General features: G+C 48.6%; 1 protein-coding gene and 1 pseudogene across 1 annotated transcript; one reads left to right on the forward strand and one right to left on the reverse strand.

Annotated features, from left to right (window-relative positions):
* Positions 1-8,331: 8,331 nt before the first annotated feature.
* Positions 8,332-25,583, reverse strand: LOC142802833 (uncharacterized). Its single transcript, XM_075887886.1, has 3 exons — positions 25,395-25,583; positions 19,817-20,234; positions 8,332-8,708 (listed from the first exon to the last, which is right to left on the reverse strand). The coding sequence occupies exons 1-3, from the start codon at positions 25,581-25,583 to the stop codon at positions 8,362-8,364; spliced, it is 954 nt and encodes a 317-aa protein (XP_075744001.1). The 3' UTR covers positions 8,332-8,361.
* A 1,753-nt stretch (positions 25,584-27,336) lies between these two features.
* On the forward strand, positions 27,337-89,044 carry LOC119185525 (alkaline phosphatase, tissue-nonspecific isozyme-like; annotated as a pseudogene).
* The last annotated feature ends 33,111 nt before the right edge of the window (positions 89,045-122,155 follow it).

Consider the following 122,155-nt stretch of genomic DNA (forward strand, 5'->3'; position numbering starts at 1 on the left):
AACAAACCAATACAAAATGTCAATTTACAATATCAACATTTATTGCAGAAGTCAGTGTGAAGAATTTATTTACATTTTTCACTTTGGCAGCTCCGAACTCCTAACAGGTTCACAATGCCGGATTTCTTAATTACAAAAGCCACTGTACCAGGAACTTATTTACATTTTTTACATGAACAGCACTTCATGAACAGCATGAACAGCATTACATGAACAGCACTTCCTCGCCAGCGGCAGCATCGTCACAGGCCTGGGAAGTCGTGGGTTCATTCGGCGCTTTACGCTTAGCAGGTGGAGCTCTGCAGTCAGCAATATTCCTCTCTTTTCTTTTTCGAGGCACTGGTTTAGTCAGGTAAGCGGGGCCATCCGGGAAAATGGTAGGAACGGCGTCCGGCGTTAGCGATGGTCGTTCACGGTAGAATTCGACGTCCTCGCCGTTGATGACATGCTTGAAAGTTCTTTGGATGTAGCGATCATCAAAATGACGAGAACACACTACACAAGTTTCGTCTAGAACTTTGTCACCTCTTTTGATGTTTCGCGCCTATTCTTGAAGACGAACAGGGTCTGCCGGAGCCCTGAACAGAGACACCTTCTTCTTGAAAGACTTGTACCCGCCTTTGCACAAAGGCACAAAGCACGTTGTTCCTTTTTTTTCAGGCATAGTCACACACAATTGCTGCACGAGAATTCACGGCACATATTCGAAACGTACCGAGAACACGCTTCACCACAGAAACAAGTCGCCAACCGACACAACGTTGCAGGCCCGGCCGGCACGCAAACTGACGCGCCAGTTGCAAGTAGCGCCCTCTAACGCTGAATCCAAATCAATTTCCCAGTCGCCGATGGGGAAGGCGCCTGTTCATGACACTAGGAGAATATTCTAGGCACTCTAGAAGGTCGGTGCGATGCGACAGGCGCCATTTTCTATTTACGCTGTGGATCTGACTAGTGTTGGCTTAGGTTGCTACGGTCGGCTGCAACGTTGTAAAACAAAGCAAGAAACTAAAACTTAGGACAGCGTAATACGCTTATTTCTACATTTGATGATTATCTGATGTGTATGAAGCTTGTAAATGCTTCTTAATTTTTTTATTGCTATTTACTCAATGCTCACTTGGAAGGTGCTGTGATCGACATCATCAAGTCAAATGTCGTTCACTTTGGACGTGTAGGAGCGCCGGCGAAACAAATGTCATTCGGGAACTGAATGCCTTCGCCACCAAATGTCATTTTCTATGCCCGTGTGGCACGGGTATGACTTGTTCATTAAAATTCTGACTGACATAAGCACATATACAAACAAGTTGCACCGACACCATACTTACAGAGGCCAAGAGTAAGATTAGCATGACGGGGACATTGTACACCATCCAATACATGAATGAGGGTTCCATGGCTGCCGGAAAGCGACTGTGACGAAAGTAATAAGGGAAGCGTCTAGTTTTAGTGCAATTCACATTCCTTCATCTAAAACTTAAAATAAGAGCAAAACTGTAACGGTGATGCATTCATAAACCAAATAACTGTTCCGGTGCGCACAAGTTCATGATGCTCATGATTCATGATGCTCATAATGAAGTTCATGATGCGCTCGCGGCTGTTTCGCTAGCTTCACATCTAGCAAACGCGGTATTACGCGGCGCGAATGGACGACATAGGTAAATGAACTCATACAAACTTGACAATCACGACATGTGTGTCATGTAACAACAAGACTACATGCCGCACTAACGATGCACTAGCGGCCGTTCTGCTAGCTTCACACATGCCAAATTTGGTATTACATGACATTAATGGAGGACGAAGGTATGTGACGGGTGGAAACATGATAATTATGAGATGTGTGGGATGTGAGAACATGACTACGTGTCACAGTCAAGGCGCCAATACGTTTCGATGTTATGCGGTGCGTTTGCTCACCGGCATTCATTTCGACGCCTCACGCTGGTGTTGCAACGCCAGGCACCGGACCTGCCATATACTTGCAGGCGCGCGCCGCGCTGCGTTGCTTTGACTCATGCGCGTTTCAGCGAGTCCGGTGTCCCTCCGTCACGAAAAGAGGGAGACGCAGTGTTGTCGGGGTAATGCATTGGCGCAAAATGCAGCATGTCGCATTTTGCACCGGTTGCCATCGGGCTGCGCCAACGGACGCTGGTCGCGCCTAGCGTCAGACTATAGAGTGCTCGTGTTTTGCTAAAGTAGCGTCGCTGTGCCCAGCGAGCGCGCGCGTCAACGCTACATGGAAGTATACGAGGCCCTTCATGATGCGCTCGTGGTCGTTTTGCTAGCTTCACGTATACCAAATTTGGTGCTAAGTATCGTCAATGGATGACGAAAATATATAACCGGTGCAAACATGATAATCCTGACACGAGTGTCATGTAAGAACATGACAACATACCACGCTCATAGCATGCTCGTGGCCGTTTCGCTTGCTGCACATATACTAAATTTGATAACGCGTGACCTGAATAGATGACGAAGGTAAACGACACATCTAAACATGATAATCATGACACGGAAGTCGTGTACGGCATCATTTACCTCCACGTCGTACCATTGTGCTGATTTTAAAATGTCATCTCAAACTTTCTCATTCGTGCTTCGCATATCACCAACTACCACTGTATGTGGGATCTGCTATTTTTTTTAGTTGCAACCCGTCTTATAGCACTGTGTCCTGCGAATGACCTCGAACTAGTACGCCCAAATGCGTATCTTTGTGCTGCATTACAGTATTAGTACTATGCAACTCAATCGGTATAGTCAATATTATAAGGCGCTTTTCGGCCGCGTTCACGTGCACTGAGCATTCCAGCCGTCGAAAATGCGCCGAATCCGATTCGGCGGCGGCCACATCCACTGAAAGGGCCCACTCCACGCCGATCGCTCTCGCAACGATGTTTGCGGTGTCTGCCGCCAAATCGATCTCCTCGGACCAATGGGAGCGCCAGTCAGGGAATTTCGAAAAGTGGCGGCCAAGCCCACTCTCTTGTCATGTCACAGTACTAATTGAGTGTTGTAACCAACGGGAGTTTGACCCACTTTTTGCCTACTTCACGTCCCTAATTCATGGAAGAGGTGACCGAGCATGTCGTTGGCGTGATAGAGCTTGTCGTGGTCTTGCAAAGCAAGACGAACCCACCAATAGCGCTGGCGTCGGCAGTTTTTTTGCTCTTCATGCATTACAAGACAGCGACTTGCCAGCAAAGTAAGCAGTACTGCTTGTTCTTGCTTCCTGCGTACTAGAATCATCAAAGACTACACCACCGGATAGCGTAGCGGCGTTTGCGAGCCGCGACAACAACCGGGTGACAGCGCATTCATCCCGCGTTCGCCCCGTGGTAGATGGCGTATTCGGAGGCGCGGGGCGCGTCCAGTGCGAACGACGCTGCGTTTCGGCGGCAGGAAAATTTCGGTCACTGTAGAAAGAGGATGTTTCAGTGTGAACTAGGGGTTAGTCTACTTTCTTGATATTTGTTTTGTCTCCGTTTCTCGGCTGTGCTCTGCTCGCGAGGGCACTCCACGTTCACAACCTACCATCCTCGTTCTCTCTGGCAGTTACGCACACCGGGACAGCTCAGGGCAAGAACTGAAGCCTAAAAGAAAATGTTTAGAGGTGATCCTTATAATTGAGTTAGGTGAGTGGCATCGGCACTCGCACCTCTTCTGACGAGCTAGGCTTTAGAGGCTACGGAGTCGGCAAGCATGCACATGTTTACCAACTGTGCCATTCTTGAGTAGAGAAAATCGTTGGCTTGTCGGCAGTAATCGAAAAACACAGCCGTAACCTGAAATCAAAATGTTCCAGTCGTCTAATGGCAGCTGACGAGTAGGCACTGGACACAATGAGCATTATGATGAAGCCTCAAACGTGTTCGTATCCACTTAGGGGAAGTTGGAAAATAATTGGTTATAAGAATTTTTAGGCCTTCCAGCACTTATTATTCTCGAAGAAAAAAAAGAACGCTACTCATGTATACGAGCCAAGTGGTTCTTCGACTTTCTAGATAAGCCAGTATATAGTTATTTTTTACTAATATTCGTTTCTTTCAGATTTGGAAATAATTGATTGTTTGAAATAACTTATATAATGTCTTGCTAGACGCACCCTTGCACGCAATCATGATCGGTAGAAACTGCCATGATATTTGTGTTAGAGAACGAGAATATGGGTCAACAGAGTCCTTATCAATTTGCCATCACTTCTTGTCAATGCATCGGACGTGAATAATTGTGCCCCACTTAGCCCAATGTTCAATCAATTTGCTCTTGCATGGGGTGATCTACCCCTTCTATACTAACCTAATCAGGCCACTTAGACTGCCCTCCCATCTATTTAAAACAGCGGCCGAGAGAAGTTTCTGTCAACTCAGTAAAGTTGTCATTCATTCATTCATTCATTCATTCATTCATTCATTCATTCATTCATTCATTCATTCATTCGTACAGGTGGACAATTAAACAGAATTTGTGTAACGAATGTGTCGTATGTTCATTTGTTGGTCTGGTTGGAACAATTTCCCGAGCCGTAAGTTCGCACGTTGGCCCGGTTTGCCATCATGCAAGTAGTAATGAACGTCGATTTGTTACCGAATAACTCTGATTGGTGCCGTTGCTTACATCAAAATCATTCAGCTTAATTGTGTGCTTTGATACTTTATCTTTCGCTAAAAATACGTCAGTTGAGTTTGAGTTGTTCTTGGCGTGCATTTATTAACGAGGAACCGCTACTAGGTATCTCGTATATCATCCATTTGTTCGGTTAGGATCGGTCATGCTAGGTGCACTATGTGAACAGGGACGTGAAGGTAACGTTTCTTTTACTTTTATTACCACTATTCCTGACGGTATGAAGGAAAGCCATTCACTTCTGTTCGTTATAAATAGAATATTCAAATGAGATATGCTAACTAAACTAGCAAACCTGTACAAGTAATGATGCTGCATTAAAGATTCTGTATACGCATGGTGCCTTCTCTCGTTGAACATACCGGCATCTACAATGGCGGTCACCCACTGATGGAAATATACGAGGAAAGAGAATGTGAACGAAGAAACAAACTGTGGTATATAAGAGACAAATTCTGCAAACGACATGCACTGTTCCGTACACTGTGCTTCTCAGACACTTTTCTTGCCTACATGAAGCTGATGCGAAAGCCTAGATTGCTTTAGTTAACCGTCAGTCGGGTTGCTGTCCGGCTATGTTAGCATAAAATAATAGCATGCTTTTCCACTGGCCCGCTTCTTTAACACTATGTGCATCACTCATTTTTCAAAAACTGAACGTGCGAGTGTTGACCAACGAAGCGAAAGTGCTGTTTCCTGGCTTCCCAGTTTGCGGTTCCCCAAAACCACGTAGATAGAAGACAGCTGTACAGCACCAGTCATTGCGCGAATGCACATATTCTCGTTTGTTTCGCGGTCATGTTCTTTTATACGGCGCTACACTGCTGGGTGGTCGACGCTCGCGGGTTCAGATGAAAAAAAATATGGGTGGCTCAACATAACAATAGTAATATGTTGAGGGTTGCAAAAAAAAAACAAAACATGATTCCTCCACATTGCATTGAGACCGTAGTAATGAAATAGTCCTCCGTTCAAGAAAAGTTCTTTTTATACCTACAGACTACCTCAAGTATAGTACACATTGCGAATTAAGTAACTTATACTGACAAAATAATGGAAATATTGAAGTCGTAATACAATATTGTTTGGCACTAAAAATTAAGGTGTATGTCCACTATGGCGACTCAGGTGGCCAAGTCGCTACATAGAGAATCACACGTGGTACACAGCGACCAAGCCGGAGTGCATGTCACTCGGATCGCAGCCTGCCGCTGACCACGTGGAGCACTCGCGACGCGTCAGCATTCGATTGGTTTGGGCATGGGGCAGTCAAATGTCTCGGCGTAGTTTTGTGACGTCATTACGGCGTAACGCAGCGCCAGAAGCTGCGTCTTGTCCCGTTCGCCGCAGAAAGTGTGAGCGAAGCGCAGGTAGAAGAGCTGCGTGAGCCTTTTCGAAGCCGTCAGGTCGAGGTCCCTGCCATCCCTGGAGCTCCCCTTCTGTGAGGCTATCATGGCCCACCTGGTGCGCCACACGCGGTCAACGTCGGGAAGCGGCAACGTGAGCCCAAGATTTGCCTGCGCATGCCGAAAGCAAGGGGGATGGTTTTGTTTTGTCCCAAGCTTACGTACTGTTATAATGCTATCATGTTATCAGGCATGGGGGTGCTCAGAAAGACACCCCCCCCCCCTTCACTTTCTAAATTTATCCCGTATGTCGTATTACGGGGCAACAACTTTTTTCCCTTTAGGCATGGGTGATGAAATGTCTGTCTAACAAATTAGTCTTAAGCTCCAAGCCCCCCTCCCTCCCCCCTTTCCCCGAAAAATTCTGGCTACACACTCCATTCTTATGTTTGCAACTAGTCCATCTTTCTGCTGCTTTGTTGTGCAGGGTCAGTCTCCAGTAGCAGTCAACCCGCTCAAACGAAAGTTTATTGTGTTTCAGGAAAAAAATGTCCGTTATATGGTGACTATAATCATGGTGTCGATATGCCCGATAAAAATTTTACAAGTAATGTATGATATATCAGCTTATGTGATGTTCACCTTCGATGCGAACGACCGTGTGCATGAGAGATGGCACATGATTGTGTGGAACCCACTTCTCGCCGTGCCATATTGGACACCTTCTGTTTAACGTCCACAGCGGCAGTGCGGGTGCAGGCTACCATTGTGAGTGTCTGACAGACTGCATCCACCGAGCTGCAGCAGACGCTAAAATTATCAACCGCCTGGTGGATCAGTGCATAGAGTGTCTCAAAATGAAGTAGAGGGCACTCTGGTGCTGCTATTGTTCAGCGACCATGGGAATGATGGGTAGTACACACATTTGCCGAGTCTTCGTACTTGCTCGTGGCGAATCGTACTTGCGGCTTCGTTTAATGCTGGTTACGGTTTTGTTTTGAAAGAAAGATTCAACCCTTTAGAACTGCGTGACCCAATTTGGAAAGGTAATTCGAAAAAATAGGGACGTGAAGCGCAATCGCTAAACATTTGCTGATTTTTGTTTCGTGAGAAAACAGCTTTAAGTCACACAAACACACATGGAGCCAAAAGTAGGTCAGAAGTATGAAGTTTAGACAAATGTGTGTACTACCCATCATTATCATGCTCCGTGAAGCGCCGGGTGTTGCAACTCCCATAGACACTAGCACCAGAGTTCCCTCTAGTAAGTATTGGGAAACTCTATGGCTCAGTGGGCCTGGGGACCCATCAAAGGAGCAGAGAGTGCAGCTGAGCGCAAGAAAGAGAAAGAAATAGCTGAGCGATGCCCCGCCTGCTTTAGCAGACTTGTGCCCCTTGGAAAGAAGCGCATTGCTGGGCATCCTGTTGAAAAAAAGTTGAACTTGCTGTCAATTGAACAGAGCCTTTGCCTGCAGAACGCTCGCCCCCTTGTCCGCTGCGCGTGCCTCACCATGGAGGCGAAATGAGAAAGCACGCGTGAATCACTCCGTAAAAAAAGTTTGTGTCAGAGTGTAGTGCATGCGCAGTTGGCGGCTCCGCTCGTTTACTGGGCCAGCTATGACTATCTATTGCTGTGAGTCTCTATTGCCAATTATGAAAACACTGAGGAAATAGTGGATCACCACCTCACCATATCTCGTGACAGTTCTTGCTGTTTAGGCCAATTGTCACCTTTTCTCACCTGACTATAGATGCACTCACCGTGCCGCAAGCAGCTACTCGAGGAACCAGTTCTCTAAATGGCAGTCACAATAGAGAGTAATAGCTGAGCAGTTGAATGAGCGGGGATGCCAACTGCGCCAGCCAGCGATTCTACTGAACGTGCCGCTTTACCGGTCATTTCGTCCCCTCAGCGCAGCGTACAGCGAGCGAGCGTTCTGCAGGCAAAGCCTGAGCTCGATGGACAGTATTTTCAACCTTGTTCAACAGGTGGCGCAGCGATGCGCTTACTCCTAGAAGTACCGCATATGCTACCTTTAGGTAGCATATGCCGGGAGCATATGCAGTAACTCTACTGACTCCTAGACTAATTGTATACGCTATACCTGCTCACGCAGGGAGCATGCACAGTTACTCTGCTTGCTCTCCTTGCTCCGCTGTACTCCTCTGTTTCCGCTAAAGCAAGCGCAGCATAAGCTCGGATATTATTCTTCCTTTTGTCTTGCACTCTGCAAGCTCCTCTGCTTCTCCACCAGGCCCCCTCAGCCGCCCAGCAGTTACTCTCGAACGGTTTCCATGCAAACCTTATCGTTTAGCATCGCAATCAGTGTGCTTTATACGGCCCACATCGGCGGTTTTTCCCCTTTAATATCTTGAACTAGAAACGCACCTTTGCGTACGAGGCGAAGCATTCCTTGTAGAACGTAGGACGCGGCACCGGCATGGCGTGTTCCGCGACCGTCTCGGCGAGCAACACACCCAGCGTGGCGTAATTGATGCTCGGTTCGGTGGCGTGTGAGTAGTAGAAGTCGGGAAGCATGAAGACCAGAGACACGAACCGCCGGTGACGAAAGTTCTCGACGAGCATTTCGCCCACGTTCACGGCCCGGCCCGTGGCTCCAGTGTACAGCACCAGGTTAACGGCGAAGTCGTCGCCGTGCCAAACTTTTGTAGTCTTCAGCACAGCCTCGTTGCTACCCACTGCCGGCTCGGCGTTGCGTGCCCCTGCGGAGTAGAAGGTCCGTCGATGGGGGACGGCATTCTGAGACAGTCGGGCACATGGTATCTCATTAAAAAAAAGAAGGGGAGGGAGCAAACATTTGCTTCACACCCATCGGATCAGTCAGTCACAAGATCAATACACGTAACGGTGTGTAAAAAAAACAAGCAATGGCGTCGTGTTCACAATGGTTAGTCTTTGCTCCCTGTTTTTCCGAAGATAAAAGTAAGAAGCAAGCCGTTTTTAGAATATACCACTGGAGGTGCTCGGCAACCATAATCATAAAAAAGCGACATTATTTCGGGAATTTTATGATTTACTAAACGGTACTCCTAAATGAATTTAGGGGGCCCCCTACACTCCCAACACCTGTACTTGTGCGCGCGCCTATGCTGTGAGGCCTGGGATTTGAAGTCCATAAAACGAAAGAGACACGTAGTTACTATAGTATATGAAAGGGAACGTTGGTCTGGCCCTCAGGAAGCGTATTTACGCTTTCTAATGCTTACTGTCAAGTAATGCTTACTGTCAAGGATCGATCGCCTCAAATAACCACCATTCTCGCCTCAGGATCATCAGGGATTTCTTTCACGAACTGTTGAAACATAAAAGGCGCTTGTGAATCCAAGTTCAGGACACGTACACAGGAAGCGTTTTTACGTGAAAATAGCTCTTAAAAGATTGTGAAATGCGTATTGAAGAAATGTGAAGTAGTTGAGGACGTCACAATATATATATACATTTAATACCTCCAGTAAGATGTCACGAATACTGACTAAAAGCACCGGCAAATTCACTGCTTACAATAATTATGGACAAAGCAGCATTTTCTACAGCAGCGCAGCTGAACTAGGTAGTACTGAATACATGTATAACATTTTGTCTATGCATGCGTGCTCACTATGAGTCCATAATTATTGACTCCAACAAAGAAATGCCACGCTGAACTGCTACGTGTATTATTGTTGACAAATGAGCGTGAGGAAAATGACACTCTTCTAGATCTCAAGATCGGCAGCATTTATTTACATCCCTTCCTTCTTTTTCTATGTCATGTTTTACGTTACCACATACTACAGGTAAAGACGCAATGTTCGGTATTTTAACAAGTTTACGAGTCAATGGATTCATTCCTGATCTGGATCAATGTATGCAAGCAAAAGTAGACGAGAAAAATGCGTGGGAGACGCGTTTTCTGAGAGATTAGGATCGTCAGGAACGAAAACATTTTCTATCGGAGGCTCCAGCAGCGATACAACATGCAAGCGCTGCATGGTAAAAGAAACAACAAAGATAGCAGTAGTCGTGGAGCAGCAAGTGACATTTGTTCTAAATTAAAGAAACATTATTTTTTACCTTGAGCGCAAGCTTCTTTGACAAGCGTCGCGTTCAGCTTCACGCCCTTGGCGATGGTCAAGTGATGTTGAGTGACCGTCAGAAGGCGCTTGCACATGAGAAATAAGTCAACCATGGTTACTCTCACGTCGACGATTTTGCGCAGCGTGTGTTGAAAGGTTTTCGGTAGGAGAAGCTCCATGCTTCCCAGGCAGATCTTCCTCTTCGTAGCGGAGTCATTGTCACCTCGGTGTTCCGCTGCTCGAACGTCTAAGCCCACCAGGGCCGAGAAGGGCACCAGCAACGCGTAGAGAGCCGCCACTCGTAGCTGCGTGGAAGCGAGGGCGCCCATGATGCTTCTGATGCCACTGACATTGTTGCACATGAAGGTCGTCACAAAGCCAGTACGGTTCAGAAGGGGCGCCCAAGTGACGTGCAAATCCGGCATGTCCAGCGCTGTCGCGGCCACGGGAAGCGCAGGCTCGTAGCCTGTCGACGCCTCTGTGAGGTTGCTGATCGCGTCTTCTAACCGCAGGAACTCTGCCGATATTTCCGCCTTGGTCGCCTTCGCCAACAGAGCATTTGGAACTTTGTCAAGAACTTCCTTAACTATATCTGAAATCGGGGCATCGGTCTTTAAGGAACGGCCCGTCCGCACGATCACATCTTCATTGTCACCTCGATCACTCCATTGTATGTGCACCACCGAAGGCATCTTGTTCCGGTATGTGGAGTTGACAATTAAACTGACGAGCCCCACAAAATTGGTCATATTGAGCCACTGTGCCACATCCACGCCAGCCGCCTTCCACAGCTCCTGTAAATTCGATGATCTGTTGCTGAAAAAGGCGAGGCAGGACCTATAAAGCGTGACGAGCTGGTGCACTTCCGGCCTAATACTGTAGCTGTGGTGAGACCTCTCGGTTGTCAGCGTGTTATGTGCCAGGGGAACGTATTGGTCGTGAAGACTTTCGTAGTATGACCGGGACGAGCCGTTGGAACCCGTGCTGTTCCAGCGGCCACAGACGAAGTCATAGACGTTGTGGCAAGCGCTGGCGCCACTGTTCAAAGAGAAATCCAGGAGCCTGACGGCGGTACTGCAATCCTTGGAATCGCAGACGCCCTGTATTTGCTGTGTGAGCAGATGGTGTATTGAACCGCCAGAAGGAAGCAGCCAGGTCATGATCGACGAAGTGAGAGCGGATACAAGGACCGTTGCCAAGGCAACCACTATTGAGATGATGAGTCTAGAAGACGGTGAGGGCGTGTTTTGCTCTCCTTTTGTCTTGAAGGCTGACGAAATGGGATGGCGAAAGTATGCTGCACGCAGGAGGCGACAAATACGGACATCATTAAAACAGACAAGAAAATTTCTTCTAGCTAACATTTAAATACTAGATTGAAAACGCATTACATCACGGAGAAGATGCACACAAAAAAGGCTTTATTTTCGGGCTATAATGCTTACATCTCAGAGAGCCCTGAAAAAGCTGTTGATTATTTTTCACGTTCTGGGCTGGGACAAGGAAACGAAGAAGAAGAAGAGAGCGAGCGAGGGACGCAGGGACGCTCAAGTGACAGCAGAGCGCTTCCGAACGCAGTTAAATAAACAAGTATTTTTCGCCTTATACCTTAAAGACGGAGTTGAGTCTGATCGCAGTGTCTGGAACGCCATCGTCTAAGCATTGGTGCCGAAGAACCGGGATTGAAAACCAGGACCCTACGGACGGCTACCAGTCAACTGCAACGGAATGGAGCGACTTAAGTCGAAGCGGACGTCGCGGCGAGCACAGAACACGAGGATTATAAACGAGGCAAGTGAGCTCCTCGCTAACGATTCTGCCTCCTATGACCAGCTCTACTCCATATATGAGAGGCTGAAGGCTAATAACGAAGAGCTTAAAAACCTGAACAACAAGATTGAGCCGCATATACCTGACGAGGAGTTCGAGGTCGAGTATAACGCTGTCTTACTACAATACGAGGACGTTGCTACGCGCATTCTCGCTGAGATTCTGAGCAAGAAATATCGCATGCTAAGGACATCGACCGGAACTCAAGAAACAGTTGCCCAGACAGTCGTAGCACCATCAGACGGAACTGGAGTCAAATTGCCTAAACTGACAATAGCTCCTTTTTTTGGAGATACATGCAAGTGGACCGAATTTCGGGAACAATTTTACCAAATTGTTCATAGTAACAATCGCATCACTGCCACAGAGAAGTTCTATTACCTGCGACTGTATCTTAAAAGAGACGCTGCATCAGTAATTGCGGGCCTTCCGACGACAGAAAGTTGCTGCAGTGACGCCATCAAAATGCTACAGAAGCGATTTGGGGACAAGACGCGCCTGGAGCAAGAATATTTTGCCAAGCTACGGATGTTAAGCCCTGTCCGTTCATCGACTGACACCAAAGCGCTACGCAGCTTGTACGACCAAGTTCTCGTGAATATCCGAGGCTTAGAGACTTTGGGTGTGCTCAAGTCGTCATTCTCGTCAATGCTCTGCGACATCCTACTGCGTGCTCTTCCACGGGATATAGTCGTGCAGTATCATCGATCATGTGCCGTCCAGCTGGCATATGACTCGAGAGCTGAAGCTACACCCGTGGGACTGGACCACGGGTGTAGAAAAATAAGTCAACCATGGCTCAACTTCCTGTGTATCGAGTTGAAAGCCTGGAGAAGAGTGATTTTAAGGATGCCAAAGGACGAAAACATGGAACACTCCCCGTGGCCAGTCAGTCGACGTACCCTCGGCGTGGAAAACCGACGTCATCTGTGCTTCACAGCAACTCGGTACGAGAAAAAAAGAACAACTGCGTATTCTGCTCGTCCAGCCATCACGGATCGGAAGCCTGCACAGCTGACTTGTCGCTGACGCAGAAGAAGGAACTCCTTTCCAAAGACAAAAGGTGTTTCCTCTGCACCACCAAAGGACATCGGGCACGGGACTGCAAAAAAAGGATTTCCTGCTCCAAATGCCAAGCTCGACACGCTACAAGCATCTGCGATCCCGATAGGTGTTCGCGAAAGTCGGACTATGCTAACAAGAACTACGAAAAAACTACGACAGTTTGTGCATCTTAGAAGAAGACCCATCAAGGAAGACTCCACCACTTCCGTTTTTCTTCAGACCTTCAGAGCATGGGCCGTGAATGATGACACCTGCCGCTACATACGAGGCGTTTTCGATGGTGGCAGTCAGAGGACTTTCGTAACTGAAGATCTGTCCAAGCACCTCAAGCTGAAAAGCGTGGGAGCAACTCGAATAGCCTTCAATACTTTCGCAAATACATAGGACCAAGAGGCTAAGAGGCGTCGCATAGTAGAACTATGACTGCGAAGCCAGCTTTCCGACGCGGAAATAGTCTTAACTGCAATAGAGATCCCAAGCATCTGCCAAGACATCGCAGAGACTGCAATGGACGTAGCCTTCGTTGCGTCTTTCAAGAAGCTGGGAAACGTTGTTGCCGATGAGCTCCAACATTCATCTATCATAACTAAGAGTGGCATCAGCGTACTTATTGGGTCCGATCAGATGTGGAAAGTGTTGACCGGCGAAGTTTCACGGTGCGAAGGCAACGAATCATTGATCGCACTGAACTCCAAGCTTGGATGGACTTTCCAGGGAAGCACATCGCACTTGGTGTCCCACCCAACTACTTCACAAATGATGGTGTGCGTGCTAAAAGCCCAAGCTACCGATTCCGACGAGATATTGCGCTCCTTTTGGGAACTTGAAAATATAGGAATTACGGACGCGATAAACAAGCCACCTGAATTGAGCGACACCATGAGGCATTTTGAGCAAACGATTAGCTTCAAAAACGGAAGATATGAAGTGACTCTCCCTTGGAAGGATAATTTCGAGCTTGCAAGCAACAGGCAAGTAGCCGTTACTCGACTGGACAAGCTTGTCAACTCTCTCAACTCCAGAAAAGGACTGCTCGAAACGTATGACCGTACCATAAGGGAGTACTTGAGGGCAGGACACGCCGAAGTAGTCAGTGACGTACCTGCAGAGGTGACGAAATTATATTACATGCCGCACAAGAAAGTCATGCGTGAACAAGCACTGACGACGAAAATGAGAGTGGTGTTTGGCGCTTCGTCACATGCCAAAGGATGCAAGTCCCTTAATGACTTCCTTCAAAAGAAAGACAACTTATACCAAGACCTCGTGCAAATTCTGCTACGCTTCAGAACGCACCCGGTGGCAGTTATCGCGGACATAGAAAAGGCATTCTTTCAAATTGCGAATCGGGAGGACGACAGAGACGCTTTCCGCTTTCTCTGGTTTGCAGAAGAAGATTTATCCAAGGGCAAGCTGCAAGAGTGGAGGATGACACGAGTGCCTTTTGGAGCTACATGTAGCCCATTTTTTCTCAGAGCTACTATTCTCTACCACGTGAAAAGAGCACCGGCTGTTATGGCACAAACAGCGCAAACTCTTGCCGAGTCGTTTTACGTGGATGACTTAGTCACTGGTGCCGACACAGAAGAGGAAGCCGCTAAACTATGCCGAGAAGCGCGCACAATAATGAAATCGGCTGGCATGACATTGCGAAAATGGACAACAAATTCAGCAAATTTGATGCTCACGCTTGAAAATCAAGTGGAATCTACTAGTAATGAGTTGGTCGTTCTTCACGAAACGTCGGTCAAGGTCCTGGGTTTGGTTTGGAATCCTGCAAAGGATGAATTCAACTTTTCGGTTGAAAATCTACTCCGGTTTTTGACAGCACACACGGGTACAAAACGATTTGTCTTGCAGTCAGCATCAAGAATATTTGACCCGTTGGGATTTGTAGGACCATATACTATTGCTATACGAATATTGTTTCAGAGACTGTGCATACGAGGAATTGGTTGGGATGAAGTACTACCCAATAACCTGCAAAAAGAATGGAATGATTGGGTCATCCAGCTGCCGCAACTGCAAGACGTCGTCGTTCCTCGCTATCTGGGCGGCGGAGCAAGGAAGACCAATGTGCTTCAAGTACATGTTTTCTGCGATGCCACTCCAGCGGCATACGGAACAGCGATATACGTCGTATCAAGTCCTGGGGAGCAGATACTGTTGATTGCGAAGTCCCGTGTAGCACCCATTAAGGAGACAACGCTGCCGCGATTAGACCTGGTGGCTGCCTTAATCGGCTCAAGAATGTTGGCATACGGGAAAAGGGCTTTGAGGAATGTTCAAGTTGACTACACGATGTGGACAGATTCCGCCATTGTGTTGTCATGAATACAAGGTGACGTCAAAAAGTGGAAACAGTTCATAGCTAACAGAGTCAATGAAATTAGGTGCACTACAGATCCATCAAAGTGGAGATACTGTCCTGGAACGGACAACCCGGCTGACCTACTCACACGTGGCACAACGCTTGAAAGACTACTGTGCAGCTCAAAATGGTGGCATGGTTCAAGTGGCTAACTAAACCGATGTCTGAATGGCCTCTACAGTTCAGCTAACTAGACATAGTGGAAGCTACCCAAGGTGAAGTTACAACAGTCCACGTCGCACTAATGACACGCATCTCAGTTCCGATAATTGATATTCAACGGTACAGCAGGCTTCGACAGCTACTCAGAGTCACTGCGTGGATTTTCAGATTTACTGACCGATGCAGAAAAAGAAGTAATCATACAGGACATCTCATGGCAACAGAAATCCTGAACGCTGAACAGTATTGGATAAGATGTACACAAGAGCAAGGCTTTCTTGAAGAACTCACCACTTTGAACAACGGCCAACCAGTCGAGTCTACATCTCGAATCGCTGAACTACGCCCTTACATAGACAAAGACGGAATTCTTCGGGTTGGAGGCCGTTTATCCCTCAAGCATTCCACACAAGATGTCAAGCACCCAATCATAATGCCGGCAAGCCACCACTTTTCGACACTTTTGACAAACAGAGCCCATCTTCAAGTCTTACATGGAGGAGTTAGAGATACACTTACGCAGCTTCGGGAACGCTACTGGATTTGTCGAGCTCGCTCTTTGGTAAAAAGAGTGCTGCATGGCTGCAATATATGCAAGCGTTTCAGTGCGGGCCCAGGAACTGCTGAGACTGCTCCGTTAACCAGTCATCGAGTGACACCAACGAACCCGTTCGAAGTTGTAGAGTCGACTTCGCGGGCCCTCTGTATGCACGCACGGAGAAAGGGGACACGAAGTGCTACGTTGCACTTTTTACGTGCGCCGTATCTAGAGCCGTGCATCTCGAGCTTGTCTCGGAAATGACATCCGAGGCTTTCCTGCTGTGCCTACGACGATTTGCAGCTCGGAGAGGATTACCTAGGGTGATCTATTTTGACAACGCACGAAGCTTTCACAAGACATCGGCAGACATAAAGCGGCTAAACCGAATGTTCTCTGAAGAGGACGTCGCTGGTCACCTCAGCACCAACGGCATTTCGTGGAAGTTTATAGCACCAAATGCTCCTTGGTGGGGTGGATGGTGGGAGCGCCTTGTACGATCAGTGAAGCTTCCGCTGCGAAAAATTATCGGCAAAGCTCGTCTGAACTACGAAGAAATATCGACAGTGCTGGCGGAGGTAGAAGCAGTCGTAAACTCTAGGCCTCTGACTTTCATCGAGACAGATGCAGGAGAACCTTGCACTTTGACGCCAGCCGAACTTCTCCTTGGACGAAGATTGACTTCCATACCGTATGCGACCGCTGACGAAGTCAACAGTAATTCCAAATGATCAGACGCCATACGCAGACACAACTACAGGAAGCTGCTGGTTGAAAGTTTTTGGAAGCGTTGGCAAAAAGAATACCTGTTGCAATTACGATCTGCACACTTTGACGACACGAAATCAAATACAGCATTGAAGCAAGGGGACATCGTTCTCTTGCATGCGGACAACACTCCATGCCAGCTATGGAAGGTTGCAAGGGTCACGGAAGTGTACCGCAGTGCAGACGGTGTCATTCGTTCTTGCAAGATCAAGTTGCAAGGCGGTAACCTTGCGATCAGGCCGATACAAAGACTGTACCCAATTGAACTATGTGTTTCACTTTGCGCGGCCGGGAATGTTGATTATTTTTCACGTTCTGGACTGGGACAAGGAAACGAAGAAGAAGAAGAGCGCGGAATTACGTGTCAACTATTATGTACATACGAGCGAATGCATCTTTATAAGGACCAGACGTGTGCTTCATTGTTTTGTTGTTGTGGTTTGTGTTTGTTGTTTGAGTTTTGCTGTTTCCAGAGACTTCTTACAATGACTTTCAAACATTTACTTACCATTGTGATATGTACGTATAAGTGTGTCTTTGCATATCTGTGCCTGAGATTTCTATTTTCCATGCACTGCTTTGTATGTTTTGCTTCAAGATACGTGTTCAAGTTTCAATTAACGGCTAAGGAGTAGCCGGTGCCATAATGGTGCGCCAACATCTCCTTATATATCATATCAATAAAAAAAAAGAAAAGCGCGAGCGAGGGACGCGGGGACGCTCAAGTGACAGCAGAGCGCTTCCGAACGCAGTTAAATAAACAAGTATTTTTTGCCTTATACCTTAAAGACGGAGTTGAGTCTGATCGCAGTGTCTGGAACGCCATCGTCTAAACAAAGCATTTAATGTTTCGAAGCCTATAAGCTTGTCATTCGAGCAAAAAGATAACTGCGTACCAGTGTTGCTGTTAGATGATGCTTCTGATGCCTTAGCCTTACGTTTAAAAGTGCGAAAGCTGGTTCTACAGGCTTACAAAACCTGAACTCGAACCATCATTTTAGAACGACCATCAGTGATCACTGACTATCGTTACAACTTTCCAAAGATAATTTATTTATAGCATTTTAACACAAAAATGTTTTATGCCGGAGTCTACCAAGATTTTAGTGATGTACTTCCATCACGGTAATGACGTCTAAAAATAACTTCGGAAGATCACTCTTTCGCCAACAGTAGTCGACCCACGACCTTTCAATTGGCGAAAACAGCTTCCGGGTGCGATACCCGCTGCGCAACGGTCACATACTTTATGGGCTTTAAGAATATGCTTTTAATATCTACCAATGCCCGCTCACAGTTCTCTTGGTAAAGTATAACAACAATACATCATGACTGTGTTATCCACGATCAGTTTTTTCAACGCACCGTTTCTACGCGTCTGGCATATATGCGGTGCGTTTCCAATAGAAGTGTGATTTCGTCAACGCCTTAACACAGGGCCGGATGGCGACCTTAGCCAAAGCGTTGGCGTGACTGATAGCGTCCACCCATATCAAAAATAGTTCTGCAACGCATAAGTGCCTGCTCGCCTAGATGTAACTCCGCGTTCCCCTAGGCGAAAGAGCATGGCCGGCAGACAGAGAAAACCCAATGCGCGTTGCATTCACCTCTAATAGGGCAGTGGCGTTCAATAACATACCACGGGGGTAGGCAACCTTAGCCCAGGTTTGGCGTACGAGCAGTCCTGCTCTTCTGGCTGTTACACAACGCTTTTACCGCTAACTGATACAGCTACAACAGGCAACCATGACTTCAGTGGTGCGTTTAATTAATAATCAATCAATGATTACAGACGTTAGTCATCAGGATGGAGATGTATCGCTAAGCGTCAACGTTGATGAATTCACGAAAATTGTTGCTTTCGCTGTCGGACACAAACAGGCATTCCATAAACTATCGTACATTAATGTACAGTAAGCAATGAACTACTTTTGTAAGGAGACGTTTCACTTTAGTGTTATGCAGTTTCTTACGAGAAAAGAATTAGCCTTCTTTTTTTGATGATACAGCTGCTCCTTTCAGTGTATAAGACAAACAAGTTCACCGAAAATAACGGCGTGCTTTGCACGTCACTTGACGGCAAGTCAAGTGTGTTCTGCAGGTTGGCCATGAACCTTTTTTATTACATTTACAAGTGGACCCAGTCGAAGTTACAGTTCCAGGAAATGAAGTGTAAAGACGCGCACCTTTCCACAATGCAATGTATAGTCTGAAGAATGCGTGCCCAGCGTAATTAATACTTTCGCAGAACGAGAGGTCGGTATGCGATTCAGGAAGCATACAGGAAACATTTTAGAAGGGGACTTTGGTACATTACATGCATGCGTGTAATTGTAGCCTAATTTCAGAGCTTTATAATGCTTTGTTGCAGGACAGAGCTTCCAACTATAGTGTTCAGTATTTTTTATAGCCTTATGCGTGAACTTCACCCACATTTCAGGTATCTAACAAAACACCAGAAGTGTGTGGAAGCGTTGGAGACAATATACCATTCTAAAAGAAATCTCTCGTTTGTAGACGATGAGAATTTACGAAGGTTATGAGTGACGGCCCTTTCGCTAAGAACGGCTTGATCGTACACGTTCATTCATATTTACTGTATCTCAAATGTACTGAACTTCAATTCAAAGCTACTCAATACACCCAGCATGCTTTCCTTAGCTTCGCTACTATTTGGCTTCGCACTAATGTGTCTAGTAAAAACTGGTCCCTCGACCTTTGTACACCTGTTACGATATACAGAATGTCCCTTCACAGACAATAAACTGGTGCTTTTAATGTGGGTTTAGTCATCTTGTAAAACTGTTGCCTGTTATAAAAGGTTCATGACTGTCTTGACAACTTAAAAAACCTTGCTCAAGATACGTGAAATAACGCCCCGCTAATTCTGTGAAACGTTTGTAAAAGGATGCATGTAGCGTAAGTTGGAGACGCCACTGTTAGCCTATATTGAGACTTAGAGACGTTAAGCGTTTTATTTTCTAAGGACCACTGATTGTCCCAAAGACTAAAATAACTCACCTGGTACAAGTAAATACAGCCTCTTGCGCCGTGTGATATGCTTTCCTTGCTTAGGCAGTTCTGGATCCTCTACTGCGACAACGTTCGGTGGAAGATTCTCGGCACCTTGTTGATCAAGGCAAGCTTCTGCGACAACGTTCGGTGGAAGGTTCCCGGCGCCTTGTCGAACATCCGTAGCTTCAGCGGCAGCATTCAATGGAAGATTCTTGGCGCCTTGTGGATCAAACGAAGCTGCGGCATTCGGTGGTTTCGAAGAATCGTGCGCATTCTTTAACTTCGAGGCTTTCGATTTGTCCGCATCGGCAACCTTCGAATGCTTGACTTTTGTATCAGCGGCTGTGACGAGGCTCTTCTTTCGCTTGTCCTTTGCATGCCGGTTGCTTTCTCGCTGCAGGTTGTCAACAGGCTTTGATTTTCCCTACATGGATCATAATTTTTCGTTACCTATGAACAGGTCAGATGAAGAGAAGATCGTAAAAATGGCAAAAGGTTGAAACAGCGAATCGCTTTTATGTGCGCTTAACAAACAAGAACATACCGCATGTAAAAATTTGCTCAAGCCCACATGTGCCTAACAGTGAAGAATAATGGTTATCATTACTAATGCTTAGCACTTATTATCGCATTTTGACATGAAAGTGCTTTAGGCCGGGGTTCACCAAGACTTCAGTGATGTAGTTCCGGCACGGAAATGACCTCAAAAATAGGCACGATAAGATGGCAACAAAAACTTTCTTCAACCGGAGTTAAAATCACGATCTGTCGGTCAGCGGCAACAGATGATCGGTGCACAAGCCTCTATGATACGGTCACAAACGCTGGATGATTTACAAACGCGCTTTTCAAATCTCTCACATTTTCACACAAACGCATTTTCATACCTCACACACGCCATGCATTAATTAGCATGGCCTCCACAATTAGCTCTTGCAACACGTCATAGCAACGCGTTCATTCCTTTCGTAGCGTTTCGAACAAGATAAGTGCAATCACGGCCGGGCTAGAGGCTTTGGGTGACCTTCGCCCAAGCTCTTCGTCCAATCAACGACACTCTGCTATGGCTGCGACAGCACTTTCTCTGATTATTCGCACACCGCGAACTACTACGGCTGCCACAAACGTTTGTTTAATCATTGATCATTGACGTTATTCAAGGAGATAGAGACGTACCACTAAGAGTGAATGCAGGTGAAACACCAGCGGAATGCCAGTGTTTTGTTTACGTTTTAGGAGAACCAACGCTCCCGCTCTCACAGCTGCTGCGGCTAGATTGGGCCGAATAACAGATGTGGCGAAAAAGAATTACATGCTCAGTAACATAACTGGGCCCCCACCCTCTGACGTCACTGCGGCAGCCCTTCGGCCTTGAAATTTTGTCGGTGTTGATCCGAGACACACGTCACCTGTGCAACGGGAGAGATCAACGAAATTACGCTTGACTGTAAAAACGTTTACATCAACCTGACCAGCCATTGCCTAAACGATCATGTAAGAGAGCAAGATCGTTCGATCAAAATATTTTTCATTACATTTGCCTGTGCACTGCAGCACGTGCAGATATGAGGCAAGATTTGTTAACATCACCGTTTTGGGTAGAAGCAAGGAGGTGATTGAGGAAAAGATGCTAGAAGCATATCTCAAAGAAAAAGATAATTGCATGAGCGATACGTCAATAGTTACACGTTATACTGAAGTTTATTTTTTTTTTGAAGGTGTATGAGCCGGCACGTGCTTCAAGTGTCAGAATGTGCGATGTGACGTGTGGTGTGTTATTGCACATGTGTGCCACGGTCGATATATTGTGGTTGTTTCGCAAAACTAATGTTGCTTGCAAACTGGCGCTATTTCGTTTTGCCTATTCTTCTACGGTGGTTTGCGCTGTCTATATCTCTTGTGGCTATGCTTACTGTTGTTCAGCACGGCTAATTGTTTGCTCTTTCGCTAAACATTCGTAAGTTTTGCTATGTTTTTCTCGCTTATTCTGAGTTTCTCGAAGTTGATGGGCAGTTGGCGGTTTTCGCTAAGTCTTCCCAAGTGTTGAAAAGCGACGCACAGACTTACCGAGTCTCACGTTCTACCACTCTAAACCGGCTTTCAGTCTCGGGAGATGCCCTAGCATTAGAGCGGAAAGCAGTGTTTCTGAGTGGTAGCCAGTAATGCTCAGCTGCGGGCCAGGACCAGCTAGGTGCCGATCAGCAACACCGGGTCTCTGGCCTGGCGCCACCAGTGCAAGGTATGCCCAGCAAGTTTAAACCAAGCAGCCAGCCTTGCCGCGTAAGATCGAGATAGTGAGAGAGCGAGACGGTGAAGCGAACGCTAATCTATGCACAGATGCGCCAGCAGTCGCTAGCTAAAACGATGTGAGGTCATCGCTCCACAAGGTTTTTTTGTCCGTAATGGATGGACTAGCGCGAGGCCCCTACAGCTCTGCTGTTAAGGTGGATCCACACGAGGGGACGGCGGCATTTTCGCAGTGGACGGCGCATCACGTGACGCGTGCGCCATGGGAACTTGCTGTCTTCGTTTCACTCACTCTCCTCCGCTCACTGCACAGATAGCAATGCTACTAGTACAGTCTAGTATTGTATCGGTCCTATTTCGCGCCATCCATTTGACCATTGTCTGTCCTTGATAGAGAGCATTCAGCGTCAAATCAGTCAATATTGATTGGATTGACCAGGCTAGAATGCAGGCAGCCAGCTTAAAAGCCACGTGTTTTAGTTTTGCGGCAACATCTGAATGTGTTTCGTGTGACAGTGAAAGAGAAGAGTGATTTTTTTGGTCGCATTGCCCCGCCGCGGTGGTCTATTGGCTAAGGTACTCGGCTGCTGACCCGCAGGTCGTGGGATCAAATCCCGGCTGCGGCGGCTGCATTTCCGATGGAGGCGGAAATGTTGTAGGCCCGTGTGCTCAGATTTGGGCGTACGTTAAAGAACCCCAGGTGGTCAAACTTTCCAGAGCCCTCTACTACGGCGTCTCTCATAATCATATGTGGTTTTGGGACGTTAAACCCCCCATCATCATCATCATCAGCCTGACTACGTCCACTGCAGGACAAAGGCCTCTCCCATGTTTCGCCAGTTAACCTGGTCCTGTGCTTGCTGCTGCCAATTTATACCCGCAAACTTCTTAATCTCATCTGCCCACCTAACCTTCTGTCTCCCCCTAACCCGCTTCCCTTCTCTGGGAATCCAGCTAGTTACCCTTAATGACCAGCGGTTATCCTGTCTACGCGCTACATGCCCGGCCCACGTCCATTTCCTCTTCTTTATTTCAACTATGATATCCTTAACCCCCGTTTGCCCCATAATCCACTCTGCTCTCTTCTTGTCTCTTAAGGTTACACCTACCATTTTTCTTTCCATTGCTCGCTGTGTCGTCCTCAATTTAAGCTGAACCCTCTTTGTAAGTCTCCAAGGTTCTGCTCCGTAGCTAAGTACCGGCAAGATACAGCTGTTATATACCTTCCTCTTGAGGGATAGTGGCAATCTACCTGTCAAAATTTGAGAGTGCTTGCCGAATGGGTTCCACCCCATTCTTATTCTTCTAGTTACTTCAATCTCGTGGTTAGGCTCTGCGGTTATTACTTGCCCTAAGTAGACATAGTCTTTTACAACTTGAAGTGCACTATTACCTATCTCGAAGCGCTGCTCCTTTCCGAGGTTGTTGTATATTACTTTCGTTTTCTGCACTTGCCCTAAGTAGACATAGTCTTTTACAACTTGAAGTGCACTATTACCTATCTCGAAGTGCTGCTCCTTTCCGAGGTTGTTGTATATTACTTTCGTTTTCTGCAGATTAATTTTAAGACCCACCTTTCTGCTCTCTTTGTCTAACTCCGTAATCATGAGTTGCAATTCGTCCCCTGAGTTACTCAGCAATGCAATGTCATCTGCGAAGCGCAAGTTACTAAGGTATTCTCCATTAACTCTTATCCCATACTGTTTCCATTCTAGGCTTCTGAAAACATCCTGTAAGCACGCGGTAAATAGCATTGGGTAGATTGTGTCCCCCTGCCTTACACCCTTCTTGATTGGTATTCTGTTGCTTTCTTTATGAAGCATTATGGAAGCAGTTGATCCCCTGTAGATTTATTCCAGAATGTTTATATATACTTCATCTACGCCCTGATTCCGCAGTGTCTGCATGACGAGTGATATTTCTACTTAATCAAACGCCTTCTCGTAATCTATGAAGGCTATATATAGTGGTTGGTTATACTCTGAGCAATTCTCTATTACCTGATTGATAGTATGAATGTGGTCAATTGTTGAGTAGCCTGTTTTAAATCCTGCTTGTTCCTTTGATTGATTGAATTCTAATGTTTTCTTCACTCTGTTAGCAATTACCTTTGTAAATAGCTTGTATACTACAGAGAGCAAGCTGATCGGCCTGTAATTCTTCAAGTCCTTGTCATCTCCTTTCTTATGTACTAAGGTGATGTTAGCGTTCTTCCAAGACTCTGGTACCCTTCCCGTCAGGAGACACCTCGTAAACAGGGTGGCTAGTTTTTCTAACACAATCTGTCCTCCATCTTTCAGCAGGTCTGATGTTACCTGATCCTCACCAGCAGCTTTGCCTCTTTGCATGCTCTCCAAAGCTTTTCTGACTTCTTGTATCATTATTGGTGGGGTGTCATCTGGGTTACTGCTAGTTCTTATAGTATTAAGGTCGTTGTTGTCTCGGCTACTGTACAGATCTCTGTAAAACTCCTCCGCTATTTTAACTATCCTATCCATATTGGTAGTTATTTTGCCTTCTTTGTCCCTTAGTGCATACATCCGACTTTTGCCTATCCCAAGTGTCCTCTTCACTGCTTTAACGCTTCCTCCATTTTTCAGAGCGTGTTCAATTCTCTCCATGTTATACCTTCTTACATCGCATACCTTACGCCTATTAATCAACTTCGAAAGCTCTGCCAGTTCTATTTTGCCTGTTGTACTTGAGACTGTCATCATTTGACGCTTCTTAATTAGGTTCTTCGTTTCCTGGGAAAGCTTGCCAGTGTCCTGTCTAACTACCCTGCCTCCAACTTCCACTGCACACTCCGTAATGATACTCGTCAGATTATCATTCATTGTATCTACGCTAGGGTTGGTTTCCTCACTAAGAGCCGAGTACCTGTTCTGCAGTGACACTCTGAATTCCTGTACTTTCTCTCTCAGAGTGTCGCTGCAGAAAAGGTACTCGGCTCTTAGTGACCCCCATATCAATCCCAATTACCCCCATATCAATCCCCCCATATCAATCGCCAATTAGGATTCCGCGAGCGTAGCTCCAGCTGTGTGCACGCGAAGTCTCCGCTGCTGCGCTGGATTAAACTAATCACGTGACTATTCGGTCCATGGAGCAGCGGTATTTTGTTCTGGCGTGGAAATCTAGTTTTAGAAACCCCGGAGCCTCCCCTGTGAACAAAATGCTTTGGAAGCGTAGAAACAAACTAGCCCAGGTATAACTTACCAAAAAAGAGCACGCTGTCAATAATACTAGTCTGGAAATGCGCCCGCTGTTTAACGTAGGTTATCTGGAAGCAGAGCATGCGTACCAGCGACTACAAGTGTTCAATGCATGCAGTCACCTTGTGGTGGGCCCGTTCAGAAGCACTTTTCCCCGAGGCCCATCTTTTGCCGCCATGACCCTCGTGGTGATGGTCCTCGCCATGGCTGCTCGTCTTGTGCCCCGAAGTTCGAGGTGACTTGTGGACTTGGGCGACGTGGCCTCTTGGTGTAGACGCCGAAGTCGATGCAGGCGACTGCACTTGGTCCATTCTTCTTCTTCCTCTTCTTCATCTCCAGTCAATTTCGATTAGTTGGAAGTTTGAGGTAAGTTGATTGTAATTTAAACCTCGTTTGTGGTCGTTGGAGGGAAAAAATAGGCGCTGTGATTTTTCTTCCGCCGCGTAATAAAAGCTTGGACGAAATAAATAGAAAGAAAAAATTTTTTTCACTAACTTCGTCGGTAGAAATTCATCGGTTGATAAAGAGAAATAACAGCATTACGGCTCACCTGGCACATTAGGTTATTGATACAGACATTCCTGTGCATTTGACATTTTGTTCGAGAAAGGTCTTCCGATCTCTTATTACTAAGAGAACTGATTATGGCCTATATGCATGGCTCACACAAAAGCCACGTTCTTTTTACCTCTCCGTCGATGGTACTGGTATTGTTCGAAAGCTGTCCGCGCCCAAAGGGATGTTGCTTTGCCTCCGGTATCGGAACCAGTGGAAGCTTTGTAGCCCTTATGTATTACTGCAGTGCCTTCGTGATCAGAATATCTTTGAATTCACGACAGCGTCCTCTAATGGCGCAAAATTCTGTGGCGTCATAGTGACGTTACGATGGCAATACATTACAGCGAAAGCTGTTATGGGATCCCAACTCGGGTCTCGCGCAGTGCCACTTAGTTGTCCGCCGCCGCCACCGGTGTCCGTAAATACATCGTGCGAAATTAGAAAAAAAAAACTGCTACCGATGACACAGTGGGGGCTCGAACCCAAATCCACTGGGTTCGAGCCACGCCAGTGCTTGGGACTTGTTGGCAAACTTGCTTTAGGCAGGCTTAATGTCGGGAAAGCTATCGCGTTATCATGACTCTTAAAGCATTTTAAAACAGCGAAAGAACAGGCAGTCGTCGCACAATGCGAATGGCGTAACGAGTCGGTAGCCCAATAATCCAACACTTTACAAAGGCTTGTTCTTGTTCTGCTATTAACTATAGCGCATACCCACTTCAGGCAAAATTCCTCATCATCGTCAACCACTGCATGGACAATTGGCCCAGAATTCCTCGCAATAGTTCTGCAGATACCACACTCCTCAAACGAATGACGAAAAATAGCTTAGCGACCGCCGGCCTACTACGCCAGAATTTTTTCATTAATGCCGTAGTGGGCATCAAACAAGTGTGCTTCCAGCAGTTACCCAATCACTGTTTAGAAAAGGCTCTGAAAGGCCGCTCTTCTAGCTGTTGCTGTAACTGCGCTGCACCTTCCGCGCCAGCCTGGCATTTTTTGGTGACCTCTTACATCACGATGCTGTTATTTTGGGAATATATATTTCGTGCCTCACACTGACAAGTTTCGAAAAAGACACGAGCAGAACATGGTGATTTAAACACTGTCAAAATTCTCACTGTAAAACGAATACATTAAACACACAGACTCTCGGACATACACACAATTGCGCACATATGCCAAACAGCAAGCCCAGAGTAACATAACGTATATGATGCGTCGCATGTACAATAGAAAACTTCAGTAACGACATGACAATGTGAAACACTATGCCTGGAATGCTAATACCAATGTAACTAATAATGTCTCTAGTCATCATGAAGACAAATTTTCACACCCGGGCAACATCTAAGTGAGCACATCATGATAGCTAGTACACATGACAAATACGGATCATCCTCGAGCTTTTCTTTGAGCAGCTTTAGGACGACCGTGGCCAGAGTCATCTGACACACACACACATTGCAACCAAATTATCGACGTTGGATCCATTTGAACAATGTCACTGCTCCTTTCCACCTCAATGCAGGCATGTCGACGGGTCTTGTGACAACCACGCGGGTGACACACGCAACGCCTGCTTCCCTGTATGCCCACTCGGCGCATCGTGACTGGGAGATGGACACCAAAATGCCCAAGCGCACTCGCTGCAAGGACATCGCCCGGCAGCTCGTAGAGGAGGAACCTGGGAAGAACATGAACGTGAGGATTTGACGTGGCGAAATGCCGTTGATTGGTTCATTTTTTATTTCTACTTTTCTAACATTTTTTTGCTACGGTTACGGAATACCTATGTTTTCTGCCTCTTTCTTTTCCCTTTCATACCTTTTTTTCTTTCCCCAAACCCATACCGGTCATTTGGGGTGTCTTCGTAAAAGAATGGCGATTTGGGCTAGTTGGTTTGAATTCATGATAATAAGGGTTGCAGCGCGTCTTCGTAAGGAGAAACAGTTACAAATCGGCCCTTTTCTTAACACCTTTTCTTCACATAAATACATAGAGAGTGCGATACGATGTCAGTGATGCAGGTGCGGTTGAGTGAAATGTGACGTTGCTGTTTTCACTCGTCGTCACGGGAATGCTAAACCGTGCACATTGAACGGCCCAACTTGGAATCTCGCAGAAACGCAGTGACCACGGTGTTTTCTTGCTACGCCGTCTGAATTTGTGTCACAGAAGTGACGTGCTTCTGTGTTCTCATATACTTCAAGCTACACCCTTGGCAGATCACAGGAGCCTTTCTAGGCAGCACCTAGGTGGCCGCCACCAATGACCTCTTATCTGTGCTGTGTTAAGGCAGTGTTCTGTACGAAAATGAAATGGTGATGCTTCATATTTTCTCGGAAATATACGTTTTAGTTCACTGGCAGAGTATTATGCTATCTTCCCTTTGGAGTGTCATTGTTGTATTTACTGAAAGATATCCTGGCGGAACAGGCTCGTAATATAAGCGAGATTCGCCTAATGTTTGAGGCTTGGTACATATGTTTCTTTTTATGCAGTCATTTTCGATCGCGCATTAACACATCCTTGTAAGAAAGCGCGCTTTTCGCACATTTGTTCAAATAAAGTCTGGTGCATGGAGTTTCCATATTCGACAGTAAATTAGGATATTGCTCAAGTTAATACCAATAAACCATTCGCAGAGAATGTGTTGACGTGCTTTCGGCGCAGGTTATCCTGGGCGGGGGTCTAGCGTACTTCAAAGACAAGCAGCGAGGCGGAGGCAAGCGCAGCGATGGCTTTGACCTGGTTGACCTCTGGAAAAAAGGACAAGAAGAACTGGAAGTTCGTTGGATCCCGCGTAGAGCTGCTGGCCATCGACACCAACAAAACTGATTACCTACTCGGTGAGTTCTCCCTCGATGAGGCCTTGACGGGGACTAGCAAATGCTGCATCGTTCTTTTGCTGCAATGTACTGTTACACCTAGATAGAATGAAAATGTGTGTCTAGTCCATAAATCTGCGAAAAATCGGGCACTCATGAAATACATGCTGTGCTTACTTGGACTAAGACTGACCGACATGCTCATGAGCACTTTGTTGGGATCAGACTCACCAACATTTTCTGCAACCGGACTCGTTAGAGCGCCTACACAAGGCTAAATATATCTGCATAAGTATGAGTGAGTCGACCAGTCAGTCTTCCGGCGTATAATTAGCTATTTCGACCATATATAGCAAATGCTCGTAAATGCCTCACATATTTAGTGTTCAGCGGAGGCACCTTTTTTTGTCGTATCTTCGAATACAAGTTATCAGTGGTTGAAATCTTGTAAGCACATTTTTATTGAGAGAGACTACTCACAGGAGGCATGTTTATAAATAATTTTCAGTGAAAGGGTTAGCTCGTGGGAGAAGTCGGGACAACCGCCCTCTCCCCCCGCTCCTTTGACCAATGTATATTGAGCTGGCGTAGGGACGCTAGTGCGTTGAAGTATATGTGTGCGTAGACGTGAGTACAAACGTTAGCTGATATAGGCTCACAGTGAAGCTGAAATTCGGTAGATGGAACGATAGGTCAGTGAAAAGGGTGGCGCTCACTCAAACTCACTCAAGGCACATATCTAGCGCTCAGGGCTTACTTTGGCTAAGACAATTCAGTTTTTCTCAGTCGGCCTCACTTGGACTTGCACTCACAAACATATTACCCATCTGTATTCACTAAAATTCACTATCGTGGCTCAATCTGAGTCTTTGTAAGTCGATTCACGAGTAGGTTTTCCGACCTACGGTCTATGGTTTTTCTGTTTTTTTTTTCTGTGGATGAACAGCACAGCGCAGCAAAAGAACGAGTTCTATTTGCGCGACTGTCTACTTTTAACGTAATGTTTCAAGACGGCTCTACTAATTCTTAAAAATTGTTAATATGTGGTCCCTTGAAGTTTAGCGGGAAATCATTAGCTGTAAGCACTTTTATTCGGTTCTGTCAACGAATGCTTCGTACGTAACGCAAAATATATTCCCGAGATGCACGTATATGTGGGTTCAGACTTCACGGAGTTCTAATTCTACAGGGTGCACTGAAATTACCGAGCATGAATAATGTGGAATGTACACAGGTTAAAGCTACACGAATGTTAACTTCAGATTATGCCATTACATGCAGCCGATTGTTCCCTGCGAATTACAGGTGGCATCACAATCAAGGAGGTAGCTAATAATTTGTTCAGGTGGGAGAGCCTAATCTTCCTTCATGTACGTTCGTCCATGTTATTTTATGTGCACCGGTGTGAGTGCACATACAAATGAAAAAGAAAACGTGGAAGGCGGTGTTTTTTGCAGTGATTCACCTCTCATGCTCTGGCTATGCCAATGATTGCAGCACACTGCACCATAATGAAGCGTGTTGCAGTACAGCATGAAATGACCCTGCAGATTGTAGGGCGCCTTACGGGTCGAAGCTGTCTACCTGAACATGCGGATGATGTCGCATACTTCAGGTCCGCTAATTTTTGCACGTGATGTAAGTAGAAAACGGTCTGTTACCGATTTCTTGATTGAAACACGTGTTCAAAAGCTTTCAAATTTTTTTTTATGGCGAAAGCGAGGAATTATTCCCGACCTAAAAGTAGCCCTTTTCTTTCCTACCGTAACCGGAAAACAGCATATAATGATTATCTGGCAGTCATAAATTGACATTCGTTATTACGTTCTGTCCAGAGTAACGTGCTGGTACTTTCTCGACGGATTTATCGTGGATGTCACTGCTCTCTCGCGCAGGTCTTTTTTCGGGCGACCACATGTCGTACGAATTTTACCGCCAGGACAAGCAGCCGTCTCTGCTCAACATGGTGGTCACGGCCATTGAAATACTGCAAAAGCGGGGAAACGGTTTCACGCTCATGGTTGAAGGTAAGCAATGTTGTTTTCATCGACACGTTTTCGTCACTGAGTGAAAAAATCACCAGCAGTTTTCATTATTTTTTCGTACTGGTTTCCTTGTTAACGTTCCCATTTGGTGCGAAATATGTCTCATTTGAAAATTACTTGTTATATAAGGATGAATACCGAAGCCACTGGTTGATCCACAATTTTGCACGGAGATTGTATCCAATTCTCACAGATGGTATGTATTCAAAATTTTAAGGCATTAGGGAGAAGCGGAGGCTCATTGTTTATTTATTAGGTTCGCCCATGGTAAAATATACGTAGGTCGCGTAACGTCATTGTGCCAAAAGTAATGTATGGCGGGGTTCGTTTGTTGTCAATATAATTTGAATCATTCAAGGATATCTGAAATCAAGATGGTAGCAGATGGATGGACACACAATGTAGGATAAGCATAACGAACAGAGGAACTTCATTTCTTCTTTTCGCCCCTTGTCTATCTTCCTTACAGCTCCTTTTACCTCCGGGATGACAATCCTGGGCGTCGTCGCAACCTTGCTTTAAATAGGGCAAGGGCGACGCTCTTCTGCTTCACAGATATTTTTCTTTGCAGACTGTGATTACGAACAGCGACACGGGCGCCACCACTGGAGATGACCTCAATACCAACCCTGTTGAACTAACACGACAAGGATGCTAAAACGACTTTGACAAAGATAGGTCCTCCCACAAAAACGTCGGCCGACCTGTTGAAGGCACTTTTGTACTGCTTATTTATGTTGAATCAGGAGTTTTATGGGCGGAAACGCTGACCTAATGATGAGGAACAGCGCAGTGGGGAGACTGGGGAGTAATTTAACCACATGTGGCTCTTTAATGCGCTTATGTTAAGGTATGCGATTGTGTAATTTAACACTCTTCTTTTTCATCGACTACGAACCCACGGAGAAAGTGCCAGAAAGTTGATATGCAGTACCTCCCATTTTTTATTCTATAGTGCGCAGATCTGGAGCAGATTCCCTCGTCGTGGCTTCGAGGCAATCAATTCGATGGGCACTCTTTTTCCTCATCCATAGTACATGTGGCACAGCTAAAATGGTGCCGTCATAAACTGATTGAGCGTACCATTCTTAAATCCGTCGTGTCTCACTTGAGATTGCACTGGGCTCAAGTTATGCTGGCGTATATATATAGCACTCGCGCTCTGTTAACAGCATTTCCATCCTGGTGTAATAAAATACGGCGTGAACGATTGAGACTTTTAGAAGGAACTGGTTATACTATACACTGGTCGTTAAATTGCCGGAAGTGACGCTAGTCTGTGCGTAAGCCTACTTCGCCTTTCGATCATCTCATGCGGGGAGAATTTCAGTTGAATATAGACGAATCACATTTCTTCGTTCATTTTTCTGTCGAGCGTTTCCACGTGTACGATGCTAGCAAACGCTTACGAAACCCGTACAGCGAATGGGACAGTCATTCATTTGGCGTTGACGTCTGGCGTTCGGCTATAGTTCACGTGGATGGACAAACGGGTCATCCTTTCACATACCACGCAGCTTTTGGTGGTCGGCAGCCGCCTTTTGTTTGCGGTGCAGCGCAGCACGGTTGCTCATCATAACACAGCGATAGCAGATACTCTTGCGGAAGCAGCTTCCTTGCCCGCTGGCAAGGCATATGCATTCTCAGCGAATGTGCTGCCGACTAATACCTGCCTGGTTGAAACGGAAACCAAAGCCGTGTTCTCCCAAACGCTGCTGACGCTCTCGAAGTACGTATGATAGCTGCGGGTTACATCTGTGTCTGCGGATGTTTCACTTTATTGAGGTATACTTGACGAATACATTACGACAGTGGCCGCTGTATGTGTTGGCGTCTTCTGACAGCGCCCCCGTCTCCATTATGTAAAGGCTCATCACTTAGTAGAAGCTGGTAAGATAGAAAAAAAAGTGAATAGTTATGATTATTATGTTTGGATGTGTCGTTTACCTTCGCCATCTATCACGTCACGTGATACCAAATTTAGTATATGTGGAGCTAGCGAAACAGCTGCGAGCAGGCTATGAGCATGGTATGTTGTCATGTTCTTACATGACAAGCGTGTCAGGATTATCAGGTCTGCACCAGTCATATATTTCGTCATCCATTGACGTCACGTAACATCGAATAGGTGACCGGTAAAATAGGCAATCGCAGGAAACTGTGGGATACGACTGCTTCCGGTTTGACGCACCACACGGGTCAGCCACGGCACGCTTGCATTTTCGTACTGCTCCGTTGAAAGAAGCACCTCGTCGTGATATGACAGTGCTTTAGAAGTATTTTTTTCTTTTTTTGCCATCCGTTACTGTGATGATTACAAGCTACGAAAGCCATGAACGATCAGGAAACATTTTTGTCGCACTAATATGATGTACAATGCTTTTATGCATCTTGGGGGTTGTGTCAGTTTGGCTAGCAGATCAGTCGACAAGCAAAACAGTTTTCCTTTGTATAATATGGTACTGCAGATAAAAAGTCACAATTTTAAAGATCTCAGGGGATAAGGAGGACAGTAGCAGTGTGCTAAGAGTTCATTTCGGTATCGCTGTTATGGCCGAGCTCGTCAGTCGATCGACATGAAGCGCAACACTTACTAAGTGCGTTGAGATTTTTTTTTCTAGCCTTCAGCGTGCTTTAAGATGCATTTCTTAGTCGAAGCCAAATGCTTATTTGAACGCTGATCTTGGTCAAGCTGCACGGCACGGCGGCACATAAACAATACAGTCAGACATAGACGGTGCCGAATAATCAAAACCTTGCGCTTGTTTAACGCACGTCTTCCTTTGGCTGCCGTCCTGGCGCACAGTTTGACCAAGATAAACGCAAATGGACTCGTCCAGCGCTTCGTGTAAACTTACTCTTGAGTGAAGCTTTCACGTTTTTTAGATGCGGAAGCATCTTATACTCGCGCCTTGTAGTGCGCCGTCCGCGCCGTCCGCGCCGTCCGCACCGCTTCTCGAACATTCGACAGCTGACGCGCGCGCATGCGCCGTCGCGCCGTCGCCCACTCTTCCACCATCTGTGCATCCCTTCCTCCTCTACACACCGCGCGCGCTTCACTCCTCCACCATCTGTGCACCCTTCCTCCTCTACACACCGCGTTCGACATCTACAATTCTCCTGATTCTCCAGTGGACGCGCATGTGGCGTCGTGCTTCGAGAACATTCAACAGCTGACAGTGCATGCGCCGTCGTGCTGTATATATACTCAAGGTCAGCGCTCGCTCGCTCAGTTGCCGCTCGTCGGTTGGTTTGTACGGCGCGTCGATGTCCAAGGTCGCGGTGAAATGAATTCCAACGAATCCACAAACACAATGATCGACGTCCCTTCGACCAGCGCCGCCCTTTCGCATACGTGTGTACGTGTTCACTCATTTAACACCCCCTCCTACAACCACGTTAACCAATGTAGCCATCGACCCAAGTAAGTCGCAATTTAACACCCCATTTCACAACCACGTTAACCAATTTAGCCATCGACCCAAGTAAGTCGCACTTTAACACCCCGTTAACCAATTATATGGTCCGCATCCTCCTCAGTGTTCCCCTGAGGGAAGCTGCGGGCAATTTTTTTTTTGTCATGTATATGGGTGCAATAGCCGGCGCTCATTTCGTAGAGGGGGGCGCTGCGAGCGCTCGATGGTGACGGACGCACTCCACATCACCTGCGTAGATTTTCTGCTATTTCTGCGGACATCCACCCTGGTACCCCTGAAACTTCGGTTTATTGTCACCGCCAAGTTCTCCGCTTCGCCTAGACAACACCTTCGTCCAGGTGGGTCCAGTTTTGACAACTTCAGGGACATCCTTCACTCCCGGCTACAACGCCGCCTCGATAAGGGCTCTCAGCCCGGCGATGGCGGCCGCCAACGTGGTTACGGGCTATGATCCTACCTCAAGCCAAGTACTGTCCATGGAGATTTCATCCTGCGTAAACACTATGCCATCAGAAGACGAATACCTCGACGACATGGTGAGACTGTGGCAACGCAAGCAAGCCAAATTGAAGTCTGCGTCTCAACAACAACGAGACGCCACAGCTGGCTGCCATTCCCCAGCCTTGCAAGTAACGCCGGCGCGCCATCCCTCCGGTGGTGTGCCTACCTCTGCTCCGTCCTCGCAGCCAGCGAAGCAACGCAAGTGGCGTCCGCGTCAGACTCCTCGCCTCTCTCGCGACGACTACATCGTAGTAGTGAAACCTCGCGTTCCCTGCGAGCTTCGCACATTTGTCCCGGCCAATCGCGCGGGTGACGCCATCCGCAGCTACCTCGGCGACCGGACTACCACGCAAATTCAAGTGTGGCCGATCTGGGAACAAAACATCTTGGTCTGTAGCACCACCATTTTGCCTATGGCACAGCGACTCTTCGGGGACTTTTAGCTGCAAGTGGGGGATCAGCAGCTGCCCGTTCGAGGCCACGCCAAGGCACCAGGGGTTACATTCAAGGGCGTCATCAACGTAAACCCTGCTGAAAGCCCGGAGAAGATAAAGTCTGAACTGTATTGGCCTCGAGGTACTATCCTTGCGGTCCGCGAACTCGGAGATTCCGCGGCGGCGGTGGTGACTTTCGAGAGCACGAAGTTACCCCGCTTCCTCTTATACCACTGCGTGGCGACGTATATCCGTGCCTACAAGAAAACGGTTCCTGTTTGCACCAAGTGCGGTACCATCGGCCATCGACCACCTCAGTGTCCTCCCCCCGCTCCAACGCAGTGTGCCAAATGTGGAACCCCCGCACCTGCAAGTATCAATACCCATGACTGCCACCCCAAGTGCCTCCTCTGCCACGGCGCCCATGAGACTGGGACCAGTGGCTGCACGGCAAAATATCGGAAACGCAAGCAGCCCTCAACATCTCCTCGAGGAACCACCTCATATTCGTCACAGCCAGACAGCGGCACCAACCTGTATCAGTCGGCTCCACCACTTCACGCCGACACTCGGGCATTCCCACCGCTCGAAGCACCAGCGGCGGTACCTCAGGTGAGCAGTTGGGCAGGGAATGCTGCTTCTAAGCCTCTCTCACCCCCTTCTGTCGATCCTCCTTCTCCCGAACTTGCGGCCCTTCGCCAGCAAGTTGCGGCACTTCAAAAGCAAAACTCTCAACTAAACAACTCGAACTCTTAAATAAGCGACTTCAACCCCAACAACAGTGTACTGCAAGGCCATCCGGTATTGCCTCCGCTGTCCAGGCGGCTACGCCACCTACGTCCAAGCTTAGTCCTTGCGCTAAGTCCACTTCCATTAAACCGCCAGTTCGAGCAGCCATGTGTACTGCAGCACTCGGAACCGGTGCCGCATCTACTCCAGAAGCTCTTGAGGCTCCTGGGGCACCTCAGGTTCTCTTGCCCGCTAACCGAACTCTCCCTAGCGAGGAGCGCGCCCCGCGCATAGAGGAACGCCTTACGCGCGTCGAAGCTTTGATTAATCACATCCTCACCAGCTTCTCGGTTCAACGCATAGTAGTAGAGGTTACCCAGGCTATTCAAGCCTGGGCAATCACCCAGTTTCAACCCAAGGCATCGCGTTCCCGCTCCTGCTCGGTGAGCAGTGAGGGTACAGCTCCACGGCATCGTCGTAAGGTGGCTACCACCACCCCGCCGTCGGACAATCCGGCCTCTGTGCCCCTCCCTGCCTCTGAGGATTCCGAGCAGGACATGGAGGGCCAAATATAAAACCTAAGACAGTCACTATGGCTACCAATCGTACGTCCCGTTCAAACATTGCGTCTAAATTCGAGATCATACAGTGGAACCCTGGAGGCTTCGGGAACAGGTGAAAGCGTTCACATCTTTCCCTTTTTCTTGGCTCAATTGGCTCTCAGCCGGCCGTCTTGGCGCTCCAAGAATCTGGCCCTGCTCCATCCCTCTCTGGATACTGCTCCTATGTAGGCGGCACCACCACATGCCTCCTCGTGCATAAAGCTTACACGGCGATACAGATTGACCTCGATCTAGATCTTCCTTACGACTACTGCATGATATCAGTACTGTCTCAGCGGAGGGGCCAACCATCAATACATATGTTAAACGTGTACTGTCCCCCTCGCCTTGCAAGGGCTTCGTTTGCGCATCTCTTCCATCGGGCGCTGCGTATAGCGGCCCGACAACCACTGGTGATTGTCGGGGACTTTAATGCCCCCGGCCCTCACTGGGGTTACCACTACGAGAAGGCCCGGGGCAGAGAGCTCATTTCCTCGCTGAGCCTCACGCTTCTTACTGATCCCGCACACCCCACACGTTTCGGCAACTCGGTCACGCGAGACACATGCCCCGACCTCTCCCTCACCCTTCACATCCGCGATCCTACATGGAAAAATTTAGGCAAAACCCTAGGCAGCGATCACTGTTTACTCCGCATTTCGTTCACACCGCGGCAGAAAATGCGCCAACACTGGGGCCAAGCGCGTCTCACCGATTGGACTCAGTTCAGAATGCAACCATTTCCCGCCGTCCTCTCCTCGACCGAATATGCAGCGTGGGCATCATACGCCCTCCATTTGAAACAAGCGAACACTCGCACCCTTGCAACCTATAATTTGACTCCTGCCATCGATCCACACCTCCTACATCTTTGGCATGCTCGCCGCGGGCTCGTAAGGCGCTGGAAACGCAACAAACTTAATCGAAAATTTCGCGCTCGCATTGAGGCGCTCACTGCAGAGGCGGCCGCATACTCTGAACAACTTTCCGATGCTAACTGGGCAGACACCTTTTCGAAGGCTGCAAACCAGATGAGCTCTAAGAGTGCGTGGCGACTCTTTAGAAGCCTTCTCGATCCCTCCACCACCAGGGGAGAAACGCAACGCCAGCTCCACCATGCTCTGCATGCCTTTCAGGGCACTACGGATCAACTCGCGCGAGAACTTTCTGACCGCTACATCTGCCGCACAATTGATTCCGTGGGCTCAGCATATGTACGTCTTCCGGCGCCCCTAACAACGACCTCGACGCCCCATACACGCTTTCCGAATTACGATTTGCACTCACGAAAATGCGACGGGGCACGGCCCCTGGACGCGACGGAATCACAGTATCGCTCCTGGCAAATCTTCCCGACCAAGCACACCTCTCGCTACTCCACCTTATAAATTCGATATGGCACAGCTCTTCGCTGCCAACGGAATGGACCACATCGGTCGTGACATTCATACCCAAATCGGCAAAGTCCGTTAGTATCGAGGCACTGAGACCCATCTCACTTACGTCCTGCGCAGGCAAACTCATGAAAACCATGGTTCGCGAACGCCTTTCCGCCTACTTGGAGGCCAGGAGGACCTTTGCCGACACGATGTTTGGCTTTCGCCCGCATCTGTCGGCGCAGGACGTCCTGCTCCAGCTTCAACACGATATCATAGAGCCGACTACTATGTGCCATAACGATAAAGCCATGCTCGCTCTCGATCTCCGCGGGGCGTTCGACAACGTCAAATACAGCACTATACTCACTAACCTGTCTACCACAAACTGCGGGCAGAAGACTTTCAACTACATTCGCGCCTTTCTCTCAGATCGCACCGCCTTCATTCGCCTTAATTCTACCGAACACGGCCCGTACTTATTAGGCGCGCGGGGTACACCTCAAGGGGCAGTCCTGTCTCCTCTGCTTTTTACCCTGGCGAAGATGAACCTCCCCTCTCTTCTAAGCGAGGTCGAGGGAATACAACACGCACTATATGCGGACGATATCACAATGTGGACCAACGCCGGCTCCTTAGCGCAAATCGAAGAACGCCTGCAAAAGGCTGCCCTTCTGGTGGACACCTACGCTGGTTCATGCGGCCTGGAGTGCTCTCCAGCTAAATCAGCTCTTCTTTCAGTCTCTCCGCTACCACCGCCTAAAATTTTTCTTCCGTCCGGGCCCGTCCCGTCAGTGCAAAATATTCGGGTTCTTGGCCTTCACCTCACATCGTCCTTGGATCCAAAGGGCACAATAGCAGGCCTCAGACGCACCAGCCAGCAGGTAAGCCGCATGATACGGCGAGTGTCTAAAAGCGCGGCGGCCTCCGCGGGTCTCAGTCCCTCCGATTGGCCCACGCGTTTGTGATCAGTCGCGTCCTCTACGCCTTGTCTTACCTTCGCCTGTGTCGTCGACACGAGCACCAGCTGGACGTCCTTCTTCGTTCAGTATACAAACGCGCTCTGGACCTACCTATTGCAACTTCCAACAGCCGATTCGCGGCTCTGGGGGTACACAACACCTTTGCAGAGGTGCGCGAAGCTCATCACGTTAACCAAATCAATCGACTGTCGCAGACGCCTTCAGGGCGCCATCTTCTACACAGACTTGGCCTTAGCCCGATATCTGACCAAGACCCTCTGCAGTCGGTACCAGAGCTCTGGCGTCAAAAGCTATGGGTGAAACCTCTACCCCGTAATATGAACCCTGACCTCCATCCTGGCCATAGACTAACACGCGCCGCGGCCCTTCATACGCGACACTCCGATCGTCCTGGTGTTTTCTAAGTGGACGTCTCGGGTCCCTCCCCCTCGGGTCACTTCACGGCTGCCGTGATTACAGAGGGCAAACACGTCGATGGCCTCTTCTTTCGAGCAGACACAGTAACACATGCTGAAGAGGTTGCCATAGCTTTGGCCGCCTCTCACCCTGCCTCACGCACCATCCTGACGGACTCGCGCTCAGCCTGTTCTCAGTACCTTCAGGGTTCCATTGCCCTGCTGGCAGCTAGCCTACTACAGGCAGACTCTTGGCGCTTTAACCCTCATCCCATTCGTATAGTCTGGACCCCAGGCCACTCGGGCCTGCCCGGCAACGAGGTGGCAAATGCCGCTGCCAGCGCTTCTACTGTCCGGGCCGTTGCCCCTCCATGTCTCGAGACGGAATCTGGCAATACCAACCTGACACGCTTTCGCGAAATTTTGGCTTATTACCGGGCGTCGCGCCGCCTCTACCCGGACCCCGCACGCGGTTTGAAGAAAGCGGACGAACGACTGCTACGCCGCCTGCAGACTAACACCTTTATCAGTCCGGCGGTCGCCGGGCACTTTTTGCCAGAAATCAATGGCACCTGCTCGACCTGTCATGTCCTCGCCGACACATATCACGTCGTAGCATCGTGCCCAGTTAATCCCGTCACTTTCTCATCCCTTTTTCCTATCCCAACTAGAGAGGCTTGGGAGGAGCACCTGCTCGGCTGCTCTACCTTGGCTGCGCAACGCTCCTTGGTGGAGCGCGCACGGGCAGCTTCCAGCTCCACTGGCGTCCCGGAATAGGGTCTGGCCACTCTAGCATGCCGATGGGCCACGTCGGCACTCTCTAGTACACTTTTTCTGAAATAAATGTTTTTTACCACCACCACCTCGGGGAAATGATAGGGAGTTTTTCGTCACGGAAGGCTGCCGGACGCGCTGAAACACGCATGCGTCAAAGCAACGCAGCGCGGCACGCTGCTGCGAGTATATGGCAGAACCGGCGCCTGGCGTAGCAACGCCGGCATGATGCGACGAAATGAACGCCGGCGAGCATGCACACCGCGTCACGTCGAAATGTATCTGTGCCTTCACTGTGGCATGTAGTCATGTTCTCACATCACACGCATGTCATGATTATCATGTTTGTACCAGTCACATACCTTCGTCATCCACTGGCGTCACGTATTAACAAATTTGGAATACGTGAAGCTAGCGAAACGGCCGTGAGCGAATCATAAGTGTGGCATGTAGTCATGTTGTTACATTATACGCATGTCGTGATTATCATGTTTGGATGTGTGATTTACCTAAGTCATCCGTTCACGTCACGTAATACCTAGTTTGATACATGTTGTTATGCCTGCGAGTCCACATTAAACGTCCATGCCTCTGAAAAAGGCAATCTGTGTCAAGGCCGGCCCGCAAGCCCTCCTGACGCGGACAACTCAACGGCGTCATCACGCGGCGGTGCCTTTCTGCCGCGCATGCACAGTGAGTCACCTCAGCCAGCGAGCCCGTCGAAGCAATCGGCGACTCCCTGTCTGGCGAGTCTGACGCAATGCGTGGCGACGTCACTCGTCCTCGGGCACAGCCAAGTGCAGCGGCTCCGTATTTGATGAGAACGACGCGGCTCAGCGTCGACCCCATTAGAGGATTCTGACCTCACGACCAGTGGCGCTTCTGGTTGGACATTCGGTTACTCAAAGAATCCACCCGGTGCATATAAAATAAGCCCTGCAGCGCGGCGCGAGTAGTAGACCTATGTGTCAGAGAAGGGAGCTCGGCTCTTCCTGTCGCTAAACTGTCGGCACCAGTGCCGAATTTGTAATGCCTCTGTATATATGCTGTACATAAACCTTGCTTAACTGACCGTCGTCTCGTCCGCTCGTCTATCAGCTCTGCGCAGAAGCAGTCGCGAGCTGAGAAACCTACGCTACCAAACGGCGTGTGACCTTCCTGGCGGAGTTTGAAGCAGTGGCGCCTTCGGGACCGTGTTGGCGTCGTTGTCTTTGGTAACAGTCGTGGCAGCGGTGAGATTCGTGGCGCCCTTCGTAACGTCGTCGGAGGTGCGCTTCGTAACAACGTGAAGCTAGCGAAATGGCCGCGAGCGCATCATGTAGTGATGTCGGAACATGACACACAACTCATGTTTATCATGTTTTCACAAATATCATACCTTTGTCATTTATTCACGTCCCGTAAAAGCAAGTTTGGTATAAGTGAAGCTAGCGAAACGGCCGCCAGTGCATCATGAACATGGCATGTAGTCATGTTGTTTCATGACACGCATCTCATGATTATCATGTTTGTTCCAGTCATAAACCTTCTTCAATCATTCACGTACTGTAATACAAAATTTGGTATATATGACGCTAATGAAATGGCCATGAGCACATCTTGAGCTTGGCATGTAGCCATGCTGTCACATGACATGCATGTCATGATTTCTACGTTAGGGCTGTCACTTGTGTTGGCCATGTAGTCATGTCATATCATGCCAATTTTGAAACATGTCATATGAAAGAAACCACCGCAGGAGCAGCAAGAGCTTGAAATATAAATCATGACATATTTGTCATGATTTTCATGTTATGACTAGTCAGTTATGTACTTCATACAGTCATGTTATGCCATACTAAGTTCGGTATCGATACCATATTCGAAACGGCCTGGAGAGATAAAAATCGTAGACGGCTAGGTACGCTCAAAGTCGCAGAAGGTCGCTAAGGAATGCTTCGCAGTGGGTAGCGATTTAGAGTATGCAACTCTACTACGGAAGAGAACACAGCCAGCCCACGGACCTCACATTTGATGAGGCCCTGTTATCAATGATTACCCCGTGAACACACGACACCGGGGAGGCAGTTAGGAAAACGAGGTAACGATTTAGAGCACAGGGTACTCTACTATGGGAGAGCTTAAAGCCGTCCCGTAGGCCTGCATTTCCGGCGAATGATGAATTGCTTAGTTGTAGGAGTGACTGCAATGTGTTTTGCTGGCGCTTCTCTTCTTTTTCGACCCACTTCGCGGCGCAAGGGCAGTGTTTCCCAACACGACTATTTATCAATCTCCATAAGTGAAATATCAGTTACGGACTATTTTTTATGTTTTCCTATGCAGCCATCCACATGTTCTTATATATATATCGAGTGTGGCACATTTGCACGACCAACTCATATAATTTTCTTTTGTGCGTTTTGAAAGCGAAGCTCTAGGTCGTGGGAGCTTCTTTCCTCCGTATGTACAGGCATGCGCGCACTTTCTTACGGCTTGCACTTCGATTCTAGTTCCCACCTTTCACCACCGCTAGATCGTGGCACTGCAACCCAACCTTCGCTAAACCTTAATAATACCAAGGAGGCTAAAAAAATAGCAGCATATTCACGGAGTGAATGATGAATAGTGGGGCGAAGCATCCGTCCGTCCATTCGTTCTTGCTTACGTCCATCCATGCGTGCGTCTGTGTGGCCGCCCGTGCGTCCATCTGCCTGTCCGTGCGTGCGTCCGTTCGTGCGTCCGCACGTTCATCTGTGCGTCCGTCCCTGCTTTCGTCCATGCATCCGCTCCTGCGTCCGTCCATGCGTCCATCCGTCTGTGCAGTCATCCGTGCGTCGGTCCATGCATCTGTCTGCGTGTTCGTTCACCCACCTATTCAACACTCCAAGTACCACCATCTCGCATCTTTTCATCATATATTCCTCATTAGAAGCGCCGCCATCCAGCACACATTCCAAGGACTGACTGATAGGAGGCAAACGCACATTTTCTTACGGCTTGCGCTTCGTGTCTACTTCCCACCTTTTGCCACCTCGAGTTCATGGTATATACTAGTCCTCTGTATTCACGGCACTGCGGCCCAACGCTCGCTAAACCTTTCTAAAACCTAGGAGGTTACGCTCAGCGAGTATAACATAGCAACCCTTTCTTGTCTTCTGTGCGTTGTTGAACAATAAAAAAATTGACAGCATATCCATGGAGTGAATGACGCAAAATGGGGCGAAGCATTCGTCCGCCCATTCGTTTTGCTTCCGTTCGTCCATGCGTCCGTCTGTATGACCGTCCATGCGTCCATCCGCCCATTCGAGCACGCGTGCGCGCGTGCGTATGTTCGTGCGTCCGTCCCTGTGTTCGTCACCCCACCGTGGTGGTCTAGTGGCTAAAGTACCCGATTGCTGACTCGCAGGTCGCGGGTTCGATTCCCGGCTGCAGCGGCTGCATTTCTGATGGAGGCGGAAATGTTGTAGGCCCGTGTGCACAGATATGGGTGCACGTTAAAGAACCCGAGGTGGTCGAAATTTTCGGAGCCCTCCACTACGGCGTCTCTCATAATCATATGGTGGTTTTGGGACGTTAAACCCCACATATCAATCATCAATCTCTGCGCTCGTCCATGCATCCGCCCCTGCATCCGTTCTTGCGTCCATCCATGCATCTGTCTGTGTGTCCGTTAGTCCATCTATTCAACACTCCAAGTGCCACCATCTCGCATCTTTTCATCATATATTCCCCATGTAAAAGCACCGCCATCCAGCGGACATTCCAATGACTAAACGAGAGGTGGCACACGCACACTTTTTTTACGGCTTGCGCTTCGGGTATACTTCCCATCTTTAACCACCTCGAGTTCATGGTGAGTACTAGTTCACAGTATTGATCGCACTGTGGCCCATTGCTCGCTAAACCTTTACAAAACCAAGGAGGTTACGCCCAGCGAGTATAACGTAGCAACCTTTTCTGCAGATAGTGCTCAATGTACATGCCAATCACTGCTAATGGGGATCGCAGCGTGCTCGTTAACTAAAAGTCAAATTTTCCTGTCTCTCATTCCCTTTTATTGCAGCCATTGGCATGTACATTGAGCACTATCTTTCGTTGTTCAACAACGCACAGAAGAAATGAAATCTCTCACCGGCACCACCTTGAAGGTCGAAATGTTATACTAGTTACGCACTACTACAACGGCTATGAGGGACGAACGGCTGCCGCTATAAGGAGCTTCGCCCCTAAAAAAAAGAAATTGCCCTGCGTGTTTAACGTGGCATCCTTTTCTTGTCAGAGTCCTCAAAGTGCAATCTTCTGTTACTAGTTTTCTTTAGTAAACCTTAAATTCAAAACAAATTGTTGATTATTATGTCACCGACACTCGTCTCTGTGGATTATTTCATCAGAAACAAGTACCCTTTTATTTATGATTAACGTGCGCGTGTTTCCTCCTTGATTCAAATCCAAACACATGTGGCTGGTCAGAAGCGGGACGCAGACTGAGGCCTGCGCTTAGTGACTATAGTTTCCTCCTGTATATACCACCGCTAGGTCATAACACTGCATTCGGACCCTCGCCAGCAAAGAACTGTGAATAATCTGCCCTATTGTTTTCGCTTTGGGTGCGCAGGCCGCGGGCTGCTCCTCTAGCCCGGCCGCGCGTCGCTACCTCTAGCTTATGACTTGCTAAACAGATGGCGTAGTTTGTATATGTCCTTGGGAATATTGGGAATAATATAACTAGATATATAACTAGATAAAATTATAACAAGAACAGTGAGTCCGTCGTTGCATCCATGCTTCTGTCCGTCCATTTGTTCTTGCTTCCGTCTATGCGTCAGTCCATGCGTCCGCACCTCTGTCCACCCCTCCGTCCGGACGCACGATCGGATAGACACTGTTGTGCAGCTGCTAATCACCACCAGCAATTGTCGTTCTACGTCAAGCGACCTTCCGAAGTGGCGTCAACACATTTGTGGTACGTCGAATCCTGCAGAGCCGTCGGCTCGCTCGCTAGAAACTGTTTAGACACGCCTGACCGATGGACTGCCGGAAGGGGCGATTGCAGTATAAGCTGTCGTCTTCTCTTCGTTGCTTGGATCATCAAGGTACACCGGGAAATGAGCCGAGCGTCTGGGCTCGTTATACGAGAGTGTTTCCCACGTTCCTTGGTGAAGTCTTGTCTTCGCACCCTGCCAGGAAGCCACCTTACCGGAAGCTAGCAGCTTTTGATGAGTCAACCTTGAACCTTGAGCTGATGGATGCCAGTTGTGCCGTGATGTGTCAATGCCTCCTTGAAGGAAGAGGACACAGTATACACAGTAGGCCCGCATCTGAAACTACATAACGGGGTCGTTTAATCGAAGCTTAGTGCATCGTAAGCTTGCACCTCCGACAAATATCATGCCGATATATGAGGACCGACCATGGCTACAATGGAAGAATCGGGCTTCAGCGATGCCATGTATAAGGTCGATGCGATTCTTGAGACGCGCCAAACAACAATCTACATCTGCAGATCCCACCGCGATCCGCCCTAGTGGTTATGTTCTAGAATGCCCCTGAAGGTCACGACATTGAATACCGTTTGCTGCGGCCTCATTGGAGGTGAAATTATCGTTGTATAGCTAAAGAAGTGCACGTTAAAAAACAACTGATGGTCTAAATTTCCGGAGCTCACAAACCTTTCTTATAAACGTTTATATACGAAATTTTTCGACGAAAATCTTCAACCGTTATATTATTTATGATGTTATTTATAATATTGTGACGAAGGAACGCGTTTATTTACAGGAAAATGGTTGAGATCGGTACAGCTCAGAGCCAGAAAACCGGCGACCGAGCTGCTCGTGAGCCAGACCGCTTCTACCTCTTCCTCTTCATGCGCCCATCGAGGTGTGTCATTTCCCCCGTTCGCAGACGATGCCCACTGGGCGAGTCAATAGGAAGGTTGGTGGTGATATGGCTTGAGGCGCGCGACGTGTGTCAGCTGTGTCTTGCTAGAGCGCCGACCATTGCTTGTGACGCCGGAGATGACGTATGTGACGTCACTGAGACGGTCAATGACTACAAATGGTCCGGAGTAGTGGGCCAGAAACTTTTGGCATAAACCACGTTTGCGGACAGGTGTCCACAACCACACCAGGTCACCCTTTGTGTAGGCAACGGAGTGATGGTGGGCGTCGTACCGGGTCTTGGAGCGCTGTTGAGATGCAATGGTTCGAAGGCGTGCGACGCGACGGGCTTCTTCAGCGCGGCATAGTGACTCGGCAACCGATGTTTCCACATCTAACGTAAAAGGCAGAATGGTGTCGAGGCAACTGCGAGGGGAGCGGGCGTAGAGCAGGAAAAAGGGCGCGTACCCTGTTGTCTCGTGTTTCGCGGTGTTGTAGGCGTATGTGATATAGGGCAGTACTTCGTCCCAGTTTTTGTGCTTGGCATCAACATAAATTGACAACATGTTCGTTAGCGTCCTGTTGGTCCGCTCTACGAGGCCATTCGTCTGGGGGTGATACGGGGTTGCGTGGCGGAATTGGCTGGCAGACAGGCGTAGGATCTCTTCAACGACGTCAGCGACGAACTGACGTCCCCGGTCGCTAATGACGACTCGTGGAGGGCCATGACGGAGAATGATATGCCGAAGCATAAACTGCGACACGTGAAAGGCTGTTGCAGTAGGTATAGCCGCAGTTTCTGCGTAGCGCGTCAGGTGGTCGACGCACACGATGACCCATCGATTGGCACTGGCTGACCGCGGAAACGGACCTAGAAGGTCGACACCAACAATCTCGAAGGGAGAGCTAGGAGGTGGTACGGGATGGAGAGGTCCGGGTGATGTAGTCGTGGGACGCTTGTGACGTTGACATTGTTCGCAACCCGCTACGTATTTTTCTGTGTCGCGTCGCATCTTGGGCCAGTAAAACCTTTGCTGGATGCGATGAAACGTTCTGGCGAAGCCCATGTGCCCACTGGTTGCGTTGTCATGGCAGAACCGAAAAATTTGGGGACGTAGAGCGCGTGGAACTACCAGAAGCAGACGGGCGCCTTGGCCAGAATAATTCTTCTTGTAAAGGACGGCGTCATGGACTACAAAAGAGCTTGAACTGGCCGGGTCATTCGCGGAGGCAAACAGGTGATCTAAGCAATGATCCTCGTGCTGTGCTGTCCGGAAAGCCGCGATGTCAGGAAAATGAGAGTCAATAGCTGTGATAAAATCGTCAAAATTATCAGCTTCACACTCGGTCGTTGGTAGAGGAAGCCGTGACAGGCAGTCAGCGTCTGCGTGGCGATTACCGCTCTTGTAGCGGACCGTGAAGTCAAATTCTTGTAACCGTATGGCCCATCGCGCAAGTCGACCAGATGGATCACGTAGGCTCACCAACCAGCAAAGAGAGTGATGATCGGTGATGACTGAGAAACGACGACCGTAGATGTAGGGGCGAAACTTGTGTACGGCGAAAACGACGGCGAGGCACTCCAATTCGGTAACCGTATAATTACGCTCTGCCTTGCTCAGGGACCGGCTTGCATAGGCGACGACGTGTTCAGCATTGTTGTGTCGTTGAATAAGCACCGCGCCGAGACCAACTCCACTGGCATCGGTGTGGATTTCCGTGGAAGCAGAGGGATCGAAGTGGCATAGTATTGGCCCGGAAGTGAGAGCGAACTTTAGTTGCTTAAACGCTGACTCACAATTTGGTGTCCAGTGGAAAGGGACGTCCTTGCGCAGCAAGTCAGTCAGTGGCTGGGCCTTTTCAGCAAAATTAGGTACAAAGCGGCGAAAATAAGAGCATAGGCCCAGAAAGCTTCGTAGCTCGCGGATAGACTGTGGCTGCTTAAACTTGCTGACGGCGTCCACTTTCTGCGGGTCCGGCCTAACACCAGCTTTGTCCACAAGGTGTCCTAAAACCAGTGTTTGCCGTTCACCGAAACGACATTTTTTTGAGTTCAGTGTCAAGGCGGCTTTCTCCAAACATGTTAGAACAACGTCAAGGCGATGATTATGTTCTTCAAAAGTTCGTCCAAAAATAACCACATCGTCCAGGTAACATAAACAAATTTCCCATTTAAGGCCTCTCAAGACGGTATCCATATAGCGTTCAAATGTTGCCGGAGCATTACACAAGCCGAACGGCATAACATTAAATTCAAATAGACCGTCTGGCGTTACAAAAGCCGTCTTCTCTTTATCAACTGGATCCATGGGAATCTGCCAATACCCGGATCGCAAGTCTACCGAAGAAAAGTAGGAAGCTGAATGAAGGCAGTCAATTACGTCATCAATGCGGGGGAGGGGGTACACGTCCTTCTTGGTTATAGAATTGAGACGCCGATAATCAACACAGAACCTCCAGGACCCGTCTTTTTTCTTTACCAAAATAACAGGTGCAGCCCACGGACTTGACGATTCTTGAATTACACCAGTGGCTAGCATCTCGCCAACTTGTTCAGCAATAACTTTGCGTTCGGACACGGACACGCGATAGGGCTTTTGTCGGAGAGGATGAGCAGAGCCAGTATCGATCTTGTGACGAGCGCGCGTGGTCGGTATCTGAGCCCTAGGCACCGTCCGTGCAAAATCAAATACTTTAGCATGTCTCGCCAGCAGTGCAACCAGGTCTTTGCGCTTCTGTGAGGAAATGGACTTGCTAACCATTTTTGAAAATTCAGCTTCCATACCAGAAGTTTCCGGACCCGCCCTTTCAAGATCGCTTAAAGCTCCAATGCAGGTGCTGCTCTGCTTTTCGAACAGGGCAAGGCGCATACCAGCCGGTAGTACAACCGACTCGGGTGAGCTGTTTATCACCCATAATTGAGCCGTCTCGTCTGCGAGAGATACAATGCACCGTGGTACAAAGATGTTTTTCTTGAGACAAGCTACAGGCAATGGCTCAATCACTATGTCACGTGAATTCAAACTCGAGTTGGTTTCCGAAGTGGTCACTTGTACGCTGGCCGTGGACCACGCTGGCAGAAGTACATCTTTAGCTACAGTGAGGTTACCTTTCTCACAATCAGGCTGCTGGGCGAGAGTAGACAACAGAACCTCACCTGCTCCACAATCCACGGTCGCACGACACTCTCGCAAAAAGTCTATGCCAAGTATAACGTCATGCGTTGATTGAGCCAGTACTGTGAATTCCGCCTTGAACGTTTTACCGGCAACACTAACAGACGCAGTGCAGACGCCGACAGGACGCAAGAATGCGCCGCTCACTGCCCGAAATGTGGCAGGTTTGTCCCAGTGAAACATAACCTTACGGCCCAGTCGTTGCTTAAAAACTAAACTCATCACGGAAACACTTGCGCCAGTGTCTATCAATGCCATCGTGGGAACGTCGTCAACAAGTACCTGAACCTTATTCTGAAGCATAGAAACTGGTGGAGGCATTCTTTGATGAAAATCGGTACGTCCAGCGACCTCACCTCCGTCGGCCGCGCTGGCTAGTTTCCCGGTGGCGGAGACGACATTCGTGACCGGCGCCGTGGAGATGGTGACCGAGGTGGACGGGTGGTGGGCGGCGTTAAGCTGCGCACAGATCCGGGCGAATCACTCCGGTTGATCGGCTGGTAGGCGTGCCGCTCGTCAGTTGGGTTGGGGGGCCAGTAGGTGTAGTCAGGCCGTTGGCTTCGTTGTGCAAACGTCGCGGATCTCTGAGGGAATGTCGAACGTGGATTACGTCGCATTGGGCAAAATCGGGCGATATGTCCACGAACACCGCACTGGTAGCAGACGGGCCGTTCACGGGGCATAGGGAACGTCGCTGGATGTTGAGGGTACGCGGCGCTCTGTTCCCACTGAGACGCAAAAGGAGGTGGATGGCTGTTGTAGCCGTAACGACTGTGGGGAGCATGAGGCGACTCTACATAAGAAGACGCCGGTGGTGGAGCCCTTAGCTGAGGGCCGCGGTTGGAATAGCTGCGCTCCTCGAAACTCGTAGCATTGATACTTGTGGACGGTGTATCGCACGGTGGTTCTCGGGCGTTCAAGGGCGCGTAAAGGTGACGACGAAGTTCCTCACGTACAATGAGGCGAATCGTTGACGAAAGGTCGGTAGGCACGGAGTCTTGGCACACATCGACAGTGGCGACGGTCGTAACATTGGCAAGGCGTCCGAACTTCGTAGTGATGCGGCGAGTCTTCAGGGCCTCAAACGTTCGGCAGTGCCCAATCACATCGGCCACAGACTCAAGACTCTCCTTGCCGATAAGGAAGTGGTAGACGTCTTCCGCAATTCCTTTGAGAATGTGGCCCACCTTGTCCTCTTCCGTCATGTTGGTGTCCACACATTTGCACAGTTTCAGTACCTCCTCAATGTAGGTTCTGCATGTCTCACCACAAGCTTGAGCTCTCTGCGACAACATTTGCTCTGCACGTTTCTTCTTCGTCGCAGGGTCGCCAAAGCACTTCTTGATCTCCTCCATAAACTGGTCCCATGTTGTCAAGGTGTCTTCGTGATTCTCGAACCACACTAAAGCACTGCCATCGAGAAATAGACCCACGTGGGACAACTGGCTGGCCGCATTCCAGCCATTGGCTCGGCTCACCCGTTGATAGTGGCTGAGCCATTCTTCAACGTCATCGCCAGGTTTTCCTGTAAATGTGCGTGGCTCTCGGTAGTGGAAAGACGGCGCCCTCGCGACCGGCTGCTGGATGTCTCCGTCCAAGTTCATATCTTGGGGTAGTGGTGGCAAGCCCGCTAGTCGACGGCTGCGGCGAAGCTCGTGCTCTTGCGGTTCCGTCGTTAGTAGACGGCTGCTCTCCGGTCTCGCTTGACAGTAGCTGGCTTACCCAGCACCTTCCACCACAACTGTGACGAAGGAACGCGTTTATTTACAGGAAAATGGTTGAGATCGGTACAGCTCAGAGCCAGAAAACCGGCGACCGAGCTGCTCGTGAGCCAGACCGCTTCTACCTCTTCCTCTTCATGCGCCCATCGAGGTGTGTCAATATTATTACGAGATCACATCGATATTTCTTCAAGCATACTTCACGTGGTTCCGGAAACTGTTCCTGTTTCCGCTTTTCGACCCACTTTAATGACATCCATGATTGACGCTGAAAGGCGTGATTCATAATGAACTATCGCGTATTGCGTTCCATTTGCGCCCCAACAAGGCTGATTGCAATATGACGGAAGGGATGTGACACGCGTCCTATATATATATATATATATATATATATATATATATATATATATATATATATATATATATATATATATATATATATATATATATATATATATATATATATATATATATATATATATATATATATACCGGGTGTTCAAAATTAAGCTTTATGATTTTTTTAAAATTAGGCGCTCGAAGGCACGTGAGAACCACTTGTGCAAATAAGTTAAGCGGCCAGGGGGACAGAAAGTTAGATGATAATTATCGCTGTCAGCAGCCCAATTAACTAAAATTTAATAATTAACTTTTTACTGGCTGCGGTAAGTTGGCATGTTTATATTGAAAAAATGTAGGCAGTGGTGTTTGTACACAGTTTCAGTTGGAAGATTTTTTCTAGCACGCCTGTGTTCCGAGATATCCGGCTCCAAAGTTTAATTGTCTTTCGCACGATTACGCATGCAAGAGGGTGAGGGTCCGCGCAAAGCTCCTCCCTAAAGTGACGCATCTGTTGCGTGTGGTGTTTAGTGTGTGAAGAGGGTGGAAGCGTAGGCATAGGTGATAGCAATTACCCTTGCCCTCTTCGGCCGGCGAAATCAAAATGTGACAGCGCGGTGCGCCATGAGCCTTACGCATGATCCTGATGAACGCGATAACAGGAGACCATTTTTCGCGACGTTTTTTCGTGACTTTAGATCACACTGAGACATCTTCTTGTGAACGCGTTAGCAGGACCGTCCTGCACTAGGGTGCCTCCGGTTAGAGCACAGCGTCTCTGCATTGAAGGTCTACCAAGGAAATCCACGTGGAGTCCTTTCGAGCTAATATGGCTGCTTCTGGCGTGAGGTATTCTACCAAAGTAAAGGTAGACGTGGTGCTTGCAATGGCTGAAATGAATGGCAACGCTTCGTTAGCAATGGAGCTTTACGCGTCTCGCCACCCACACCGTCCCCTTCCAACAAGGCCCACTTTCACAAACCTGTTTCGACGCTTCTGCACAACAGGCTCTGTCCACCTTCCGAGACGGACCAGGAAGGCAATCGTCGATGAAGACTTTGAAATCGACGTTGTCGCGTGCGTAACCTCGATGCCAGAGCTCAGCATCCGACAGATTGCCGATCAGTGCGGTCGCAGCATCGGAACAGTCACAAATGTTTTAAGAAAGCACAAGTTCCATCCATATCACGTTTACCTTCATCAGGACCTAAATGAGGCGGACTTTGAAAGGCGAGTTGACTTCTGCAATTGGGGCCTCATCAAAACTGATCAAGAAAATGACTTTTTGCACAGAATAATTTGGACTGATGAAGCTCGGTTTTGCCGAAATGGAAGTGTTAATCTTCACAACGCCCATTATTGGGCACAAGAAAACCCACACTGGCTGAGGCAGCACAAGCATCAAGTTCGCTGGAGTGTGAATGTGTGGTGCGGCATACTCGGGGACAGGATCATCGGACCTCACTTTTTTGAGGACAACTTGAACGGAAAGATGTACACAGAAGAAATATTAGGTGTTGTCATTGATGATCTTGTCTGCAGTCTTTCCCTGAATGACCTGCGCCAAGTATGGTTTCAGCACGATGGAGCACCACCACATTTTTCTACCAGGGCGAAGAACTGGTTGGACAGACGTTTTCCACAACAGTGGATTGGGCGCGCAGGAGCGATGTTTTGGCCACCAAGATCACCTGACCTTTCTCCGCTCGACTTTTTCCTTTGGGGCTACGTTAAAGATCGAGTTTACGTAACAGAGCCCAGCGATGTTAATGACATGAAGGACAGGATAACATCTGCCTGTGCGAGTATTCCTGCAGAAGTACTGCGCCGAGTCATCGAGTCGACGCGACAGCGGTTCATGCTTTGCGTTGCTGCCGAAGGCAGGCATTTTGAACACTTTTTGGGGCATTGACGTCTTGAGAGGTGAAGAGTTTCGATGAGATTTGTGCATGACCGAAATATGCTTATGAAGCAGCAGGAAATATGCGTTAGCAAGGATAAAACTGTTTCAGTTATTATTGGTGGAGTTGTTGCTCTTGTTTCAATAAAAGTTACAGTACTCGGACATCAGCAGTCACGCTATTCGCGTAGCCCAGGCAACGACCACGCATGCTTCTCTAGTGATTATTACGCACGCGCACTGGCATCCAGATTCTCCGCTCGCACCATTATCTCGGCATGGTATCTGCCACTATCGTTAGAGGCTCTGCAGTTGCGTGTTACGACACTGGTTGCAAGCGTTCTTCGATTTTTGATTTCGACGGCCGAAGAGGGCAAGGGTAATTGCTATCACCTATGCCTATGCTTCCACCCTCTTCACACACTAAACACCACACGCAACAGATGCGTCACTTTAGGGAGGAGCTTTGCGCGGACCCTCACCATCTTGCATGCGTAATCGTGCGAAAGACAATTAAACTTTGGAGCCGGATATCTCGGAACACAGGCGTGCTAGAAAAAATCTTCCAACTGAAACTGTGTACAAACACCACTGCCTACATTTTTTCAATATAAACATGCCAACTTACCGCAGCCAGTAAAAAGTTAATTATTAAATTTTAGTTAATTGGGCTGCTGACAGCGATAATTATCATCTAACTTTCTGTCCCCCTGGCCGCTTAACTTATTTGCACAAGTGGTTCTCACGTGCCTTCGAGCGCCTAATTTTAAAAAAATCATAAAGCTTAATTTTGAACACCCGGTATATATATGTATATGTGTGTGTGTGTGTGTGTGTGTGTGTGTGTGTGTGTGTGTCGCGGTACGGCGCGAACCAAAGGAAGATAAATGTGATTCTCAGCAGCCGAACAGCAAGGTCACCTTCTTTATCTTCGATCAGCTAGAGCTCCACTACCTGGTGTCCGGTAAATCCCATTATCGTCGTTTTGGTCCACCAGTAAAGACGCGTCATTTGCCCCCCTCTCAATGAGCATCGCCCCGATGCTAAACCTGTAGTACATTTTTTTGTCTGTTCTTTAAGAAGTGTCTTGCGCAGTCACTACCTTTCATAAGGCTTCATGCGCACAACGTGAACTAGTTCAGGACGGTGCTGGCGAAGCCTCGTACTACATGAACTGTCGGGGACGACCTCGTAAGTAACATCACTCAGTCTTCGCAGTACTAAATATGGCCCAAAGTATCTCCTTTGGAGCTTTTCAGAGAGTCCTCATTTCCGTATGGGCGTCGAAACCCATACGCTTTCGCCGGTCTGGTAAACGACTGTTCTGCGGCGAGAATTGTAGCGGCTCGCGTCGTACTCTTGTTGTTGCTGGATTCGCAGGCGTGCTAGTTGCCTTGCTTCTTCCACTCGTTCTGTAAACATCTCGGCGTCCGGTTCGAAGTCGTCGCATTCGTGCGCAAGCATCGCATCTAACATGGTTCGCACTTCCCTTCCGTGAATTAGGCTGAACGGGGTCATCCGGGTTGTTTCTTGCTTGGCAGTGTTGTATGCAAACGTGATATATGGCAATAGTTTGTCCCAATTTTTGTGTTCGACGTCTACGTACATTGAAAGCATGTCTTAAATTGTTTTGTTCAGACGCTCTGTAAGCCCGTTCGTTTGCGGGTGGTAGGCGGTGGTTTTACGATGGGTTGTTCCACTCAGCATGAGGACTTGATCCAGAAGAGCTGCCGTAAATGCGGTTCCTCTGTCTGTGATTACGACGCTTGGTGCACCATGCCGCAGGACAACGTTCTCGATGAAAAATTGTGCCACCTCCGCTGCTGTACCTCTCTGGATAGCCTTTGTTTCAGCATAACGGGTAAGGTAATCAGTCGCGACAATAACCCAGCGGTTACCAGCAGTAGAAGTAGGAAGTGGGCCCAAAATATCCATGCCAATCTGGTCGAATGGTGTTCTTGGGACCTGCACGGGCCGCAGGAAATCAGCTGGTTTAGTCGGCGGTGACTTCCGTCGCTGGCAGTCGAGGCAAACCCGAACATTGTGTTTTACGACTACGGTCAGTCTTGGCCAGAAGTAGCGCTGCCGTACTCTGGCCAACGTTCTTGTGTAACCTAAATGGCCTGAAGTCATCTCGTTGTGGCATGCTTCGAGTTCTTCGGAGCGAAGGGCTGCTGGGATGACGAGCAAATAATATGCAGATCCTGTCGAAAAGAATTTTTTTATAGAACTCTGCCCCGTAAGCAAAATGATGACAGCGCTCTTACGAAAACAGTTGGTTCCTTCTGAGATCTTCCCTCCAGGTAATTAATTAGGGCAAGTAACTCAGGGTCACCACGTTGTTGCTGTGCAATAGCGGTTGAGTCAAGCACACCGAGAAATGCTGTTTTCTCCTCATCGCATAGAGTTGCCGATTCAATGGGTGAGCGGGATAGACAGTCGGCTTCCATGTGGCGGTTCCCTGACTTGTGTACGACAGTCATGTCGTACTCCTGCAGCCTGAGACTCCAACGCGCTAATCTCCCGGTAAAATCTTTAAGATTTGTCAGCCAACACAGTGAATGGTGGTCGCTGATGACTTTGAAAGGGAGGCCGTATAAATACGGGCGAAATTTTGTGACCGCCCATACCACGGCGAGGCATTCCTTCTCAGTCGTGGAGTGATTACTCTTGGCGCGTGTTAGTGTTCGGCTTGCATAGGCGACTACTCTTTTGCGCTCTATTACAGCTGCACAAGCACAGTTCCTGGAATCAGTGTGTAGCATCGTTGGGGCTTTCTCATCAAAGTGGGCAAGCACTGGAGGCGTCTGTAGTCGTTGGCGGAGGTTCTTAAAAGCATCTTTTTCTTCGTTGCTCCTTTGGAAAGCAACGTCATCTCTCGTGAGGCGGGTTAACAGTGATGCGATGCGTGCGAAGTCCGCGATGAATTGCCTATAATTCGCACATAGTCCGTGGAATTGTCGGACAGCCTTGTTATCAGTCGGCACCGGGAACTGTGCAACAGCTGCGATCTTTTCAGGATCAGGACGAACGCCTGCGTGACTGACAACGTGGCCAAGAAATTGCAGCTCTTCATAGCAAAAGTGGCACTTTTCAGGCTTCAACGTCAAGCCCGCGGACCGTATGGCTTGTAAAACTGCCTCAAGTCTTTTAAGGTGCTGGTCAAATGTTGCGGCGAAAACTACGACATCATCAAGGTTGGCCGAGCAGGTTTTCCACTTCAACCCAGAAAGTACGGTATCCATAAGTCTCTGAAAGGTAGCAGGAGCTGAGCATAAACCAAAGGGCAAGACTTTAAATTCATATAAGCCATCTGGTGTTACAAAAGCAGTCTTCTCGCGGTCTCTTGGGTCTACCTCGATTTGCAAATACCCACTCTTTAAGCACATTGATTTAAAGTAACGAGCATGTCGAAGTCTGTCGGGAGAGTCATCTATAAGAGAAAGTGGATACACATTTCTCTTTGTCACCTAATTGAGTTTTCGGTAATCTACACAGAAGCACAGGCTGCCGTCTTTTTTTAACGAGGACTAAGGTGACGCCCAGGGGCTTTTTGAGGGCTGAATGACGTCATCTTCTAGCATTTTGTAGACTTGCTCTTGTATCACTTCGCGTTCCTTTGCAGCCACGCGATAGGGGTTTTAGTGAATTGGTCTCGCCATGTCCTCGGTAAGTATCCGATGCTTGGTTAGAGGCGTGCGGCCAACTCTTGATGTTGTAGAAAAGCAGTCTTTAAATTCGGCCATTAGCTCAAGAAGCCTCTTTTGCTTGTTCTTGGGCAAAGTAGTGCTAACATCGAGAACTGGTGTTGAATCAAGTTTTGGCGTCTCGTCGACTACTGCCAAGCAGTCTACTGCGTCTCTGATATCGTCGAAGTAAGCGACGGCCATGCCTTTGGGAAGGTGTCGGCGCTCATCACTAAAATTTGTCAGAAGGAAGTCCGTGCGTCCAGCGGCGACACTGAGGATACCTCTTGCGACGGAAATGCCATGTGTGAGCAGGAGCGAGGTTATTCGGTCTGCTACTCCTTCGCCGTCAAACTGGACAGTGACTGCCACAGAAACAAGCGTGCATGACCGAGGAGGGAGAACCACATCGTCATCAGTTAGACGCAATTGGTTGGGTCGCGCCTGTGTACAATCAGGTGCGCCCGAACTGTTGCGGAATGTAATCAAACTGTCTGGGATATTGATGACGGCGCCGTACTCTTGTGAGAAGTCCATACCAATAATTAGATCCTTGCAGCATGCGGCGAGAACGACGAACGACGCAACGAAAGAAGAACCTCCTATGTCAATTCTCGCTGTGCATCTTCCAGAGGGCATCAATACCTGACCACCTGCCGTGCTTATTTGAGGGCATGTCCACGGCGTCTTCACTTTCTTGAGGCGGATGGTGAGGTCTTGACTGATAATAGAAAAGTCGGCACCGGTGTCGCCTAAGGTGTTTACTTTCTGGCCGTCAAGAAAAACACTAAGGTTGGCGGTCACAATGTCGTCGCTGTCATGTCTTGTCGTATTTACAGCGTCGTGTAATGGGGGCTTTTCATCGTCATCTTCATGGCCCGCAACCTTACCCCCAGAGGTCGCCGCCCTCAGTTGCCCCGGCACGGGCTGGGTGACCTTCTTGCGTTAAGGTCCACGGAAGTACGTCGGTGTGACGAAGGTGAATGAGCGGTAGAAGGAGAGCGGGATTGACGTCTCAAACCTGGCTGGTGGGTAGGTATTGCCTCCTCGTCAGAAGTACGGTATTCGTAAAAGTCAGAACGGGCTCCATGTAAAGAGGCGTCCTTTCGGCGTGGTATGTATTCTTCGTTCGCACGTCGATCGTCAGACCATGTTCGAAGAGGGCGGAACGAATCACTGCGGTGCCAGCAATGACGGGCAATATGACCTGCACCTCCGCAGTTAAAGCATAGTGGACGTCGATCGATTGTGCACCATGCGTCTGTTCTTCGGAGCGGTGGACGTCTGAGCCTCCCTTCTTGAGACGATGTCCATGGTGCTGCTGAGGACGCCTGGTGGTATCTCGGTTGGCTTGGCGGTCGGCTCAGGGTCTGCTCTTGCGGCGGTGACCAAGAGGCCATCGGCACTGGGTGATATGGCGGCGATGTACCAGATGGTAAACGTCGCAGAGCGTCAGCGTAGCTTATGGGACGGTGCTCACCACCAGGACCAACGGTAGAAAATGCGTGGCGGATTTCGTCGCGTACCAGTTCAGCGACGGACGCAACGGGCTTTGAGCAACTGGAGTCCGGACCTTTTGCAGTTTTTCGCGAACTATCTCCCTAATGAGGTCTCGCAAGGAGCTTTGATCCTCAGGTATGGTGGCAGCATTGGTTGGGGCGCTGCTAGACATTCAATGATACTGCCTGCATCGTTGATGAAGGGCCAGCTCGATAGCCGTAGCCTCCTTGATAAAGTCAACTTGGGTACTTGGAAGGTGGCGCAGTAGCCCGGTGAAAAGTTGCTCTTTAACACCGCGCATGAGGTAGCTCAACTTCTTATCTTCACTTATGTTCGGGTCAGCTCGACGAAAAAGACGAGTCATATCCTCAGCAAACGTAGTAATGCGTTCATTGGGATTTTGAACCCGTAGCTCTAACAGCTGCTGCGCACGGTCGCGTCGATCGACATTGGTGAACCCATCGACAACTTGTTGTCGGAAGTCGCCCCAAGCTAACAGACTGGCTTCTCTGTACTAATACCAAATTTTCGCGCCGCCGTCAAGGTATATATAGACGCGTGAGAGCTTTTCTTGTTCAATCCACACAATAATCACGGCGACACGCTCATATTGCTCAAGCCAGTCATCCACGTCTTCATGGACGCCGCCACTAAAGTGATCGGGAACCAGCGGTTGAAAGATGGTTACCTGTGAAGGCTGTGTCGGCGGAGGGCCTTCGGATGCCGCTTGTGGACTGGCGTTGGCCATTTGGAGAGGTAATCGGCACCTGCGAGGTTCCGTAGAAGGAGTGAACTCTTCATCGAGGCCTATCAGCCGCCGACTGAACCGGTGCACGGGAGTTGCGATGGGTGACATTGCGTCCGAGCTAGATGAACGGCTCCCAGTGGGAGTATGGAGCATTAGGTAGGGTTGCGCCCCAGCACTTCCACTAGTGTCGCAGTACAGCGCGAACCAAAGGCAGATAAACGTTGGCACAGTGACTCTCAGCAGCCGAACAGATCATGATGATAATGATGATTCCACAGCCAAGGCTCGTACCCACTCAGGGGGATCAACCAAGAATTGATGACTTAATTCAGTAAGATTTTTTTTTCAATATCAGAACCACCCACCGTAAAAAAGAAAGAAAAAAGAAAATACACCCTAGGCAGAACAAAAGGAGTGCAATAGTTGTTTGTCACTCGTTCAGATAAGACAATTATTCATTATCTTGAATAGGAATCAGCATGGTTAAACAATGCTCTAGTGTATGTTGGAATTTTTTTGCACGAATATTATTCACGCAATTAAAAGCTTAATTCTTTTTTTTCATTAAGGTACTTGCAAATTGCATAGAAAGCGTTCTCGTGGCTGAAGCCCGGATCGTAAGCACCAAAGGAAAGTATGTTTTCTATAGTGAAATTCAGCCCCAGGCTAGCAAATTGGAGGATAAGAATGTTTTCTTGAGCAGTTTGTGTCGGCGACATGACAAAAAATAGTGCTCTATTGTTTCAAATTCTGAACAAAAGTAGCATAGGGGTGATATCGCCAGACCAGCCCATAAGGGTCATATCGCCAGAATAGAGATTTAACGGGGGGACACGATATCAAAATCTGGTTAATATGGTTTCCAACTGTTTTGTAGGACACCAATGAATTTTCCGTGGAAATCTTGAGTGAGTAAATTCTGGTGTTTACAAAATTGCTTCCTCAGCGTCTGCACTAAGCACAAGTTTTCTGTATCTTGTCGCAGTTATAGTGGCCACTTCGGGAAGGAATGATAGTACTGGCCCTTCCAATGCTGGTCGTGCTAGAGAGTCGGCGATTTCATTTACTTCTAAGCCGCAATGACCGGGTACCCGTACTAATTTCAGTAGCTGCAGCTGAAGAGGAACTAGCATAAGGAGCGCCTTTAAGGCCATCGATTTTGTTGACGCCGTAATCGGCGTACATACTGACAGAGAATCTGTGATTATGATCACGTTAGCGGCATTCAAAGGTAGCTCTCGTAGCGCTAGGTTGGTATGTGGGGTTTAACGTGCCAAAACCACTATATGATTTTGAGAGACGCCGCAGTGGAGAGCTCCGGAAATTTAGACCACCTGGGGTTCTTTAACGTGCACCCAAATCTGAGCACACGGGCCTACATTTCCGCCTCCATGGGAAAAGCAGCCGCCGCAGCCGGGATTCAAACCCGCACCCTGCGGGTCAGCAGCCGAGTACCTTAGCCACTAGACCACCGCGGCGCGGCTTTTTGCGCTAGAACTATTGCCAATGTGAAGAAGAAAACGCATCGTTGGCAAACAACATCGCCACTGCTGGGCTTCTCTCGCTCGGCTCGTGCTGATCATTGCCGGCATCTGCTTGACCGTTGCTCTTTCCTGATCGTTTTTCATCGTAGGACCACCATCGCAACAGTCGCCAATAAACCCCTTTTATATTGGTGGAGGGTGGTGACATTACCCGTCACCTGAACCTGGGTGCTGCCATTCGCTGTCGCCTAAGCCTGGAGCTGCGCAACCAAACGCTACCTCCCATCAGGAACACCAACAACGCGCAACCTGGCTCTTCCACTCCATCCCCCAGCAACCCCAGCGTTCTTCGTTTGCGAGAGCCCAAGGTCGTTAGCGGAGCTGATGAGACCGACGTGGAAGACTGGTTCGCTAACTACGAACTGGTGAGCGCAAACAACAAGTGGGATGACGCGGACAAGTTGACTAACGTCATCTTTTACCTCACTGACGTGGCCGAAATGTGGTATAACAACCACAAAAACGACATTACGACGTGGTCCATCTTCAAAACGTCGTTTGCTGACGTTTTTGGCCGACCCGCTGTCTGCAAGTCTAGAGCCGAACAACGCTGGCGGACTCGCACAGAGAAGCAATCTGAATCGTTCACCAGTTACATCGAAGACACTATTGGTCTTTGCAACCGTGTGAAAACCGCCATGCCCGAGTCGGAGAAGGTTCAACACATCCTCAAAGGGATAAATGACGGCGCATTTCAGATGCACCTGGCGCGCAATCCTGCCACCGTTGCGGAAGTAGTGACACGTGGCACAATATTGTCGTCGTCGCTTTCAATCGCAACACAACGCTACTTGGCCGTTACCGTATGTCCCGCAGCCCATGCACCTACCTGCTCCCTACCCCTCACAGTATGGCTACACTAACCTTCCCGAGTCTCAGTCCCCTCAGCCCCCATCTCCGATTCACTCTCCCCGCTCGCCGTCTCCTCGCAAGCGATCTCTGTCCCCAATGCGTCCGCGACCCGCTTCCTCTAACCGGGAACACTAGACGCCGCAGTTCCAGAGGCAAGAACTGCGCCGTAGTCGAAATGCCCAAGTCCTCGCACTTCACCTGCTAACGTCGTCGCCATATCTGTCGATGGTGTTTCTACCTTTGCCCTCATCGACACAGGTGCTGCCGTTTCTGTTAGAGCAACCCAGCTCCGCCGCTCCCTACGCAAAGTGACCACGCCGCTCTCTGGGCTATCGCTTCGTACGGCTAGCGCACAACAAGTTCGACCTCTCGGCACCTGTACAGCCCGCATATTCATCCAAGGCTCTATGTACGTTGTCGAGTTCATCGTCCTTTCGGTTTGCTCGCATGACGTTATCCTCTGGTGGGATTTACTGTCTCATTATCATGCCGTTATTGACTGCGCATGCGTTGAAGTTCAATTTTCGCACCTGTCTGACGAACCTTTGCACAAAACTCTTGAGCGGTCCCCAAAACTCGTCGTGCGTGAAAACACTGAAATTCCGCCAGCCTCTCCTGCCGTTGTCCCTGTTTACTGCGATGACCATAACGATGCTACAGTAATGTTTACACCTTCCGACATTTTCATGAGCCGCAGAGCCATTTCCTTGCTTTTCGCTACACTTGACGTCACTCCTGGCCGAAGCAATATTTTCGTCCACAACAACCTTTCTGCACCACTTACGCTACTTGCCGGCGAATGTCTCGGTCGAGTGGAGTACCTCGATTCCTCTTTATTCCTTAACATGCCAGACGAATCATGCAGTAGCGCCTCGACCGAACTTCATGCCCTTTCCCCACTGGAATGCTCGTCGAGTGACACCTTCTCGAGTTCCATCGCTGACACCTTAAGTGCCCATGAACACGCCGAGCTTCTTAATTTTCTCCAGCACTTCACGAATTCATTCGACGTTTCTCAGCCGCAATTGGGTCGGACTTCGCAGTGCACCACTACATTGACACCTGTTCGCACTAGCCATTGCATCAAAGACCGTACCGTGTCTCTGCTGCAGAACGTCACGTCATTAACGACCAAGTTGAAGAGATGCTGCCGCCGTCGTGTCATTCAACCATCGCACAGTCCTTGGGCATCTCCTGTCGTTCTAGTTCGAAAGAAGGATGGATCGAATTGATTTTGCGTCGGCTACCATCGATTAAACAAGGTGTCACGGAAAGACGTCTATCCATTACCGCGCATCGACGATGCCCTTGACAGCCTCCAAGGAGCCGAATTCTTCTCCTCCTTAGAGTTACGATCTGGATACTGGCAGGTTTTTATAGCAGCATCTGATCGCCATAAAACTACGTTCATTACATCAGATGGCCTGTACGAATTTAACGTAATGCCATTCGGGCTTTGTAATGCTCCTGCCACGTTTGAACGACTCATGGACAATACACTGCGAGGACTGAAGTGGCCTGTGTGTCTATGCTACCTCGACGACATTGTCGTTTTCTCTCCCGATTTTCCTACACATCTGCTTCGGCTCCAGATGGTTCTGACGTGTTTAACCAACGCTGGGCTCCAACTGAGCCTTAAGAAGTGCCGCTTTGCTGCGCGAGAGCTGTCCATCTCGGGACACATCGTGTCCAAGCATGGTGTTCTACCTGACCCTGCAAAACTGCGAGCAGTCGCTGAGTTCCCGAAACATACTACACTGAAAGAATTACGCAGTTTTGTTGGACTATGCTCGTACTTCGGTGCTTCGTGCGAAATTTTGCGTCGATCATGTCACCACTGACCAACCTCTTACGCGGTGACGCAGACCTTTTATCCAGGTCTCCTGGCTGCGACGTTGCGTTTGCAACGCTCAGTAGTCTGCTAACATCTCCTCCAATTCTTCGGCATTTCGACCCAACAGCTGCAACGGAAGTTGACACAGACGCTAGCGGAGTTGGTCTTGGCGCTGTCCTCGTCCAACGCAAGCCGGGCTACTCGGAATACGTTGTCGCTTATGCGAGTCGCACGCTTACTAAAGCTGAGGCGTATTACATCTTCACTGAAAAGGAGTGCTTGGCGCTAGTGGGGGTGCTTCGCAAGTTCCGCCCTTATTTTTACGGTCGCCCATTCGACCTGGTAACGGACCACCATGCACTTTGTTGGCTCGCCACATTGAAGGATCCTTCTGGCCGCCTAGCTTGGTGGGCACTGCAAATCCAGGAGTACGACATTCACGTCATCTATCGCAGCGGACGCAAGCATTCTGAAGCCGACGCCTTGTCGCGTTCGCCATTGCCTCCCGACTTGGCCTGCGGAACCACTGGTACCAACTCCGTCGCATCTCTCGACCTCGACTCCTTTGCCAGTGAACAACACAAGGACCCGCAGATCGCTTCCCTTTTTGACTGTCGCTCTGGATAGTCAACCACTGCGGTACCACGATCTCTTCGACGTCAAGCTGCTCAATTCGCCACGCGTGATCGGCTGCTACACCGATGCAACTATGCCCCTAAAGGTCGTAAGTGGCTCTTGGTTGTCCCACGCAGCTTGCGATCACACATCTGCGCCTCCTTTCACGACGATCCCCAATGTGGTCAAGCAGGAGTTTTCAAAACTTACGAACGCATTCGCCATCGCTTCTACTGGCGCGGAATGTATAATTTTGTTCGAAAATTTGTTATGGGCTGCCCTGACTGCCAACTCCGCAAATCACCGCCTTTCCACTCGTCCGGTGCGCTTCAACCGCTTCCGTGCCCTGCCAAACCTTTCGATCAGATCGGAATTCTTCTCTAAGGCCCTCTACCGACAACATCAGATGAAAATCGGTGGATCATAGTCGCTGTGCACCATTTAACACGCTACGCTGAGACCACCGCCCTTCCAAGTGCCACTGCGCGGAACGTAGCATCCTTCATCCTTCATCGCTTCTTACTACGACATGGTGCACCTCGAGAACTACTACGTGACCAAGGTCGAGCCTTCCTATCAGAAGTCGTCACGTCTCTGCTTTCTGAATGCCATGTTGTTAATCGCAAGACCACGGCGTACCACCCGCAGACTAACGGGCTTACGGAGAGATTTAACCGCACCCTTGGCGATATGCTCGCGATGTATTTGACATCCGATCATACTGCCACGTTCCATTTCCCAAGTTTTTGTTATCGTCCCAAAACACCACACCATTCTCAGCGCGAACCGCGCCTGCAGTTTTCGAGAAGGTTCCGGACTGTAGTAGATCATTTCGATAAGATCACGCCCACTCTGCGAACGGTACAGATTGTTCTGGAACCTACGCCGCCGCCAGCGATAACGCTAGAACATTCGACGGCAAGAGTATAAATGCCGACGCGCTTCGCCGCTTGTCAGTAGTTGATCGAAGGCTGACGCTCCGTTCGCCGCTATCAGTCCGAGACTGCTATCTGTGCGAGACTGCTGCTGTAATTGGACTTTCCGTTTACCGGGCACAGGTTCGCCCAAATAAATAGTTAAATCCCAACACGAAGTCTCCTGTCTTCGGCCACGTCACGACCCCGTGACATCTGGTGGAGGTGCTGCCTCGTTCATGTACCGGACGCCCCCGTCAAGCCGTGAACCCAGCCCACGTCGCGGAGAAGACACCGACGCCAACCAGGAGCAGCGAACAAGCCGCCGACAGCAAGGGGTACCACCGGAGTACGGGATTCTAGAAGACAAGGCGCGGAAGACCAAGGCCATGACCGCGAGTGCAGTGACAATGACAACCGCAACATCCCAGCCCACGATGATCATGCATCAACCCAGGGAACCACCAACGTTCCATGGGTCATCGTATGAAGACCCGGAAACCTGGCTAGAAACATACGATCGTGTGGCCGCCCTCAACCACTGGGACAACGAAGAAAAGCTTCGTCGTTTGTACTTCTACCTGGAAGACACCGCAAGGACCTGGCTAGAGAATCGTGAGTCCACGCTCCGTACGTGGGATGTCTTCTGCGGCGCATTTCTGCAAACGTTCGCGAGCGTCGCTCGCAAAGAGAGGGCCGCTGCTCAACTAGAGACCCGGGTTCAGCTACCAAATGAGAAGGTTGGAATTTTCACAGAGGAGATGACCCGCCTATTTCGTCATGCTGACCCAGACATGCGTGAGGAGATAAAGTTCGTTTCCTCATGCGAGGGGTCAAACAGGAGCTCTTCGCGGGACTAATGAGGAATCTACCGAACACCGTCCACGAATTTGTATCCGAGGCGACCACCATCGAAAAAACCCTTGACATGCGCACCAGACAATATAATCGTCACCTGATTCCAGAATGCGCTGCTGCTCAAACCAGTGACTCCGAAAACCTGCGTGAAACGATCCGAGCGATCGTGCGGGAAGAGCTGTGCAAACTGTTGCCTTCGGCGCACCCTCAAGTGGATTCGATCGCTGACATTGTGCGAGAAGAAGTTCGGCAATCACTTCCCCAAACACCGCTCACTTCCCCAAACAATCACTGCCCCAAACACCGCTGCCCGAGCCAGAAACTATGAGCTACGCCGCTGCATTGCGCCACAACGCTCCTCCCCGTCCACGCCAAAACGCCGCCTCGTCGCACTTCCGTCGCCGGACACCACCGCCGCCACCACCCCCACCGACGACCTACCGTTCACCAGCGGGCCAGCGCAGTGCGCCGAGGAAAACCGACGTTTGGCACACCCCTGACCACCGCCCACTGTGCTACCACTGCGGCGAGGCCGGGCACACTTACCGCCGTTGCCAGTACCGACAGATGGGACTGCGTGGCTTCGCCGTCGATGCACCACGTCCGCAGCCAGGAGAACGACCACGTGACATCGCCGACTACCTGACAGGAACTCGGTGGACACCACGAAGCCCTTCGCGTTCGCCGTCGCCCAGCCGCCGCACGTCACCGCACCACCGACAATACTCTGGCCCAACGCGGGGCCGGTCTCCTAGCCCGTATCCGGGAAACTAAGGGCAGCAACCGGTGGAGGTGCGGTTGCTGTGCGACGAACTACCGAAGATCCTCCGACGACGACGACGCCGCGACGGAGCTTTCCGAACACAACGCCAACCAGGCAAAGCCCTGACGGCGAAAGCTCACTTACTGAAGGTGACCTGACAACGCAACATGGAAGCAGCGGAACAAGCCGACGCAGCCGTGACCCGACGCCACGCCCTAACTGTAATGCGAGACGGCGAACTAGCGACCTCGACGTTCTTATCGACGGCCACAGTGTGACCGCTCTCGTCGATACTGGAGCCGACTATTCTGTCATCAGTGGGTCGTTCGCCGCGAAGTTAAAGAAAGTTAGGACAGCTTGGAAAGGCCCTGAAATCCACACAGCCGGAGGTCATCTCGTAACGCCTGCAGGAATCTGCACAGCGAGAGTCACCATTAACGGCCGTATTTATCCTACAGACTTCGTAGTCCTACAGCGTTGCTCGAGAGATGTCATCCTTGGCATGGACTTCTTATGCCTTTATGGTGCTGTCATCAACCTAAAAACAAAGTCGATAACGTTATCCACAGAAGAAGCACTACCGCCGCGCACGCCGTCAGGACACCATGCCTTGAATGTGCTGGAAGAACAAGTCACTATTCCGCCTCGCTCAAGCGTCATTATTTCAGTCGGCGCTCCTAAATCACCTGACTTGGAAGGCGTCGTTGAAGGCAGTCAGCATCTGTTGGTCACCCGAAATATTTGCGTCGCAAGAGGAATCGCAGAGCTGCGGGGAGGCAAAGCAACGGTTTTGCTCACGAATTTCAGCAATGAGTACAAACATGTGAACAAAGGAACAACGGTCGCATACATCGAAGAAATTGTCGAAGCCACCAGTGCTTTCGCCCTCGCCGATTCTGCGGAACCTGCTCAGAGGCACCAAGCCCCTCCCATATCTTTCGACGTCAATCCCAGACTTCCTAACGATAAGCAAGAACAGCTCAAGGCCCTGCTCCTGCAATACGAAGATTGGTTTTCGTCGTCATCGAAAATTCGGCAGACCCCAATCACGAAACATCGCATCATAACCGAAGAAAATGCCAGACCACTCCGTCAGAGTCCGTACAGGGTTTCGACGCGAGAACGTGAGGCCATGAAGAGACAAGTTGATGAAATGCTGCGGGATGATAATATCCAGCCGTCCAAGAGTCCATGGGCATCCCCCGTGGTGTTAGTGAAGAAAAAGGATGGGACCCTACGTTTCTGCGTCGATTATCGCCGCCTGAACAAAATCACAAGAAAGGACGTGTATCCTCTCTCACGAATAGACGACGCACTTGATCGGCTCCATACGCCAAGTACTTTTCGTCAATGGACTTCAAAACTGGCTATTGGCAAATCGAAGTCGACGCCAGAGACCGAGAGAAGACGGCGTTTATAACACCGGACGGCCTCTTCGAGTTTAAGGTGATGCCCTTCGGCCTTTGCTCAGCGCCTGCAACTTTTCAACGCATTATGGATGCAGTACTGGCAGGATTGAAGTGGCAAACTTGCCTTGTGTACTTGGACGACGTCGTCTTGTTTTCTTTGAGTTTCTACGAGCATCTTCGGCGCCTTGAAGCTGTACTTTAAGTCATCAAGACGTCCGGACTCACACTGAAGCCAGAAAAGTGCAGATTTGCGTATGAGGAGCTCTTGTTTCTGGGACACGTTATCAGCAAGTCTGGAGTTCGTCCCGATCCACGGAAAACAGCCGCCATCGCCGACTTCCCGCCGCCCACTGACAAGAAGGCCGTGCGCCGATTTCTGGGCCTGTGCGCCTATTATAGGTGGTTCGTGAAAAACTTCGCCCGCATCGCCGATCCTCTCACTAACCTTACCAAGGTCGACGTGGAGTTCAAGTAGGAAACGCCACAGGAACACGCTTTCCAGGAGCTTAAACATCGTCTCCAGACACCTCCGTTACTTGCCCATTTCGACGAATTCGCCGAGACAGAAATACTTACTGACGCAAGCAGCGTAGGTCTTGGCGCCGTCCTTGTGCAGAGGGCTGACGGACTTGAAAGGGTTATTAGTTACGCCAGCCGATCGCTATCCAAAGCAGAAGCAAATTATTCCACAACAGAAAAGGAGTGCCTCGCCATCATCTGGGCTACGTCGAAATTTCGCCCCTACCTCTACGGCAGGCCCTTCAAAGTTGTGAGCGACCACCACGCCTTGTGTTGGCTAGCCACCTTGAAGGACCCTTCAGGTCGCCTCGCACGATGGAGCTTGAGACTTCAAGAGTATGACATTACTGTCGTTTACAAGTCCGGCAAAAAACACTCCGACGCCGACTGTCTCTCTCGTGCGCCTGTCGACCAACCGCTACCCGACGACCCGGATGACGACTTTTTCTTAGGAACGATAACTACCGACGACTTCGCTGAACGACAGAGGGCCGACCCGGAACTTAAGGCCCTAATAGAATACCTCGAAGGCAGGACCGCCGAAGTCCCGAAGGTATTCAAGCGCGCACTTGCGTCGTTCTTTCTACGAAACGGTCTTTTACAAAAGAAAAACTCTTCACCGCTTCGGGCTAAGTACCTCCTTGTGGTGCCTTCAGCTCTGCGACCAGAACTCCTGCAGGCCCTGCATGACGATCCGACGGCAGGGCACCTCGGTGTGTCTCGCACGCTCGCGAGGATACAAGAAAGGTACTACTGGCCACGTCTTACCACCGACGTCACTCGTTATGTGAGAACATGCCGGGACTGTCAGCGACGCAAGACACCGCCGACAAGGCCAGCGGGACTTCTGCAGCCAATTGATCCACCTTGCCGACCTTTCCTGCCCCGCCGCGGTGGTCTAGTGGCTAAGGTACTCGGCTGCTGACCCGCAGGGCGCGGGTTCGAATCCCGGCTGCGGCGGCTGCATTTCCGATGGAGGCGGAAATGTTGTAGGCCCGTGTGCTCAGATTTGGGTGCACGTTAAAGAACCCCAGGTGGTCTAAATTTCCGGAGCCCTCCACTACGGCGTCTCTCATAATCATATAGTGGTTTTGGGACGTTAAACCCCACATATCAATCAATTGCCGACCTTTCCAGCAGATTGGTATGGACCTACTGGGGCCATTCCCAACGTCGGCTTTCGGAAACAAGTGGATCGTGGTAGCTACGCCGAGACAAAAGCCCTGCCAAAAGGCAGTGCATCCGAGGTAGCTAAGTTTTTCGTCGAAAATATCGTCCTACGTCACGGCGCCCCGGAGGTTCTTATCACCGACAGAGGAACGGCATTCACTGCCGACTTAACTCAAGCGATCTTGGCGTACAGCCAAACAAACCACCGCCGGACGACAGCGTACCACCCACAGACCAACGGCCTCACCGAGCGGCTTAACAAGACGATCGCCGACATGCTGTCAATGTACGTCGATGTCGAACACAAGACGTGGGACGCCATTCTTCCGTATGTGACCTTCGCATACAACAGGGCGGTGCAGGAGACGACGCAGATATCTTCATACAAATTAGTCTACGGAAGGAGCCCGGCAACGACGCTCGATGCCATGTTACCCAACGTCACCGACGAAGAAAACCTCGATGTGAGCGAGTACCTTCAACGCGCCGAAGAAGCCCGACAACTTGCGCGTCTCCGTATCAAGAATCAACAGACGACCGACAGCCACCGTTACAACCTTCGACGACGCTTCGTGGAATACCAGCCCGGTGAACGTGTTTGGGTGTGGACGCCAATACGCCGACGTGGACTAAGTGAAAAGCTTCTGCGATGGTACTTTGGACCGTACAGGGTGGTTCGACGTCTTGGCCCACTTGATTACGAGGTTGTCCCCGACGGCATCACGAACACTCAACGACTCCGATCGCGACCTGAAGTCGTGAAGTCGTACATGTCGCGCGCCTCAAGCCGTTTCTTGCGCGTTAACAAACTGAAACAGTGTTTTTTCGTAATATAGTTGTATCGTAATTTATTCATTGTACTTTCTAGCATTATTATTGTACCTTCATCTTTAGTTAAAGCATCGGGACGATGCCTTTTTTTCAGAGGGGGCAATGCCACGTTCCATTTCCCAAGTTTTTGTTATCGTCCCAAAACACCACACCATTCTCAGCGCGAACCGCGCCTGTAGTTTCCGAGAAGGTTCCGGACTGTAGTAGATCATTTCGATAAGATCACGCCCACTGTGTGAACGGTACAGATTGTTCTGGAACCTACGCCGCCGCCAGCGATAACGCTAGAACATTCGACGGCAAGAGTATAAATGCCGACGCGCTTCGCCGCTTGTCAGTAGTTGATCGAAGGCTGACGCTCCGTCCGCCGCTATCAGTCCGAGACTGCTATCTGTGCGAGACTGCTGTTGTAATTGGACTTTCCGTTTACCGGGCACAGGTTCGCCCAAATAAACAGTTAAATCCCAACACGAATTCTCCTGTCTTCATCCACGTCACGACCCCGTGACAATACTAACTGGGATCGCATTCGTCCATTCATCACGTTCGCATACAACACCGCGGCACAGTCTACCACTGGATTTTCACCTATCTTTCTTCTTTATGGACGCGAACCATCCCACACCATCGACACTCTCCTTCCGTACCGTCCTGAAGCATCCGTATGCCCATCTGTGTCCGAAGCTGCCCGAAATGCGGAAGAGTGCCGTGAACTCGCATGCACCTTTACGTCACAAGAACAGCAGCGCCAGAAAAAAAAAACAACGGCGACTCTTCACGAAGCCACAGCTATTCCCCGGGATCACTTGTATGGCTGGCTGTTTCTTACCGAACCCCCGGCCTTTCCTCAAAACTCGTTCCAATGTACAACGGCCCATACCGCGTTTTGGAGCGAACCTCGCCGGTGAATTTTCTCATTGAGCCACTTTTCCCATCTGACGACATGCGCCGGCGTGGACGTGACATCGTTCACGTCGCCCGCCTTAAGCCATATTATAGCCCTCTGCCTCTAGACTCTTACGTCGCCAGGATGGCTCTTTTTCGGCGGGGGCAAATTGTGAAGAAGAAAAAGCATCGTTGGAAAGCAACATCGTCACCACTCGGGTACTGGGTGCTGGGCTTCTCTCGCTCGGCTCGTGCTGATCATCGCCGGCATCTCTTTCCCGATCGTGTTTCATTGTAGGACCACCATCGCAACAGTCGCCAATAAACCCTTTTTCACCAACAGTTCAGCTTCAAAAACTGGGGTGAAATCCGGTAATCTTAATGAAAAAGACTAGTCAAGCGGATTGGAGTATATACCTACACCTGTCTTTTCATTCATTACTGAAGCATCTGTGGCTATATTATTATTCGTTTCTGCGTGTGCAAGGTAATCCGGCAGTCGGCTATTTAAGACCATATATTTGGGCTTAGAGGGAAAAATTTCATCGAATTCTATCTTAAGAATTCGATTTGTAACCTGCGCCGCAATTACATCTCGAATTTCTACATTTAACCTATCTAGTTGTTTCTGGACAAAAGCAATTTGAGGTGTTCGAAACCGTGGCCAATGAGCAAGAAAAAAGGTGTCTGGGTCATTTATAAAATCATATTCAGATCGTCTTGTCGCATAGCTATAAAATTTCAGAAACGTCTAAACCGTTAGGATACGAAAACGGCAAGGCAATGTAGGTAATCGTGCATCCTGATACAAAACATTGTTTGTTACTAACCTAGGAAGTCCTAGACACAATCTCAAGGCTTCTCGTTCCAGCATAACCAGAGGCTTTATTTTATAAGCAGGGCCACGTGAGAACAATGCGCACCCTAATTCTAGGATTGGTCGCATATGCATTTTATATATCATCACCATTGTGCTTCTGCGTAGACCATGTCGGCGGCTGCTCAGTCTACGGAGAATTCCTCAGGCGCGTTGTGCTTAAATGCCATGCTTTCTATATGGGGGGCCCAGTTTAGGTTGGCATTATAAATTACTCCCAAATATTTAAGAGATTCCACCTGCGGAATGGGCTCTTGTTTATAACATATTGAAATTTAAATGGGATCGGATAACGGGAATATCAATACTGCACTCTCATTTACAATTAAGGTCATGCATCTAGCCATCTCTCCGGCATATTGTCATATCTCTGTAGATTTTGATATATAGAATTTATGTCACTATGTGCCGTGAAAAATGCAATATCATCAGCATATACAAACACCTTCACGCCCTGGCAATGCGGTATAGTGCTCATTAAGATGTTAAATTGAACTGGCGATAATACAGCGCCTTAGGGGACGCCGCGTGTTTGTTTGTACTTTGACGATGTGCACCCAACCTTAAAACAATAGAACTTTCTTCCTCTCAAAAATTTTCTCACCCACGCCAATATATATTTTGGGAGAGTGTGGCTCTCTAATATGTCCAATAAAACTGAAAGTTTTACACTATCGTATGCCTTACCTATATCCAATGTCACTAGTGCCGCATGTTGTCTTTTTTTGCGAGCAAGCTGAATGCGGCTTTCTAAATCTGCATGTGCACACCAGATTGAACAATCTGTTCTGAAGCCGATTTGATTTCGATTTATTATTGAATTTTCCTCCATCCATATTATAATTTTTTTATGGAGCACTCTTTTGATGAGCTTCACCATATTAGATGTTAGAGAAATGGGTCGAATGTTTTTTATGACATATCCGAATCCTTGTCTTTCTTGCATCGGCCCTATTCTAGCTAATTTCCACTCATACGGAATCCAGGCATACTTTAACGAACAACTTACAGTGTTTAGTAGGTCACATGGTGATAGTTTGAATAATATTTTTATCATAGCAGCTGTGATTCCATGCGGACAAGGAGCTGACGAGGGCAAACCTTGTATCACTTGTGCTAACTCTTCCTCTGTAACTTCAGTAACATCAATCGTTAACGCTGATTTTTGTGGATCGTAAGGCTTAGATGTAAATCTACACTCCAGGCCTTTAGCCATGGTTTCTAAGAATTTCTTTGTTTCTTCCAAGGACATAATCTCAAACCCTACATTATTTGGAGATAGCACCATTTTATGTGATCTGATGAACCTGAACAGCGCCTTTTTGTTACAAGCTTTTGAAAGGTGATCATAATGTTTTGTATCATATTGTTGCTTAGCTAAGGAGACTGTGCGTTTAAAACTTGCAGCGTGATATTTGTAATCAGACCAGTTTTGTGGGCACTGGTTATACATAAGTTTTTTCCAAGCTGCCTTTCTTCGTCGAAAATCCCGTGCACAGTACGAGTTCCACCATGGACTATTGGTTGTGCTCTTCGCGGATTCCACAACGAATTCTGCATTTTTATATGTTCTTTTGATCAGTGCACTTAGTTTCATGGCTTTTGTATCTTCTCGCTTTTCAGAATGAGTTGCCAAAGCAGATTCTAAATCTTTCCTAAATTTGGTGTAATTAATAAACACTCGAGTGTGAGAGCCTGACATTATAACTTGGCAAGAAATCTCCAATAATATAGGCAAATGATCGCTATTAGTAGCAAAATCACACGCTCTCCACGACAAACTAGTAAGTGATGAACTCACAAAGCTTAAATCTAAGGCTGAACGAGACCGATCACTAGTGTAAGTGGGTGTTCTTGAATTCAGACAACACAAGTTATTATTCGCTGTCCACTCCCACAATCTCTTACCGCATTGATCAGTTCGAAAACCCCAGCACGAACCCCAGCACGTATTATGAGAATTGAAATCGCCGATCAGAATTTTATTTTGATAACTAGAAGTCACTGCAGCGTAAACATCGAGTATCTATTACACCTTTAGGAAAGTATGCATTCACCACCAAAAAAGGCATGCAGCCTGGTAAGGTTATTTCTAAGGCGAGAATTTCACTGTCAGGTGACATGAGCTTATATGGAATTTTCGCTTTAGGACTTATTCTATTATTATTAAGAAATGCCAAACCTTCACCTTTCGATGGACGGTCTAGAAAGAATGATCTGAATCTATTTATTCGAAAAGACTGATGCATTGAAAGCCAAGTTTCTTGTAGTGCAATAATATCAGGAGAAAATTTTGATGCCATATATATTAGATCAGTTGCTGAAGAGTAAAACCATCGGCGTATCCAATGAAGAATTTTAATTGACCCTTCTGTTGCTCTAAAATAGCCTCAGCGATGGCCTTGTTTCGAATATTTTCTTTAAGAAAGTCAGCTTTAGACAGGGTGTTCTTCTGGTACTTTTTAGTTTTTGAATTGACAGGTGCGATGCCTTTTTTGTATAAAGGGGATATCGAGCTCTTTAGCGATAAGGGATCCATCTCCATTTCGGCTGAGTCCTGCACTTTCCTGGTAAGCTCGCATTGAGATACGCTACCTTCCTATACTGAATCTGCAGCTACCATAGGTTGCTGTGGCGTATCGGAGCAGTACTCCTTTGAAATTTCAGGGGAGTCACGAATGTGAAGGGCTTCCGTAGCCTGCTGTGGCGTATCAGAGTCATACTCCTTTGCAAACTTCGAGGAGTCACTACTGTTACGTGGTGCACTGAGGTTGTTCTCTGCTGTACCCAATATTAGAGCCATCTGGTTCGATAGAATCTGGGCCAAGCACTCACAAAGATTCCCAGCGATGCGCTCCATTGCCTTCTGCACTGCCTTCTCAATCGCTTCCGCAATAGGGACAGAGAGAACTTCCATTGTTGGCATATTACGAGCTGTAACACCAGCGTAGCCTTGTGTTCATGCTCGTATTCCAAGTGCTGCTTCCTTCCGTGAACACCGTCTTCGTTCTACTATCTCTAGAATTTGCAGTTCACGTACCTTTGCCGAACAACTAGAGCTATCAGCCGCATGAGCCTCATTACATAGGCAACACTTTTCTTTATCACTCTGACAGTCGCTAGAATTGTGACCTTCCCCGCATACCTTACACCTGACCGCTGACGTACAACCTTTCATTGTGTGACCATAACGCCAATACTTTATGCATTGTAGCGGACGAGAAGAGAGCGGCTCCACTGTGTAAATTAAAGGCCAAGCCTTAATTTCTGATCGTCGGACTGATCCCGCAAAGGTTACAATTACAGACTCAGTTGGTATTTTGTTCTTATCATCCACCCATCCACACCGATAGACCGAAATAGCACCTACTGGCGAAAACAGCTCTAGTACTTCGGGGTGTAGCATGTTGGCATTGACGCCACGCACTAGACCTCGGGTACATGCTTAATGTGAAGGTATGAACGCGCTCACCGGCTGGGATGCAAACATCGAGCACTTCAGTAGATCTAGGACACAGGACTGGTCTTGAAAAAGCACAGTATGCCTCCTCTGCCGAACTGGCGGACCTCCGTTATGAACTGCAAATGGGCCGTCACTGACCGTAGTTCCGCCTGAGTATTTTCAGGTTTTTCATCCGAATGATGCCGTCATTGGTCGGGACTAGAGCCACTGGAACCGATGATATTCCGTTGCGCAAGCAAAGATCCATTGGCACCTCCTTCGGATCCGTAGAAGCAGACCAAAGAAAAACCCCTGGCCCTGGCGAAGATAAGGGCATCCTGTCTTGTCTGAACTGCACAAAAACACTTATCAAACAACTATTGCAGTATAAGAAACGAGGAAAGATCAATTAACAAACAACAGCTGCTCAATTTTTACCCACACCCCGAGAGCAAGCTTCAACGTTCACGCCTGAGCGGCTCCTGAGCGTCCGCCTCAGGTTCATCTTCTTTATCTTCGATCAGCCAGAGATGCAGAGATAATGCTTAACAAGAACTTGGTAATAAGCGGGTTACATAACCTGGCGGTTCTAGTGATGTAGAAAACGAACACATGTGAGATTGACGACATACACGCGATAGAGAACTTTGTCGCGTTTGTCTGCAGTTGTCAGTCTCTCACATGTCATCGTTTTTTGCAGCGGTAATATCCTCATGTTAAAGTGATATGATCCAACAGAGTAAGTAAAACGTGCAGCTGGGCGAGTTACTGTGGCTCTGAAACGACCAATCAAATGGGCATACACGCTACCGATCCAATAACGAAAAATAGGCAGATCCCACGTACAGTGGGAATCAATGATTTGCGAATCACGAATAAGAAAGATTGACATGTCACATTAAAATCAGCACAACTTTACGAGATAGAGGTAAATGTTGCCATACATGACTTCCGTGTCATGATTATCATCTTTGAATGTGTCGTTTATCTTTATCATCTATTCACTTCACGTGATACCAATGTTACTATATGTAGAGCTAGCGAAATGGCCGCGAGCACGCTATGAGCGTGGTATGTTCTAATGTTCTTGCATGACACGCCTGTGAGGAATATTATGTTGGCACACTCATATATTTCGTCATCCATTGACGTCACCTAACACCAAATTTGGTATGTGTCGAGCTTACAAAACGGCCGCAAGATCTTCATGAAGGGCCCAATATACTCCGATGTACCGTAGACGCACGCACACGCTCGGCACAGCGACGCCAAAAAGGCGAAATGCGAGAACTCTATGGTCCCATGCCAGGCGCGACCGGCGTGACCAGCGTCCGTCGGCGCAACCCTACGGCAAACGGCGCGGAATTTGCGCTGATGCGTAACCCAGCCAAAACTTTGTCTCCCTCTTTTCTTGAGGGAGAACGCCCGACGCGCAGAAACGCGCATGTGTCAAAGAAACGAAGCGCGGTGCACTAGATTGGAGAAACTTTTATTGGGTTATTCAAAACACAGATCACTGTGTTGCGGGCAGCTCCCACGTGGGGACTAAGATGCCACGCTCCTCAGCCACCTCGCGGGCTTGGTGAACAGCCCAGAGCTGATCTGCCAAGAACGAGCTGCCGATTGCCGGCTCCATCTGGCAGAGGTGATGTTCCATATATGAGCGAATTTGGTACACTGCCAGAGCATATGTTCTAATGAAGCTATTTCCACACAATGTGGGCAAAGATTACTTGGGTATAGGTCAGGGTACATGATGTGTAACATTTTCAAAGCAGGGTACATCAGCGTTTGCGAAAGCCTTATTATAGGTTCTTGGGGCTGAGTTTGATTTTTGAGAGGTGGAGGGAATATCCTTCAAGACATGTAGAAATAATTAGTGAGCTCGTTACAAGTTGTGAAGAATTCCCGGTTATCTCTTTCACCAGTAGAACGCATCCCCGGGGAGGCGTGGTTGGAGAGATCTCGCGCCGCCTCGTGTGCTGCTTCATTGAGATGAGGAGGGGAGTCGTCGATTTGTCCAAGGTGAGCTGGAAACCAACTCAGAAGATGATACGTTATGTTTTTGCCAAGCAGTATTCTCAGCATTTGTTCAGAGACCGTCCCCTTGGTGAAGGCCTGTAGTGCTGCCATGGAATCGCTGTAAACGACTGCAATGTTATCCATCTTGAGTGCTAAGGCCATGGCCACCTGTTCCGCAATGATTGGGTCTTTCGTCCTGACCGTCGCTGAGTTGACGACGCGGCCATACCCATCGACCACCACTGCCACAAACGCTTTCCCATTGGCGTAGGAAGCCGCGTCAACAAATACGACCCCTCGTTCCTCGTTTGAGACTTGACGAAGTAGAGTCCTGGCCCTCGCTACTCTTCTTCCGATGTTGTGTACTGGATGCATGTTTCGTGGTATAGGAGATACCATGATATTCTCCCTGATGTTGTCGGGAATATCATTGTGATTGCGTCTGATTGCCATTGGGTGTTGGCCCAGCTCCTGCACGATCATTCTCTCGGACCTTGTTGTAGATAACCTTGCAAACTGTGCTCTCTCATGGGCTTCTGCTATTTTCTCGAGCGTGTTGTGAATGAGCTCAAGTAGACGCTCGGTGCTAGTATGTATGGGTAGGCCCAGGACCTCCTTGATAACTTTCCTGAGGAGCACAATCAGTGTCTCGGGCTCTGCTCTAAACCAGTTGTACCTTGCTGCCTCTTACGTGAAGTGGCTTAGAACAAACGCATGCATCAACCTGTTGAGATTGTCTTCCTTGATCCCATTTCTTTTCTTGGCCACTCTGCATATGAGGTGCACCACACTGTCTGTTTTCCAAGTTAAATTGGCTATATATTTGCTGCTAGCGCCGGTAGACTCTATCATTATTCCCAGGACTTTGATGCAGTCGACCCTCTTGATGGCATCCCCTTGATTTGTATAGAGGTAGATGTCTATCTGGTTTAACGGCTTTCATCCCCTGGGCGTCGGTCCCCGGCGTGAAGTTCGTTACAGTAAATGTTCTGACTTACTCGAGGAGCACTTGAGCCCAGAAGGACGAAGGTACTCTTCTACGGTGTCAATCGCCTCTTGCAAGGCACTCTCAATCTGCTTCTCGCTTCCACCTGTGCACCAGTTGGTAATGTCATCATCGTAGATGCTGTGCTTCAATACTTCAATGCTCAATAATTTCTTTGACAGTCGAATCATGGCAATGTTGAAAAGCATTGGTGCAATCACTGCCCCTTGCGGCGTGCCCCTTGCTTCTAGTTCGATTGCTGCGGCCTCGATATCTGCAATCTTCATCACGGCTTTGCGATCTTTAAGAAAGGACAGGATGTAGTCATAGATGGCTTTCCCCAGACCAAGGTTGGAAATTGCTTCGAGTATGAATGAGTGGTGGATGTTGTCAAACGCTTTTCCTAGATCTAGGCACAGAATGGCTCTCACGTCTCTAGTTTTATTGCCGATGACCTGGTGTTTGATAAGCTTCATTGCATCTTGTGTGGATAGTCCTGCCGTGAATCCAACTATAGTGTGTGTATATATGTCATTATCTCCCAAGTTCTTGTTTATCCTGTGCAGTATGGCATGTTGTGCAACCTTGCGATACATGATGTCAAGGATATTGGCCTCATATTGACCAAGTTACGGGGCTTTCCTGGCCTAGGAATAAGAATCGTGCTGGCCAGCTTCCACTGCTGTGGCACCCTGCCTTCTCTCCATGATGCGTTGATCATATTCTTGAGGGTGTCAATTGAACCATCATCAAGGTAACGAAGGGCCTTGTTTGATATACCGTCCGGGCCAGGGGCTGACCTGCAGTTGAGATCATGCAAGGCTCTTGTGATCTCCTCTATAATAAAGTTGCCCTCAAGACCTGGATTGGGCGTGCCCTGGTACCGTCTACTTGGTGGTGCCAATCCTCTTTTGATTGGGAGGTACTTATGCAGGAGCCGCTGCACAACTTGCTGTTCTGTAGTACGCCCTATCTCTTTATGCAAAGTTTGAGCGATAACATCCTTTTTATTTGTTTTGGTGGTGTTTTCATTGAGGAGATGTTTTGACATATTCCATGTCTTGCCATTGCGCATCTGACCAACGACGGAGTTGCAGATTTCGTCCCATTGCTGCCTAGATATTGCGCGACAATGTTCCTCGACTGATCTGTTTACCTCAGCTATCTTCTTCCTCAGTCTTCGGTTCAGGCGATGACCCTTCCAACGGTTCAGTAGAGCTTGCTTTGCCGCAAGAAGATGAGCGAGCCGGCTGTCCCGCCATCATCCATGTCTTGCCATTGCGCATCTGACCAACGGCGGAGTTGCCAATTTCGTCCCATTGCTGCGTGGATAGTGCGAGACAATGTTCCTCGACTGGTCTGTTTACCTCAGCTATCTTCTTCCTAAGTCTTCGGTTCAGGCGATGACCCTTCCAACGGTTCAGTAATGCTTGCTTTGCCTCAAGAAGATGAGCGAGCCGGCAGTCCAGTCTTTCAACCGGAAAATCTGTGGTAATGGTGGAGGAGACAAATTTGATGTCCTCTTCAATCTGTTTGACCCACTGCTCCAAGCCTTGGCTGTGACCATCTTGTTTCCTTTCCATCCTTACCTTCCTGAACTTATCCCAGTCTGTGTAGTGGAATTCTCTCTGCTTTTTGCGCTCCATGGAGAAGGTAGTGGCAAGAATGCAGTGGTCACTCCCTAGGTCTACAGCAAGGTTCATCCACTGGGCCTTCTTGATATTCCTTGCAAATGTAAGTTCCGGGGTGCAATCCCTGCAGCAAGATGTACCAAGCCTTGTTGGTAGGCTGGGGTTCGTGATTAGGGTGAAATCAAGTTCACTGGCGCTTTGCCAAAATCGATTTCTTTTCCCCGTGCTGTACTTGTAACCCCATGTATGATGACGGGCATTGAAATCACCTACTATGACGAGTGGACATTTCCCGGCGATATTAACAGCTTTCTTTAGAACCGTCTCGAACTCTTGCTTTTCTTCCTTTGGACTGCTGCATATATTAAGAATGAAAATGCTCTGACGGTTGCTGGTACCTGGCAGGATCTCTACCATGACGTGTTCCGACCGGCCTGCTTCTATCTTGAGGTCGTGGGTTACGTGCGTTAGTTTGTTGCATACGAAGGTGCAGACTCCCCTCCCTTCAGTATCCCCTATTGCAGGCCGGAATCCAGGCAACGTTGCTTGCGGTGAAAGGGCCTCTTGTAATAATATAATATGAGGCTTTTCTTGGCTGCTCCTGATATACTGCTGTAGGGTTGCCTTCTTTTTAAGGTAACCTCTACAGTTCGATTGCCAGATACGAAATGCTTCACGTAGCGCTGCCATCATGGTTATTACATGGGCGGCCAGAGCCTGATGCTGCACCTGTCGACAGGTTTGGTACCACTAGTATTGGTGACCGAAGGGGTGAGTTTGGTGCATGAGGAGGACTTGCTGTGTTGTGCAGATATGCTTCGACCTTTTTAATGCACAGTCATATGATCTTCCAGTGCCGCCACGCTTGATTGTAGCCTACCCATCTGCTCGCTAAGATTGGCTACTACTTTGCTGAGCGTGTCAGACCTCTATCGTATCTGACATGGTCGTTTGGTTGGCTTCCACGTGCACTGCCATGGCTGCCCTCTTTTTTGTGGTTCTCGAGTCCCCCACGTTTTCAGCTACAGGGACATCAACTGGCTGAGGCATTGGCTGTGAAGACTGTGCGCTGGTTAGCTTAGTGAGAAGAACTTTTCTTTCCTTTAACTGAGCTGATAGCCTCTCATTCGATTTTGGAATTCTCGCGTTTTCTTGCTCTAGCTGTGCAATTCTATCATGCTCTGGCAGCTTACCTGTCATCACCTGTGCCGCGCCGTTGCGCACTCGCTCAGCCCAGCTGCCTTTCGACGTACATACAGGCTTCCTCTCCGGGTGTGAAGCCGTGATCTCCAACTGAACGCCAGGCAGCTGGCCATTCGTGTGCCGCCCAGGCTGATCCCGACCCTGATAGTGACCTTGAGAACTCGAGCGCCCCCGTGATCGGGAGCGGGCCTTTGGTCTAGAACCTCTTCTTGAACACGACCTCCCTCTGGAGTGGGGCCGCCTTTACTGTTCTTGTGTAGTCTGGATGCTCTAGGTCCCGTAGGCTGGAATAAGCTGCTTGTCGTTGATGTCTGGACTCGATGTGATTGACGCGTCCCGGGCTTCTGCGGCTGTTCGCTATCTTTCCCAACGTCTGTGTCTGACGACGTATGGCACTAAGAACCTGTTCTTGCACTACTTGTCTGCTGCGGGATGGTGACCGTCGCACAGCCTGCATATTGGATTGCACTGGTGTAGGCTATCTGTGTTCTTGATCTCGCAGCCTTTGCAGATGATTTCAGCTTGGTTCGGACAGACATCTGACCGATGTCCCAGCTTTCCACAGACGTAACAAATATCGATGTTCTTGCGATAAAGGGAGCACTGCAAAAGTGAAGGTCCATATCTCACGAACATGGGCACCCACCTATTGTCCTTCGAACGCTACGATGATTGTCCCGCTGTCCTTGATTCTGTTGGCTTGCAGCGCGAGCGGGTTGTTTGTGTTCACAATTTTTCGTGTCAAAATGTCCTGAGTATCGTTTACGGGGATCTTATGAATCGCTCCTTCACAAGTATTGTGGGGTGCCGTGGCGTACGCGATAACCTCGAAAACTTTGCCTCGAATGTCAATTTGCTTGACCTTGAGGTATCTTGAAGCTCTGTCTTGGTCCGGAGTGCTTGCCACCATAATGTTGTGCCGCAAGTTGGAACAGATGATTTCCTGCATGGCCTTATCCTCTTTGACGCCGGCCGCCAGTACTATCGCGTCTGCCACGGCTCCAGTGCCAATTCTCGAGATATTTATTCCTCCACGTGGTCGTAGCACAATGTTGCTGAAGTCCTTCGGTAGTGGCGGCATGCGTCCAGCTCACACGATTGTATGCTTGGTATCATACCTACTACGACTGGCTCGAGCGTCTCTCGCAATGCCAGCCTTCGTTGAATCCTTGGCAGCAGGAACGCTAACCGCGGCTTGCTTATTCCTTCAGCGTCTCGTTTCGGCTTCCTTCCAACCCATGTCTTCCACAATCCTCTGGAGAGATGTCCTCTCCATCTACTTGGTATTCCATTCTCAGTTGCAGGTCCTGGAACGCGCAGAGAGTTGAGTCACGTTGGCGCTGGGTCGGCGCATCGGCGACAATCGCCTCCTTTGTTGTTAGTGGCGTTGCCGTGTAAACATGTCCCAAAAACGGTTTGAAAGTCCACTCACCAGCACAAAGGTGGTATCTGCTAAATTCTCGAGAACTTAGGCACACGATAGGACTGAAAACTCGGCGACAAATTTGTGAATACCACAGGAAAACATTCTTGAAAGCAGGAGCCGATGTTCCCGCTTCCGCACTGGTCGGCACCTAGAGCGTCTCCACCCAGCCTCTGAGAGATGTAAAAGTAAGAAATTACTTTGACGACGTTACTTTAGTGCCGTTTTCATATGCCATGTACTTACTCAGCTAGCAAAAAACGTCTTTGACAATGTGTTTACTTCAAATGGGACGGCTGCCGCTAGTGTTTCTGTTAATAAAGTCACCTCTTACTTATCTTTTGACAGATTTAAATTTTATTGCCATAGAACTCTTGGCTGGATTTCGCCGCCGGCGTCGGCGTCTCCGTCATTTACTGTATATGTATACGTATATATATATATATATGAAGACACAAGAAAGAAAAATGAACCAGAAAAAAATGGCAGCGTATCCACGGGGTGAATGATGGAGAGTTGGGCGAAGCATCCGTCTGTCCATTCGTTCTTGCTTCCGTCCGTCCATGCGTCCGTCTGTGTGACCGTCCATGCGTCCATCCGCCGGTCCGTGCGTGCGTCTGTTCGTGCGTCCGCACGTTCATCTGTGCGTCCATCCGTGCGTTCATCTATGCATCCGTTCCTGCGTCCGTCCAAGCGTCCATCCGTCCGTGCAGCCATCTGTGCGTCCGTCAATGCATCTGTCTGTGTGTCCGTTCGTCCATCTAGTCAACACTCCAAGTACCCCCATCTCGCCTCTTTTTATCATATATTCCGCATATAGAAGCACCACCATCCAGTGGACATTCCAAAGACTAAACGAGACGTCACACACGCACGCTTTCTTAGGTTTTGCGCTTCGTGTCTACTGCCCACCTTTAACCACCTCGAGTTCATGATATATACTAGTTCACTGTATTAATCGCACTGCGGCCCAACGCTCGCTAAACCTTTTTAAAACCAAGGAGATTACGCCCAGCGAGTACAACGTAGCAACCCTTTCTTTTCAGATAATGCTCAGGATAATGCCAATGACTGCTAATCGGAAACGAGAGACAGGAGAATTCGGCTTTTAGTTAACGCGCACGCTGAGATTTTTTTTTATTGTTCAACAACACACAGGAGAAATCTACCTCCAGCACCACTTTGCAGGTTAGAGCGTAAGACAAGTTACGCACTACTTCGAGGGACGAACGGGTGCCGCTTCAAGGAGCTTTGCCCCTAAAAGAGTCCGGCGCGAGATATAGAACATCGGGCCTCTGAATAGTGAGTGCGAGGCCTTAGCCACTGAGCCACGGAGGAGCGCCTCCTTCAACGTTCAAACGGCAAACTCTTTGTATCTACCACCTACTACTGGTGATGGGTATCTCTGGGACAACTATCCTGTTTTCAGCATTACCAGCGAGATGGCGCAATGTGCGGACGTCGCCACATCGTCAAGACGCTGTAGAGCGAGCTCTCATCCCACGTGTACTTTGCCCTGCGGAGGCAGGGTGGACGCTCACACGTGCGTTCGCTTATCTCGCGGTGAGGACAACCTTACGCCTTGGATGGCCTTGCGCTTTCACTGGAACGACACTGTGGTAGTCACCGGGTGTACAAGTGCACTGCAATCATCGCAGTCTCCGTTTGCGAAAAAGGCGTACTTTTCAAACACAGCGCAGTGACAACTGAGGCGCTTATTCGCGTTCATATGTACCTCTGAGTACGTTTAGTGCGTCATTTGGCGTGAGATACGTAAGGAACGGTGCAGAATGGAAAGCAGGTCGAAAGATCCGCTTTCCATTGAGCGCCTGGCCTTCCAATTTGTTGCTATCGCTCTCATTGCCTCGCCTTTGCAGCAAAGCGGTGACTTTTTTTTAGTTACGCCTTTAATGCCACCTTATCGTACTAGGGACCAATCTTGGTAGGAAGTGCACAATGTGTTAAAAGAAACACGAGACATACTTACAGCTACTGTGAAAAGCTGTGCGCTTTCTATTAAGATGGATTCATACCAACTTGCCCGATATAATTGTTTATTAAAGTACTAGGTACTTCATCCTCTGGAGTAATGTTTCTGAAGTGTTATACCATGTATGCAGGCCTTCGAAGTGTAAATAAATCACACCCATATTCACTAGGCCCTTGTAAAGAAGAAAAAAAGAGCAGTTTTCGATGTGTAGCGCTGCATAGTGTTTGTTTTTACGAAACTTGTAGGCATGATTAGTAGTGAGTGAGCGGGCGCGTGTACTTAGACTCTTCGTCTGAGCCTTCAATGATACAGAAAAGTTTCACCAATGTCGGAAAAGCCTGTACATGAACTGGGAGTCCGTGAAATTAGGTGCTTCCCGTACTGTTTTTATCTTTCAGTTTTCTCAAAGACTTCACTAGAAGGAACGATAGTCTACTCTCTGCTTTAAAGTTTCCAGAATGCGTATTCCTCGCCACCGCTGAATCGATATCTGTACACTATAACCATTTCATGAGCCTGACGAAGGTTTTCTTTCTGAATGCTTTGTTGCTTGGTTGTCTCGCAGACTTGCCCATGATGCATAATATTTTTGGTGTACATGCATAACAGATGTTTTTTACCATGGGCTCGTATTGCGAGTGATTTCAAGTCTCGTAGAATCTGTTATGCATCTAGCGGTCGTAAATGGTCATTTCACTGTAACGAAGGACGGCTTGCGGCAGGTGACGGGGGCTTTCAGACTGTAGCCCAAAACATTTCGATGTAAGACAGCATGCATGTGTTTGCGTCACTGTAATACAGCAGTATGGACAGGTAGCACCCAAAGGTAAGTGAGACTATAGCTCCAAGTTGAGATAAAAGCTGGTGTTAGGACCACCACCCCTACCCGAAGCCTATATTAGGCACGACTTCCTTCGCCCTAGTAAGGTGAAGGGGAAGTGAGCAGACACATGGTCGGATAAGAACGCGTGTATCCGTCCGGAGAACTTTTTACTATATGATATTTCCTATATATGTTATCTCATTAAAAACTACTCCGCATGCAACTCCGGCTTTGTTACATTGATATCGCATAGGCTAGCCTCGAACAGTTTTAGCCAGCGTGAAAGTTCATTGTTGTTCTCCATTTAAAAACCACCCTGGCTTTGTTACCTAGCGCTGGCAGGAGGATACGATGCATTTTCGCCAATATGAAAGTTTGTCGCGGTTTAAAGTTGCGCTTGTCCTTGCCTTTTTCCCGTCCGTGTTTTTTACCATTTAGTACCCTTAGATCACGTATCACCAACTGGCCCAATCGTCCTCCACCTTGAATAATATTAAAAACCCACAATGTGACTCGCAGGCGGTCGCATCGACCACGGACACCACGAGAATCGGGCTGCGCTGGCGCTGCGCGAGACATCGGAGTTCAGCGATGCGGTGGCCGCTGTCCTGGAGCTGGTTGACGTGCGCGAAACCCTGGTGCTGGTCACCGCTGACCACTCGCACTCGTTCACCATGAACGACTGCCCTGCAAGGGGAAACCCTATCCTAGGATTTGCCGGAATCTCCGAGAAGGACGTTCTTCCTTACACCACACTCTCTTACGCCAATGTGCCCTCGACGACCAAGAGGAAGGCCGACGTGAACACGGGTGAGTTTACGTTCTGTGCAGTGCGAGTTACAAGGAAGTATTACAGTAGCGTTTGCAAGCGCTGAGGGCGTTCCTGGCATAGCGGGCGACATACGAGCTCTAGAATAGCATTTGCCCTCATGCAAACCGCAACACACGATTGCAACGACACCGTAGCCTCGAAACCAGCGTTTGTGGGCCGCACACGCCATCCGCTATCTCGGATTGTCTGCGGGCGGGCAGCAAACACGAACAGCGGCTAGCGTTACGACGCATGCGCAGTGTCAGCGGCTGCACCGCAAGGGCTTGTGGTGCGCTATTCTAAGACTCCCTACTATTGTTAGTGCTGCTGAAGAACAGGGCGTCAACAAAGGCACAAGGGGTGCCATAGGGTGCGCAGAGCTTTCCATTAGAGCAAGTCATATGTCACAACAGTGTCCCCCCCCCCCGTTGGTCAATGTTTGGTCAATTTCGAGAAAAAAAAGCAAACAGGTGAACTTCACCATGGATGCAAAAATGAAAAGGGACGACGTGCTTCCCACAAAGGCCAACCATTGGTTTCTTGATCTTCAAAGGTAAAGGCGGAAAGTAAGCAGTTCGAATGACACGCCAGAGGGCGTCGGTGGCCATTAACAGCACGTGTTGCCATAACCCTGCACATTAAAAACGATGTGAATTGCCCCATTGAATAAACGAAGAAAGGTGGTAGCCTTGGCGCCCCACTTCGGATGATCAGGGGGAAGGGGGGCGTCCGTCTCCATTTCAACCCTCTCCTGCTTCTATTTTGCGCATGCTTTGTGCTGGGCACCTGGGTGTCTAGCGTGCTTCTCCAGCATATCGTTTACACAAAGAAGCTCCTTCCGCATTGTGCCCTGAGTGCAATGAAGTTTGCGATATAGACCACTGCATCTGGTACTGTAAGCGCTTTTGTTTTGAAAGGGAGATGCTAATCGACAATATTAAGAAAAGGATGTATTCTTGCAATTAGAGCGAGGAGTTTCGGAAGGTGCACGAATCATTTGAAAGGTGGCGTCTGGTATTATTTTACGTTATACGCCTGAGACTGGTGTAAGTGATGCATGACGAGACATACAGGTTGAAAAGAGTCACTAAGTTGTCGGCGAGGTCTACCAGGCTAATACTGCTTGTGGTAACGTGATCACCAACATCATACTTCGACCTAACCAACGTCAACAAAGAACAACCCGACATGCTTCTATCGCTACCCCTCAAAGATGGGCTAACACGGCCGCATTTTTTCACAGATATCAAGAGCATTTCTTAATATTGGTTCGTACGGATTTTCCTTATAGCGCAGTCATGCCAAGAGTTTCGAAGCAGCAGCTTCACGTGGTCGTCAATCTTCATGACAATCACACTGACACCTGTCCTTTTCGGCAAAATAGCAAACTATCATGCATCACAAACTATCTCTTCGTCATTTTCAACTAAAAGAAATGGTATATCATAGACACCCAGAAGAAGTTCTGTAAGATAACATCACAACAATGCCTTACAAAGTGAAATTTAATACCTTCAATATAGTCTGTGTCAAGATAGGGCGGATGCTATTCGTTGCAAGCAAGCGCGTTCCTATTCTTGAAGCGTTTTCAGCAGTACCATTTCCCTCTTGCAAGTCGGTGCGTTGAGATGCCTGGTGAGTTCTCGTTACGCTGAATATTACCTCTTGCTCTCATCTCGTGCAGACGTCATCAAGATGTGATGCCTATACTGCCACTAGGTGCGCAGTTGATTACTGCCACATTTACTCCCACATGCATACAGCTGCTCGACGCCGCTGTTGGCACATTCCCTAACGTTGTGTTGACGTTTCGGTCATGTGGCGCCGCTATTTAATTAGCGACTAATTTGGGAGTGAACTACTGACATTCGTCGAAAAATAAAAGAGACCTGTCAACAAAAGTTTGGTATACGATCGAAGAAGCCTCAAAGCTTTTGTGGTACCCCAATGATCGTTCGAGGAGGTCAAGTTATTTACTGCGGCATCTATTCTCAAGCAGTACGTCGTAATGATTGAAATAACATTGGCTGATTGATTGATCAATTGATTGATTGATTTGACCTCGCAGAGGCCGTGGACTACCAGCAGGTGAGCGCCGTCACATTGCGGCTAGAGACGCACGCTGGTGAAGACGTGGCGCTGTACGCCATTGGCCCGATGGCGCACATGGTGCACGGAGTCTTGGAGCAGCACATCGTTACCCATTTGGTCGACTACGCCGCGTGTCTCGGCGACGGCGCCCGGCTGAGATCACGGTGTCAGGAGCAGAGAGCCTCTGCGGCTCCGACAGTGGCCGATTTCTCATTAGCACGCATCGTGAGCGTGCTTGTGTCACTCGCGGCGTCCTTGGTCATGCTGCGGTAGAGACGACGCCGTCCGCTGCGCACTCTACGTCGAACTTTTCGTACGAATACAAGTACTGCAAGGATAGACGTTATTGAAACAGCGTTCATATCGGGGCTGGCCTCGAAGCCGTTTTAAGTAAGCTCGCCCAGCTTAAAAATCGCGCGCTTCCGCGTTCATTAAGTTTTGACTTAGTTTAGGGCCAACCTATCTTACATACCCAACATGCAATGCTGCAGAAGCGATGCAAGATTAGCATTTCTCGTTTTTCAAAATGGGCGTCTTCGTGCGTTTTGTAGTTATAAATGATTGAACAATCCTTGAGTGAGCCTCTCTTAAGGCAGCTTGGTGAACTGCAAATAGTAATAATAATAATAACACTCAATAGAACAGCAGCAATACGCATATTTCTTGAAAATAAGGTATTAATTGTTATTTGATGCTTTTCCACCTTTATGATACAAAATTTATGTTCTCATTTGTTGGTAAATAGAGAAGAATTAGGAGTAATTATAGATAAACGTGCTGAACTATTCCTTGTTGTAAGAACAAACATACAAACGAAGCTGATATATACTCTCAACGTTGCGCGCTGTAGGTGTGATGCGGAGTTTAAACAAAGTGAGATGGTTGAAAGCCTTGAAGGTAGGTCTGGGTGAAGTGGCCTATTGCCTGCTCATGCAAGCATCAAGAACAGAGGAAGGGGGGGGGGGGTATGTAAGGTTTCAATATATTCGGAGAAAACGTTTAGAGAACGGATGGGGATCGAAATGTGATAAAGATAAAATCTGCTTAGTCGTCTGTTACTTTAAAGCATTTTATGTGATTATCTGCGATATTTAGCAGCTCGAATAGCCCCTGTCGCAGATGAGATTTCAACAAACAATACACTGTGTCAACTTTCAAAGGCTGTGGTATCTTCTTCTCAAAGGTGGATGAATACGAACCAGCACCAATCGGGGCTCACTGAAGACTGAGGTCGTAGGTGGGACGGCTGGTAGGTTGCCGAATGGTATACAGTCATGTATACGCAATCAGTGGTCGCGCTTCAGTTATCCGAGCGTAGCCTCTGCTACTTGTTTTTTTCAGCTGCATGAGAGGCTTGCTACGAACAGTATTCGACTCTTCTTCATAGCATTCACTGATAGGACCCTGCTTTTGAATGTCGTTTTTAGCTACGATATGCCATCCCGTTTACTTAAAAAAATAAAAAAGAAAGCAAGATAAAAAAAGAATCTTCACTTCTAGTGCATGCCTCGAAAAAAAAAATATCGCGGATAAACTTGACTGCGATGTGCCGCGTTGGTTTGTTGAAAAATGTCACTCGCTTTATAACTGCGTTCGTGGCGAGAATGGCAAAAATGGATATTGGGATCATGCGTTAGTTCATAAGCCCGTATTTGAATTTGGGGTGCTGTGCCGCGAAGCACGATCTATAGCGTGAATCGTTTTAGCAACCACAATGGTCAGATTTCATTGTAATTTTTAGGTGTGGCGCTGCGTACAAGGTTGTAAGAAAGAAGTTGACCGCAAAATGAGCACTGGCAACCAAGCTTTATTTTGCGTCACTTGCATATGTAAGGCCAAAGAACTACTTGTTACCGACAACATCGCCACGTGATAAAACAAGATAAAATCAGATAAAACCGGCTACCAGGCTAATCGTCGAGATGATCTATTTCAGGAGAAAATGGGACGAGAAAGGGCTTACTGATGCATATGCTGCCCAACTTGTTGATGACGTACGCGTCAAATGTTTCCCTTTCTTGTTTTATTCTATATCTTTTTGGAACTAGCGTCTTCTCAAGGTCAAGTGCACAGTGGGCTGACGTGCACTGCTTGCTGCAATAGATAGCCCATATAAAATATTGGCTCTCCATATTGGTTCTACACTGTAGAATGCAAAGCGACGGGCGGGGCCACCACCGTGACGTCGTAGCAAAGCGTTGGAAACACCTTTTGAGCATCGCATTGCACTGTCAGCGCCGCGTGATTAAATGCTACCATTCCTTAGAGTTACTTGTGTGCGCCTCTTCTATTGCCCCGCTGTGATGGTCTAGTGGCTAAGATACTCGGCTGCTGACCCGCAGGTCGTGGGATCAAATCCCGGCTGCGGCGGCTGCATTTCCCATGGAGGCGGAAATGTTGTAGCCCCGTGTACTCAGACTTGGGCGCACGTGCGTCTGTTCGTGCGTCTGTCCCTGCGTTCGTCCATGCATCCGCCCCTGCGTCCGTTCATGCGTCCATCCATGCATCTGTCTGTGTGTCCGTTCGTCCATCTATTCAACACTCCAAGTACCACCACCTCGCATCTTTGCATCATATATTCCCCATATAGAAGTACCACCGTCCAGCGGACATTCCAAGGACTAAACGAGAGGTGGCACACGCACACTTTCGTATGGCTTGCGCTTCGTATCTACTTCCCACCTTTAACCACCTCGAGTTCATGGTATATACTACTTCATTGTATTCATGGCACTGCGGCTCAACGCTCGCTAAACCTATCTAAAACCTAGGAGGTTACGCCCAGCGAGTATAACGTAGCAACCCTTTCTTGTCTTCTGTGCGTTGTTGAACAATAAAAAATTCGCAGTGTTGCCGTTAATTAAAGCCGAATTCTCCTGTCTTTCATTCCCCCTTAGCAGCTATTGGCATGTACATTGAGCATTATCTTTTATTGTTCAACAACGCACAGAAGAAATCTTTTACCGGCACCACCTTCGAGGTCAAAATGTTATACTTGTTACAGACTACTACAACGGCTAAGAGGGATGAACGGGTACCGCTATAAGAAGCTTCGCCCCTAAAACTCTTTATTAAGCTTTGAAGTATTGCCCCGCCGCGGTGGTCTAGTGGGTAAGGTACTCGGCTTCTGACCCGTAGGTCGCGGGTTCAAATCCCGGCTGCGGCGGCTGCATTTCCGATGGAGGCGGAAATGAAGGAGGCCCGTGTGCTCAGATTTGGGTGCACGTTAAAGAACCCCAGGTGGTCTAAATTTCCGGAGCCCTCCACTATGGCGTCTCTCATAATCATATGGTGGTTTTGGGACGTTAAACCCCACATATCAATCAAAGCTTTGAAGTATTAGTAGGGACGTTTTGGATCTAGACCATACCACTCTCATGCAAAAATTAACAAAGAAGTCTTCTAGGGACCCTAAAGAGAAACCATGACTTAGTTCATGTTGATAAACTATACACTGAGAACTCCAATGTCATAAGTTTTACTGTCATGGGGTCATTATTTGCAGAGAAAATCAAAATTGAAGTTTTCCATTTTTAAACTTCGTGCCGAACTCTTCACGCGTGACGTAAGCAATTTCAAAATGTATTTTGCGCATTTTCTCAACAGTGGCACGCTCGAAAATTTCGCACGCTATAGGTCTATGGTACCCACAGATCACGAAGCACTTCATTTTTATCGAGTGGAAGCTATATAGGGCTCATTGGTAGGACCCAGCATACACCTTCAAAATTTACTACGTCACGACGTTTGGTGCGGGAATGTCAGCGTGGTGTCTCCACCCGGATATTCTTTTTGCGCGTTTTCTCGCTAACCGAGTGTCATGTCGGGTTAAGAATGGTGTTTTCGGGATAGTGAAATTCTACTTTACAAATACGCGAAAGATCGGCTTGCTCTTTAGTGTCCCTTTCAATTAAGGATGCGCCGATATGTTGTGTCGCAGTTAAGCTTTGAGGTGATAGTATAGCCACAACCTATTGCAGCCACGAAGTATCATCTTACAGTGGTGCGACTCTGGTAACGCGCGTTCCACTTATTGGGCCAACTGGTGCCTTCTGCCTTCTTAGCGAGAGTTGTTTGCAGTGGAACTTGCCCACTTTCTGTGGCAAACGCGCGTTTATGAGGATGATGGCTTCCTCATAGGCTGCACGGATTTCTGTGTCACATACGCGTTTTTTTTGGTGGGGGGGGGGGGGCTAACTTTTACCTTCGCTTTGAGCTGAACAGTGCTGAGTTGTGGCATCTACCTAGTGTCCCTGGCGCAATTCACTATGACGTGCGCAAGCGTTACCACAGATCCCGTGAATGAATGCCGATGACGTAATAAGCGTTACCACAGAACCCATGAATGAATGCCGATGACGTAAAGAGGCCCCGAACGTTGACCCATCAAGCTCTTCATCTTCGAACCTCTCACCCTTTTCAGGTTAATGGCGTGCAGGGCGACATTGGGAACGCTTCATGAATACTATTTGTAATGAGATTTGACTGAATAGCGCGTGCAAACTGCCTGATGCAAATGTTGAGCTAATAAAAATTGCGGCGCAGAGTCTTTGCTGTTTTAGGGGCCAAGCTCCTTACGCCGTGGGCTGGTCGTCCCGTGTTTGTAGTAGTAGTCACCTCTCGATTAGTCTTTAGAATGTCAGCGAGATGGCGGTACTTGTATATGGTACCGCCATCTCGCTATGATGAAAAGATGCGATGAAAATATGATGAAAAGATGCGAGATGGTGGTACTTGGAGTGTTCACTATATGAAAGGACGGACGAACGGACATGCAGACGGACGAACGCATGGATTAATGGACAGACAGACGCACGAACGGATGTAAGGACAGACGGATGAAGAGATGAACGCACAGGTGGACGGACGGACACACGTACGGGGGGATGAAAACATGCATGGACGAATGGAGGCATGGACGCACGCATGGACAAACGGATGGACGGACGGACTTGCAGGTGGACTGAGGAATGCACGGATGGAGGGATGCTGTTAGAGTGACAATGCCATGCGTGGTGAGTTGGGTGAGAATAAAATGCTTGGCCACATCACCTTACCTCAGAATGGAGGGACAATACTTTGTAATGACCAATTGAATGGATTCAATACCTAAGCGATAATCAAAGAACAATTAGTTACTGATAAATAATGCTTGGTAAAGCTTAGCCTTCCTCTAAATGCATAACCAATATCTTGTATTGGTCATTTGACAGCTAACTGGCAATCAACGAATACCCGATCGACGAATAACCAAGCTCGACGTCGAGTGTACTTAAGTGAGACTCTACCGAACATCAAAGGCAGGCTGTTAATCTGAGATCCAAAATCTTCGTGCCACGCGGCTTGATTGAAGGAGAATATGCAGAGACCCCTCCATATAATGACGCATAATTTAGTTGATTTTTAGAGGTACTCCGGAATTTCGTACGTTTAAAAATGCGCCCACCGGCGTTGCCTCGGGAAAGCGCGGAATGATCGCATAGCTTATGTCGAAGGCCTGCGCTGGTAAACAGAACGCGCAGAACTCAAGTAGAAAAAAAAAGGCACGTTGTTACTCGTTCCGTCATTCACAGGTAGTCGAATAAACAAATGATAAATACGTACTTTTGGTGAGGAAAGGTGTCACTCCAGCCGGGAATGAAGTGCGGCCTTTGTGTGAGTGTGAGGAGGATCTTCAGGGTCAACAGGAAAACGACCACCGACTCGGAGAAGCTGTGAGAGGAAGAATGAAGCTCGAATGCGCGGAGTGAAAAAACCGAAGTATCATGGTCGAATGATTATAATAAGGCCAATTGTTAAAAAATAAAAAAAACAAGAGGCCCTCACAGAGGCTGTTTTATGAGGGTAGGGTCAATTAGACTTGTTGTAACTTATTTATGCACTATTCCTCGACGTCAAAGGGGCTTATGATAACGTAACACATAAAGCCATCCTAGACTCGTTGGAAGCTGTTGGAATCGGTGGTCGGATGTTCCAATGGATCCAGGATTATTTGACGAGAAGGTCCTTTTTTGTACAAACCTCAGATGAACCTACCACCAATTACTATACGTCCCGTGGCGTCCCTCAGGGCGCCGTATTAAGTCCCACATTATTTAACCTCGTGATGGTAGGACTTCGTGAAATTTTGCCAAGTACCATCCTTATATCCATATATGCTGACGATATTTGTCTATGGACTTCGGCTGTAACTCGTCTACAAGTACGTGCAAGAGTCCAGCAGGCTGCCGCCCTGACATGCTCATATCTCCACAAGCAAGGTCTTTCCGTCTCAACAGAGAAATATGCATTGGTTGCGTTTACTCGCAGAGCCATGACACAATACCCCGTTACCATCAATGGACAAAATATTCCATACCAGAAGAACCATCGCTTCTTGGGTGTGATTATTGACAGGGACCTTTCGTGAAGTGCCCACTGCAATTACCTGAAGAGAAGGCTAACTCCCATCGTCCATATAGTGTGGTTCCTCTGCGGAAAATCTTGGGGCGCATCGATAAGGTCAATGATGCAGCTATACAGGGCACTGTTTCTGGGATATTTGCGCTACAGCTTGCCGTTACTGGCAAGTACGTGCAAGACGAATATCCGCACTCTCGAAAGTCTGCAAGGACAAGCACTACGCGTGTGCTTAGAATTGCCGCGATGCACCTCAACCTACGGGCCAATTATGATCGCAAGAGAGCATCCAAGTCGAACATACATCCCCACTGACAATTTGAGAGCCCACATAAGACACCTCTGCCGAGTTCCTGGTCACCATGTTGCAGTGTTGCCACTTCAAAGACCACACGCGATGCTTTCAAAGATTATTTCTGGCCATAGAGAATGCCTTCCTTTTGGCTTCACTCCAGCAACAAGACCAGCGTCACCCCCGTGGTGCCTACAACAACCACAGGTGTGCCTCACCTCACTATTCCGGGAATAACGAACAAGAGCCATCATTCAACAGTGGTCCTACGACAGGTGACATTGTCGCTACTCAACGAAAAATACGGCCAGAGGACCCACATTTACACCGATGGATCGGTCTCGGCTGATAGCTCCACAGGTGCTGTTGTCATCCCGGCGTACCAGGTCACTATAAAGCTCAAACTGTCGCATAGGACAACATCCACAGCAGCGGAACTTGCCGCCTTACGTGCTGCTATACTTTATATCGCGGAAGCCCGACCTCAAAAATGGGCTGTGTTCTTCGACTCGAAGGCATCCCTTCAGAGCTTACAATCAGCTTTACGACAGAGGGAGCATCAACAACTAGTGAATGAAATAAGAGAAGTGATTCACGAAGTTTTATCGAAAGGACATGACTTGGTGTTACAGTGGTTACCGGGACATTGTGGTATTGTCGGTAATGACCTTGCTGATAATGCTGCCCGATCCACCCACGCGTACGCCCAGACAACCCCAATTCCATTGTCGAGAACCGACGCTGCAAGGGGCCTTCACTCGTTCGCTACACCATGTCGGAAACTTGGCTGAGTGACCCCAGTGTCAAGAACCGCCGCCTACACAAGTTGGACCCATCGAGAAAGCTTCAAGTTCTATCGGACCTCTCCCGCCAGGATGCAACTTTACTGTGCCGCCTGTGGTTAGGAGTAGCTTTTAGAAAGGCGTACTCCTTTCGCATAGGAATGGCGGATAGCTCCCGATGGGAATCGTGCGACACTGACGAGACAATAGAACATCTACTGTGTTCATGTGAACGTTTTGCGAGCGAACGCAACTTGCTACGCGAAACGTTAGAGACACTAGACAGTAGACCTTTTTCCGAAGAGAAGATACTTGGCTCATGGCTCTACGCGCCGCTGGCCAACAAAGCGACGCGGGCATTTTCTAAGTTTTCTAAAGACGACCGGACTACGCGACCGCTTATAAGCGTGCAATGGACAAGGTCACATCTACACACACGTTGCTCTTCACTTCTTTCTCTCTCTTCTCCTTTAATCCCCTCACCCCTTCCCCCAGTGCAGCGTAGCAAACCGGACGTGCGTCTGGTTGACCTCCCTGCCTTTCATTTCTTCCCTTCCTCCTCCTCCTCCTTTATTTATGCCAAAAAATGGTCCCTTAGCTGCGCGCTTCGATGAAAAGGATGGGAAAGTCCCAAGTTCGCTCTGGGCCTAGTCACAGAGAAAAGGTGAAACTTTCTCGCACTTCGAGCAAGCCAAGTCAACCGCAAGCCATCCGCCAGTATTAGAAGGATTTGTGGAGAGCGGCGAAGCTGCCTTGTTTGGCGAAAGTGAGTAATAATAATAATTATTTCTGGAATTTACGTCCATTAACCACGATGTGATTATGAGAGACAATGTAGCAAAGGGCTCTGGAAATTTCGACACCCATATTATACCTTCATAGTAACAAATGACAACCGCAACAAGGGAATTAACACGTTTAGCTAGCGAGGAATGGGGAACCGAGACGTGGTGAGCAGACATCGCTTGCGTGTGCTGTTACACGACGAGTATGCTGAAAAAAGATAATGTGGACCACGGATTTGATAGATGGGTCATCAACGCCTTAAACACAAGTTTGTTCTAGTAGTATATCACTACGATGGTGACAGAGGTCAAAGCATTAACGAAGTGACATAATCCCTAGTTTGAACTCACGTGACTCACGTGATGCGGCCTAGGTTTTCGCAGCGCTTGACGACCTCTTTCGTGATTCGGTCATCGACAGCCTCTGGTGGCGTCGTAACCTTCCACTCCGAAAAAAAAGTACTTTGATGACAAGGGCACAAGATTACTTGTTAAAAAACTGCGAGGTGTTGTGAACTGGGACCTCACAAGTAAACTTTAGCCCTACTGTTTTTGCCTCAAAAGCGCCAACAACAACCTGTACACACGCACCTAACTGCACATTGCTACCCAGTACGAAAAAAATCATGCATGAAACGAAATACCTTAATGGTAACCCCCAGCAGACCTAGGAACAAATTGTGGTTTAATCTGCTAAAAAAAAGATATTGCTCATTGTGCGTGCAAGGCCAATGCCACCTACGTAATTTCAGGCCTGCTCAGTGTGTCTGCCGTGGGCTCTGACGTCACTCCGTTTAGGTCGGTGTTTTTCGCTGCGCAGACGTGCCTACGCCTGCTCTCATCACTCGACCGACATCGATTACCAAACCTGATGAACATTTTCATGGTGGGCTGGTGTGCTTGTTGGTGACTCGAGCACTTGGGAAGACCGTCCTTTTCTGTGTCGTTGAGCTGCAGCGTGGATATGTCATGCGTTTTGTGCACTGGCTATTCGCAATCTGTACGACAGTGAATCCGAAAGGTTGGGTCATGGTGCGCGGCGAATTGTTGCGGTGAAGGAATCGAAGTTTCGAGTATTCTAGTTTCCTATCGGAAACGACAGGGACGACCGAAGAACGAAATGGGAGCGTGCTGTTCGTCCAGGTGACGTCGACATCCGTTTTCTTCGTGACCCGAAGGTACGTGTGTCCATACTACATATTTCTAAGTCATTCCAATGGTCCCATCGCCACGATATTCCGTTCTTGCTCTAAAATAAAGGTGTCATGTGTGCTTCTGACTTGTTAGCGTAAGCTCTGGCATAAGATATATAAAGGCGCGCGGCAGTACGTTTTCAGAGGCGGCGTTTTTCCTTCAGGGTCAGTAAACATTTGCTATTTGCGATTAGTGCCGCGGAATTGCATTACGTCTGGTCACTTGGTTGAGAAAAATGGAAAGAATGTGGTTGTAATACACAGTGCATTGCTGTTGTGCATGGTATTTTCTTGCCGGTGTTACATCTACTTCCCGGTGTTCCTACTAGTCTCGTCGTCACTTTAGCCTAATATATGTTTCTTAGAAGTCTAGATGCCTGTAAATACTTACGGTAAAGCACTTTCATTACTTGTTTTGAGGTGTGTGAGCTACATTTTAAGCTATAATGTTTAAGAACCAGTACCAAAAATTACCGATTCAAGAAGCGGCAGTGTGGTAGAAGCACCCACGAGGGCTACGCGGTTTAATATAGACCCAGTGTTAATACTTTTCCGAGGCTATAAGTTATATGAACGATTACGCACCACTGCGAGAGGGGCCAGACCTAAAGAAGAAACGCCGCTTTTTTGTCGGTCACGAGCGATTTTCGTGCAGCAAATTTTGTTTTCTCTTGCAATGTTCATCGCCCTGATATTGTGCATAATATCGTACTTTTGACAGCAGCACCCATTCTCATCAACAACCACGTGTCTATGAAAAGAGATGTTCGAAAAAGTAGAAATAAAACTGCGAAAAACTTGCAAATGAGCAGGAACAGTTTATCTGCATGATCTAGATAGTGCGTGCGTGCGTGTGCATGTGCGTGTGCATGTGCGTGTGTGTGTGTGTGTGTGTGTTTGTGTGTGGGTGTGTTTGTGTAAATAGATGAGGAATGAATAAATTTGCCTTATTTATTTCGTCACTTTGTCGGTCCATCAAATTTTGCTCGTATATATCAACCACGCGTTCGAGTGCGCACAATCTTTGACCATTTTCTTGGAAGAAATGGTCCACAAGTGGAATCTCCAAACGCATTAAAGCGCAATACTTTACTTAAACCAGCACCTTTTTTTACCCAAAAGGCCGAATTAAGTGGTCAAGCATAAAAATAGCGCCGCGAACGCCGTATCTTTAAACGGGAGACGATGGTGGCAATGGATTCACATCCTCCCGTACGCGCACTCACTCGGGCGAAACTAGTGACGTCAAGGCGGCAATGAGCCGGCCCGATTATATTTTTCTAGATGGTATTAGGAAGCAACGCTCTTCGAATACCGTCATTTTGTTTGGCACCATTATCGCACCGCACGACAGTATGTGGAGGCTTTTCACATCAACATTGGGCAATCATCTTGTATCAGCCTCCCGTCAGTGACAATTTTGCAAAAAGAAGTGTCGCTACTGCAGCGGATACTGAGCAGTGCCGATATGGCATGATAGCCTTATCACACACACACACACACACACACACACACACACACACACACACACACACACAAACACACACACACACACGCACGCACGCACGCACGCACGCACGCACGCGCACACACACACACACACACACACACACACACACACACACACACACACACACACACACACACACACACACACACACACACACACACACACACACACACACACACACACACACACACACACACACACACACACACACACACACACACACACACACACACACACACACACACACACACACACACACACACACACACACACATATATATATATATATATTCTTTTTCTGAAACCTTTAGTTGATAGTAACGCTGGTGTCGTTCTGTCAGTGTGGCATGAAATAAGTTGTTCTGCATTCATTCCAAACTAGCTCGTCTTGCAATGTTACTCCAAATAAATAACTAACCAACCAACCTGGACCTAGACTTAAGTGACTGGACTGAAGTTACCTGAATTAGACTGATCTAGATCTAGATGAATTGCGGGACGGCTTTATGCTCTCCCATAGTAGAGTACCAAGTACTCTAAATCGTTACCCACTTTTTATAATTCCCCCCCCCCTGACCTAGACTGAACTGGAGTGCACAGGCCTGCACTGACTAGGCTGAACTGAACTGGGCTCGACTGTACTAGAATGGCTGACTCGTTCATTAAAATTTTGACTGACATAAGGACATATACAAACAGGTTGCACCGACACCATACTTACGGAGGCCAAGAGTAAGATTAGCATGACGGGGACATTCTACACCATCCAAAACATGAATGAGGGTTCCATGGCTGCCGGAAAGCGACTGTGACGAAAGTAATGAGGGTAGCTTCTAGTTCTAGTGCAATTCACATTCGTTCATCTAAAACCTAAAATAAGAGCAAAACTGTAGCGGCGATGCATTCATAAACCAAATAACTGTTCCGGTGCGCACAAGTTCATGATGCTCATGATTCATGATGCTCATAATGAAGTTCATGATGCGCTCGCGGCTGTTTCGCTAGCTTCACATCTAGCAAACGCGGTATTACGCGGCGCGAATGGACGACATAGGTAAATGAACACATACAAACTTGACAATCACGACATGTGTGTCATGTAACAACATGACAACATTCCGCACTAACGATGCACTAGCGGCCGTTTTGCTAGCTTCACACATGCCAAATTTGGTATAACATGACGTTAATGGAGGACGAAGGTATGTGACGGGTGGAAACATGATAATTATGAGATGTGTGGGATGTGAGAACATGACTACATGTCACAGTCAAGGCGCCAATACATATCGATGTGATACGGTGCGTCTGCTCACCGGCATTCATTTCGACGCGTCACGCTGGTGTTGCGACGCCAGGCACCGGACCTGCCATATACTTGCAGGCGCGCGCCGCGCTGCGAGGGGCGCTGCGAGCGCTCGATGGTGACGGACGCACTCCACATCGCCTCCGTAGATTTTATGCTATTTCTGCGGACATCCACCTTGGTACCCCTGAAACTTGGATTTATCGTCACCACCAAGTTCTCCGCTTCGCCTAGACAACACCTTCGTCCAGGTGGGTCCAGTTTTGACAACTTGAGGGACGTCCTTCACTCCCGGCTACAACGCCGCCTCGCTAAGGGCTCTCAGCCCGGCGATGGCGGCCGCTAACGTGGTTACGGGCTATGATCCTACCTCAAGCCAAATGCTGTCCATGCAGATTTCATCCTCCGTAAACACTATGCCATCAGAAGACGAATACCTCGACGACATGGTGAGACTGTGGCAACGCAAGCAAGCGAAATCGAAGTCTGCGTCTCAACAACAACGAGACGTCACGGCGGGCCACCATTCCCCAGCCTTGCAAGGAACGCCGGTGCGCCATCCCTCCGGTGGTGTGCCTACCTCTGCTCCGTCCTCGCAGCCAGCGAAGCAACGCAAGTGGCGTCCGCGTCAAACTCCTCGCCTCTCTCGTGACGACTACATCGTAGTAGTGAAACCTCGCGTTCCCTGCGAGCTACGCACATTTGTCCCGGCCGATCGCGCGGGCGACGCCATCCGCAGCTACCTCGGCGACCGGACTACCACGCAAATTCAAGTGTGGCCAATCTGGGAACAGAACATCTTGGTCTGTAGCACCACCATTTTGCCTATGGCACAGCGACTCCTCGGGGACTCCCAGCTGCAAGTGGGGGATCAGCAGCTGCCCGTTCAAGGCCACGCCAAGGCACCAGGGGATACATGCAAGGGCGTCATCAATGTAAACCCTGCTGAAAGCCCGGAGAAGATAAAGTCTGAACTGTATTGGCCTCGAGGTACTATCCTTGCGGTCCGCAAACTCGGAGATTCCGCGGCGGCGGTGGTGACTTTCGAGAGCACGAAGTTACCCCGCTTCCTCTTCTACCACTGCGTGGCGATGTATATCCGCGCCTACAAGAAAACGGTCCCTGTATGCACCAAGTGCGGTACCATCGGTCATCGACCACCTCAGTGTCCTCACGCCGCTCCAACCCAGTGTGCCAAATGTGGAACCCCCGCCCCTGCAGGTCTCAATGCCCACGACTGCCACCCCAAGTGCCTCCTCTGCCACGGCGCCCATGAGACTGGGACCAGTGGCTGCACGGCAAAATATCGAAAATATCGGAAACGCAAGCAGCCCTCGACATCTCCTCGAGGGACCACCTCATGTTCGTCACAGCCAGACAGCAGCACCAACCTGCATCATTCGGGTCCACCACTCCACGCCGACACTCAAGCATTCCCACCGCTCGAAGCACCAGCGGCGGTACCTCAGGTGAGCAGTTGGGCAGGGAAAGCTGCTTCTAAGCCTCTCTCACCCCCCTCTGTCGATCCTCCTTCTCCCGAACTTGCGGCCCTTCGCCAGCAAGTTGAGGCACTTCAAAAACAAAATTCTCTTTTAACTAAACAACTCGAACTCTTAAATAAGCGACTTCAACCCCAACAACAGTGTACTGCAAGGCCATCCGGTATTGCCTCCTCTGTCCAGGCGGCTACGCCAGCTACGTCCAAGCTTAGTCCTCGCGCTAAGTCCACTCCCATTAAACCGCCGGTTCAAGCAGCCATGTGTACTCCAGCACTCGGAACCGGTGCCACATCTACTCCAGAAGCTCTTGAGGCTCCTGGGGCACCTCAGGTTCTCTTGCCCGCTAACCAAACTCTCCCTAGCGAAGAGCGCACTACGCGCGTAGAGGAACGCCTCACGCGCGTCGAAGCTTCGATTAATCACCTCCTCACCAGCTTCTCGGTCCAACGCATAGTAGTAGAGGTTACCCAGGCTATTCAAGCCTGGGCAATCACCCAGTTTCAACCCAAGGCATCGCGTTCCCGCTCCTGCTCGGTGAGCAGTGAGGGTACAGCTCCACGGCATCGTCGTAAGGTGGCTACCACCACCCCGCCGTCGGACAATCCAGCCTCCGTGCCCCTCCCTGCCTGTGAGGATTCCGAGCGGGACATGGAGGACCAAATATAAAACCTAAGACAGTCACAATGGCTACCAATCGTACGTCCCGTTCAAACATTGCGTCTAAATTCGAGATCATACAGTGGAACCCTGGAGGCTTCGGGAACAGGCGAAAGCGTTCACATCTTTCCCTTTTCCTCGGCTCACTTGGCTCTCAGCCGGCCGTCTTGGCGCTCCAAGAATCTGGCCCTGCTACATCCCTTTCTGGATACTGCTCCTATGTAGGCGGCACCACCACATGCCTCCTCGTGCATAAAGCTTACACGGCGATACAGATTGACCTCGATCTGGATCTTCCTTACGACTACTGCATGATATCAGTGCTGTCTCAGCGGAGGGGCCAACCATCAATACATATCTTAAACGTGTACTGTCCCCCTCGCCTTGCGAGGGCTTCGTTTGCGCATCTCTTCCATCGGGCGCTGCGTATAGCGGCCCGACAACCACTGGTGATTGTCGGGGACTTTAATGCCCCCAGCCCTCACTGGAGTTACCACTACGAGAAGGCCCGGGGCAGAGAGCTCAAGGAGCTCATTTCCTCGCTGAGCCTGACGCTTCTTACCGATCCGGCACAACCCACACGTTCCGGCAACTCGGTCACGCGAGACACATGCCCCGACCTCTCCCTCACCCGTCACATCCGCGATGCTACATGGGAAAATTTAGGCGAAACCCTACGCAGCGATCAATTTTTACTCCGCATTTCGTTCACACGCCAACACTGGGGCCAAGCTCGTCTCACCGATTGGACTCAGTTCATAATGCAACCATTCCCCGCCGGCCTCTCCTCGACCGAATATGCAGCGTGGGCATCATACGCTCTTCATATGAAACAAGCGAACACTCGCACCCTTGCAACCTCTAATTTGACTCATGCGATCTATCCACACATCCTACATCTTTGGCACGCTCGCCGTGGGCTCATAAAGCGCTGAAAACGCAACAAACTTAATCGGAAACTTCGCGCTCGCATTGAGGCGCTCACTGCAGAGGCGGCCGCATACTCCGCACAACTTTCCGATGCTAACTGGGCAGACACCTGTTCGAAGGCTGCAAAGCAGATGAGCACTAAGAGTGCGTGGCGACTCTTTAGAAGCCTTCTCGATCCCTCCACCACCAGCGGAGAAACGCAACGCCAGCTCCACCGTGTTCTGTTTGCCTTTCAGGGCACTACGGATGAACTCGCGCGAGAACTTTGTGACCGCTACATCTGCCGCGCAATTGATCCCGCAGGCCCAGCATATACGTATTTCGGCGCCCCTAACACCGACCTCAACGCCCCATACATGCTTTCTGATTTACGATTTGCCCTCACGAAAATGCGACGGGGCACGGCCCCTGGACGCGACGGAATCACAGTATCGCTCCTGGCAAATCTTCCCGACCAAGCACACCTCTCGCTACTCCACCTTATAAATTCGATATGGGACGGTTCTCCGCTTCCAACGGAATGGACCACATCGGTCGTGACATTCATTCCCAAATCGGCAAAGTCCGTTAGTATTGAGGCACTGAGACCCATCTCACTTACGTCTTGCGCAGGCAAACTCATGGAAACCATGGTTTGCGAATGCCTTTCCGCCTACTTGGAGGCCAGGAGGACCTTTGCCGACACGATGTTTAGCTTTCGCCCGCATCTGTCGGCGCAGGACGTCCTGCTCCAGCTTCAACACGGTATCATAGAGCCGACTACTATGCGCCATAACGATAAAGCCGTGCTCGCTCTCGATCTCCGCGGGGCGTTCGACAACGTCAAACACAGCACTATACTCACTAACCTGTCTACCACAAACTGCGTGCAGAAGACTTTCAACTACATTCGCGCCTTTCTATCACATCGCACCGCATTCATTCGCCTTAATTCCACCGAACACGGCCCGTACTTAGTAGGCACGCGGGGTACACCTCAAGAGGCAGTCCTGTCTCCTCTGCTGTTTAACCTGGCGATGATGAACCTCCCCTCTCTTCTAAGGGAGGTCGAGGGAATAGAACACACACTATATGCGGACGATATCACAATCTGGACCAACACCGGCTCCTTAGCGCAAATCGAAGAACGCCTGCAAAAGGCTGCCCTTCTTGTGGACACCTACGCAGGTTCATGCGGTCCGGAGTGCTCTCCAGCTAAATCGGCTCTTCTTTCAGTCTCTCCGCTACCGGCACCTCAAATTTTTCTTCCGTCCGGGCCCATCCCGTCAGTGCAAAATATTCGGGTTCTTGGCCTTCACCTCACAATGTCTTTGGATCCAAAGGGCACAATAGCAGGCCTCAGACGCGCCAGCGAACAGGTGAGCCGCATGATACGGCGAATTTCTACCAAGCGCGGCGGTCTCTGCGGGTCTCAGTCCCTCCGATTGGCCCACGCGTTTGTGACCAGTCGCGTCCTCTACGCCTTGCCTTACCTTCGCCTGCGTCGTCGACACGAGCACCAGCTGGACGTCCTTCTTCGTTCAGTATACAAACGCGCTCTGGACCTACCTATTGCAACTTCCAACAGCCGATTCACGGCTCTGGGGGTACACAACACCTTTGCACAGATGCGCGAAGCTCATCGCGTTAACCAAATCAATTGACTGTCGCAGACGCCTGCAGGGCGCCGTCTTCTACACAGATTTGGCCTTAACCCGATATCTGACCAAGACCCTCTGCAGCCGGTACCAGAGCTCTGGCGTCAAAAGCTATGGGTGGAACCTCTACCCCGTAATATGAACCCCGATCTCCATCCTGGCCGTAGACTAGCACGCGCCACGGCCCTTCATACGCGACACTCCGATCGTCCTGGTGTTTTCTACGTGGACGTCTTGGGTCCCTCCCCCTCGGGTCACTTCACGGCTGCCGTGATTACAGAGGGCAAACACGTAGATGGCCTCTCCTTTCGAGCAGACACAGTAACGCACGCTGAAGAGGTTACCATATCTTTGGCCGCCTCTCACCCTGCCTCACGCACCATCCTGACGGACTCGCGCTCGGCCTGTTCCATTGCCCCGCTGGCGGCTAGCCTACTATAGGCAGCCTCTTGGCACTTTAACCCTCATCCCATTCGTATAGTCTGGACCCCAGGCCACTCGGCCTGCCCGGCAACGAGGCGGCAAATGCCGCTGCCCGCGCTTCTCCTGTCCGGGCCGTTGCCCCTCCATGTCGCGAGACGGAATCTGGCAATACCAACCTGACGCGCTTTCGCGAAATTTTGGCTTATTACCGGGCTTCGCGCCGCCTCTACCCGGACCCCGCGCGCGGTTTGGAGAAAGCGGACGAACGACTGCTACGCCGCCTGCAGACGAACACCTTTATCAGTCCGGTGGTCGCCAGGCACTTTTTGCCGGAAATCAATGGCACCCGCTCGACCTGTCATGTCCTCGCCAACACATATCACGTCGTAGCATCGTGCCAAGTTAATCCCATCCCTTTCTCATCCCCTTATCCTATCCCAACTAGAGAGGCTTGGGAGGAGCACCTGCTCGGCTGCTCTACCTTGGCTGCACAACGCTCCTTGGTGGGGCGCGCACGGGCAGCTTCCAGCTCCACTGGGGTCCCGGAATAGGGTCTTGCCACTCTAGCACGCCGATGGGCCACGTCGGCACTCTCTAGTAGACGTTTTCTGAAATAAATGTTTTTTTACCACCAACACCTCCGTCACGAAAAGAGGGAGACGCAGTGTTGTCGGGGTAATGCATTTGCGCGAAATGCAGCATGTCGCATTTCGCACCGGTTGCCGTCGGGCTGCGCCAACGGACGCTGGTCGCGCCTAGCGTCATACTATAGAGTGCTCGCGTTTTGCTAAAGTAGCGTCGCTGTGCCCAGCGAGCGCGCGCGTCAACGCTACATGGAAATATACGAGGCCCTTCATTATGCGGTCATGGTCATTTTGCTAGCTTCACATATACCAAATTTGGTGTTAAGTATCGTCAATGGATGACGAAAATATATAACTGGTGGGAACAAGATAATCCTGACACAAGTGTCATGTAAGAACATGACAACATACCACGCTCATAGCGTGCTCGTGGCCGTTTCGCTAGCTGCACATATACTAAATTTGATATCACGTGAGCTGAATAGATGACGAAGGTAAACGACACATCTAAACATGATAATCATGACACTGAAGTTGTGTACGGCATCATTTACCTCCACCTCGTAACGTTGGGCTGATTTTAAAATGACATCTCAAACTTTGTCATTCGTGCTTCGCATATCACCAACTACCACTGCATGTGGGATCTGCCATTTTTTTTAGTTGCGACCCGTCATATAGCATTGTGTCCTGCGAATGACCTCGAACCAGTACGCTCAAATGCGTATCTTTGTGCTGCATTACAGTATTAGTACTCTGCACCTCAATCGGTATAGTCAATATTAAAGGCACTTTTAGGCCGCGTTCACGTGCACTGAGCATTCCAGCCGTCGAAAGTGCGCTGAATCCGATTCGGCGGCGGCCACATTCACTGAAAGGGCCCTCTCCGCGCCGATCGCTCTCGCACCGATGTTTGCGGCGTCTGCCACCAAATCGATCTCCTCGGACCAATGGGAGCGCCAGTCAGAGAATTTCGAAAAGTGGCGGCCAAGCCCACTCTCTTGTCATGTCACAGTACTAATTGAGTGTTGTAACCAACGGGAGTTTAACCCACTTTTTGCCTACTTCACGTCCCTAATTCGTGGAAGAGGTGACCGAGCATGTCATTGGCGTGATCGAGCTTGTCGTGGTCTTGCAAAGCAAGACGAACCCACCAATAGCGCTGGCGTCGGCAGTTTTTTTTGCTCTTCAAGCATTACAAGACAGCCACTTGCCAGCAAAGTAAGCAGTACTGCTTGTTCTTGCTTCCTGCGTACTAGAATCATCGGAGACTACACCACCGGATAGCGTAGCGGCGTTTGCGAGCCGCGACAACAACCGGGTGACAGCGCATTCATCCCGCGTTCGCCCCGTGGTAGATGGCGTATTCGGAGGCACGGGGCGCGTCCAGTGCGAACGACGCTGCGTTTCGGCGGCAGGAGAATTTCGGTCACTGTAGAAAGAGGATGTTTTAGAGTGAACTAGGGGTCAGTCTACTTTCTCGATATTTGTTTTGTCTCCGTTTCTCGGCTGTGTTCTGGTCGCGAGGGCACTCCGTGTTCACAACCTATCGTCCTCGTTCTCTCTGGCAGTTCCGTACACCGGAACAGCTCAGCACAAAAACTGAAGCCTAAAAGAAAATATTTAGAGGTGACCCTTATACTTGTGTTAGGTGCCTGGCATCGGCACTCGCACGTCTTCTGACGAGCTAGGCTTTAGAGGCTACGGAGTCGGCAAGCATGCACAAGCTTGCCAACTGTGCCATTCTTGAGCAAAGTAGATCGGTGGCTTGTCGGCAGTAGTCGAAGAACACAGCCGTAACGTGAAGTCAAAATGTTCCAATCGTCTAATGGCAGGTGACAAGTAGGCACTGGACACGGTGAGCAATATGATGAAGCCTCGACTATGACTCGTACCCGCTTAGGGGAATTGGAAAACAATTGGTTATAGGAATTTTCAGGCCTTTCAGGACTTAATATTCTCGAAAAAAAAAAGAACGTGACTCATGTCTACGATCCACGTGGTTTTTCGACTTTCTCGACAAGCCAGTGCATCATTTTTTACGAATATTCTTTTCGTTCAGTTTTGTTAGAAATAATTGATTGTTTGAAATAACTTTTATAATGTTTTGCCAGACGCACACTAGCATGCGATCATGGTCGGTAAAAACTGCCATAAGTATATTTGTGCTAGAGAACGAGAATATGGGTCAACAGAGTTCTTACTAAACCGCCATTACTTCTTGTCAATGCATCGTACGTGAATAACTGTACCCCACTTAGCCCAATGTTCAATCAACTTGCTCTCGCATGGGATGATCGACCCCCTCTATACCACCCTAATCGGGCAACTTGGACTGCCCTCTCACCTAATAAAAACAGCGGCCGAAAGAAATTTCTTTCAACTAAGTTCCCATTCATTCATTTATTCATTCATTCATTCATTCATTTATTTATTTATTCGTTCTTTCTTACTGGTGAACAGTCAAACAGAATTTGTGTAACAAATGTGTCACATGTACGTTTGTTGGCCTGGTTGTAATGATTGCTTGGACCGTAAGTTCGCAAGTTTGCCCGGTTTACCATCATGCAAGTAGTAATGGACGTCGATTTGTTACCGAAGAACTCTGATTAGTGCCGTTGCTCACATCAAGAAAATTCGGCCTAATTGTGTGTTTAGACTTTTTAGCTTTCACTAAGTATACGTCAGTTGAGTTTGAGTTGTTCGCGTGTATTTATTAACGAGTAACCACTACTAGGGATTTCGTATATCGTCCATTTCTTTGTTAGAACTGGTCATACTAGGTGAACCATATGAAAAGAGACGTGAAGGTGACGTTTCTTTTACTTCTATTACCAATAATCCTGACGATATGAAAAAAAGCCTTTCACTTTTGTCCGTTAATAAATGTAATATTTCAATAAGATATGCTAACCAAATTAACCAACATGTACACGTAATGCTGCTGCATTAAACATTCTTTATACGCATGGTGCCTCTCTCATAGAGCATACCAGCAACTACAATGGCGGTCACTCATTGATGGGAAATTGACGAGGAAAGAGAATGAGAACGAGGAAACAAACTGTGGTATATAAGTGACAAATTCTGAAAACGCCATGCACTGTTCCGTGCACTGGGCTTATCAGACACTTGTCTTGGCTACAGAAAGCTGCTGCGGCAGCCTAGATTGCTTATTGCTTTAGTTCACCGTCAGTCGGGTTGCTGTCCGGTTATGTTAGTATGATATAATAGCATGCTTTTCTATACTGCCTGTCTTCTTCAACACAATGTACATCAGCCACAACACAAACATTTAAGTGTATTTGTACAGCTGCCCATTTTTCAAAAAGTGAACGCGCGAGTGTCGACCATCGAATCGGAAGTGCTGGTTCCTGGCTTCCTGCAGTTTCTGGTTCTCTAAAATCGCGTAGATAGAAGACAGCTGTACAGCGCTATTCATTGCGCGAATGCACATATTCTCGTTTGTTTCGCTGTCATGTTCTTTTATATGGCGCTATTCTGCTGGGTAGTTGACGCTCGCGAGTTCAGATAAAAAAAAATATGGGTGGCTCAATATAACAATAGTAATATGTTGAGGGTTGCAAAAAAAAAACAAGACATGATTCCGGCACATTGCATTGAGACCGTGGTAATGAAATTGTCCTTCGTTCAAGAAAAATTCTTTTTATACCTACAGACTACCTCAAGTATAGCACACATTGCGAATTAAGTAAGTTATACTGACAAAATAATGGAAATATTGAAGTCGTAATGCAATATTACTTGGCACTCCAAATTAAGGTGTACGTCCACTATGGCGACTTAAGTGGCCAAGTCGCTACATAGAGAAACACACGTGGTACACAGCGACCAAGCCGGAGTGCATGCCACTCGGATCGCAGCCTGCCGTTGACCACGTGGAGCACTGGCGACGCGTCAGCATTCGATTGGTTTGGGCATGGGGCAGTCAAATGTCTCGGCGTAGTTCTGTGACGTCATTACTGCGTAACGCAGCGCCAGAAGGCGCGTCTTGTCCCGTTCGCCGCAGAAAGTGTGAGCGAAGCGCAGGTAGAAGAGCTGCGTGAGCCTTTTCGAAGCCGTCAGGTCGAGGTCCCTGCCATCCCTGGAGCTCCCCTTCTGTGAGGCTATCATGGCCCACCTGGTGCGCCACACGCTGTCAACGTCGGGAAGCGGCAACGTGAGCCCAAGATTTGCCTGCGCATGCCGAAAGCAAGAGGGGTGGTTTTATTTCGTCCGTGTTACCACGCTTACGTATACTGTTATCATGCTCGTAGGCATGGCGCTGCTCAGAAAGCCCCCCCTCCCCCTCCCACTCCACTCTCGAAATTTATCTAGTACGTCCTATAACAGGGCAACATTTTTTTGCCCTTTTGGTATGGATGATGGCATGGCTTTCTTTCTAACAAATTAGCCTCACGCTCCAACCCCCCCCTCCCCGCACACACACATTTCCCATTCAAACTGTGGCTACATACTCGACTCATATTTGCAAGCTGTCCAGCTTTCTGCTGCTTTGTTGTGCAGGGTCAATCTCCAGTAGCAGTTTATTGTACTTCAAAAGATTATTGTATTTCAGGTGAAAAATGTCCGTTATATGGTGACTGATCATGGTGTCGATAAGCCAAAAAATAATTTTACAAGTAATGTGTCATATATCAGCTTATGTGATGTTCACCTTCGATGTGGACGACTGTTCGCATAAGATATGACAGACGATTCTTTAAAACCCACTTCTCGCCGTGCCATATTGGACACCTTCTGTTTAACATCCGCAGCAGCCGTGCAGCCTACCTTGCAGGCTACCTTGCAGGCTAAAGGTGCAGGCTACCTGTGCAAGCGTCTGGCAGGCTTGCGTCCACCGTGGTGCAACGAACGCTTAGATTATCAATCGCCTAGTGGCTCAGTGGGCCTGGGGACCGATCGGAGGAGCGGAGAGTGCAGCTGAGTGCAAGAAAGAGAGATAAATAGCTGAACGATACCCCGCCTGCTTTAGCAGACTTGTGCCTGTTAGAAAGAAGCGCATTGCTGGGCATCCTGTAGAAAAAAAAGTTGAACTTGCTGTCCACTGAACAGAGGTTTTGCCTTGAAAACGCTCGTACCCTCGTCCGCCGCATGCGCCTCACCATGGAACGAAATGAGCGGGCATACGTAAAGTGCTCTGTAAAAAGAAAAAGAAAAACACATTGCCTGTGTCAGAGTGTCGCGCATGCGCCATTGGCGCCTCCGCTCGTTTACTGAGGCCCGCTGAGACGTTTAGCTATGACTCTCTATTGTCCTATACGTAAATACTGCGGAAATGGTGGATCACCAGCTCGCGATATCATCTCGTGGCAATTCTTGGTGTGTAGAATAATTGTCACCTTTTCTCACCTGACTATAGGAGCACTCACCGTGTCGCAAGCAACTACTTGAGGCACCAGTTCTATAAAAATGGCAGTCACAATAGAGAGTAATAGCTGAGCGGTTGAATGAGCGGGGATGCCAACTGCGCCAGCCAGCGACTCTATACGGAACGTGCCGCTCTGCCGCTCATTTCGTCCCCTCGGCGCAGCGTACAGCGTGCGGGCGTTCTGCAGGCAAAACCTGAACTCGATGGACAATATTTTCAACCTTGTTCAACTTGTGGCGCAGCCATGCGCTTACTCCTAGAAATACCGCATATGCTACCTTTAGGTAGCATATGCCGGGAGCATACACAGTAACTCTACTGACTCCTACAGTAAGTGTATAAGCGATACCTGCTCACGTAGGGAGATGTACAGTTACTCTGCTTGCTTTCCTTGCTCCACTGTACTCCTCTGTTTCCGCTAAAGCAAGCGCAGCATAAGCTTGGATATTATCCTTCCTTTTGTCTTGCACTCTGCAAGCTCCTCCGCTCCTCCACCACGCCCCCTCAGCCGCCCAGCAGTTACTCTCGAATGGTTTCCATGCAAAGCTTATCGTTTAGCATCGCAATCAGTGTGCTTTACAAGGCCCACATCGACGGTTTTTCCCCCTTAATTTCTTGAACCCAAAATGCACCTTTGCGTACGAGGCGAAGCATTCCTTGTAGCCCGTAGGACGCGGCACCGGCATGGCGTGTTCCGCGACCGTCTCGGCGAGCAACACACCCAGCGTGGCGTAATTGATGCTCGGTTCGGTGGCGTGTGAGTAGTAGAAGTCGGGAAGCATGAAGACTAGGGACACGAACCGCCGGTGACGAAAGTTCTCGACGAGCATTTCGCCCACGTTCACGGCCCGGCCCGTGGCTCCAGTGTACAGCACCAGGTTAACGGCGAAGTCATCGCCGTGCCAAACTTTTGTAGTCTTCAGCACAGCCTCGTTGCTACCCACTGCCGGCTCGGCGTTGCGTGCCCCTGCGGAGTAGAATGGTCGTCGATGGGGGACGGCACTCCGAGACAGCCGGGCACACGGTATCCCATTTAAAAAAAAAAAAGAAGGGGAGGGGGCAAACATTTGCTTCACACCCATCGGATCAGTCAGTCACAAGCATCAATACACGTAATGGCGTGTTGAAAAAAACAAGCAATGCCGTCGTGTTCACAAAGGTTAGCCTTTGCTCCCCGCTTTTCCGAAGATAGAAGTCAGAAGGTAGCCGTTTTTAGACTATACCACTTGGAGTGCTCGGCAACCACAATCATAAAAAAGTGGCATTATCTCGGGACTTATATGATGGACTGAGCGGCACTCGTAAATCAATTTAGGGGGACCCCTCCACTCCCTATACCTGTACTTGTGCGCGCGCCTATGCTGCGAGGCCTGGGATTTGAAGTCCATAACAACAAAAGAGACGCGTAGTTACTATAGTATATGAAAGGGAACGTTGGTCTGGACCTCAGAAAGCGTATTTACGCTTTCTAATGCCTACTGTCAATGCTTACTGCATGCTTCTAATGCTTACTGTCAAGTAATGCTTACTGTCAATGATCGATCGCCTCAAATAATCACATTTCTTGCCTCTGGATCATCAGGCATTTCTTGTATGAACTGTTCAGGCAAAAAAGGCGCTTGCAAATCCCAAGTTCACTGCCCGTACGCAGGAAGCATTTTTACGTGAAAATAGCTCTTAAGAGTTTGTGGAATGCGTATTGGAGAAATGTGAAGGAGTTGAGGACGTCGCAATATATGCATTTTGTACCTCCGGTAACATGCCACGAATACTGACAAAAAGCACCGTGAAATTCCCTGCTTACAATAATTATGGACAAAGCAGCATTTTCTACAGCAGCGCAGCTGAAGCAGGTAGTACTGAATACATGTATAGCATTTTCTCTATGCTTGCGTAGTCACTGTGAGTCCATAATTACTGACTCCAACAAAGAAATGCCATGCTGGAACTGCTACGTGTATTATTGTTGACAAATGAGCGCGAGGAAAAGGACATTCTTCTAGATCCCATGATCGACAGCATTTAATTACACCCCGTCCTTCTTTTTCTATGTCAGGTTTTACGTTACCACATACTACAGGTAAAGACGCAATGTTCGGTATTTTAACATGTTTACGAGTCAACTGATTCTATCCTGTTCTGGATCAATGTATGCAAGAAAACGAGACAAAAAAAAAGGTGTGGGAGACACGCGTTTTCTGAGAGATTAGAATCTTAAAGAACGAAAACATTTTGTATTGGAGGCTCCAGCAGTAATACAACATGCAAGCGCTGCATGGTAAAAGAAACAACAAAGATAGCAGTAGTCGTGAAGAAGCAAGTGACATATGTTGTAATCTAAGGAAACAATGATTTTTTTACCTTGAGCGCAAGCTTCTTTGACAAGCGTCGCGTTCAGCTTCACGCCCTTGGCGATGGTCAAGTGATGTTGAGTGACCATCAGAAGGCGTTTGCACATGAGAAGTAAGTCAACCATGGCAACTTTCACGTCGACGATTTTGCGCAGCGTGTGTTGAAAGGTTTTTGGTAGGAGAAGCTCCATGCTTCCCAGGCAGATCTTCCTTTTCGTAGCGGAGTCATTGTGGCCTCGGTGTTCCGCCGCTCGAACATCTAAGCCCACCAGGGCCGAGAAGGGCACCAGCAACGCGTAGAGAGCCGCCACTCGTAGCTGCGTGGCAGCGAGGGCGCCCATGATGCTTCTGATGCCACTGACATTGTTGCACATGAATGTTGTCACAAAGCCAGATCGGTTTAGAAGGGGCGCCCAAATGACGTGCAAATCAGGCATGTCCAGTGCTGTCGCGGCCACGGGAAGCGCTGGCTCGTAGCCTGTCAACGCTTCTGTGAGGTTACTGATCGCGTCTTCTAACCGCAGGAACTCTGCCGATATTTCCGCCTTGGTCGCGTTCGCCAACAGAGCATTTGGAACTTTGTCAAGAACTTCCTTAACTATATCTGAAATCGGGGCATCGGTCTTTAAGGAACGGCCCGTCCGCACGATCACATCTTCATTGTCACCTCGATCACTCCATTGTATGTGCACCACCGAAGGCATCTTGTTCCGGTATGTGCAGTTGACAATTAAACTGACGAGCCCCGCAAAATTGGTCACATTGAGCCACTCTGCCACATCCACGCCAGCCGCCTTCCACAGCTCCTGTAAATTCGATGATCCGTTGCTGAAAAAGGCGAGGCAGGACCTATAAAGAGTGACGAGCTGGTGCACTTCCGGCCGATTACTGTAGCTGTGGTGAGACCTCTCGGTTGTCAGCGTGTTATGTGCCAGGGGAACGTATTGGTCGTGAAGACTTTCGTAGTATGACCGGGACGAGCCGTTGGAACCCGTGCTGTTCCAGTGGCCACAGACGAAGTCATAGACGTCGTGGCAAGCGCTGGAGCCACTGTTCAAAGAGAAATCCAGGAGCCTGACGGCGGTACTGCAATCCTTGGAATCGCAGACGCCCTGTATTTGTTGTGTGAGCAGATGGTGTACCGAACCGCCAGAAGGAAGCAGCCAGGTCATGATCGACGAAGTGAGAGCGGATACCAGGACCGTTGCCAAGGCAACCACAATTGAGATGACGAGTCTAGAAGACGGTGAGGGCGTGTCTTGCTCTCCTTTTGTCTTGAAGGCTGACGAAATGGGATGGCGAAGGTATGCTGCACGCAGGAGGCGACAAATACGGACATCATTAGAACAGACAAGAAAATTCTTTCTAGCTAAGATTTAAATGCTAGATTGAAAACGCATTAGATCACGGAGAAGATGCACACAAAAAAGGCTTTCATTGCGGGCTATAATGCTTACATCTCAGAGAGTCCTGACAAAGCATTTAATGTTTCGAAGCCTATAAGCTTGCCATTCGAGCAAAAAGATAACTTCGTACCAGTGTTGCTGTTAGATGATGCTTCTGATGCCTTAGCGTTACGTTTAAAAGCGCAAAAGCTGGTTCTACAGGCTTACGAAACCTGAACTCGAACCAGCATTTTAGAACGACCATCAGTGATCACTGACTATCGTTACAAATTTCCATAGAAAATTTATTTATAGCATTTTTAACACAAAAATGTTTTATGCCGGAGTCTACCAAGATTTTAGTGATGAACTTCCGTCACGGTAATGACGTCTAAATATAACTTCAGAAGATTACTCTTCCGCCAACAGTAGTCGACCCACGACCTTTCGATTGGCGAAAACGGCTTCCGGGTGCGATACCCGCTGCGCGACGGTCACATACTTTATGGGCTTTAAAAATATGCTTTTAATATCTACCAATGCCCGCTCACAGTTCTCTTGGTAAAGTATAACAACAATACATCATGACTGTGTTGTCCACGATCAGTTCCCTCAACGCACCGTTTCTACGCGTCTGGCATATGTGCGGTGCGTTTCCAATAGAAGTGTGATTTCGTCAACGCCTTAACACAGGGCCGGATGGCGACCTTAGCCAAAGCGTTGGCGTGACTGATAGCGTCCATCCATATCAAAAATAGTTCTGCAACGCATAAGTGCCTGCTCGCCTAGATGTAACTCCGCGTTCCCTTAGGCGAAAGAGCATGGCCGGCCAACAGAGAAAGCCCAATGGGCGTTGCATTCAACTCTAATAGGGCAGTGGCGTTCAATAACATACCACGAGGGTAGGCAACCTTAGCCCAGGTTTGGCGTACGAGCACTCCTGCACTTCTGGCTGTTACACAACGCTCTTACCGCTAACTGATACAGGTACAACAGGCAACCATGACTTCAGTGGTGTGTTTAATCATTAATCACTGAATGATTGCGGACGTTAGTCATCAGGATGGAGATGTATCACTAAGCGTCAACGTTTATGAATTCACGAAAATTGTTACTTTCGCTGTCGGACACAAACAGGCATTCCATAAACTATCGTACGTTAATGTACAGTAAGCAATGAACTACTTTTGTATGAGACGTTTCACTTTCGTGTTATGCAGTTTCCCACGAGAAAAGAATTAGCCTTCATTTTTTGATGATACAGCTGCTCCTTTCAGTGTAGAAGACAAACAAGTTCACCGAAAATAACGGCGTGCTTTGCACGTCACTTGACTACAAGTCAAGTGTGTTCTGCAGGTTGGCCATGAACCTTTTTTATTACATTTACAAGTGGACCCAGTCGAAGTTACATTTCCAGGAAATGAGGTGTAAAGACGCGCACCGTCCCACAATGCAATGTATAGTCTGAAGAATGCGTGCCCAGCGTAATTAATACTTTCGCAGAACGTGAGGTCGGTATGCGATTCAGGAAGCATACATTTTAGAAGGGGACCTTGGTACATTACATGCATGCGTGTGATTCTGGCCTAATTTTTAGAGCTTTATAATGCTTTGTTGCAGGATAGAGCTTCCAACTATAGTGTCCAGTATTTTTTATAGCCTTATGCGTGAACTTCACCCACATTTCAGGTATCTAACAAAACACCAGAAGTGTGTGGAAGCGTTGGCGACAATGTACCATTCTAAAAGAAATCTCTCGTTTGTAGACGATGAGAATTTACGAAGGTTATGAGTGACGGCCCTTTCGCTGAAAACGGCTTGATCGTACACGTTCATTCATATTTACTGTATCTCAAAAGTACTGAACTTCAATTCGAAGCTACTCAATACACCCAGCATGCTTTCCTTAGCTTCGCTACTATTTGGCTTCGCGCTAATGTGTCTAGTAAAAACTGGTCCCTCGACCTTTGTACACCTGTTACGATATAAAGAATGTCCCTTCACAGACAATAAACTGGTGCTTTTAATGTGGGTTTAGTCATCTTGTAAAACTGTTGCCTGTTATAAAAGGTTCATGACTGTCTTGCACAACTTAAAAAACCTTGCTCAAGATACGTGAAATAACGCCCCGCCAATTCTGTGAAACGTTTGTGAAAGGATGCTTGTAGCGTAAGTAGGAGACGCCACTGTTAGCCTATATTGAGACTTAGAGACGTTAGGCGTAGCTTTTTTTTTTCTAAGGACCACTGATTGTCCCAAAGACTAAAATAACTCACCTGGTACAAGTAAATACAGCCTCTTGCGCCGTGTGATACGCTTTCCTTGCTTAGGCAGTTCTGGATCCTCTACTGCGACAACGTTCGGTGGAAGATTCTCGGCACCTTGATGATCATGGCAAGCTTCTGCGACAACGTTCGATGAAAGGTTCCCGGCGCCTTGTCGAACATCCGTAGCTTCAGCGGCAGCATTCGATGGAAGATTCTTGGCGCCTTGTGGATCAAACGAAGCTGCGGCATTCGGTGGTTTTGAAGAATCGTGCGCGTTCTTTGAGGCTTTAGATTTGTCCGCATCGGCAACCTTCGAAGGCTTGACTTTTGTATCAGCGGCTGTGACGAGGCTCTTCTTTCGCTTGTCCCTTGCATGCCGGTTGCTTTCTCGCTGCAGGTTGTCAACAGGCTTTGATTTTCCCTACATGGATCATAATTTTTCGTTACCTATGAACAGGTCAGATGAAGGTAAGATCGTAAAAATGGCAAAAGGTTGAAACAGCGAATCGCTTTTATGTGCGCTCAACAAACAAGAACATACCACATGTAGAAATTTGCTCAAGCCCACATGTGCCTAACAGTGAAGAATAATGGTTATCATTACTAACGCTTAGCACTTATTATCGCATTTTGAAATGAAAGTGCTTTAGACCGGGGTTCACCAAGACTTCAGTGATGTAGTTCCGGCACGGAAATGACCTCAAAAATAGGCACGATAAGATGGCAACAAAAACTTTCTTCAACCGGAGTTAAAATCATGATCTGTCGGTCAGCGGCAACAGATGATCGGTGCACAAGCCTCTATGATACGGTCACAAACGCTGGATGATTTACAAACGCGCTTTTCAAATCTCACACATTCTCACACAAACGCGCGTTTCATATCTCACACACGCCATGCATTAATTAGCATGGCCTCCGCAATTAGCTCTTGCAACACGTCATTGCTACGCGTTCATTCTGTTCGTAGCGTTTCGAACAAGATAAGTGCAATCACGGCCGGGCTTGAGGCTTTGGGTGACCTTAGCCCAAGCTCTTCGTCCAATCAACGACACTCTGCTATGGCTGCGACAGCCCTTTCTCTGATTATTAGAACACCGCGAACTAATACGGCAGCCACAAACGTTTGTTTAATCATTGATCGTGGACGTTATTCAAGGAGATAGAGACGTACCACTAAGAGTGAATGTAGGTTAAACAGCAGCGGAATGCCAGTGCTTTGTTTACGTTTTAGGAGAACCAACGCTCCCACTGTCACAGCTGCTGCGGCTAGATTGGGCCAAATAACTGATGTGGGGAAAAAATTTACATGCTCAGGAACATAACTTGGCCCCCACCCTCTGACATCACTGCGGCAGCCCTTCGGCTTTGAAATTTTGTCGGTGTTGATCCGAGGCACATGTCACCTGTGAAATTGGAGAAATCAACGAAATTACGCTTGACTGTAAAAACGTTTACATCAGCCTGACCAGCCAATGCATAAACGATCATGTAAGAGAGCAAGATCGTTCGATCAAAATATTTTTCATTACATTTGCCTGTGCACTGCAGCGTGTGCAGATATGAGGCAAGATTTGTTAACATCACCGTTCCGGGTAGAAGCAAGGAGGTGATTGAGCAAAAGATGCTAGAAACATATCTAAAAAAAAAGATAATTGCATGAGCGATACGTCAGTAGTTATACGTTATGCTGAAGTTTATTTTTTTGCAGGTGTATGAGCCGGCACGTGCTTCAAGTGTCAGAATGTGCGATGTGACGTGTGGTGTGTTATTGCACATGTGTGCCACGGTGGATATATTGTGGTTGTTTCGCAAAACTAATGTTGCTTGCAAACTGGCGCTGTTTCGTTTTGCCTATTCTTCTACGGTAGTCTGCGCTGTCTATATCTCTTGTGGCTATGCTTACTGTTGTTCAGCACTGCTAAGTGTTTGCTCTTTCGCTAGACATTGGTAAGTTTTGCTATGTTTTTCTCGCTTATTCTGAGTTTCACGAAGTTGATAGGCAGTTGGCGGTTTTCGCTAAGTCTTTCCAAGTGTTGAAAAGCGACGCACAGACTTACCGAGTCTCACGTTCTACCACTCCAAACCGGCTTTCAGTCTCGGGAGATGCCCCAGCATTAGAGCGGAAAGCAGTGTTTCTGAAAGGTAGCCAGTAATGCTCAGCTGCGGGCCAGGACCAGCTAGGTGCCGATCAGCAACACCGGGTCTCTGGCCTGGCGCCACCAGTGCAAGGTATGCCCAGCAAGTTTAAACCAAGCAGCCAGCTTTGCCGCGTAAGATCGAGATAGTGAAAGCGAGACGGTGAAGCGAACGCTAATCGATGCACAGATGCGCCAGCAGTCACTAGCTAAAACGATGTGAGGTCATCGCACCACAAGGTTTTTTTGTCCGTAATGGATGGACTAGTACCAGGCTCCTACAGCTCTGCTGTTAAGGTGAATCCACAAGAGGGGACGGAGGAATTTTGGTGGCAGTGGACGGCGCATCACGTGACGCGTGCGTCATGGGAACTTGCTGTCTCCCTTTCACTCACTCTCCTCTGCTCACTGCACGGATAGTAATGCCACTAGTACACTCTAGTAATGTATCACTCCTATTTCGCGACATCCATTTGACCATTTTCTGTCCTTGATAGAGAACATTCAGCGTCAAATCTGTCAATATTGATAGAATTGGCCAGGCTAGGATGCAGGCAGCCGGCTTAAAAGCCACGTGTTTTAGTTTTGCGGCGACGTCTGAATGTGTTTCGTGTGACAGTTGAAGAGGAGAGTGATTTTTTTTTTTATCGCACTGCCCCGCCACGGTGGTCCAGTGGCTAAGGTACTCGGCTGCTGACCCGCCGGTCGCGGGATGGAATCCCGGCTGCGGCGGCTGCATTTTCGATGGAGGCGGAAATGTTGTAGGCCCGTGTGCTCAGTTTTGGGCGCACGGTAAAGAACCCCAGGTGGTCAAACTTTCCGCAGCCCTCTACTACGGCGTCTCTCATAATCATTTGGTGGTTTTGGGACGTTAAACTCCCCATATCAATCACCAATTAGGATTCCGCGAGCGTAGCTCCAGCTGTGTGCACGCGAAGTCTCCGCTGCTACGCTGAATTGAACTAATCACGTGACTATTTGGTCCATGAAGCAGCGGTGTTTCGCCCTCGCGTGGAAATCTAGTTTTCGAAACCCCGGATCCTCCCCTGTGAACAAAATGCTTTGGAAGCGCAGAAACAAAGTAGCCCAGCTATAAATTACCAGAAAAGCAGCACGCTGTCAATAATACTAGTCTGGAAATGCGTTCGCTGTTTAACGTAGGTTATCTGGAAGTAGATCATGCGTACCAGCGACTACAAGTGTTCAATGCATGCAGTCACCTTGTGGTGGGCCCGTTCAGAAGCACTTTTCCCCGAGGCCCATTTTTTGCCGCCATGAACCTCGTGGGGATGGTCCTGGCCACGGCTGCTTGTCTTGTGCCCCGAAGTTCGAGGTGACTTGTGGACTTGGGTGACGTTGCCTCTTGGTGTAGACGCCGAAGTCGATGCAGGCGACTGCACTTGGTCCATTCTTCTTCTTCCTCCTCTTCTTCATCTCCAGTCAATTTCGATTCATTGGAAGTTTGAGGTAAGTTGATTGTAATTTAAACCTCGTTTGTGGTCGTTGGTGGGAAAAAATAGGCGCTGTGATTTTTCTTCCGCCGCGTAATAAAAGCTTGGACGAAATAAATAGAAAGAAAAAATTTTTTTCACTAACTTCGTCGGTAGAAATTCATCGGTTGATAAAGAGAAATAACAGCATTACGGCTCACCTGGCACATTAGGTTATTGATACAGACATTCCTGTGCATTTGACATTTTGTTCGAGAAAGGTCTTCCGATCTCTTATTACTAAGAGAACTGATTATGGCCTATATGCATGGCTCACACAAAAGCCACGTTCTTTTTACCTCTCCGTCGATGGTACTGGTATTGTTCGAAAGCTGTCCGCGCCCAAAGGGATGTTGCTTTGCCTCCGGTATCGGAACCAGTGGAAGCTTTGTAGCCCTTATGTATTACTGCAGTGCCTTCGTGATCAGAATATCTTTGAATTCACGACAGCGTCCTCTAATGGCGCAAAATTCTGTGGCGTCATAGTGACGTTACGATGGCAATACATTACAGCGAAAGCTGTAATGTGATCCAAACTCGGGTCTCGCGCAGTTGTCCACCGCCGCCACTAGTGTCCGTAACTACATCGTGCGAAATTAGAAAAAAAACTGCTACCGATGACACAGTGGGGGCTCGAACCCAAATTCGATGGGTTCGAGCCACGCCAGTGCTTGGGATTTGTTGGCAAACTTGCTTTAGGCAGGCTTGATGTCGGGAAAGCGATCGCGTTAATATGACTCATAAAGCATTCTAAAACATCGACAGAACAAGCAGTCGT

This window comes from Rhipicephalus microplus, chromosome 3 (assembly GCF_043290135.1).
Source record: "Rhipicephalus microplus isolate Deutch F79 chromosome 3, USDA_Rmic, whole genome shotgun sequence".
Taxonomy (NCBI): domain Eukaryota; kingdom Metazoa; phylum Arthropoda; class Arachnida; order Ixodida; family Ixodidae; genus Rhipicephalus; species Rhipicephalus microplus.

Excerpts from the sequence above, each read along its gene's own strand:
- LOC142802833 (XM_075887886.1), bottom strand. The coding sequence starts at position 25,583 with ATGGACCAAGTGCAGTCGCCTGCATCGACTTCGGCGTCTACACCAAGA. Across the intron at positions 20,235-25,394 it reads CTGAACGGGCCCACCACAAG|GGAAAATCAAAGCCTGTTGA; the intron begins GTGACTGCATGC and ends TGATCCATGTAG. Across the intron at positions 8,709-19,816 it reads GCTGTATTTACTTGTACCAG|GGGCACGCAACGCCGAGCCG; the intron begins GTGAGTTATTTT and ends TCTACTCCGCAG.